We start from the raw sequence: 143,802 nt of genomic DNA, 5'->3' as shown, positions 1-143,802 counted from the left end.
ATCCCATAATGGTGTAACACAGAAGTACAAGAAAATTGGCATGTTTAGTGTCTGAGACAAATTCTGAGTAGTTGATTTCTTTGTTTTGGCTTAATTGCTGTGTATTAGGTGATCATATCCTTAGGAACAGAGCACAGATCATTTGGTTTGGGTGACCATAGTTAAGTTCCCAAAAATCAAGAGACTGAAACAAATATGGCCTCATCTTCAGAGCTCCTGTACATCCATAAATTCTCTAACCTTAGCTGCTGTGGAAGATAAATGACAATTTTATTTAGATGGTAGGATCCGAGAGATAAATTTTATTCACTCAGGTATAAGAATATAAGCCACTGTGCGTGCAAAGGTAATTATTAATGCCTGTGAGGATTCCTCTTGAAGTGACACCCATGGTGGGCCCTCATCGAACAGAGCTCACTCTTCTTGCTCCTTAGATTTTGGTTCTTTTCCCATTAGCTAAACTGGGAGAGGTACCAGATTTCTCTCACAAGAAAGTACTTCCCTACAGCCTGCCCTCATTTCCAAGAGTCCTATCAGCCAGCCTGTAAGCCATAAGGCTTCTCTTTACTTCTGTGGAGGTAATGTACCTTCCACTTTTTTTTTCCTTTTTTTTTATTTTCAGCCAAACTCAATGTTTTTCCATAACTCTGCCTCCTCAATTTGCATGTCATTTTCTGCCTGCACCCTTAGCCCAACTATCCCAAAAGACTGAGGCCCATTCCAGCCTCCTCTATGCCAAGAGCCACTCCTCCTCCAAATAACTTCTAAGAGCTTTTTTAAGTCTCATCTAACCAACAAGGCAATAAAAATATTATTACTTCATCCTCAGGCTCTCAGACTCAAAGGCATCAGCTCACTAAGCAGGACAAGGATAGATTCAATTTAAAGATCTCCAAAATGGCCTTTTTGCCTAGTGAACTAATCATAAATACCTGATTTACACAAAGACAAGAACAAATTACAAGGAGAAACTGAAGAACATAGAAATCACCCTAAATTTGGACAAGAGGGTTTTATTTTGAGCAAAGAGTATGCATGAGAAGAGTAGCTTGCTTGGCCAGGCAGCTACCAAGGGAGAGAGAGCACAGACTGCAATTATTCACAAAAGAAAGGAAAGTATTGTGGGATTGCAGTAAGGGGCAAAATCAGAAAGCATACACGACATAGCAGAAAGAAAATCTGATCTGGATCCTTAAAGATAGAGGTTGCCTATAAGCCTGTGGCCAGTCACACAGACCTGAATCACAGTGTGCGAAAGAGCAGTGAGCACAAACTGATGCCAGTGGGGGACACTGGTGGCCCACATACTGTGGTGGCACAGTGTTACTTATGAGAGGTGTAAGAATCCATTAGCTTCCTGGGAAAACCACTCCTGCTACTGCTCCCTGAAAGAAAATATTCACCTGAAGTGGAACAGAATGATAGTGAAATGCTTCTGAGTGTCTGAGTGATGCCATGGCCCTTTATCAGGTTGATGTAGCTCAAGTAGTGACAAATCAGACAGGCTTTTGAACGCGTATGTCCTCTGCAGGTCTGACACGGGGTGAGGCCCTGAAGGAGGTCCCATGAAGCACCTGCCTGCCATTCTTTTTGAGCATATGAGAGTCACTGGTAGTTGGAAAAGCCTCCCATGGGACATAGAAGTCCTGCTGGCTAGAGTATTTTAAACCAGGCAAAACACTAATATAAGCATTATTACTTTATAAGCGTAGGCCAGGAGAAAAAGGGAGCAGATGCGACCTCATAAAGATTTTCCATCTCTAGTTTTCATGTACCCCTTCTCTATTCTGTGTTACCCTATGCCTGCATGCCATATACATAAGGAACTCAGCAGAAGAATGACTCTACTACTATTTGTAAAATGTCACATACGCCTACGTCAGGTTAAAAAAACGATGACATCAGTAATAGTAATAGTGTGTACTGGGGGCTCTGAGAAGACCCAAGCTCTGGGCCAGAAGAAGCAGGACGTGGAAAATCCGTTATGAACAAGAGTCTTCAGCCCAGGCTGTCCTTCTGAAAGAAAGAGGACAACAAATGCTGGAGACTGAGTTTTGCTTCTGAGTCCAGGTGGGTTTGTGCCTTTGTTAATGAAGCTGTTTAGAGTTTTGTCAGGTCTCTGTACTTGCTCAGCCACCCTGTTTTTATGACAGAGGGCCTTAGGCTAAAGGGCACTTGCTCCCAGGTGCTCAGGATGAGCCAAATTCACTAATTTCAAGCCCTTCTAGATTTGTTTATCTATTGACTGGCCACAATCATTGAGACCAGCCATGAAACTTGTTTTTAGAACCTTGCTTTTCAATACCACAAGTCCCAAGTTTTGTTTTCATCTCACGTCAAAAATCATGCAGAATTCCTAAGTGTGAATAGTTTACATTAAGAGATGTGAGACAGCCATTTAGATTAACACAGTCAGATAAGTTCCCTGCCTTAAGGATGCTCGAAGCTCAACATGACCTGATCTTCCTGCTAGGATCTCTTTTTTAATTTTTCCTTTTTCCCCCTTTTTTTTTTTTTTTTTACCTTTCCCTTCCTCTTTTCCACTCCTTTCTTGTTTCCTTCCTTCTCCTACCTTTTCTTACCACTTACCACCTTTCCTCCTCGCAGTACACTGTATCTTCTCTTTAGTACAAAGCCCTGTATTATCTCAACAGAGCAGGATTCAGACAAGATGACCCAGAGTGGGCACTCACAGTTACCAGGACTATTTCAGACAGTGAACAACAACTCTCTTCCTCATGCAGCTTTTTGTCAAGGCTTGCTCTGGATTTGATTCCCTCCAGCCTGCAGGACTGCATCCTCTCTGATATAGTGCAATGCCAATTATTTCAGCTGTGACATGTGAGGATAAAGTTGTGGGGGAGGAGGCTGAATAAGTCCCTGAGAAATCACAGCAGCCAGATCTTCAGAAGCTCTGAAAAACTAATTCCCTTTAAAATCAATACTGCAATGCCACTGAGAAATCAAAGCAATATACTTGAGCAAGAGCAGAGCTGAATATACCCATGAACAAGTGTCCTGATCACACACACCACGGTCTCTGATCCCCTCTCCCTTGCAATATTGCAAGTCACGAAGAAATTAATTGCAGTCCACAGGGCAGTGCAATCATAAAGCATGAGTAAATGAGTGGAGACTCAGGGCTGATAAAAATACACTCACAGTGATCGAAACATTCTTTGCTAGCCCATTTTTTTCCTCTTCCATTTTTTGTCTTCTCCTCTTCATGCTTAACTTCACTTCTCAGGCTTCCTAGCACTGTGATTATTATTATCACAATTATTATTATCATTGTTGCTTTGTGGGCTGAGAGTTGCAGATCTCAAGAATAAAGCAGATGTCAGCAGCTCTGAAGGATCCTATTCTATTACACAGCAGAACAAATGAGTATGTCAAGGAAGAGCTTTCCAATCGAGCAAGAAAACCGCACAAACAGACACTAAATAAATAAATAAATAAACCCTGTGGGGACAGGCAGACTAGTTCTGATTAGATATTATGCTAACATGATGCCTACTTTCTAAGCTAACAGTGTTTTAATACATTTAAATGCTACTGGGGAAATAAGTCATGAAATAGGAGAAGAAGCCTTCATGTCAGAAACAATTAAGATTATCCAAGGAGGCCAGACTGCCTCTCTCATGGAAACGCAGCTCGTGGTGTGGGATTATGAATGTAGCCCAAACAGTATTTATATAGTGTGCCCGACTCCATCTCATTACCTTTGCCAATGATTGCTTTTCCTGGCTTCTGGAAGAGCAGTCCAACCAGTGAGGAGAAGCCCAGCACCAATGCCTGCATCATGGCAAAGTCTCAGCCTCTGCTGAGGCTCCAGGATGCTTCTGGGTTTTGGAGGGATATGCCATGGGGGAGATGCCCGAGCAGCCACAAGAGTGACTGAAGCCAGCTGCTACGTTGGTACCTGTGCTTGATGCTTGCAGAGGGTGCAATCCCGCCTCCTGTTTTCCTCCAGAGGGACAATGAGCCAGGCTGAGCTCTTTGGAAATGCATGTTTCCAGAGCCAGGCCACACTCCTCAGAGTATTCTCCCTGCAGACTTCCTGAGAAGGGACAAAACCAAGTCGTGCTTGACTCAACCTGTAACCTTTAGTCTTCCTCTTCTCCCCACCTACTTCCCCATTCTCCACCATTTCACAAACAGGAAGATCTCTTTTCTCTTGAGGGACTTGCATAAAAAGCCTGAATATACTTGTCAAGCTCCATGCAGCAAAGTTAATTCTGCCAGTGAAACTGCAGCCTTGGGAGACTCTCCGTCTCCTGAGTCTTTGCAGCCTTAGTAAATGGCCATTTATTAGACGCAGCCCACAATTTGCTTCCTCCTGTGACCCATCCTATAATTTTCCTTGAGATGGCAAGCTCTGAACAAAAAGCACAGTAATTTTCCAGCTATAGCATATAAAATATGGATATGGACATGAAATCTTGAATCCATCAAGAAAGCAGAGACTTTTCCTTTAAGGACCTAAGACTCTAAGGACCCAGGGCTGGGCTGGAGCCTCCATACCCTATGAGCTGGAGTCTGCTCAGGCACAGAACAATGATACTGATCCCAATTACCAGTAACTTGATTCACTCAAGTGCTCTGACAGATGAGCTTTGATGAGCCCCACAGCAGTAGTTTAAGAACTTACTGGTGACCCTCCTCCCACTACTCCCTTTGCAGAATCGGCAGATGGGAATGTGCATCCTCCCGTGGCTCTGTCATGGTGGAGTCTGGTGCATTAGCTTAAAAGCGCTGAGACACCAGATGATGAACTGGAGCTGCTGAGACTTTCTGTCACAGGGGCAATAACTTGTGGCTGATGGACGAGGCAGGCAGCTGGATATGAAAGTAGCCTAAACTGCCACGGAAAGACTTGCCAGCTCATCTGTCAACGCCAAGAGAGCAGTGAATCAAACTGCATTAGCTTTTTCTCAATGCTGCAGAGCAGCAATTGTCAGGAAGATCATACCCACTACGCACAGGGGGACAACTCACAACTCAGTCCTCATTCTAAGAGACTATGGAGAAAGTGAGCAGTGGAGAGACCTTACCTGAGAAAACCTGAAGAGGACTTCAAGACAGTGTAACAATCACCTTCTTTTCTTTAAACCTAGACCCTGAATACAAGCAAACTATGGTCAATAGCAAGCAAGAGTTCTTGCAGTCTAAAACCAGATCAGAGGTTTGATTTTTTTGTAGAGCCAAGGATTCAGAGATGCTATGCTTCATAAATGACCCCATGGAGGCTACAGCTACCACCAGTCTGTGAAATAATTCTGTTGAAAATGTTCTCCAAACACTGGGTCAGTGAATGTCAGCATCAGCGGACCTGGGAGTATGATTTTGTTTGGTTTAGCAGAGCATCATTAGTTACTGCTCTATCCTAAGCCACCTCATGGAGGTAGGCAGGGGATTGTTCTCCTGCATAAAAACTCCTGATATCTGAGTCTTGGTGGAGAAAGGATTGAATCAGCTCATGGAATCATAGAATCATAGAATGGTTTGGGTTGTAAGGGACCTGAAAGATCATGCAGTTCCAATGCCCCCACCATGGGCAGGGACATTTTCCACTAGACCCGGTTGCTCAAAGCCTCTTCCAACTTGCCCTTGAACTTTCAGGGATGGGGCATTCACAATTTCTCTGCAATCTGATTCAATGCCTCAGCACTCTCACAGTAAAGAATTTCTACCTAATATCTAATCTAAACATACCCTGTCAGTTTGAAGCCATTCCCCCTTTTCTTATCACTATGTCCCCTTGTATAAAGTGCCTCTCCAACTCTCTTGTAGGCCCCCTTTAGGTACTGGAAGGTGCTGTAACGTCACCCCAGAGCCTTCTCTTTTCCGGGTTGAACAAACCCCAATCATGTTCCCTCTTGATCATGATTCCATCTGTCCTCTACGAGATTTCTTCAGTGCTATAACTCACCCATATCCCATCTTCCCTGCCCATAAAGCAAGGCCACTGAAGCTACTCACCTTTTAGAAGCACTTTGAGAATGGTAGGAATCTTCCCTGTGAACCAGTGGTATTATACTGAAGTCGTTCAACAAGAGTTTCTTGGGGCAATGGGTGCAGCCTTGACAGGGATAAGAAAGGCTGATGAAGTGGAACTACACAGGGCTAAACATTTAACTACAACGTACAGAATTGGAAACATCTTCTCCCTCACAACCTTCGACATCAGACACTCTTCACCACCTGGAAACGCACACATTTGCTAAGTCATATGGACTTTTAACTGCTTTGCAGCATCCTACTACAACTCTAGTCTTCTTAAAAATCTTGTCAGTAACTGTGAACAATGAAATGATATCCCACCAAAATGATGCAAGATAGTTCATATCTTACAGAGTTTTGACCTCAGGACACCACATACACATTCATACTTCTCTGCATCTAACACTCTCCGAGGCATACTTTCAAATTCATCTGAACACCATGAGGGCTAGAAGCACTTTTTTAAGGGGATGCAGTTATTTTACATAATCATGACTCCAGAAGAGATCCAGACTCCCTAACCAGATATGAGTCTTACATTAACCCTGCAGAGATGAACACAGAGGCTACAGAAGAAGTAAATTAGAATGTGAATTATAACATGAAATTTCATAGACATGCAATTGCTTTACTTTTTTCTCCCCCATCTTCAATTGTAGCCCTAAAGTGGAGTTTTCTTGAGAAGGCAAGCAGAAAATCTGGAGCCTGAGAGGAATATAAAGAAGCTGCCTTACAAACATCCCTGTCTGAATACATATGTATACAAATATATAAGGAGTTACTGACCTAGGATGCTGCAGTAGAGTTCCTATAAGCATCAAACCTTGTCCTAGATACCAATAGAAATAGTCTGAATTCACGAGGAAATCCTGAAAAGATAACACAGGTTATTTTATCCTTCAGGGAGGCTATATTCTTGGCTTGGACTGAGTCCTGACCAGCCATTCCTGTTAAGACTTCTTCCCTTCAAATAAGGGACCACCCAGCTAGGCTATTTGAGAATAATTTGTGATGAACAGTAACAAAAAACAGCATGGGGAAACAAAAGGGAAAATAGGGGGTGCAGTCAGGAAAGATAACTGTAGGCAACAGATTTCATATTGAGAAACACATGAGGAAACGTGTTCAAGAGGATGGATACACCAAAAGTAGAGTTTAAAATTATGGGAACAAAAGGAGAGGAACATCCAACAGTTTGTGACCCAGCTGGTTTAAGTTCAAAGAGGATCTCAGAAGTCAGGAGAGCAGTGCTACATAGCCTCAGTGGAATAGAGAAGGGATCAGTGTAGATGACTGAAGATGCAGAAAACCCAACACTACCTTCCCCATGCTCAAGATCAGAGAACCAGAGGTCTGGAAGTTGAGGGAGAAGCAGATGCTGGAGGAGGTTAAAGCCTGCACAGGGATGCTGTAAGCCTCTGTGGAAAGGAATGCCTTTTCAGACACCTGCTTGTATTCCCTGGAAACATTTTGTTAGGAAAAACAATTTGTTAGGCCTGAGTGACTTCTTGGAATAAATCAATTTGCCTTCTTTGCCAAGAATGACCACACAACTCAGAGAAGCCAGTGTAAAGCCAGTTACAGCTGCCCTGAGCTATACAAGTGGAAATAAAATGGTCAGTCTTCAACACTCTGCACACTGGCAAAACCCTTGCTGCTCGTTCCAGGCACTAAATTTGTTTGAATTTACATTACACTTTTTCATTATTAATCTGTTAGTTTTAGTCCTTGTTTACAATGGAGTGAGAACATAGGGAGTGCAACAAGTCAGGAAGAGTGTTACAACTTTCATTGTGCAAACAGCATTAGTGCTAACCCTAATTAACATTGGCTTTCCCTTTCCTGCCAGCATTCATCCAGGGATCTCAGACATACTTACCTTGCTTCACACTGGTTTAGGAAACTCCTCCTTTGCTGGAGACAGAGCTGAGGAACGGAGAGGTGAACTTTTTTTTTGAGACCAGTTTCTGACCTGGTTGTGGATCTGGGCTTAGACCCAAGAAGTCCTGGCTTCCTCTTCATCCAGTATCACCCTTAGACACTTCTGGACATCCCATTCAGGCATAAAACTACTTGGAAGGAAGGATGAACAAGCAGCCACTTTGAGAGCTGATTGTGCCAAGCATGGAATAAAAAGGGGATACATGGCATAACCAAAATCACCCTTATGTCATTGTATGAATCTATGATGTGCCCGCATCTTGAAGAGCATATCCTGGTCCTATCCCCATGCCAAATGACACTGTTGCAGAAAAGGAAGTGCAACAAAATTGGACAAAGGCATGTAGCTGCTTGCATGCAATTTACTACAAGGACAAAGTATCAAGTAACTACACAGACTTGGAGATTTTGTGAGTGGAAAAGAGACTGTTGGGAAGAAAGCTATGATAGAGTGTATAAAAGCAGGAAGAGTGGAAAAGCTAATGCATGGAAAGAGAAGAGCAAGTAATGGTTGTTCATTGTTCCTAGAAATCAAGAAGTAGGAGGCAAATGAAATACAGTGTGTTCAGAACAAACAAAAGGAAGGGGGTGGATGTGATTTTAAAAAACTAAATAAATCAAACAAATTAATGGAAAGCAAATCCTTCAGGGATTGTTAACTTCCCCAAAACTCTTCTGACCCCAGGAAATAACCAAGTCACAGTTTCCTAGAAGACAGGAAATCAGGCCTGGTGATGTTAGTCACCTGGTTCTCACCCTCCTCCTCTAAGCCTCTGTTACAAACCAGTGTCAATATGCAGCGAGGCAGCTCTTTGACATGGCACCACAGAGCCAATCAGGTGTCTTTAGGCTAGTGAGTAGCTGCTCTTCCACCTGCCTGTCTGATTAAACTGCTCCTGAGAGCTCTTACCTCTGGTAACCTATGGCTGCCATAGGCCATTTGCAGTACGAAATAAACCTTAAAATGATATTTATGATAGCCTGGTTGCTAGGTGGCCATTGTGTCACTCCTACAGACGTGCTCTTAACCTTTGAACTCTGTTTCATATAGACATATCCTATTTTCACTCTGCGATACTAGATATTTGTATCAGCATCTTCCAGAGGGCTCGGTGCACTCACCTGTGAGATGCTGATACAAACCATGGCTAGGGAGAGGGCACCACACTGGGCAGAGCACCTGGATCCTCCACTGAGGCCATTCTTACACTGCATGTTTCACATCGCAAAGTTCTTCCTTACAAGTTCTACTTCCAAGTGAGGAAAGGAGACCTTGGGGCTGGGGTGCTTGGCGTCAATAGATGGAGAAATATCTGCTTTGAGAATGCAGGTGGCTTCAAAATCTTAATTCTTTCTTTTTTCTGTTTTTTCATTTTTCACCAGAAAGAGCATTCCCCATGGCTGCACACAGAGACATCCGATTTAAAAATAGCCAAGTTCCACCTCGACTGTGGGGGAGTGAAAGACAGAAGACAGATGCATTGGCTGCCAGCTAGGCTTGACATCCACTTTTTCTTTCCTCACCCTGGCAGCCAGCAGTTGCACACATGTGCACAGGTAAGGTCTTTGGTGGCAAAGCACACAGCGTCTGCCTCCCCCTCAATTCACTAAATGCTGCCTCCCAGCTGGGTATATTTGGGAGCTGCATAAGCCCACCCACCCCATTTAGTACATCAGGCATATATAAAAATCACCAAGTTCCTCCTGTTTGTCCTGCTTAATTCACAAACTACTCACTAGTCATTTATGTGGGGGGATTGTTTTCGAGTTCGTTGCAAAGGTTAACACATCTCTGTTTCTGGCTTGTATGGTTAACTCCTTTAGGGCCTGCTCCACATGGACACTGTCCACAGCTTCAACCTTTATAACAAATATGTGTGCTTGTGCATGACTACTGTTTTTTTTTCAGACCCTGGCCCAGGTCAATTTAAGGTGATTAGATGTTTTCAAGGAGCCAGCTCTTGGTCTTGCTTCCTTCCCCCTGCCCAGGCTGCTGGAGATTTCTCCTCTTTTCCTTAACTGGCTATAATCCACCCACTGTTTATGCTCTCAACCAAATGCATTCGTTCAAAACATATGGCACTACTGCCCACATACTCAACACTACTCTTCATGTGCTCATCAGCAGTAGAAGCCACAGTAATTCAGCAAACTTGGCTAATTTATTTGCAAACATGTTTACAAGTATCTCTTTATGCATTTACCTAAATTGCAGAGAAATCCTTTCTGTGAGAAATTATGGATGCTGAAAATTCACATTAATTCAAACAGCAACTTGACAAATTCAGAGAAGGAAAGTTCATCCAATGCACTAAACTTCAATTAACTGGATGTCAAAAGAATATTTGAGGGCAGTAACACTGTAGATTTATGTTATTCTCATAGGTTTCCCAGGCCCACTCTTTTGGTACTGCTGAAAAAAAGATACCTTTGGTCTAACCCACTGTGGCCATTCTTAGGTTCTTATATGTGTTTTCTGTAGTTTAAGTGTAATGTGATTTCTAATACACCTGTCCCAGGAGCATCCATGCTGCATTAGGATCTTACAGACAAACTATGAAACATGATATGTATTTCTTGTTCTATATTCAGGACTTAGCATGCTGAGCATCACATTTTTGGCCTAGAACTGTGAACAGGAAGAATGGGAAATATCCAAGATCAGAACCACCTTAAATGCAAAGCAGGCTTGGCTTCTTCTGCATAATGACAAGGCATTCAAACCTGTCCAGTTTAACAAAAAGAAGGCTGCAGAATTGATATGGCCACTACAAATGAATACTGACCTAGGACCAACAGACGTCTGGGTTTACTCAGGCATGTCTTCTCTTTCTGTCTGAGGTGTTTGCCCAGGTGAAATTTTCCCATTTGTCCAAAATTTCCAGACACCTGACCGGAGCAGCAGCAATAGCTACAGCTATGCTCTGCATGACCGGAAGGTCCAAGCTAATAACTGGTGCACACAGGCATATCAGCTGTACAACACACATGCATATACCTGTTCACAAAATCCCTACCTAAACTTGATAACATAATAATAGAGGACTCTTAATCCAGGGAGGCAAGATATAACAAAATCCCATGGCTGGATGCTGAAGATGTGCATGCTCATTTTTCCCATCAGTGTTTTCAACAGTGGGGAGAGACAGCTGGTGGAGTAACTTGCCAAGGATCATAGTGAATCCTCCACCACCATCAATGTTTAGACCAAGCACAGGTATTATTTCTGACAAATGCATGCTCATTCATACAGGAAGCGAATAGGGAAGTCTTGTGGCCTTCAACCTGCAGAGAGACGCTTACAGGGGTCCTTTCTGCCTTTAAAAACTCCTCATCATCTTCCATTTCTCGAGATACCCTACCCTCATGAGAGCTGTGAGTATTAACTGATGTTGCAAGGACCATCTTTGGAGATGTCAAGACAATATAACAGTGAAGGGTCAGGAATGCCTTCATGGTCATACCTGGCTCTTTACACTAGCAGCTGGAGCTTAATTTTGTCATGACTCCTCTAGTCCAACGAGCAAAGGTAAAGACTAGAACTGAAGCAGAGACCAAGGGACATGAACCAAAGGCTGCTAATAGACAAAAAAAATCAGGAATTTGTCCAAAAGCCATATATTTCAACTGGACACTACTGGTTTAAACATAGGATCTGGTCTCAGAGAAGTCACACTCATGTTTGCAAGAGAGCAGCTGAGGGGTCCTGCCTGTCCCATAAATGATCAACCAGCATGAACTTGCATCCAGACCTAGTGGCCCTGATATGTCTGTTCATGGTCCAGAAGGGAAACTATTTTTTCACCTTCCCCCATTGTAAGCTATTCCTGCCAGCAGCCTCAAAGCTCCTGACGTATTATTAAAACAGCCTCAGAGAAAGTAAATATGACCAGTGGAAAACAAAAAATATCACCCAAATGTCTAAGGAAACCATGAGCAGAGGCACTGAGCTGCATCCAGCACAGATTTTTCAAAAGGACAAGGATTTTCATGGCTCAGTGTTCTAATTTGTTTGACTGTTTATTTCCAAGGAACACATCCAAGAGTGACAAGCTCCATTTATTTCAATGGGCAGCATATGCCAGCAACGTGAATGGCGTACGCTATAAAGGAGAATGGATGTTCTCGAGCATCCTAGAAAGCTGTCCTTTCGACAGACAGAGGACGTGCAGGTAATGGAAGTGCAGCTCTGCTCTGACAAGCAACACCATAAAAGCAGCATTGTGGGTTCTCATGTTTGATGTCTCCCCATGGCAGCTCTGTGAGATTTACTCAGGCTACAAGTGAAAAATGACTTTCCTAATACCCGGGCCAGTGCTGGAGAAAGCAGCTGGATTCTTTCATTATTCTACTTTCCCAGGCCAGAAGGACATCTCCTTGGGGCAAATGGACACTTCAGGGTGTTAGTGCTACAACCTTTTAAACTTTTAGGGGGTACACACCAACCCAGACTATTCTCACAAATGACATCACCTTCAAATCATCATGTGACATGAGTATGAGATGCCCACACAAATAAGTACCTCCTCTCACATGGCAGTACTGTTCTCAGTCCTGTCTCTTCCTACTATACCCTGAAGATAATCCTTTTCTGAATCTTGCCTTTCCATAGTCCAATCCCACTGGCCTCTGAAAAACTCTGAGTTGTGAGGCTCTGTCACAAATTCAGCACCACTTATGATTTGATATTGTCTGGTGGCCTGTGATGCTTTGCTGTAAGTCTCATAGCAGTGGGCAACTTTTATTTGCTATCATTAATGAATTAACTAGTATTAGCTCTATGCTAGGTCTTCTCTAGTGAACAGTCTGGTTCATAAAGTTTTACTGGGTTGTCAGCAAGCCCTGAAAGTCAAACAGAGTGATTTTCTTCTTGCTTTTCAATAAGATGGTCCCTACAAAGGTGGGATATGTCTTTATTGATATTGAATCTTTCTCCTGACACCTTTCATTCTTGTTAGACTTAAGAAGTTGCTGGGAAGGAACAGGTGAGCTGCAATGCCATCCACAGGAAACCACTTCCACTTCTCCTATACCTCCAGCCTTGGGAGTATTGTCTCAAGCCAAGTAAAGAGAAAGAGATGCTCATGGCTCCCTTCACAGCCCTCCAGCGCAGCAAATTATAATCCCATCTTCTCCTCCATGAGATGGCTGTCCACCTGTGCTTCAAGGCTCATGGTCATGGATTTAGACTGCGGTAAGGCCGCAGCCATACAATATCCCTGGATGTCTGTACAAACTGGAGACCCCTGTTGGGCCTCTGTTTTTCTTATTCACTTTTTCTTCATTGCGTGCAGCTTGTAGGTTGCAGTTTGACCTTTTACAGAGAAGCCAAACCAATGCTACTCCTGCCATTGAGGTCATCTTTGATACAGTTTGGGAATCTCAGCTTGTCTTGATGCCAGTAAGGTACTTCCTTAGTGAAGACCATAGACTTGCACTGGCCATGCCTATATTGGGGGATGCAAATCATAAGGTGGCCTTTCATCTATGCAGCTTTCTTTGGGACCATACTGATTCCCAACATGCAGGTCTCCACTTGTTGCAAGCTATTTCCTAAGGAAAAGACACAAAAAGCTTGAGGAAGAGCTTTAGTCATCCCTCCTTTGTCAAAGTGGAACTTCTAGTTTCCATCAATTGCACTTTTAACCCTTAATATCTGATTGTTTCTGGTGACTTCCACACCTGGGCCAGTTGGCCCTGTGAATGTTAAGCTCTTGAAACCAGCTTCTTCCTCCAGCTTGAGTGACGAGAGGCAGGAAAGCTCTGCGCTGGGAGAATTTGGCTCTGCTTCTGGGCCTTGGGGTTTTGTATGCTCAGACAAGAGACAGGCTGTCAGCTCCAGCATTTCTGACTGGCTTTTTAAGGCTAAAGATACAGAGACCACCCTGAGTCTTGCAGCTGATGGGAGATTTGCAGTATCACAACAGGGAGGTTTGGGTAGACATCCCAGGTCAGGGGTAGACATGCCCAGGCCAAGGTGGGAGCCTCTAGATTTAACCCATCTGGGAGCAGAGCAGTGGTGGAATCACATCCCAGTGACAGTAACCGGTGCTTTATGAGGTGTCAGAAATGTGCATCATAGCTGAAGGGCATTGAAAAGCAACTCTTTGGTCTTTTCCTGGAAATTAAAAGTAAAAAGCAAGCCACATGATGAGAGCATCTGTAGCAGAGAGCAGGCTGGCTCACATGAATTAGCAGCTTCCTGGCTGTTACCTATAGCAGCCGTAGCCAGCTACTTATTCCATCACCTGCAGCTTCTGTGGGTCGAGACCTCAGACTTACACCTTGAGAAGTACTGGAAGTGCCCCCAGCACTGAGCTGTGGTCAAATAAGAGCTGAAGAAGGCCTCCTTCACAGTTTTCTCATTGAAGTGTGGGATGGTCATTTGATGGAATGCGACCTTGGGCCTTGCACTGTGGAGCACAATGACCTTGAACTGCTCAGATCCTGATCTCCAAAGAGCACCTGTGAAAGTTACCAGAAACCTGGGCTTAATGGAGATGTGTCCCAGCCTCAGTGATTTGCATCTGAATGTTCCTGGCAGTCCCATTGTGGCCAAGGATAATTTGGCCAAGCACTTACACAAGCAGTGGGATCATGCTGGATATCTATGAAACCAGTGCCAGTATGTGGGGTCAGAGCATGTACACAAGTGACAGCCTCCTGCTGCCTTGGAGACTTGTTATAGGAAGGGTAAGGGAGATAAATTGCTAAATTTCCCTCGGAGAAATGTTCACGAGGATCCCCTTTCAGTCATTTCTTTTCCTAGAGGGCCAGGTGACATGCAGGGAGATTGTATTCTTTGCTAGGGTATCTACCATTTTCAAAAAAATAGACAAACCCCCCAAATTATTCAGGCATGCTACTCATTCTCATTAAGGTCCTGTAAATCATAATAAGTGCAGAAGCTCTCCCCATTTGGAGATCTCCCAGCCTGTTGCATATGGGTGAACTGCAGGGATCCCTGCAAGTGTTTTCCTGCCGCCTCACCCCCACCCATCCTGCTGATGGGACCTGGAATGACCCATTGAGCTGCTGGTGAGCAGCAAGACCAGTTCTGCTCTGTCTCACTCACCCTCCTGCTGCCCCTTTATGCAGGCTCTGAAGGGTGCCTACCAACTCAAGCTCCTGTCACAGAAAAATCCCAACAGAAGACGACTATTACACCAAGAAAAGTGGCTACGGCCCCCATTTGAAGGGATCTGCAGAGAGGGTGATGAGGATCAGAGTGGAGAAGGTGTTGCCATCTGGGAGGGACTGGGGCAAGACGGTAGCAAGAGGAGTCACTTTGGTCACAGGCATCCCCTGGCTCTGGCGTGCAGGCCCTGGCTCCATCCAGCCTCTTGTGAGCAGAAAAGCCACAGACTCATGGCTGGCTCCCTCGCCTCATTGTCTGTGCACTGGAGCAGGGAGGGCAGAAGGCAAAGGGACCAGGGGGGCCTTTCTGCCCCCCCTGGCTCTGACAGGTCCATGACTGCCACAGATCGGGATTGGGGGTGGGTGGGAGACAGGACATGGGGACCACCAAAACAAATGAACTAAAAAAACAGTCTGATGATTCTCCACATGCTTGGTGTACATGATGCAAATTGATGTTTAAAGCTTATTTATTATCTTACATGCGAAATGCCAGCGGTGTTTTTCTAGATCAGTGGGTATCCGATATTTGGTCGGCGGGGAGACGACGGCAGTGGGAGCGAGCATGTCTAGAGACTGTATATCCAGAGGCTAGGGTTTATATCATGGGCTGCTCTCGACTGTTATAATTTGTGGCACAGATTCAGCGAGAATCTGATCTGCTGAAAATATTTGGGCTGTGAAAACTCCCACACTGTGACAGATGTCAAGTCCAATTAAGTGACTCGTGTCCAGGTTTCTGTCCAATAGGCTTTCCCATTAAATACCAATTTAAGAGGGAAAAAATGCCGCCCCCTTTTCTCCGAGCCTTTATCTCTTCCGACCATCTCTAGGCGAAACCTTTTGGTACAAGAAGGGGATCCACACTCATCTCCGCTCTATCTGTCTATCTGTCTCGCCGTTGCCACCTTCCGCACCCCTCCTTGGCTTCTTTGCCACTCCGGGAGGGGTGGGAGGAGGAACTGCACTTTCTTTTTGTGCTTGTGAGCGTACCTTTTCCTGCGCCGCCGTTATCTCTCGCAGCCGCTCCGAACCCGCGCCGAGATTTTCGTTTATTTTGTTTTGCTTTTCTTTTTCAGCGTTCGCATATTTTCCTTTATCCTTACTCGAAAGATGCAGGAGGAGTTAGGAAGCTCAGGGACGAATGGGGGTTTCGTTTATCCTTTTTTTTCCTCCCTTCGCCAGTTCTTGAAGGACTAGAAGAAAAACTAAACCAAACATTCATTTTCCGACGGCGTCTCTCCCCTCCTCCTGCCCCTCTCTGCCGGACCGGTGAATTAACAAAACCGCAGGTTAAAACCCCATCAAGAAAAAAAAAAAAAAAAAAAAAAAGATAATAGAGAAGAAAGGAGGGAGCGACGCATTGTTACCCCGACCCGCGGCGTGCCTGCGCGCCGGGCCGCGGCGGAACAAAGCGGCAGCGCCGCACCGGGCTCCGCGCCCCGGGCTCCGCGTCCGGCCCGGCCCGGCAGCGGCGCGGCCGCCGCTGGAAAAGAGAGGCCGAGGGGACGGGAGACAGGGAATAATCCCGAACGGTGCCGGTGCTGTCGCAGCATCCCTTTTGTTATTTATCGCGACCGGGGAAGAGGAGGAAGAAAAGCGGGGGAGACGGCACTTTTCCCCCTGTAAAACCGACTGGGCGCAGCCTCCGGGGCGCTTCATCCCGCTACCCCGAATAAACGGGCGGAGGAGGACTTTGATGGGGGAAACGCTTTTTCCTCCCCTGATGCATCGTAAGTAACTTAAGTTGTTATTCGTACTCCGCAAACAAACACGGTGATTACATCTCCTATCTCTGGAGCGCTGGAGGCCGCGGCAAGGGATGAGATCTGCCTTTACCCATCCGAGCAGGACACTTTTCCGCTCGTAATTAATTTGATTTGATTTTGATTTTTTAATTTTTCCATGCTCCGCTCCCGGAGGGTCATTTGAACTGTAAAGGAATCGCCGAGGGGGCGAGGGGACCTGGAGAGAGAGGCTGTCCAAACGACTCCACCGAGGTAAGCAGCCTTAATAATATCTCCCTTTTGCAGGTAGCACGGGGGATGGATTTACTGTAATAACAACAACAAAAAAAAATAGAGACGGGGACAAAAAGTCTCTTTCTGGATCAACTCTCTAAAACCCACCATACGGATAAAAACACAAACCAAAGAGAAAAAATCAACTCACACTGCAGAGAAACCTCTAAGCAACTTTCTTCAGGAAGCACCTCTTTAATTGCCCGTTTTCGTACAACCGCGCTGCAAATCCTCCCTCTCTAGTGTGCTTTCGCATGAGCCCCCTCGCTTGAATCCCAGCTGAAAGGTGATTTTAAACCTTTCTTATGCATCTTTTTGCCCCACGAGATCGCTGATACCTGACCTGCGCGCTAGCCGGGATTTTTCCCTGCCCCTGCCTTGTGGGCCTGATTAACGCTCCTTATTAAAAATCGAAGAGGAAGCGTTTCCGACGGCCCTGGCAAGAGGCGGCCCTTTCCCAGGGAAGGAAGCGCTCTCCTCTCGCCCTCCCCAGTCTTGGCCCCCTGCGCACCCCGGGGAGTGCCGAGCCCCGGCCCCCGTTGGAGCCCCGCTGGCCCGCCACGCGTGCCCCGCTTCTCGTCCCGTGGGGGGAGGCTTGGCTCTAGCCCTGCCTGGGAAGAATTCCTCCTGCCCGTATTATTATTATTATTATTATTATTATTATTATTATTATTATTATTATTATTATTATATTTTTCCCAACCGGGTCTGCTACCCGAGTGGGACTTTCCCTGGAAACTTTATGTGGAAATACTTGACAGTCTGAATTCGGGGGAAGGGAGGACGCGATGTTCCCTCCTCCCTCGGTCTCGCTCCCCACCTCACTCGACACCCCAGCCGTAAACACATATACACACATACACACGCACACACACATTTGTGTCCAAGGTTATTCACTAGTTGCCTGATGTATTGTTTTATTACATGCCGGCATGTCCACGGACGCACTCGGATTTGTATTGCTGTCTACATGACAGATGGTGCTCTGTGAGGCCGCAAGAAGATACGATTCAATTTTCTTTTGAAAGGCACGTTCGCGTTTATTTATTTATTTATTTAGCCTCCCCCCCTTTTCGCGCAGGGAGGGGAGAGGAGGGAAAATTTAAAAGGATGGAAAAGTTCTGCCGCAGCTTTGGGGTTTTGTTTCTTTTTGAATCCCACGCTTAGAAAACCGAGATTCTCCCAACATCCCCATTTGGTAACTGGCAAATCACTATATGCACAATGAGCAGCAGGAAAAGTAAAAAAAAAAAGAAAACAGGAGTCCAAAGAAAAGAGCGGAGGGGACAGCCCAGCAAATACATCAGATCCCGTAGGGACTGGGGAAATAAATCTCCCCACTGGCCTTGTTATGCATGAGGAACCTTGATCTGTGTATTTAAAAGCATCATGTCTGTAGCCTGGATCCCGTAGAGGGTTACCGAAAGAGAAGTGGTTAAGCAGAAATTGGTAGGCCAGAAAAGACTCTTAAAATTCGGGGTGGGGGACGGGAAATCGACATAATATTGAGCCACTGGATATTAGCTTGTTTGAAAAAAAAATATATTCCATTATTGCTCTCCGGGCCTGTTCCTACACCCAAGCAAGCGCCCGGAATAACGGCAGGGAGTATATTCCGCTGAAGCTGCCGTCAGACTCTAGAAAGGGAATGGTTAAATGAGGGAGCATCGTTTACCCCGATATTCCTCCCATTAGTACTCCTTGAAGGAGCCGCGACCCGCCCTCCCGCTGCCGGCCCGGCTCTCCCTAAGGCGGTACCGGCGCCGGGGGCAAGGCGCGGGGACCGGCAGGTCCCTTGTGTCCGTGTCCGTGTCCCTGCCCCGTGCCTTGCCCCTGTATCCCCGGTGTCCTGACCCGCTCTCTCCGCTTTCTCTGTCCCGGGAAGGCTCCTCCGCCCCCTCCAAGATGATGCTTAGCCCGGACCAAGCCGCCGACTCTGACCACCCCTCCTCGGCGCCCTCCGACCCGGAGTCCCTGGGCGGCGCGGACGCCCAGGCTCTCAGCTGCTGCGTGTCCGACCCGGAGCCCGCCGAGGGCGGCGGCGGCGGCGGCGAGGGCCGGGGCGGCGGCGGGGGTGTCGGCGGGGAGGGCCGTGGCGGGGGCCGGCCGGGCCTGCACCCGCCGCCGCTGAGCCGGGAGGAGAAGCGGCGGCGGCGCCGCGCCACGGCCAAGTACCGCTCGGCCCACGCCACGCGTGAGCGGATCCGCGTGGAGGCCTTCAACCTGGCCTTCGCCGAGCTGCGCAAGCTGCTGCCCACCCTGCCCCCCGACAAGAAGCTCTCCAAGATCGAGATCCTGCGCCTCGCCATCTGCTACATCTCCTATCTCAACCACGTGCTGGACGTGTAGCGCCCGGCGGGCGCCCGGAGCCCCGGGACACCCCCCGCCCGCCGCCCCGGCTCCGGCCGCGGCGGGCAGCGCCTTCCCCGGGGCGGGCGGCGGGGCGGGGGGGTCCCCACTGCCTGCCCTCCCTCCCCGGGGGTGCTCCCGCCCGGCCGAAAGCCCGCTTTTCGAAGAGAAGTGTAAAACCGGATTGTTTCTTCAGGCTGTCAAGTGCCCCTTTATATATATCCAAAAACATCTACTTGTGACCTTAAACGTGTGACCCATGGGTGCAGTTAAAAATAACTATTTTTTATTTATGGTAGAAGGAGTTGACAATTTATTTTTTTCAAGATTTATTTATTTTTCAGAGTGGTGGCAATTTTACTTTGGATACTTCGTGCCAATTGGTTTCTATAGTCGGGTGTTTACACTTTCTTCTGTGGAATATTATGTTTGACTTTATGAGTGTTTGTTGGGATCAATACAGTGGTCATTTTCTTTTCTTTTTAATTTATTTTTTTCCCTCCAATTATATTGCACTTGTGTACTACAAACCTCCCCTCCCCTCCTGTTTATAAGTATATTTTATATATATCAAGGCATTTGTTCTTGACCTTTTTTCTTTATTTTCTTGTGTGGGATTGACAACCACTAGCACTTAACTAGAAGAGTTTTTTTAAAAGATTTGTTGTTATTCTGATCTATAGTTCTGTCTGAAAAGTACTTTGCAAATCGCTTATAAGGGAAGTAGTTTCTTTGTGAGTGTATATGTGTGTGTGTGTATACATGCATGTGTGTGGGAGTGAGCGTGGGCGTGTATGTGTGTGGTATATTTTTAGGAAAGGACATTTTTTCCTAAAAAAAAAAGAAAAAAAAAAGAAAGAAAAGTAAATCCAGGACTGCTTTCCTTTGTGACAACCAAAAAAAAAAAATCTATAACCTGAAAATGTTTCATGTTCTTTGCTGTGAATCTCTTAAAACAAGAAGCGCATTCTAGGGACAAAAGAGAAAAAGAAAAAACACATCTGCTATCCAAAGATTTTAGTCTTTTTCAGGGTTTTTTTGTGTGTCTCTGTTGCTTTATATAATGCAATATTTTGTAGTGAAAATAGATAAATCTGGTTTCTATCTGATGCGTTTTTCATATCTCTCATGAATGGTGAGCTGTTTTGCATATAAATAAAAGTATCAAATAAAAGCTGTTTTTTCCTAATTATTTTTCCCGTTGGTCTTTCTGTAAGACAGAGATGTGGTGCCCTTATGAATAAGGATTGCACAGGCTTCTCAAGTCGTGAGTGAGAAAGCTTCAACAGGTTACCTGCCTCTTCCTAGGGAGACTGGACTGGAGTCCTTCCCCCACATCTCCCTTGCTCCAGCCACTCTCAGCTGCCTGCCCTGCCAGAAATGCAGAGGAGACACAGGACCCTCGCTGTCACTTTTTCCCAGTCACATCTTGACTGGCATCTGGTCATACATTTCAAAGTTCAGGCTGTACAATCCAATCTGATGCTTGCAAGCACCTGTTTTACCACCTTGCTCTTTGATATGTCTGACTTTGCCACCCAAATGTACATGTTTCATCCTGCCTGAATGCACTGGATTTTCTTGCTCTTGTTTAAATTCAGCTTTAATCCCTCTCTGGCCAGGTCTAATTCTACTGAAACCAAGGAAAAATCTTGAGCCCTTTCCCTACTTTAGAAAACCTCAACCATACCCTTTTATATAAGGCTTCAATGCCAAATCTTGTCATTTGAAACACAGAACAGATACAGACTCAGTGGCAGACAGGGTACTACCTGAGTAATGTGAGATCTGTATACCATCCCATTTATTAAATCCTTTTCTTGTTTTCCACGAGAGGTTAATTTTACCTATAATTTGAATATTGCCATTGACTCTGGAGGCTGCATCATCCATTGTTACTTGCTTTACCCTCCCCCCATCCTATTTTTATGGCTGACACTTTGCACAGCAGTTTAATTAAGTGTGGTCTTGACCAATTGAAAAGCTCCATGCAGAAAACCTGTCAGAGACGCTGCTAATTCCACTTTCTACCAAGTGGCATGCTTGCCACGTCCCAAAGGAGCACACATTGGTTTGGTAGTTCAATGCACAGTTTTCAAGTCCTGCATCTTTTGGGGCTGAAATAACTCCACCAACTTTGGAGCTGGTTTCCTTTGGGACAGGCTTGTTTCTTAGGTTCAATATCTGGCACTGTGTAGACTTTGATGGCAATTGCCTGAGCAATATTATAAATCTTGCTATCCAGCAAGCTTTCATGCTACCAGCATTTGTGAGGACCTAGTTAATAAAAAGATAACCATATTATTTCCTTCTTGACAGTGAGGAACGCATGTTTTAGGGAAGAGAGTGCTCTACAATACCTGACTGTGAAATATGGTGGCTGCAGTCACTGGCAGTTGATTCAAGCACACTGGTTGTGGGATAAGTAGGTGTCTGAACCCCACATTCCCCCTGGCCTCACTTCCCTCTCTGGGGGTCTTGCACATGTGTCAGGGCTGAGATAATGCTCAAGCAAGCTCCATGCAGTGAAGGTGTTGCGGATCAAGAAGCACTTACTAGCCCAGGGTCTCAAGATCCCAGCCATGGGATGCCCAAGTGAGAAACCAGTGAGGCCCCAGTGTTGCGAGCACAGAAGTGTGCAATGTGGAGATGTGTGGGAACAGCTCAGATTTGGAAGTAAGAAAATCTTGGGGGTTGTTACATTTCTACCACCCCCTGAAACAACAGAGAGCCCGCTTGCACTCAGAGAGAGGGCAGGAAGGGCTTTGCTTTTGGTGGTATCCACATGATCAAGGTTCAAGTTTAACCTGCAGAAGGGTCAGGGCACCTGACCTGAAGATATGTCCTTTTCTTCCTAAGGAAGACATGATGGAAGACATCCATGATGGATGTCTTCCTACGATGGAAGATATTGCTTCTCCCTACAAGTCCTGTTTCACTTTCATATGCCCACCACCTTGTTTATATCCTCTCACCACCATAACACCATCCCAACCACTTCTTTTTTTCCTGCTGGCACCAAGAAGGAAATTCTTTGTCATCTAGCAGTTGATAAGTGTTGAAAACAGAATGTGGGTTTTGCTTTGCCATTCCACCCCTTTTGTTTATTCTTGGGAAAGAGCTGAGCAGTATGTACATGATACAAGGCCAATATAATTCAAAAGCTGCATGGCTGTGTTCAAAAGTCTGGATTTATGAAGAATGGGTAAACAACTTTAACCCCACCTCACTGCAAGTCTGAGTTAGATGGCAATGAAGTCTAATTATACAATCAAAGTTACTTTGCCTATATCTATGGTTCCCTCATCAATAAAGGAATGAATAAACTTGAATGACAATAGGAGGAATGGGGTGGAACTGCTCAGTGGAAGTTTGTATCATGTGTGGCCAATCCAACAACTGGCAGGGAAGAGACACAGTTAATATTTCCTATTTTTTAAATTACATTCAGATACCTTTCTTTCACAACTAAGGAGGAGGTCATCCTACAAACCATGAAAGTGCACTCAAAGACAGAGAAGGCAGAGCACTACCTCTGGACCTTTAGCTACCTCTAACAGAGGTACCTCTAACAGAGGTACTTTAGGCCTGACTCAATCCAATACATAAAACATTGCATGGAAACCTCCAGCATTCACAGAGAACAAGTACTTCCAATAGACAGATCTAGAATATCCCAGTACAAGGGATATCCAGTGCACCCTTAACACTAGGTGATAACACCTATTAAAACACATTTTCAGACCTATATGGACTCACAGGGACATAGGGCAAAATACACATTCACATTGGTATGATTAGGGCATCTAATGCATTCATCTGAACCCTGGAAACAGATCCTGATCCTGATACAGCAAATGAGGACAGACAGTAAGCCAAAAATAACTCCTACAAATGAACATACTGATTTCCATAGGACTGTACAGCTAAGGGGGGACTGTATCTGAGTATCATACACTTTCCTAAGAGATTAAAACACCTAAAGCACAAAATATTCCAAAATATGGGCTTGCATTTATGCTGCTATTACATATGCACATATAAAAGGAAGACTTTCTAGCCATAGACAGTGACTCACCAGCAAAGTGTATGGTACCCTGTGCATTCAAGATCACACTACTCCCCAGTCACAGAGTAGTGTCTTATTGCTTGTGTTAAAAAGTGGGTGAGTGAGATAGGATATTACCACTGCCACAGCAGATAAGTTCTGAGGGTCTTGGATGTGATTTGATCTATTTGCTGTATTTCTAGCAAAGAGTATGTGAGTATGTATGAGAGAGAGGTGGGGGGGTAGGGAGCTGAAGAGGATGTGGTATATGAAACTCAACAAAGAAATGGACCTTTTCCATTATATAGCTGTGAAGAAATACCAGCAACATTTTATCTATCTATTCACATATCTATCCATCTAGCCATCCTGTAACCCAATTAACCCAGTTCTTTTAGGGTGAATAGATGTGTTCTGATATTAGCCATTATTTTTCAGTACTCTCAGTTTATTCTCCAGGGTGGGACAGATCAATAAGCGCAGTAGCAACCGACCCAAAAGGAAAAGGCAATCTCCCGGTGCTTCTTATTTATTTCTTCAGAGCCGATTTCGTTTTTCCTGCCTCTTCCCCTGGTGACGGATTTTGCCTTTCCTGCCCAGAATGGCCGTGTTGTTTTATCCTGGGCTCTATTTGCATGTGAGCTTCAGATTCATCTTTGGCTCCTTGCACGGTTTGGGATGAGACCCTCCTGTCCCCAGAGAGGGGGGCAGGTGTTGCTCCAGTCGAGCGAATGGAACCAAATTACAGGACCGTCTGTCGCCTCCTCTGGGAGCCGGCAGAGGGAGGGGAAGAAGGGGAGGGGAGCGGGTTGCAGTATGACAGAAAAGAAAAGCAGAACATCATACTGATGCCGATAAGAGCTTGAAAACACGAGTTACCCCAGCCCACAGCCCCACCCAAAACCAGGCAGCAGCCACCTGAAAGAGAAATATTAGGAGCAAAGACAGAAATAAATTGAGTCACTGGGCTGGAATAACTTGGGCTTAAAATGAAAGAGAGCTCAGACTCCGTCCCCTTTCAGACACACAAGCACAGTCACAAAGTTGGGCCAGCTAATGCAGCTTTTTTCTCAGCTCACTGCAGTGCTCTTTGATGCCACCTCCTCTGTCCCTTCAGAGCAGGCTTCTCTGCTCACCACTTCTCTCCACCAAGTCCACACGGCCCAGTTCTGTCAGCAGCTCCTGCTCCCCTCTCTCCAGCTACTCCTTCTGGCCTCCCCACAGCCAACCTGCCCTTCAAGGTCCCTGAGAGTGGGACGACTGCACAGAAGTCCTGCTCCTTTGCCACCACCAGCAGCCCATCCCCTGCAGTGCAGCCAGTTCTTGCTCCCACAGGGAGCTTCTTGGTGCTGCAGCTCAGGGGCATAGTGACAGGGATGGTGTCTTGCTTCTAATCTGTGCAGGCTTCTACCCAATTGACCTGAGAGAGCAGGTGATGTTACAGAAGTTACACCTCTCACCCATCCATTTGCTTAATGCATTCTTAGCAAATTAATACAGGATCCCCATCCACCACCCCCCCCCCCCCCCCCCCCCCCCCCCCCCCCCCCCCCCCCCCCCCCCCCCCCCCCCCCCCCCCCCCCGCTTGTTTTTGATGCTTTTTTTCTCCCAAACACACAAGCATGCACACACACATTGGGGTGTGAAATGATAGCTCTCAGACTGTTGGGGCACAGAGTCACTTGGAAAGCAACAGGTGACAGTTGTTCTGCTGTTCCTCACTGAAACATGAAGATGATCAGAGAAGAAAAAGCTTCTCTGCGGAGAATTCAGAGGAGATCTGGAAGAAGGGATGAAAAAAAGGTGTCATTAGACGTGCTTAAATCAAAGCAAAAGCAGTATGGAGTGAAAGAGAGAAAGGCAGAAGAAGCCGGGTCACATAGGTGGAGGGTCCACATCAGGCAGAGGCTGGGCACAGTATGAAGGATTTTGCATGAGGGTGGTGGGGTGTACATGTGAACCTGGGGAACACACAGAGGGAGCAATGAGGAAAGAAAAGCACCTGAGAAGACAGGCAGCAAACATGGGAAAAGATGGTAGCAGGAATTGTGAGGAAGGAGAAGGATATGAGTGGCTGGGTAGAGCTGCAGGTATGGGTGAATGGGGAGAATGTGCTCTGGCAAGTCAGAAGTAGCAGCTTGCTCAGGGGTTAGAAGCAAATTCAGCCCAGGAACAGACAGGCACCAGGCAGGAAGGGAACTGGAAGGAGTCGTTAACTAGACATTCAAAATTACTCAGGAGAGATCAGCACAACTTTAATCATGACCAGAGGGATGGACTAGCACAGTAACATTTTTTCAAGGACCAAAAGACAAGGGGTTTGTCATATAACATTTATCCTCCAGAGAAATCCTCTGTCTCCTTGCTCAAAACGATTCTGTGCATAGAAGTGGCAGAAAGATTTGCAAACCCCAGGGCTAGAGCTCAGCAAGGACTCACAGACAAGATAAACACAAAGAAAGAAAGAAAAGAAATGCAGAACAGAGCAGAGCAGGAGATAGCAGAATTCGCCTATGTGCAGTCACAGCATTCAAAGACAACTCTTTCCCACATCTCAGACTAAATATTCCCAACATCAAGGGTCTTCTGACCATTTAAGCAATTTCAATATTTAAGATAGGCTTCAAGACTGTCCCAGAAATTATTCCTATAGGTTAGAGCCACAAACCTGTATTGGACTTTTGTTATTTGAAATAATAAAGAAAAGGGCCAACCATGAAAAATTGCAGAAGGACTAGACGAGACTGATAAAATAGCACAAGAAATTCAATCTAAATAAAGTGATAAGGTGATGCACATGGGAGAACATTTCTAACTTCACATATAACTGACAGATCCTGAACCAAACATAAAAGCAAGATCTTGTAGTTATGATATATTGTTTCATGCTAACATCAGCTTCGTTCTTTGTGTCACCGAAAAAGAAAATGAAATACAAGGTATTATTATCATTGTTGAGAGAACAGAACAGGTAAAGAACAAGACAGAGAGCATCATTATGCCATTGCATAAAACCAAAGTAAGTCTGTATCCTGAATTCCGTGTGCAGCTCTGGTTCTCCAGTCTCAGTAAGAATATAGCAAAATTCCAAAAGCACTGAGAATGGGAGCAAGGGTAACCTAAAGCATGGATTAGCTTCCATACAGCAAATGACTAAGTGAAAAGGAATGAGCCAACAGTGATTTTACGGAAAGCCATCATATCCCAGTTAAAAAGGGGATGGTGGAAAGGGATCAGTTGTTCCCTGTCTCTTCCAATATAATGTGATACCAGGAGGCGTCAAATGAAACTGTTGGATGCCAGGTTCAAAACAAACAAAAGGAGGTGTCTCATCACACCATGTGCAGTAAAGCTCCTTCCTCAGGATGTTGTGAAAGCAAAAATGTTGTACGAGTTCAAGGACAGAAGCTCACAGAAGAGAAGTCTGCTGAGGATTTTTAAATGTGTGAAAGTTGCTTCCAACTCAGGCTCTCCTCAAGCCATAAATGGCTGAAGGGCAGCAGACTTCTAGCAGGAAGTGTCATATATACCTCTACTATTGTGATATTCCCCAGGCATCTGCTTTTGGCTCCCATTTGAACTGGGATGCTGGGATAGGTGAATGTTCAATCTGCCTCCGTGTGCATCTTCATGATCTGAAGGAAGTAGATATTTGACAGATGCCAACATCTTTCAAGCTTTGGTCTCTTCGAACCTGAACACAAAAGCTGACTGTATGGTGAGTCCTCAGTGGGCCAATGTGACAAGATAAATACCATCTTTTAGATAGGGAGGGAGGAGGACTTGTTCCCTGGGGCAATAAGCATAACAAATGTGGTTTTCTTGAAAGTCAAAGGGTTGGAGTTTGTTGTCAGACACATAAAGATAAACTAATGGCAGTTCCACTCATCTCAAAGGAGTTATTTATGATTGTCAGCAGAATAACAATCTGAAGGATCCTGAAGATAATCATGGTAGGATGGTCAAGTACAGTATGGGCTCCTGCCTTGAATTTGGTCCCAGTCTTCTTGTCCTGACATTTTTATTTTGACAGGACTGCCTTCTGAACAGGTAGGTCATATTAATCAGGGTCACAAGTTCTTACCTTTCTTGGATTGCCCCAAGAAAACATAAGCTCAGGAGACGTTAAAATAAAATGGATCTAGCAAGATGTTTAAAGGAAGAAAGGACAGCTGAGAGACTCAAGAGTTTAGATTCAGCCATTGTGGTTATCAAAACCTACCAGATTTTGACATACTTTAGATTCAAGCTTCAAAAAGGAGAAAGAAACATGGAAAAGGAAGGGGAAGTTAAATGGTAACACAGGAGGAGTGAGAGCAGTGGTGTACAGAACTATGAGGGGAATGGATGATCATCTTCTAAGCTCATCTGATTGGGGCTTTTCAGGTATTCGAAGACGTCTCAGACAAACAAGCAGTCTCAGACACCATATGTAGTTATTCAGACAATCCTAGCACAGAGCAGCCTAAATTTTGTGTCCAGAGGCCACCTTCTGTATGAGCCAGGTCTTGCTGATCAGCTAGGTGTAGAGTCTTCAAAAGTGATTTGGCAACACTCACTCCTGTTTCCTTGACAGGGATACAGAACACAAAAAGGATCCAGAGATTTAGAAATTACCTTTAAATACAAAAATCACTTTCCTGTACATAGTCATATGACAGTCTCAAAGGCTACAGTCTTTAGTTCAGACTCCACCAGAGAAAGCATTGCTTTCAAATTAAGTGTCTTTAAAAACTGCAGAGCAGCCCCCCTGTCTCTTGTAGTTAGGTTCTCCCTGCACTAGGCTCAGCAGTGCCAAAGGATTCTTTGAGAAGACCTCACAGATTTCTTGACCTGTGAAGTATCTTCAGACAATGTGCAAAGCAAATCAGTGCAAGACTTTCCTACTCCATTTGCCCTGTTACAGTATCCAAGATTTTAACCTTACTCTGTAAAGGTGAATTTACCTCACTTGACCTTTTCTTGAATCATTCTTAAAGCAGCTCTCAATGTTGTGTTCATATGCTTGACCTCCAGATGCTGACAATACCTCCTCTGTATCATTTTAAGACATCCAGGACTCTTGATACCACACAATTTGCTTCTCAGCAACATCCAAAAGATGAAAGTACTACATGAACGAGGATTCAGAGTACATATTTACAAGTTCCCAGAGTGCATAGTGTTATAAGGGGCCAAGGCTAGGGTCAAATTCTGTTAGTCTCACAGGGATTCTAGCACAACACTGCATTGTAACCAAAAAACCCCCTTGTATCATTTCTAAACATGCAGATGTTGTGAGTAGTCACTTAAATATTTTCACCAGAAATAGAGGTTCAGGTGAAGGCCAACACAATATGAACTACTGAGGCAGATTCTAGTGAGATGAATATTTTGAAATCTCAAAATCTGAAACCCAAGGAGCATTCATCACCAATTACATTAGATGAACCAAAGCCTAAATGCATGGTGAAGCTCGTGCATGGCCTAACACACAGCCTCTCTAGGGTAGGGTTAAGCCACACTGGCGGGATGGCACAGAGAAACTTGCGTTGCTTGCTAGCATAAACAAGCTGTAATAGCATTCATTGCCTTTCTACTCAGACAAACCGCATTTAATTACCATGTGTCCAAGTTACAGTAATCTGGATGCAGATAGATCTGGAGTAAATTGAAAGGAAATGGATTTTACGTTACAATGTAGAAAGGAAAAGCACATTAAGATAAAGATGATTAGGTGGATTGGAAGAACCTTGTAAAAGATAATTGCATTCAAAACAATAGCATCTTCAGCAGGGGAATTTTTGTCATGTGAAAGTTATAACACTGTCACACTCAGAGAAGTGTCCACACCAGATTGGCTCCTTCTTCCTTCTTAAGGTGGCTCCTTAAGTTTCTCTAAGAGTTGCAGCTTCTGGCTTGACTGACACCAGCAAAGCCATTTCTCTAAATCTCTGAATCTCACAGCCAGTCTGGTATTTCTCTATGTCTCACATCCTCCTGGGAGACAACATATGCTTCCCTTTTCCACCCGATACGTGTTTAGACTGCAAATGCTCTGTCAGCAGTATAAGGACCTGACCCACACAGAGAGAAAATTTGCAACCTGCCCAGTCCCACCCTGCCTGTGAAGCTGACCAGTCCCATCTAACTTCATCCCACCATGAGAAGGATAAAACCCCTTGGCTAACACAGGTGCTCGCTCAGTGCCAGGCAGTGACTGAGCCACTCTGGTACGTGCCTCTGGAGAAACAAGACCTGCTGTTACTGTTTGAGAGTAGTCACATGGGGATTTAATCACTCTTCCTAGCAGTGGCATCTGAAAAAGATGAAAAAGGGAGCTGAGCAGCCTGTGCATGCCCATCTGCAGTTAGCCAGTCTGTTAAGGCATTGTTAGATCCATCCACCAAACTAGGAACCAGCTTTCAGTCAGATCAGCATCCCGGGCTGTTTTGATCCAGAGCTGTGGGTTAGCCTTACCTTATTGCTGGCCACTGCATTATGAGAGCAGAAACTCTCTCTAATTATGGAGTGTGAGTAAAAGTTTGCACCCTTCAGCAAATACTCAGAAGCAAGTAGGTTACCATTCTTTTCTCCTACAGTGAGTACGACCTGAGTCTTTGTAGGCACTGCACCACAGCTGTTCTTGCCTGCTTGTCACAAAAGCCAGTTACTGATGTGCTTCACCATATAACGGGATCCCTGCTTGACATTCCTGCAGCACACAACTTTGAATAAATACCTACAAAAAGCAGAAATATCCACTGAGCATCTGGCTTAGGTGGTCCAACAATGCTGAGTCTATTGTGTCTTAATGTCTCCTTTGAGAGAGCAGCAGCATGGCCGGTAGGTAGCAGTAAGTCTGCTTGTTGCAGTCATGTTATGTCAACTGTCTTATCATGATACCGCTGTCTTTATTTGAGGCCCTTCCAAAACAGATAGCTTCCTCATTCCAGCTTCATTTTTACTCATATTGTGAGAAGGTGCTCATTTTTTCTTCACTGTATGTATCTACCTGGCAAGTCTTTTTGACAACAGTCTTCCATGGTGGTAGGGCTAATCTCATCATTTGCAACTTTACCTCCTACCATAAGGAAGCATAATAGCAACTCCTGGGTCCACAAATTAGATATGACTTGTTTCATCTTGGCTTTTCCTATGTTAGAGTCATCAGGGTCTCAGATTCCCAGTGGTTTTGTCAGGGTTTTTCTCATTCTTCAGTTTCCCATTGACCATGTGACTACCCACACTGATGTGGTACCACTCTGAACTGTAACAGTGCTAAGCATCTGATTGAGTCTAGGTCTGTGTCTTTCTGCAATACGTACTTCAGTAGTCAATCCAGTAGATTGTGCAGGACAGATATTTTGGTGTCAGGTATATTGTATCCAAGAAATTGCTGGAAGAATTGCTTCCATGCATATGGAATCCCCCTGGTTGCAGGTTTTGGAATGGGTCCTTTATACCTTTTCAGAGTCAGCAGTATCTACAGGAAGGATTTTTCTTCAGACTTTTTCACTTCAGTCTCCATAAACCCTAGGCACAGCTGGTGCACAACACCTCTGATTTCTCATGGTTATTTGCCTGCCTTTCCTTTGGGATAATAGGAAGATAATAGCACATTCAGTGTGCTGCAACCTTGCTGCCATCCTCCTGTTTATCAGAGTCCACATCTGCTGAGGAGCTGTCTGTGCTGGGGCCCTCTTGAAGTCCAGGCCTGACACAAACAGTGTCTTCCTCAATGTCTACAAGTTGGACTGCTGTAGTCATACCCTTGGTGTTCAATACAGACCAGCCTTTAAACACTTGCTCTATTTTTTTCTCCTGGTGATTTTGCACAGACCTCTATTTCCGTTTGTATTTCATTCACAGTAACCTTACTATTTCACTCATGGTAACCCTAGTATTTCTGCTACTTAGGTCTAGATATTTGACAAGCTTCATCAGCTTCCTTGATGCCAATGACCTTCTGATGCCAGCATGAAACTCCTTTGGGTCTTCTCTTTGATTTTCTCAGTTCCTGAATACCTTTGATGTAATCCTTTGAACATATTTTTCTTGCCTACCTGGCTATGTTAACTTCTCTTTCAGGCACATCATTTCCATCATAAGAAATAGATAGTTTTGCTTGTTCTTCTGGAAACTCCAGCTTTTTCCAAAGTTACTCCGAGCCATCAGTCATGTAATTCATCTGTTCTTTCCCATATCCAAATACCACCTCTGCAGACCTAAGTATCTTCATATCACCAACCTTGCTGTTATTTTCCTGGGAGGGTAAATACGAAACACAACCTGAATGACAGTCAAAGGAAGGGATGTTTCCTGGAAAGGGTGTTGAACACATACCAACAAACGTTCTGTTGTTCTAAACCCTTGTGCTGGAAGCCTGCTGATACATCATGTTCAGGTAATATATTTGAGGATAATAAAAAATGTCTCTGATGGCCTGGAGTGAAAAATATTCCCTATAGTTTATTTGTTTCACATCAGGAACTAAAGGAAGAATTTTATCTATTTCACCTATGACAGCAAATAGCTACTTAATTGACTCTTCTCCTTGCTCAGTGACTCCTGATGCTGTTAAGTCCATCTGGATACACTTCTGGCCACTGGCGAAATGCAAAATAAACTTTTCTGTGTGCGGCTCTCAGCTGTATTCCCACAATCTGCACTTGTGTTATTCAGCACCAAGGCAACCCCACATGGTTAAGTGCATTGCAAGGAAAACACAGCTCAGGGCTGCACACTCCTGGTCTCTGTAAGGATGGGTCAGGCACTGTGGTCATGAATGCCAAGGATGGACAGGCAGTTTGGCTGTTAAACTCTGACAAAATTCTACTGGGCAAGTGTCAGTGAGATTTACTCTGGTTTTCTCTGGAGACTCACAATCTGGCTAAACTGGGACAGTTTTTTGGGGTATGACAGAAGTTGTATTCACTGTAGTGGAGTTCCCTTCAAGCCAAATTTCTAATCTCTGCTCCACAGAAGCTTTAGATCTTCTCAAAGAAAGGCACCCCTAGTCAATTTTAAACTACAGATACATCTGTTTCTTTTCCTCTAACCTCCTTCTGAGAAACTGTTTTTGAAATGCTTTAGATTTAACTCAGCTCCCTCAACCCAAACCACCAGAGACATCCACCAGGGCGGATCTCAGTCTCAAGGGTTACATTTGCCTCAGTTGTAAGACACTGGGAACAGATCCCTATAATGCAACCAGCCTTGTAGAAAGCATTGTCAAAAACTACTTTTTCTTGTTTTCTACAAATAGCTGTAGCAGAAAGCAAATACAAGAGCTGAAAGCAGCGACCTTTCTATCTGTACCTATCTGCAATGCTAAGGACCCTCTTTCTGCCACATTTATTTTTCTGTCTTTTCACTAAGCCAGCTACTACCATGAACCTTTCTCCTTTCAACCTCTGCATGCACCCATCAGCGCATTAATCCGTAGAAATCACTTCTTGTGGTTGCTTGATGGATGAATTCAGCAGAGACATGTCCTGCTAATACATCAATGGTGCACAGTTAGGCCAGGCTCAAGGAGTCTGCTCTCTAATGATAGACAAGAGAGCAGCCACAGTGTGCACTCTGTGTGTGAGATGGATGCCTTGTGAGAAGAGGTGTAGAGAGGAGAGGGGATGTGCTGCTCATGCAAATTTTCTACATTAGATTAGCCAGCATCAAGGCACAGAAGCAGGTTGCTCCCAATTGCTAGGATTCAGAAGGAAAGGGACACAAAGGAGCAGTCCTAGATGGTTCTATGGTCCCTACACCTTGTTTAATCCCTCCCTAGGGAAGAATAACAGATGACCACTGAAACCAAACAGCTCCTGTCTGAAAGGAGCATGTACCTGCCTCACTTGGAGCGGGACATGTCAACCAAGGGAGAACTTCAGCCATAAGGAAACAACTCCACCTGTGAGATTTGAAATAAGACGTGAGACACTTGGAAGGATTTCTAAAGCTTGCATGAGCATAACCACTGCTTGTACTCACTGATTTTGCAATTTATTTATTGCATTTCTATAGGTGTGAACAGGTCAGATGCAGCTTGTTCACTGGTTTTGATATGTTTCTTTTTTTTTTGGGCTCCTTTTCTTCGAGACAGTGGAGTCATGTACTCTGGAATTAGGCACCCCATACACATCAATAAATTTGCTGGATGGGTAGGGGATGATGGACACATTCGGTGGGATCTGTTGTGCACCACTTCTGAAAATGAGACCAGGCCACTAACACAGCACTAGAAATCTCACTTGAAATGATTGTTTCTGAAAATCTTAGCAAGTATCAGATCTCATGTTTTGCAAAACTCTCCTCTGCCTCCAGACTGATTATATTACTTTGGTGTATTTATTACAACCTGGGTGCAATCAGTTTTCAGGATGAATACCCCCTTAAAAGTCCTACACCAATTACTCATGTGATACCTGCTCAATGGAAAGGGACCAGTGAATCTTATTTCTTCACTCAACAAAGATTCCCCTGCCTCCCTTTCTATCATTATATTTCTGGAAGCTCTTTTCCTCTTTTTTTATTTTAGTCCTGGGTGTCCCCTGAGCTCTGTGATTGCATTTAAAACAGACACAACGACATTATGAAGCATTAAACTAATGGCATTTGAGACCATTTTTCTCCCATAAACCATTATGATGTCCCTGGAATGTCTGGCAGAGGGCTGAGCACCAGCGCTGCCATCCAGGGCTGCATCCCTCTCTGCCACTCGGTACCCGCTTTGGGATTTGAGGTGCCATCTCTTGTGCTGCTCTCGCTGTAACAGTCCCCAAGAAAGCTGTTTTGATCTTCAGATGAGTTGTTTGGCACGACCATAATGACAAATACGTGAATGGGGGGTTAACCATGAATTGCAAAGTACCCATCAAATCCCCAAGGTGGAGAGGAATATATCTTCCTTCACACCCTTTTGATGTATAGTTAATTACACGAATCTGGAACTGTTACCATGTGCAAACACAGTGAAAATTGACTTTCTAAGCTATCCCTGGCCCCTCTGCATATGTCACTTGCTCTAGCCCAATATCATGCTCTGTCTGTACACACACAAATATATAATCAGTGCTGGCTTAGACTCTTTTTTTGATAATCCAGCACTATACGTTAGAGGGAAAGAACGGAATGTAGCATCCTTCAGGCCTGATGCAGCTTTTTTAAAAAGAAGAAAAAAAAAATCCTTATTTTATATTGGTTGTTCTTTCTCTTGCCTGAATAAAAGCTTTAGCACAGCTTGAAAGGGTTGCATGTGCTGAAATGTAGCCCAAGGATATGTGTTATTATCCATCCCCTCTTGACCAGCAGGGTCTCGGCTCTCTCTCCCTTTCAGCCTTTTGTTTGAACAGATGGGATTGGGGAACGAAGGGAAAGAAAGGCAGTCTGTTCTCATTAACGCTCCCAGTACACAAACACAAACCTGAGCACAGGGGACCTACAGAACAGGACTGCTTCCACTCCACACACATCCACTGAGACCATATGTACCCGCACACAAAGGCAGACAGAAGAACCACATCAAGCCAGCTACTAGGCATTTACCAAGGATGAGTCCTCAGCAACTATTTAAAAATAGGTTTTTTTCCTAAAACCGTCATAGGTCATTCCTTTTTATTCAGCTGCCCAATTTAAAAAATAACCTTCACTGATGTAATGTTGAAGCTGTTTTAAAGGAAAGATTGTCATCAAATTAGCCTAACACCTGAGCTGGAAGCATTTGGTTTGTCTTGGTTTGATGTGAGCTGTGTGAGGGGGTTTCAGGCTGAACCTGCCAGACCAGGGACGAGGTTCATCTAGCCCTGTCTCCTGCAAAGGTCCAAGGCTGCTTCTTTTGGGAAAGGTGCTCAAAAACCTGCTGTTGTCCATGATGTCCATTGAGAATATTTCGTGAACTTTGTGGCCAGGGTAACACTTCAAAGCTGAGTTCCTCAATTTCCGTTGTGGCTCTTGCATAGTTTTTCCTTATTTACTGATGGACCTCTTGGAAGGACCATTTAAACAAATATTTGATGCTTTTTTTGAAACAGGCATGGTCACTGGCCTCAGTGATCTCCTGTCACAGTGAATGCCTGCATGGGCAGGATGTAAGGAAACATCTCCTTCCAGCAAAGCTTGACTCCTCACTTTGGGAAAGGGCAAGCAGCTCCAAGCTCTGCAGCCTGGTGGCTCATCAGCCTACGGCAGCTGAGCAGAGGTCACTGCCCACAGACTCTGACAAACTCAAAGCCACTTGAAATAGTGAAGACGGGGAGGTGAGGCAACTTCCTCAGCACCCCCACCACATGCCACACATCCATCCTAGGTGTGAGGTGCACACAGATGGCTACCACGGTGTGACTGGCTTGTGGCAACTCATTAGGCTGCTGTACTGTAGCTGCACGCTGGGATCAAACCATGCTTGGAGCCACAGTAGAGTGGGTCTCTGTCTGAGCAGGCTCCTCCAGATAGTTTACCCCTCTCCTCTTCCTGGGTGGCGATCATCACTGCAGCGAGGAAAGGACTTCGGGGCAACTCAGGTCTCCCTGCCTCTACCTTCCTCTCCAGGCCAGCTCTGGCTCCGCTTGTGCTCACCTGCCCTCCTCAGCATAAATGGGTCAGGCCTGAAAGGAAAACGTGCCAGACATCTGCAGCTGCTTAAGAAGGACCCCCAGATCAGAGGCACGACAGACACCTGGGTGGCCCTGAAACAAGCGCTGGTGACACAAGTAGTCATGGTGACACAAGTAGTCATAAACCAATTCTCCATAGAGAGTCTTTGGTAAAAGCCCCTGACTGACCTTTGTAGATCATTTTTCCCCAGGAGCCTCACTATACCCTGACAAACATCGTATCTTTATTTAGCTGTCTGGTAATAAAGCGAGTGAAGCTCAAGAGTGGCTCTCCTCCAGCTGCACTAGGCTGCTGTGAGCTGGAGACATGGCAGGCTCTTTCCTCAAGTGTAGAAGGAAATACCCGTATATTATGTCCAGCATCGGATAGATCTATATTTCATTACAGCCCCGGGCATTTGACATGTATTCTCAAGAAAAGAGAGCTGTCATTTTTTCCCCAGGTATTGTGAGCGTAGGGAATGCAGACCAGAAAATGAAGTGGTTCTCCCCGCAGGGCTGTTTGCAGAAGATCACAGGGGAGCCAAGGCAGAGAAGCATTAGTACTCCTGCTCGCAGGCTCTCACATGCTCTCTGGGCATGCAGAGGCAGGTTTCCATAGCCGCACACCTCCTTCGAACGTGGTCGCCCCAACACGTGCTCTTTGGGTTATTGCCAGCAGACGAGCGGGTGGCAAGGCACCCTCTGCAGGCTTTTTTCCATGCACCAATTGCCCAGTTTCCACAAATAAGAGCAGTAGGGGCAGAGCCCAAATGCAGCACCCCTGCTACCTAACCATGGACTGTCACAGAGCAAGCTAAAGGCTTACAGGCGGCTCTGCAGCCGGTGGGCCCAGGTTGCACGTGAGCTAAACCATGAAGGTTTAGCCACCTCAGCCCAACTGCTCTTACTAGCTGAAGCCCAGCTTGTGTCCTGAAGCAGCACCACTTCAGCAGGGTGCAGAGCACAACTAACGAACCTCTGAGAGGCCCAAACCAGCAGCGAGCAGGTGCAGCACAGCCCTCCTTGGATCACTGTCAGTGATGGTAGCACAAGTAGCATGGGAAAAGGAGCCAAGGCCAGGACACATCACTTGGTACAAAGCGATATTCAGGAGACACCTCCCAGGTCTGCACACCTCCCAGTGCTCCCAGCCCAGGACTGGGGCTACAGCACACCAATACCTGCATCCCTTGCAGTTAGCAAGGAATGACAATGCTTTTAGCCAGACCATTACAACCTGTTTACAAGGGAAAACATAGAAAAAACAAACCAAAACGAAAACAAACCAAAAAAACAACCCCCCAAAAAACAAAACTTAAGGAGTAAGAAGGGTCAGCTGAAGTCTAGGAGTATCGAGGTTTCTATAATTTTCCTCTGTCTTTTTGGTAGAGGCAATTCTACAAATTCAACTCTTGTGTTCAATCCATACCAAAAAAGCAGCCTGGAATTTGAAGTTACACATCTAGCAAAAACTCTTTGCAAAGAAACAAGTTTCAGATCAATGACAATATTTTGCTTCACCTTAAAAATAAAGCCTAAGTGAAAAGCCGCTTGAAAATGAAAAATTAATACAGAGCATTTCAATAACTTGGAAATGTTCCACCTTTAAATCACCTATGAGGGCAAAAGTGCCTAGATAACAATGAAAAGGAGCTCACAGTACCACTGCAAAATCAGCAAATGGCTTGGACTGCAAGTCATCCTGCTTCAGTTAGGCTGTGTCATAGGAAGATTGATCAAACTCCTCTCTGTGGGTGTTTCCGAAACATCCCAAAGCTATACCTTTTCCCTACCCAGCTACTACTAGCCATGCTTGGAAACAGGATGCTGACAGACAGCTCTTTGGTCCAAAACAGTTGTCACAACATTGTGTATGATATTTTGCTCCATCAGGTACAAGAGAATCTCTTTCAGACCATCTGTGCCCCAGAGCTCAGGATAGCACTGTGCTACCTGAGCCTGCAGTGCCACAGGAGAGATCAGCCTGTGCCAGGTTGTGTACTGGTGCCACCAGACAAACCACTGCTCAAGCCCCACCCTCTGACACATCCACTGCCAGCAGCTGGATGCACAGTTCTGTGCCCCAGCTCTCACATCGTTTCAGACACCTGGAAGAGAGCACGGACAAATGCCCAAGGTGCCACCACTAATGAGGCTCTGGGAGTCAAATCCCAAATGCCAGCTAGAAGGTAGGAGGGACCACCAGTGCCACCAGGAGCATTGTTTTGGCCTTAATGGTCTGTCAGTGTAGATATACCTGTTTATACTCTGATGAAAAGGACCAAGGGATTACAAGAGGAGGCCAAACCAAGTGCTTTCATTGTGAATAATGAAATCCACATTCTGGACTACATTAGGAGAAAGGTGGCCAGCAGATTGAGAGAAGTTATTACCTCAATCTGCTCAGTCCTGGTGAGACTGTGCCTAGACACTTTGTCCTGTTTGAACCCCCCAAGTTCCAGAGGGATATTGAAAAATAAGGAAACATCGACATGGTGAGAAGTCTGAAACACATAAACTATAAGAAAGGGTTGTAGGAGCTGGGCTGGCACTCCGGTGAGGAGGGACTACTAGGCAATATAAGAGCAGCCTACACTTATTTCAAAGGGGGCTCCAAAGATCATGGAGTCAAACCCTCATACAGTCCTAGTCATGAACAGGCGCTAGAGACAATGTAGAGAGGATGAAGGGACAGTTCAGTGTGGCAGTTCCTAAAAACAGGAGGAGCTATTCAGGAGCCAGAGTTGCTGCAGGCAGAATGCAACTGCCCTCTCTCCTAAGTTTTCCTGGGATCAATAATCAGAGGTCTCAGTTCAAGTCAAGGGTCAAGTGTTTTCATTGAGCTTCAGAAGTTGGGATAACTCCTCTGTGAAACACAGTTGAGATAACTGCAGCTGTGCAAGGGTCTTTTTAAACTGGTCCTGGCTCTAGTTTTTCATTATGTCCCTCTGTCTCCCCACATAATTCCTGTCCAAATGATTGCAGGACCATGACCATCCTTATTCATCTAAAGTATTTAAAACTTGGATCACAGCTTATACAGAGGGGCTGAAGACAGCAAGTAAAACACCATATGTTCATTAGCTTTGAAAATTGCACAAGTCCAAAGCCAAAACTTCCCTTCCTCTGAACTCTGTAGAACTGTGGATATGGATGGAGATCTGAATCTTGTGTCTGGCTGATCCAAAGGCTCCTAAGTAGCAACTGATGGGAGAGGATGGGCTCGCTGCTGGACTGCAACTGCTAGCTGCTGCCAGTTCCCAGTACCTCAATGCTGCCCAGCCTGCCACTTGCTCTGTTCTCACTGAAAAAGCTGAAGCTGGGATGTTCAGCTTGAGCAGATCTTCAGCTTTGCTGCTTGGACCAGTTTCTACACGTTGACAGCTCACTCTTGCTCCCAGTTACACGTATACCCAACGTACCCACTACAGCTGTGTCACAGACTGGCACATACTGGGGCTTAAGAGGCAAATTGTGAAAGAAAAGGGAAACTGAAATGGGTAAAGAGGCCCACCTGAAGATGGGCTCCACTGTGTTTCTTGCTCCAGGACCCAGATCCATGTCACCAGTTGTCTCAAGAGCTCAGCTCCCCAGCAGCTGACTGTGTGTTTGTATTCAAGCCTTGCACGTGAATGTAATTTATGGTCCTCAAGAGAAACTAGGTCCTTTGGTTCGAGATGGTGGGTGCACAGAGAGGACAGCAGAGAGAACAAGCCACTCATCTTGCAATCCAAAATGAAATCAGCAGTGGCTGTACTGGCAGGAAGAGCCGTGGCCACTCCATGCTGTCTGGACTATTTCCCAGAAGGGACGGCAAGGCCTGTGTAATCAGGCTCAGCTGGTAATCAGGCAAAGTCCAAACTAGCATAAAGACTAAATTATCCCTTAGTCCTTCCAGCTCAGGGGAAAGGATATTGATAGGGGAGGCGAGGGTGGCTGCTGGACTGCAGCTGCCAGCACCAGCCCACGCAGACAGAGAAATATCTTTCCACCTAACCTGCCCCTCGCCCCATTGTCATTCAAATCGCCGGCGCCTGGCGTGCAAAGGGCACATGCAAATCCCAGCGCCCTGCTCAGCCGCACACCAGCATCGCTGCGGGCACCCCGCGGCCCTCGGGGGGAAATAACGCCATCTGTGCCCGCCAGCGCTGCCTGGAGACCCCGCCGCTTCTCGCTGCTGCCGTGCGCTCTGACCGTCTCCTCTCTCCGGTCTACAAAAAGGGGGAGTGATGCCAGGCTGTCTGAATTGGTGTGAAGCGTGGGCCCAACAGAATAGGCTAAACCCGAGTCCAACTGCCCATGTAATCTTGTTTCCATCAGTGCTGGAAGAGTGCACAACATCCCACCGTGCGAAAGGGGGGGGGTGTGCCTCGTTGCAGCATTCTACCTTGGGAGAAGGGTTTATCGCATCTTAAAAACACAGCAGACCCATCTCTACCTGTTCAAAAATCATAGCTGTCAAAGTTACATGACTATCTTTAAATCGCAAGATTTAATTTACATAAATAAGACTTTTATTTGATTGGGAGGGGGTGAGCTTTTTTACGTTTTGTTTTATGATCCTTTAAAATGCTGCCATGGATCATGGCTTCAAAAGCTGCCTTCTGCAACTGCTGGGGCCAGGGAGACCCTTAGGTTTTAAAAATGGAAAGCCAAGACCTGTATTTCACACTATCAGTTACTCCCAAGTCCTCTGATTCCCTGCCATTCCTTCTCATGTTTGTCATCTGTGCAAACACTGCCTGTGGGGACCACTTTGGAGCCCAGACCTGGTCCTGGTGAAAACAATAAATCGCAGAAGGGTAAGGCTGGAAGGGACCTGTTGAGATCATCTCATCCAACTTTCCTGCTCAACCAGGGTCATCCTTGAGCACATTGCACAGGATTGTGTCCAGACAGTTCTTGAATATCTCCATGGAAGGAGATATTGCCCACAGCCTCTCTGGGCAATTTGTACCACTGTTTGGACACCCACACAATAAAGAAGTTCTTCCTCATGTTCAGGTTTCTGCCTGTTTCCTCTTGTCCTGTTGCTGGGCACTACCGAGTTTGGCTCCATCCTCTTGACACCCTCCCTTCAGATATTCAAATACTTGGTAAGGTCCTTTCTCTGTCTTCTCTTCTCAAGACTGAACAGGCCCAACTTGCTCAGCCATTCCTCAGAAATGAGATGTTTCAGTCTCCTAATCATCTTTGTTGGCCCCTGCCAGACCTGCTCCATGAGCTCCATATCTCTCTTGTTCTGAGAAGTCCAGAACTAGACACAGCCCTCCAGATGCTGAGCAGAAGGGCAGGATCACTTCCCTCGAACTGCTGGCAATACTCCTCCTAATGCACCCCAGGATACCTCTGGCCCTCTTGGCCACAAGGGCACTGCTTGGCACCACCCAGCGAAACAAGGAGAAGGTCCTTCTGCAACCAGACCCGCGCTTTGAACGCGGCTGCGGTGTAGGGGTCAGGAGGCGCTGAGCGGGCGAGGCAGAGGCCACGGCATGGCAGATGCGGCATCAGGCGCGGGTTTCCCTGCTGGCCCTGCCCACGGCGGGCTGTCCCTGGTGACTGGGAGCAGGGCTGTCCCCGGACACCGGGAGCAGGGCTGTCCCCGGACACCGGGAGCAGGGCTGGCCCTGGACACCGGGAGCAGGGCTGTCCCTGGACACCGGGAGCAGGGCTGTCCCCATGTCCCCGCGGTCCCTCCCCGCGGTCCCTCACGGCCGCCACACGCGGGGCGGCGGCGCCACCTGGCGGCCAGCGGCGGTAGCGGCGGCGCTTCCCCGGTGGGCGGCGGCCGCGGGCTGGGGATGAACCGGGGGCACTGTGGCGGCGGGGCCGGGCCCTCAGGCGGCCCGAAAGGAGCGGGGGGAAAACCCGGCACTGGTTAGACAAGTATCTAAAGCTGAGGAAAAGCTGAGGGCCTCAAAAACACAACACTGGAACACGTTGCCCAGAGAAGCTGTGGATCTCCCATCCCTCCAGGTGTGCAACCCGATCAAGGGGAAGGCTTTCCCTGTGATGCTGGGAGGCTTGGAACTAGGTGATCTTTAAAGTCGCTTGCAACCCAAACTATTCTATGACTCTGCGGTACCACGATGCACTTCTTCCCACCATCAGCTTCAACCACACTTTTCAGCCACCCCTAAGGAGCAAGGCGAGGTCTTCACCTTTTTTGCAAACTTCCACCGTATTATTATATTGTCTGTGATTATTACCCGAACATTTCAGTTTCCATCTTCAGAGATGCTTTTAGTAGAGAAGCTTTTCTCCCTCTTGTGACTGAAGGTAAAAGCTTGAGCATAGGCACCCTGAAGCTGCCATGCCAGAGAAAGGTACCCCAAGTATGACAGTTCTCAGAACTCTAGAGCTAGATGATATTTAAAGTCCCTTCCAACCCAAAACATTCTGTGATTCTATGATACTGGGTCATGGTTACCCCCTTTGCCTGTGTGAGAGGGTTAGAGAGATCTGTCCCTGTTTCCTGCCATGATGAGCACACCACCATGTGACAGAGGGGACTATATTCCATCACCAAGGAGACTCAAGAGCCACCAGCTCGGTCTGATAACCTGGTCATCCTGCAACAGCTGTTCTCAGTCTTCTGACAACTCCCAGCTAAAGCAAAGTCATTTTTGGGCTTTGGAGTTCGGACCCTAATTTAGACCTCTACATGAGGGTACTGGATCTGCAAGGAGGGACAGTCTTGATCAGCTACAAAAAAGCATCCCAGAAAAGACTTCGTTAGTAATTTAGAAATTACTAACGTGTTTATAGTTGATAGTTTGTGAGAAACTGTTGATGGCTGGATGCATACTTCTGAACAGCCCAGCTCCTCATCACAAATCAGCCACTAACAGAAAAGAGAGCAGATCCAAACATATTAATTGCATAATTTTAGTTTAAGAAGCTCTATCTAGCTGAATCTTAACGGACCTTCAGGAGTTAGGCTCTGATCCAGGAAAACAGTGACCCACATACTTAACTTCTAGCACAAGGGCAGACCTACGGGGATGCAAAATTGAGCACAGGCCTAAGTGCTTTTCCTAGGTTCAGGTCTATTCAGACTAACACTTTAGAGAAGGTCAACATCTCACAGACTGTCAGTGTCAGTGGGGAGATGGATGGAGTGCTGCTTCCTGACTTTACTTATGCTAATAAATTTCCCACCTGTGTCCAGTAATTTACAGGCAAAAAAAGCCAAGCTACTGTCGCTGGGTAGCTTAAGACAGCAGCTGGTTGTAGTGTATGTTTCACTAAAGTTTAATAAGTGAAGTCTCTCAGGACTGGACAACTCTGGACAGATTTGGCTGCTCCTGCACCCTCTCCCTGAGTACCAAGCTCCCCAGGTTTCCTTCACAATGCTTCCAGTAAATATGTGTGTCTGTGCATGTGCATGTTAGGGCCTGATACTCAAGCAGTGGTCTCCAGGCTCTCATCTGAGAAGTGAGTTAGGTGCAGGAAGGGAATTTTGGATGAAAATAAAAATAGCACAATTAAAAAAGTCAAAAGAAATGTTTCACTTTTTTATCAAACCAGTTCTGTCAAATTAAAACACACTTTTAAAGTCCTTTATGTTGCAGGATCTGTGCTTTCTGCCACTGGAGAATTTTAGCTGGATATTTTTCAATTAGCACTTCAATTAATGTAATTGAAAGTCTGCCTGAGATGATTGTTGGGTTGTCCTCCCCTTTTTGGCAGGTGCTGTTATTTGCATTTATACTGTCAGGATAAATGATGCTGTTCAGCCACATAGTTCTGATCACAATACGTGGAAGTCAAAAGGGCTTACTTAAGTATTTGAGGTCTTCATCAGATTTGAAAAATATTGAATGCATCACTGAATCAGACCCTGTCCTGATTCATTTAGCTGCCTAAATATTTGCTCTATGGGTCTAATCTGGACAAACAGTAATCAGAACAAACTCTAAAAGCAGCAAAAAATATAAGTTTCACATCTTCACAAGACTAACCTTAAATATCTAATTGCCTGCTTAAACCCTGAAAATCTGCTACTTGCAAATGAAGTAATGATCCTGAAATGACTGTAGCCTGAAACTGGTCCTTTAAAAGGGCATTGTGTTCATAAATCTGCAGGCTTTAACTCAGACAAAACAGTAATATAAGTAGTGCAGAAAACACCACTTTATGGTAAGGCAGGCATTTGTGTCTTTGTCAAAGCATCCCAGATAGCATAATGAAAGCTCTGTAATCCTCCTGGGAATCTTTCCCTCTGTACAAGATTGAAATGGAAAGAAAGGAAAAAACCCTACATAGAAACACAAGAAGAAAAAAAAAAGACAAGAAAAATATATTGACCAAGGAAGAACAGGGATCAGTTATATTTACTAAAATAAAGCTACCTTAGTTTCCTGCTACTGGCCAGTAAGAACTGTGCACAAACTGCTGTGCTAGATCATTTTAGATCCTCTTTTTACATATGACATTTGCCTGATTGCCCTAACTACTCCAGCTCAAATTACTCCATTCCTGCCCTGTATATCCACACCTGCTAATCCAGGGAGCTTTGTAGGAGCTTAGTTGCAGCCATCAGCATGAGGGTGCTGCACACAGCTGTGACGTGCAGCTCCCGAGGCGGAAGAGCTGAGTTGGCAGCGCTGGTTCCTGACACCACCCACATGCTCTGAGACAGATGAGAATGAAGAACACCATCAACGTACAGCCTGACTTCTTACCTAAAACCTGTCACATCCTCCAAGGTGGCTTCTGTCTCCTACCCACCAAAATACCCCCATTTGGGGATCTTCAGCCTTCACTAGGACCACGGCGCTCAGTAAGGGACCTATCGAGAGCAAAACCATAATATGCTCTCGCTGCCAAGCCATGAGGAATATCTGAATGTTGGCCACAGGCTGGCATCTGGTGGTCTAATCTTCTCTTTTCTACAACTCCATTTGGAGTGTACCATGTTGTACAGCTGGCAGCTGTACAAGTCAGTCGAAAGTCATCTTTGATAAACTCAGAGGAGAAGGGTCGAAGCTGGAGTCAGGCCCTAGATTTTGAGATCCTCCTTACCCACAGTGCCAACTGAAATGCACCCGAAGAAGAAAACTCCTCACCTGCCTGCAGACAGCCTGTCTCTCAGAGGGATGTACTGGTTCCCACTTTCCCTGCATCACTAGATAAAGCCACACACCTACTTCGTACAGTTTACACTAGAAACCAGGTGTTGTATCTCCTGTGCACCCTATTTCCCTGTGTCCTTTACTCCTCGGACTGTTCTGCCATGCCCCTCACCCAGCCACCCCCAGGTCCCATCTGCCAGGGGGTGAGAAGCCCATTGGCAGGAGGAGATGGAAACAGGAGCAAACCCTGTGGAATGACTCCCTGCTCTGAGGTGAGAGCTGACCTCTGCAAACTGGCACACCACAGCAGGGGCAAGTGTTATAAATATGAGTAAGCCCAGCAGCCCTTTATGGAAGCCATGATCCAGGCTACAGCTCAGGGGTTCTGCCAGGTGGTGCTTAGCTAGAAACCTCAAGTTAGAAAGAAAAGCCGAGCCATGCTCTGGCACAACACACTGCTGGTCCCAGGCTTGAAGAGACACACCTACTGCTTTTTCCTTCGGGAAAGTATTGGCTGCACGTTTTTGGGTGTGTTGGGCTTTTTTTTTTTCTATCCCAGGACAAAGCTGGTGCAGGAGGCTGCTGCTGAAATATCTTCCTTTTAGCAGGGCTCCTCTGAGCATTCAGCCTATCCAGGTGCAGCCTCAGTCTCTACTTTCCAGCCTTCCACAGCAGAGATGGCCAATGGGCCAGTGCTCTGTCCCAGGATGAGGAGACTCTTCAACAAGCCAATGTTTCTTCAAGCATAAGTGGCCATTTCTAAGGAGAGGGGCAAAAAGACTCAAAAGGAGCTGCAAGATGTTTCCTCCAGCCAAAATCTACTAGTTGCATGAATTGTGGGTAGTGGCTCATTTTCAGTAAAAGCAGAGACAATTTTTCAGTAAGTCAGAGAATTTTTACAAGGACATGTAGTGATAGGACAAGGGATAATGGCTTTAAACTGAAAGAGTAGGTTTAGATTAGATATTAGAAAGAAATTATTTACTATTACGGTGTTGAGGCACAGAGCACAGGTTGCCCAGAGAAGTTGTGGATGCCCCATCCCTGGAATTGTTCAAGGCCAGCTTGGATGGAGCTCTGAGCAACGTGGTCTAGTGGAAGGTGTCCCTGCCCATGCTGGGAGGCTTGGAATTAGGTGATCTCTAAAGTCTCTTGCAACCCAAGCTGTTCTATGACTCTGTGATTCTATGACATGCTTCTTCCCATCATCAGCTTCAACAGCAATTTTCAGCCACCCCTAAGGAGTGAGGTGAGGTGAAGTCTCCACCTTTTTGCTAACTTCCACCATATCATCATATAGTTTGTGATTTTCAGATCCTTCTATGGCTCTTCATGGCAGGTTTCACATAGTTACTCAAACATTTCAGCTTCCATTTTCAAACAGAGGCATTTTAATAGAGGTGCTTTTTTCAATTTTCAGATAGAGGTGTGTTTCTGTCTTTTGTGATTGAAGGTGAAAGCTTGAACACAAGCACCCAGAAGCTGCCATGCCAGAGAAAGATATCACAAGCAAGACACTTCTCAGATCTTCAAGTTTCTAGGCCGACTAGATGATCCAAGGGAAGGGGATACCTGAGTCATTATTTCTGAATTCTTGGGAACACTGTGTAACTGTACCTCAGATACATACCAATATCCACAGTGGGTTTGTTGCCAGTAGGGCTTATTCACATAGAAGAATTTGAATTAAAAATTTACCTGGCATTAAAAATAAAAATAATAATTAAAAAAAAAAATAAAAAGAAGCATGCCCAGGGATTGCCTGTAAGACATCAGTACTGCCTGGAAAACCATTTGTCCCAGAAATGCAAGTTCCTAACAGGTACCAATGAACGTTTAGAGAGACTTTGGGCTATGCCAGACTGTACAAAACCCAGTTAGAGAAGAAGGAGGTAAAAATGGAGCAGAAATTCAAGAGCAGCAAATCCTCTCTGCCTCCTTTAATTAAGGAGCACACTAACTTGTCTGGCTCATCATCCAAAAGGAATGAGGCTCCTGGTGAGCTTACCCAAGTGGTTCCCAGCCTGCCGGCTGTGCTCCAACTGGTATCATGGTCCAGACAAGGGAGGGGGAAGGTTTTAAGGGGCCACACAGGATGCCGGGAGCAAAGGAGAGCTGAGCTGCCACTCTACTGCAACAGGTGTAAATCTGCTGGGAACAGCTCCGTCAGCAGCAGCAGACGCCACACCACTAAATTAAACACCCCTCCAATCATCAAGATGTCATTAAATACGCTGATGCTCTCATGGCTTGGAGAAACCCGAGGTGCAAGTGTCACCCCAGACCTGTCCACCACCCTGCCTGATGCAGGATCCTTTTAGACCCTGTCCCCGGAGGGGTGGGTGGAAGCAGCGCTGGTGGTTAGTGCGTGCAAGGGTGCGTGCAGGCAGAGACACAGACATGTGCTAGGACATACCAATCATGGCCAAAGCTAGGCAGGAGTCCAACGACCCCACCTCCTCCAAGAAAAACGGCAGGGGACTGATGGAAATGGCCAGACTGTATGTGCCCTAAGGTTTTCCAAAACGGAACATACTGTATGTATTTTATTTCTTCTACCTTGTTAGTAATAATTATATTATCATGATATTATTAGTAATTCCTGAGGTACCGGGCCAGAGCTCAGTCTCACCAATCACACCCCGGATCTTGGGGAACCATCTTTAGGCCACAATTTTGCACCAGCTAAGGGCTTGGCTGTGGATCACTGGGCTTTCACAGAGATCTCAGCATCTCTCACAGGAACATACCCAGCCTGGTCAGCCACAGTTGCATCCCCTTCTCCACCTCTCCAGCATCCCAAGAGCCCAGAGCTGGTCCAGGCTCCCTGCCTGCCTAAAGCATTAATCCCTATCAGTCTAGTGTCTAAGCACCTTGCAGCATCATATCATCCTGGACCGCACTGGCACAGTTCAGATGGAGTACTGAGACATGAAAAGATTTTTCCAAAACCCTTTGGGAAGCCTGTGACTGTGGAAAACCTGAACATCCATCTCCTACCCACAGCCACCTCCCTTCCCTCCTGAGGCACCTGTCCATACCTTTCCACCAGGCAGGAGATTATGCTTTTGCCTCAGGGGCAACTGATTCAACTCAGTTGTGACATCTCAGCAGAGGAAGGTGACATAAAACAGGGTGGGGTAGCAATGACATATTGTGGGTTTTTTTCTGGAGTTTTTCTAAAGTAGGGTGCATTAGAGTTATTGGAGGGGGATGGGGAACAAAAAAAACCCCAAAACCTCTCATCAGTCATCTTTAAATCTGCACTGACACCAGCATGATTTTAGGAGCTCATACGTCAAAAAAAAGGTTGAAGACCCCAGTACCAGATGCATATGTTAGACCCCTTCTTGCTCCCAGGTCCTGCAGAAGAGGTGAGCAGGAGCCCACTGCAGGCATGGTTGGGTCTCTGCGCGAGCTGCTTTATGCAGCATGATTGGAATAGTTCTGGATCACAGCTGGAGTATCCCAACTCATTGTTATTACCAGCAAAGCAAAGATGGCTGTCATATGCAGAAAATTCTATCCTACTGCTACCTGCAGGAAGCCCCCCAGGGAGTGCCTCCACCCTTTCCAGAGTGGGTTGCCTGTGGATAAGTAGTACCCTGCTCCCACAGGCTGGGAGAGGTAGGCAGGTCGCTGCCTCTGTGTCCTGCTGCAAACTACCTGCCACCTTTTCCAGTCCACCTGATGGGTCCCCCGAACCACCACAACAGGTTGCCCTCAGATGTCCCTTGTCAGAACTCTGCATGAAGCAGCAGCCTTGCCTCCTTCCAGAATTTCTCCTAATGCTTTTCATTTTCAATTTATTTCTTTCTTTCCCACCGATTTCCATACATGGGGATGGGCCCATTTCCATTTGGCCACAGTGATATCTTAGTTAAATCCTTTCTTGCTGTACAGAGATTATTAGCTCATTAGGAGGTAACTATCCAAATCCTTCTTGGACAGTCCTGGTTTTGACCTTCTAAAGAACTTTTTGACCTGTATAAGTAACAGGTGCCAGACCAGCTCCCAAAGACAGAGGTGCAATGATGCCCATGAGGTGGCACAGAGCAACTTTGCTCTGGGGGACATGATGTCTAAAAAAGACATATTTTTTTGAAATGTCTATGTGGCTGACAGTGAGTCAGGACTCCTGAGTAATCTCATTGGCCTTCCCTTTACAACTTTTATGTAATTTCTTATAAGTGCATTTGCCTGTGTTGTGTTTGATTTTCCTCATCACAATCAATGTCCATGTGTTGTAAAATAGAAAGGTTCATAGCATCCTCTTACCACACAGCAGGTCTCAGGACACCTCAGTCAAAATACACAAAGTGTTTTCAGGTCCTGAAAAGGTCTCTGGCAGTTTGCAACAGGAAAAAAGTGCAGGAACGCCAATGATACAGTTTCTCTGCCTTGTACTTGGCGTCACTGGCATGTCCGCGTTAGGGTACAGGCAATGTAAAGCACCGTGAAGGACTTGTCATCACCTTTCAGGGCTGAAGGGAATGGAAAAAGAACTGGGTTTTCTCGAACTGCAGAGCTTTTCTCAGGATGATAGTGATCCCCTTGGTCTCTTTAGAGGGGTTCAGTGTGTCTCTGAGGCTCCCATCCCCATGACAGCAGTACACTGCAAGTTACTACTAGCTGTGACCTTGCTTGGCTGGCTGGTGGAAAAAGGCATATTTTCTGAATACTCCTATCTTGCAAAACATACAAGGTCTTAGAAGCTTGAAAAGAGATTAGCTGAAGCAGAACCTTAAATCCTGAAGCCCTGGAAAAAAGGCTCACCGAAGCATTTGGATCAGTGGTGGCTGGGGACCTCTTTTACTGTTTGAGATAGAAAGGACAGTGAAGGTGAGAGTGCAACTGCAGCAGCCAGGAGGGAGAAGCAGAAGTGTATATCCTTAATGTATAATACAAGTCAGAAAAAAAAAAATCAACAAGAAGAAAATTTTTATTTATCCTACATCCCCACTCAGCATTTTTGGAAACCAAATTTGAAGGGCTGAGACTGTGCTGTTTTGAGCACTGTTGCTGGCTACCTATCCTCACAAAATTTGAAGAAACAAAGTAAAATCCTACTTCAGTGAATGTCAGGAGTGGTTTTGTGACCTAAATCCCCAGAGTCAGGATTTTGCTCAATGAATGAGCCCAAAGAGCCTAGAATAGTGGATAAACCAACAGCAAGCTTTTCCTCTTAATTATCTCTTTCTTTGCCTGAAGTTTTGGGGCCAATTCTGAAGGTTGCTTGAACAACATGGGCACCACCTCAGGTGAACAGACACTGAGCTGTACCAGTTCATTTCTCAGAAAGCTTTCAGGGATGGTTCGATGGGGAAAAGTATTATACTGGTTTATTGAGGCAGGACTAAGTGATGTGGTAACAGAATGAATGAAGGAGTAATTGGTTGAGTAGTCAGAGTTGGGAGGTTGAGCCTTGCAGTTAACTTATATCAGAGATTAACAGATGCCAGCTTTGCCAGGAAATGAGCTATCTGAGCTGAAAGACAAGTGTCCCAGGATACAGTGAGGACCTTATCATTCCTTGGATGACACTGCCCACAGAAACAGATGTGTCGCAATCACAGGCAGCTAAATGGGATCAGGAAGACACTGGAGTATGCAGAAAGATAGCACAATATTTGTAGTGAACTGCTGAGTGCAAAATCCAAGATTTCACAGAGAAATCTGTGGAATTTCTTTGTTCCCCTCATCCTTCCCTCCCATGGGGAACTGCTGTTGCTCCTATCCCATGGGAGAAGATCTGACACAAAGAGAAACCTTATGTCAGTGTCCTGTAGAAATGGGCCTTCAATAAAACTCATGTTCCCCAAACACATGAGGTCTGCACACTGAACTTTTCTTGACTGTGAGCCTGCCCAAAAATTCCAAATTTAAAACATTATCTGAGAGTGGATGGACAAGCTTTAAACTTCCAAGGAGATTTACTTCTGGTGCTAAGATGGGCACATTTCAGTGTGCTGCTATTGGCACCCAGAGAGATGATGAAGAGAAAGACACAATACTTATGGCCTTTGTCAGGTTGGGGGAGCATCTGCTTCAGTCCCAGCTCTATTACTCCCCAGGGAATAAAACAAAGTAATGCTCTTCAGATTCAAGTATTTAACTGCTGTTCCGAACATTCCAAAACACGTGAATCCAAGATTTCAGATCTGTATTGACAGGGCTGCAAGGAGAACATCTACTTTGGTTAAAGTTTATTGGAGTTAAGAATTTCAGGTGATTGAGGCAGTTGTTCAGATTTTGAGGAATTCATCCTTACTTCTGACGGTGAACTAGATGTCTTGAATTTCATATTAAATGCATCTAGAGCCAGAAGACCACAGAAAATGTCCACTAGATTTAGCCCTAGCAGTACCACCAAAGTCCTGAGCGGAGACAAAAAGAGATGGTGGTCATGACACCCAGTGTCAGTCTGCTGGAGGAATTCCCTTTGACACAGAGATGAAGCCTAGCAATCACAGATTTTGCTAGTCATGCCACAGGCAGATAAACTAGATGTATGTGGGGCTAATGAGGCAACAACTTCTGTGAATAGAAAGCATTTTTCTTCTCTAGAAAAAAAGAGAAAATGAAAATTGGATTGTATCTATTTTTAGGCAAATTAAAAGGTGCCTCAAAAATAGCTCGAGCAATATGAAAGTGGAGCAATTCCTCAAGTTCTCCAAGAATAAAGGAGGTCAGGAGACTCATAAGCCAATTTTTGAAGTAGCTGTGAATGTTTCATTTTTACAACCCTGTCTGATGTGTGCCTGCTTTAAAACATATTGTGATGACAGCAGAAGCCTGCTCCTGCACCCTGAATCCATGGGGTCCTTCAAAGGCAACCAACCAGCCTAATGTAAGCCTAGTCATCCCACAAATTCGGTTCCGTGTTTTACGTCCTAAACATTCACCATAAGCCTAGCCAGCCATTGCCACCCACTGTGACACAAGTCTTGTGTCTCCCACTAAAAGCAATGAGATTTATCAAGATTTGTCACATCTCCCTCTAAAAATGACTGTCCTGAAGGGTGCCTCTGTAGGAAGTGTACTTTGGAGGCTGTCTGCCTTTGGCTTTTACCCTGATTCCTCAGGTTTCGTCATTAGTAGTTTAAGTTGCCAGCAAACATTGAACGTCTGAAAAAGCATGAGCAGAAGTAAGAGAAGACTTTGGAAACAAGACAGATTTGAAAACTGTTGCCCACAGAGTTTCAGTTAGTATGTTGTGGGCTGTTCAGGTCGGAAGTGAAAGCTGAGGGGGATGTGTGCTCCTAAATTACCCAGGAGATAAGTATAATCTGCTCAGGGAAATGTTTTAGTCACCATCCCTGGAGGTATTTAAAAGATGTGTAGATGTGATGCTTAGGGACATGGATTAGTGGTGGACTTGGCAGTGTTAGGTTAATGGTTGGACTTATTGGTCTTTTACAGCCTAAATGATTCTTTGATTCTGTAATAGCTAAGTAATGCTCGCCTTTTGCCCCAAATATTGAAATAATCCCAGACGTACAATTAAATGGGAACAGCTGCACCAAGAAGAGATGTCATCCCTTTCCCGGTGTGGATAGAGCAAGGCTGTGATGGAGCAGCATGCAAGGAGGAGGCCTGATAAGGCCACTTGTCTGCACATCTCTTTGGCAGGGGGAGGGAGCCGTGCCCCCTGTCAAGCTCTTCTCTGCCAGCCCCTCAGCATGCCTTCTCCAGCGGATCCACACCAGCCCTGGTGCTGGCCTGTGGCCAGCTGGCCTGCCTCCACCTGCCTGTCGCTGCCAGTCATGGGGCAGAGGTGACACTCTGGTCAGAGGAGGGGAAGAGCTGAGACGCTGTGCCACAGAACCACTCTCCCCCGGCAGCGTTATGCAGGTGATACAGCAAAGCAGCAACTGGTGCCAAGCTCCTAGGGAAGGAGGAACTGATCATCATTCCCGGGACATGAAAAGGAAGGAATATGCAGAACAACTTGCAACAGAAATGCAACAGGTTTACATGAAAAACCCACCCTGGTCCAACAGAAAGGAAGGCTGGTGGTGATGGTGGCATCCGACTATCCTCTTGAGGAGAGCCCTGTCTCCTGCCCTGGATGCTGGCCTAGGCACGCGCTTCCCACCCTTCATCCCCCTTAGTACGATTAGGTTTTAACCACTTGCCAGCAATGTGTGGGACTTGGTGAGTGCTGTGGGCATGAGAGGTTGCAACACAAACTTCCCTCTGCTTTGAGATTACAGATCCAAGGGCGAGTAATTCTCCTGCTGCCCCGAAAGCAGAGAATGTGCTTCAGAAAACAGCTTGAATGTCAGCCAGCAGCTATGGGATGGTGCCCCAGGCAGGAGGAGGAGGGAGTCCCAGGAGTGCTCACCTCCTTTGCTGCTGAGGAAACAGGACTTTTCCTTTAGTGGTGCAGAGAAGGCTCTTCATGAAACTGTTTAACCCAAGATCTGTTATCAAAAGCCTAATCACTGTGATGCCCAAAGGGATGCAAAGAGAGATACCCTTATTATACATTGCAGTAAATACCTTCTATTTTTGTCAAGTCCTAATAGGACAGGTGTGCCTTGGTTCCCTGTATAAGTGAGGTCTGTCCCTTCACAAACCCTCCCTGCATATTCCCAGGACTGACATCTTCCACTCCCTCCCTCTTGCTCATTCCCTCTCTCTCAGATGATGCAGAGTGCCAGCAAGTCCCTCAATAGTGTCCTATCTGTCCTTTTTATTCATTGCAGGGTTTATTTTTAGCCTGAAACAACTGCTTCCTAAAAATGGAGTTCCTAATGACACGGGAGCTGGACACAGCTATGTAAGGTATCCAGGGCTTGGCCTCACAGCTTCTCCTGTCTGTCTCTCTCTTTGTTGTGAGTCCAGGACAGCAAAGTTTGCTGCTCCCCACCAGTCTTGCAGTGTTTGGGCTGATCACCAGGAAGGCAGCAGAAAGAGAAACTCAGTTCAAACTTCACCTGAAGCCTTGGTCTCCCCCTCTTCCCAAATCAAGAAAGAGAGGGACATTTACCCACCCTTTGCTGCACTCCAAGGGCACCCCTATGAAGGCAACTTGCTGGATCCTGGCAGGTTTTTACCTGCTTTTCTGCTGCAAGGCAGAAGAGGGACTGAACTTCCCCACTTACGATGGGAAAGACCGAGTGATCGACCTGAACGAGAAGAACTACAAGCAGGCTCTGAAGAAGTATGACATGCTCTGCCTGCTCTTCCATGAGCCTGTGAGTTCTGACAAGGTCTCCCAAAAGCAGTTCCAGATGACAGAGATGGTCCTGGAGGTAAGTGCTGCTGCATGTCCCAGTCGGGATCAGTATCACAGCTCTGGTCAGAACTGGGGAGAGGAGCCACAGGACAGGACAGTCAAACGGTCTCATGCAGGGGAGGCTGAGCACCCAAAAGTCTGTGTTTGTTTACTTGCATTTGAGTTAGCCACTGCCTGAATTCTACAAAGCCCAGAAAAAAAGCCTCTTTTGTGCTCTTCTCAGTTGTTTGTTGGGAAATAGTCTTTCTGGATTGTGTGTCAGAAACCCAGGCAATAGCGAGTAACCTTGCAAACCTCAGCAACATGAACTGAGCTCAGCTGAGCTTTCTCAAATCTCAGCACAAACCTGAGTACATAGCTTGAAATTTTTTGATCCTTCCTCATTCTGTGCAAACCAGTATCCCACTCTTATTCTGGATTCAGTCCTACTTTTTATCCTACTAGGAGAAATCTGCCAAGAAGCCTTATCAAGCCGTGCAGCACACGGGCGCCCTAGCTCCCATCTCAAAATCTCCCCATTGGTGCAGCATTAAATCCCTTTTTGTTTTTCTGACACTTAGTTGCCTGCTTGGAATCAGTCTATACCTGCTTGCTAATGCAACCATTCACTTCTGTGCTAGAAAAAGAGCGTTGTTAATTCTTTTGCGAACGAATCCTCAGTAAAATAAATCATGGTAAAAATTGCAGTGTAGATTAGTAGCATTTTTTCTTGTAGTGTAGCTGTAATCTAGGGAATCATACAGCTGCAAGCCTGGATTGTTAGGTGCCTGTTTCCTGCCACAGGCCTGCAAACAGTCCCTCTTAGCTAAAAGACACATTTGGAAAGAAAGTGCGAATTGCAGAAGAAACACTTAAACTTCATTTATCAGATCCAGAGAGAAAATGCATTGCATCCCTAGAAGTATAGCAAATGTGAATTAGAAAATATGCTTGCTGAGGACTCAGACCCAAAAAAGTCCACTGTCAAGTTCAAGGTCTGCCAACCTCCTCAGCAAGCCTCATGACTGCCTGAAAGAAAGATTTAAAAACTAACAAGATTTTAGTCACTTGTCAGGCAACAGGTACTTTCTGCAGGTGAGTGATCAAATAACATTTGGCAAAGAAAAGAAAAAAAATTATGCTGGAACTCCAGTCGAAATGAGTATTGTTGGTGGTATAATTCCATTGTTATTTAATAGGATAGCTATTTTGTGCTTGATAGGTGGCAAACTGTTACTAGGGACATATTTATAGAAACCTGACAGAAGCATGCCCCATCCCTGGAAGTATTCAAGGCCAGGTTGAATGGGGTGCTTGGAAACCTGGTCTAGTAGAATGTGTCCCTGTCCACAGCAGGGAGGTTGGAACTAGATTATCTGTAAGATACCTTCAAACCCAAGCCATTCTATGTTTCTATGATTCTGTGGTCTGTTGTGTACTGTCAGTTTGAGTCCCCATGACACCTAAACCGATGGTAGCAATCAGACCTATCAAGCGTGTGATGGATTCAATACAATCTGGCTTAAAACTTTTTTTTTTCAGGTTTGGATTCAGCAGTTGATAACATGAGTTTAGGACTCTCATGATTTATTTGGTTTCTGACTGCCTCTCTGCCATGGACTTCTTATGTGACCTTCGGCAAGAGACAGAGGTTTAGATCCACAGGAGACTTTACACAATTGCAGTGCTTCAGTCCCCTAGTGCTCATCTACCAGCTAACTGTGCCACACATCAGCTGGCACTTGTGGCTTTGACCTCAAAATTTCCCAAGCACTTGCAATGCTGATTCAGTGCATGTCTCACAGTTTCACAGTCCCTCCCCTGGACTGGGAACTGCCACAGCAGCAGTCTGACAGCCCAAGCACAGAACAATCTGCAGACTGAACATTTCTTTGCCTTTGTCAGTCAAGGGAATCAGATGGGGAGGGGGTCTCACAAGGCAACAGAGAAGATAGAATATGTCCTATCCTGCACAGGATACAGCCCAGTATGGTGTTAGTGCTCCCAGTTTCTGTACTAATTCAACCATGGGAGCACTCAGGAAAGGAGTAGGCAAGCCAGGTTGTAATCTGCTCTTTCGTGTGATATCATTCACCTCTCTCACCTCAAACCATAATGTGCCACGGGGGTAATTTTCAACTTTCTCTGCCAGAGTTCATCCAGCTGTTGGACTTCACTGCATGTTCACCAGCATAGGGAAAAGGAAAGAAATGGCTGCAGTGGCTCCTTGGCTATGTTCACCTGTGATATGAGCTGCCTGGGATCAGTATCCCTGGAAGCAGTCAGCAACTGAACCCAGCTCTCCTGTAATTTGAGCACATACTCAGAGTAGTGAGCTGCTCTGTGGGCACAGGAGCAGTGACAGGGCTCTCGTTGCAGCCAAACCTGGGGAAAGTTCACTCAGGAAGGCTTTACATATCTAATTTCAGTAGAGGGTTCATGGCTCTGAGTGCTGAAGGTCCTTCACGCCTAAAATGAAGTATCTAAGATGTAAATACTCCAGCCCTGACTATTCCCTGCCAGCTGGCTTGGAAGGCTCCCAGTGCAGGGTGCTGCCTATGGTAAGATGCTCCTTTCTGGGGCACCTTATGTTTTTCCACCTTACTGTACTGACAATTTTCCTGTTGTTTTACAATGAGACATGCTGCTTCCACAGCTTGGAAAACATCATGTCCTTAGCCCCGCTTTCATACAGTGGCACTGGTGTCCATCGTTAGGAGTAATTGGAAGCTTCCATCTGACACACAGGCAGGTGCGGAGCCAAGCAAAGGTCTGAGCTGGGTGGTTGAGTTTTTACATCATGTTGCCTGATGTACATGTGTGTGTGGGCACACAGGAGGAAATGGGCTTAATAAATGTTAAGTCCAGAAAACCCCCAAAAAGTCCACCCTTTCTGTTTCTCCCACCTGCACCTTATAAGAAATGAGTAATCCCAAAGAACAAAGAACTGAAGAATTATCTGAGACACCAAGAAAAGAGCAGGAGAGATCCAGCATGATTTCCTTGAAATATGTAGCTCATCAGTAATAAGATCTGACTGGGGCCTCTCCCAGGAGTGAGGAGCACATGAGGCTCTCTCTTAACTGAGTCCCTTGGTGTTCTACGAGGCTTGAGCTCTCATGGCAACATTTTCTTCTTTCAGGGCACTTCAGCCTCTTCCCTTCCATGTCCCTGCTCTTCACAAAACTTGCAATAGCTTTATTATGTATGACATCAGTGACTCTGGAAAATTTGGTTCAAAAGGGCCAATAGCCAATAAAGTTATTAGGGGAGGCAGCTGACAGACAGACCTGAGTGGAGAGAGGAAAGAATCACAAGGCTATCATATACTTAGGAAATAAAACTGAAAACCTGACAGCACGTACGTAAAGTTAAGCACTTATTTAAGGACTTCACCAAACTATAACTGTGAACAGCAGATTGAGAAGTGATATGATAGGAAACATTTCCTTCCCAAAACAAAAGACCAGCTTAGAGGACTGACTGACACTGTCCAAAGCTCAGGGTCCACACCCACTATCGCCAGAAAAGGGATGATGTCATCAGGCTGATATTACAGTTGGCACAGCACATGGGGGTTTTAGTTCCCTGCACCCAGGTGCACTGGGAACCATCACCAGATTCCCACGCAGCCCAGGGTCCCTTTCTAGACTAGAAACCACCATGAAGCAGTCCTGAGAGCTCTTGCCACCTACACTGCTGGGTGCCACCTGGTAAGGACAGGATCCAGGGACAACTGAGCCCTTCTGGGAGCAAAAGGAGCTCCTCTGTCATCCTTTGTGCATGACAACAGCTCCAGGGATAACAGTGACAGCCCCTCAGGTCCCAGTGGAAAAGCTAGGGGCTGTTGGATTAATCTGTCAGGATAATAGCCAAAGCAACGATTGGAGATGCCTACTGTTTTCTGCCTAGGCTGGAAAAGGGTTGGAGAAGGATTGGTCTAAGAGAACCCAGGGCAGAGATATCATGAGCACAGTCTGTTTCATAGCTCATGTTAAAGGACTCTTCTCCTTTGCTTGCCTTTCTCCTATGACTCCACTCTTCTCCACAGGCTACTGGAAAGCACCTACATCTTGAGCGGGGAAAATCCTTCATACAGGGCAGTGCAGAGGTTGAACCAGGCAGTCCCAGAGTGAACAGTAGCTATTTCTAGTCTGTGGTAGTGTTTACAAGAGCTCTACACACTTCATGAGGTGAGCACAGTGAAGAAGAAGGCAAAACAGCCAAGCAATCACAATAATTATTTAACAGGAAAGTAAGAGAAAAAGCTACTTGTCCTAAAGGGTCTCAGTTTTAATGAAGAAGGGTCAAGAGAGGAAAAGATCAAAGCAGTGAAGCTGAGAAATACCAGTTCTGCTTTTCTTCTGCTCTGTATCTCCCGTAACATACTTTACCCTGTCTCATACCACCACTTCTCAGACCTTCTCCCTTCTTCTCATCTCTGAATCTCCTAAATAGGGAGTTTTGCCTTCCAGTGGGCCAGCCTTTCTCTCTAGGGAATCATGTAGCAAGAATAACAAGCAGTGGGGTTAGGGGCTTTCCCTTTGCACTTGTGAAGCTCTTTCCTCTGCTGAAACTTGCTCAGTCTTGGCTCCCCTGTCATTCTTCCCTTGCCATCTGTGTGCATGTGTAATATCCTTAAAAAAGAGAGGCTCATCAAGTCCAGATATTTTAGTCTCTTCAGTGCAACAGTGACCCTGGACTGAAAGTTCATGGAGAACTGCCCTAGCAAAAACCAGTCTGATTAGCGGTAAGAGAAGGGGTATGTGGCTACTAAAGGTATGTGGCTTCCACTATAAGTAAGCTAATGCAAAAAATAAGGAAGGAAGGAAAAGGAAAAAATGTGCAACAATTACTTTGCCCTTTGAGGCCATGTAAGCAGGTCTCAACTCATCAACAGCCAGCACACCACCGATTTTTAGCAGCAGCACCCAGGAGGATTTCACTTACTGATATGCCAGTCACAAAAACAAGTTACAGAGAGCTCCCTGTTTCACAGATGGGCACATTGACATCCAGGGACAGCTATGTTACTTGATCTTTCTGTATAGTAGTGATAGAAATAATTTCCAAGGCTGCATTACCTATCATTGCCATGTTTCTTTCTTTGAAGTCCCTCTGTCAGTTCCCAGTAGTGAGTCTGAACTGGCTGCACGAGCAGCATTTAACATAAGAATCCTCTTTCAAAGCCATAACTGTGCTTTGAAAGGCACCTTTCTCATCTGCTAAATTATGATTGGAGAGAGGATTGTACTGACATCAGATCTTAGAGCAGAGACCAGCTGTAATCCCAGGATCTAAAGAATAGAAATGTCCCCTGGAGACATGGCAGACCCCTGCTAGCTTGGGTTAGCTTTGCTCACAGAGTGCAAGACCAAATCTGCTTAGTCTTTGCAGGCTTCCTTGGCCTTGAAGCAATGAGCTCTTTTCACTGTCCAGCTGTTGCAGACAACCTCTGTAGGTGCCATAGAGTCTAGAATCATTTAGACTGGAAAAGATCTCTAAGATCATCGAGTCCAACCATTAATCCAGCACTGCCAAGCCCATCACTAAACCATACCTCTGACGGCCACAACTACATGTCTTTTAAATACTTCCAGGGATGGCGACTCCACCATTTTCCAGAGCAAACTGTCCCAGGACTTGACCAGCCTTTCAGTGAAGAAATTTTTCCTAATATTATTGTTTTCCTAATATCCAATCTAAACTTCCCCTGGTGCAATTTGAGACCATTTCCATGCAAGACCTTGAGCTGCATGGAGACTCCTTCTGAGTCACTGCTCCCTTCAGAAATGCAGTTGAGGAAAATTGTTGAAAAGTCCATCCTCTTTGGTATTGGCCATCCTGACACGCTAGTCAGCTTCCCCAAACAGTGCCAGCAAGGTTTCCCAGTGCCTTCCTGCTGGGCTGGTTCCTGGGGGGCAGGACTCACAACGGCACTCTCACAACGGTGAATTTCTTCCTTTGCCTGTCCTGAGGGTTTGCTTGAGCTCATACTTGTCTACTCAGTGGACATTGTGGTGTTTGTAGTTATCATTTCATGTTCTCCACCCTGGACCTTGACATTTCTCAGGATCCTGACCGCAGGCTGGGGCAGCTGTTGCTCTGCGGGGCAGAGTGGGTATGGTTGGCCATGCCATGCTCGCCCACCCCGACCTTATTCCGGAACTTGGTCTGCCAGTGCTCTTCATCTAAAACTAAACTAATCAAAGCCTGTGACTGCCCTTCCTTCATGCCTGAATATCATTTGTAGGGAGAATGGAAAGGGGATATGATAATTCTCTTTAAACACCCGAGAGAGAGAAGAGCTATTTAAACTCAAAGCCTAAGGACAAATGGTCTATGAATAAAACAAGTCTGGAACTACAAAGTCCCTGATCACCAGAGAAGGAAGGCTCAAGGGGAGAACAGTCTAACCAGTTTTAAATGGACATTGACCGCTTTGTGACAGAGATTGAATGACATGATTATGGGTCTGACGACCAAAGATATCCTTTTGCAGCCTCTGTCTCTAAATAACAGGCACCCAGGCAAGAAATCCATGGCCTAGGAAAGGCCTAGCAAGGTCCAAATTATTTTCTTTTTTCTCCTTTGCACATTGGGATTTACCTACATACATGAAAAAAAACTTGCCCAAGGAAATAGAGCAAGCAGCAACAATGAAGGACTCAATTCCCAGGCAGTCACTCCTCCCCTCCCCAGTGCCCCCGGAGGGTCAGTGCTCCCTCTTGAGCAGTGCTGATGGTGCTCATTCCTGTGTGCTCTCTGACGCAGCTCCGGTGAAGGCCAGCTGCCATACATGATACGTCCTTTTTCTGGGAACCCTGTCCAGCCCTGGCAGGAGACAGACAGCCGTCAGCTAGCAGACCTCTGACACCTCGAACCCTGCGCAAAAAGGGCTGTGTATATTTAAAGCTTTCCTCAGTTCTTATTTCTCTCTGCTCACTCCTTGGGTAAAAGGTTTTCTTGTCTCAAGGACCCCTCTGTTCCCCCAGGGCCCTGCCTCCCTAATCCTTCCTGCAGATGCAGGACCAGAGCTCCCACCTCTTGCCTGCAGCATCCTGAACTCTCCGGGACTTCAGAGGTGCTGGTTTACACCCACTTGGTCAGAAAGTGGAGAAATCCAGCTTGTTCCTGGGAGCTGGAGGCGTACAAATGACATGGGCAGTGGTCTGCGTAGGTGAATGGGCTGAATACCAAGCATGCTTCCCTCCTCCAGCATCTAATGAAAGGAACCAGCTTGTGCCCTGCATGGGCTTCACAGCCACATCCAGTTGTCAGTTTCAATGCAATCTTTCTGAGGCCAGAAAGACAACAAGGCAGCAACGGCTTCGCTTTTCTCAGGGACAGCCCCCAAATTGCACCTTCAGTCTCCCTTTGGCCAAAGGGGAGGTTAGAGGGGTGTGCCTCCAGCCTAATCCCAAACCCCACAGCCTGGGGCAGCACATGTGTGCACACACGCACGTCCCCATCTGTCCTTGGCATACGAGCTGCACAGCTGAGTTGGCAAAACATCTGTGATGTAGTGCCAGTGAGGACTGGCTGGGAGCAGCAGCAGGTGGCCCCTGCACCCATGGGTGCTCAGTGGCACAGGCATCAGCCTCGGTTAGTTCACAGCTGAGGGGGCTGCGCTTTGGCTTACAGCTCGCTAAAATTAGGGATGCCAGGAGCAGATAAAAATACAGCCCTAACTATGTGAAACCTTTAGGGAGGCAGCCAAAGAGCACATCGTATGTCTAACTGTGCTGAGTGGCTGTGCAGCAACTAAAGCTCCAAGGCAGTGTTTTTGGAGCATTACCTGTGAAAGCCACCTCTGAGGGAGTAACCTTTGGGTGTCCCATATATGGGGACTTGCCTTTTAGTCCAAGGAGCAGTGATCCCTAGGAGGGGAGGTTCAACCTCTCCAGGCAGCTCAGGTGGTGGAAATGCGTTGGAAGGTGGGACACACAATTCTTCTTCAGTTCTCACTGCCAGCAGAGTGACTTCTCTGGTGGCAACTGCTCAGCAGGCTTCTGGCCCTGCTCTTTGATCATCATGATGCTTCAGGACTTCTAATTTACCAGCCTGAATTATGGAAGAACCTGAAACATTACTAGTGTGCTATGCAAGGGAATGCTAGAGGAGACAGCACAGCACTAGGAAGGAGAAATAACCCTCTCTGCTCTCCAAGAAACTGTCCACTGGCTTAAACAACAGAGAAGCCAACTATAGCATGAAGGCATGAGCCCTGCGTTAAGATTCAAAACTTCTGGGGAAATACCCTAGACACTTGCCATCTCCTCCTACTGATTCTGAAAATAAAAACCTAACATTTTTGAATATAAAATCATCATCATTTCATCAACCAGTTTCTGACCATCAACATCAACTGCAGCTTTAAAGAGAGTAGCAGAGAAGTGTAGATTGCTTGTGGAACATTTCCTCATCAGCCGCTGTTGCTCTTCTCCTTGCGTTGCTGGAGTTTTGTTCTTCCTCCACTGCTAGATAGGGAAACAGAAAGCTCCCCATGTGTAAGAGAATTTTACTTACAATGGCTTTCAGACACCCAAACACCCCAGACACCTGTCTCCCAGCCTGAGCAGCTAAGAAAGTTGAGCCTTACTGTCCGTGGGAGCTTAGTGCTAGAGAAGTGGGAAGAAAATCCAGGTCAGAATGCCATAATGTCACTTCACAAAGAAATCTGACCATGCTGAGACAGCCACCCCTCCCACCCCCATTTGTAACCCTCTCTGCTGGATTTTGTCTGCCATTTAGCAGCAAAACTGACACTAAATGCAAGGTTTGGCACAATCAGTGTTGTCTGCAGCTGGAATAGGAGCATGGTCAGGCAGACAGTGATATTTCTACTGCCGTATAACCTGGGATTTTAGAATGACCCCGTGCAACTTCTTAAATCTCAAAAGCTTCCCAGCATCACACCTAAGTTCAGATAGGTACAGTGGGTGTGAAGTTGAGATGTTCAGCAGGGAGCTGTGTCTTTCCACACCCATTATTCAGAGTGCCTGTTACTGCTGACACCATACAAGATGAGGTGGTTCTTGCTTACTCGGTGGTACTCAAGCTTCACTTTGGGCTGGCATGTCTCGCACATCCCAGAGGGTCATGCACTCCCTCATGTTTACCTAAATTCAAGTATGCCTATTACCTGAGCCATGCGGAAGAAAGGAGGAGTGCACCCAAACTCACACCTCCTTTTCCGAAGGCTGCACAGAACAGAGCTTGTGATCCTGTGGTTAGAAAGTATGCATTGCAAAGGCTTCATGCACATGAGAGGAAGGCTGGAAAATGTGCATGAGATGTGAGCTTACAAGATACTGGGCTCTTTGCTCATCCTCTCAGCCAACTCTGCTTGCCCAAATCTCTTGCTCTACCTCAGGGATTGCATGATCAGTAGGTCCAGTTCTTCCAGGGCAGTTTATACTCTCCATCTCCCTATGCAGCTGTTGAAGCTAAATTACTCACTATAGAGGCTGACACAAAGGCAAGGCCTCTGGCTGGCCAAGACTTCAAGCAATATGAATTTAAAAGCATGAGGAGGAGGAGTGGAAGGAGGAGGGGCTGTGTTCTTAGATTACAGTTGCCTCTGACCCAAGGTCCTGAGCCAAGAGGATTGTCAAGATTAGAAACATTATCTGCATTCAAATCCCACTAGCATTATGGAATCAGAAAATACTGTAAGGGGATATATAAATGCTTGATACTGTAATGAGTAGGGGGCAACTAGCCAAACTGCTGTGCCTCTGGCATACTCCATGTTTTGCTGCCATATGGGATTGAAGTATAGGTGTGGGAACATATCTTCACCTACGCACTGGTCAGACTCACCTGCTGCAGTGGAAAGCAGGGAAACCAAGGCCCTGCATAGCTGGCACTTTCAAAAGCCACCACATAGGTACTGACACCCTGCAAAGGTCTCCTGCCCCCAGGAACTGCCACAGTAGAAAGAGCTAAAGAGAGTCTCATGTTACACAAAGAGTTCCCTGTTGTGAGACACTGCTCTGAGGATGAGCACAGGCTGTACTGCTTTCCTCATTGTCTCATTAGCATGAAGGTCTCAGCAGACGAGCCAGGGTGCCTGCTTGGCTCCCAGCTCTGTCCCCTCATACAAACATAACCCACAGGCACACATACACCCTGTACACATGCATGCTCCTATATACACACACTGTTACACATCTCTCGGGATGAGCCTCTTCAGAGGGACATCTCTAAACATTCATATCCACAATACATACACCTCCAAGAGACAGTCTTGCTAGACACAGTCACACAAGCCCTGCCACACCAACGGGCACACCTCCAGCGTTACTGTGGCCATTTTTGACCACTGAGCACTCTCAGAGTCTCATACAAAGAGGCTTTCATCACATCACCCATGTTTTCTCGACACATTTACTCTTTCCCAGCAAGATCCCATGCTCACAGCTACGTGGCTACACCCACACCTCTCCAGACTTACCTCGTGTGAGCTGCATGCTGACATACATGACTCCTGATCAATGCCTCCTCTCTTGCAGTCAACCCAACCACTTGTTTGTAGCAGGTGTTGCAGCTTTTCTGCACATTTTTGACCTTCTTCAAACACCCACAAGAAACCTTAACCATCTTCTGTGTGCAGGGGTCAAGAACTATTGGGCTTAAACTGCCCTGACTTTGTCTGGCACATGGCTGACATAACTCTGAGTAGCTAGATAAGTATCAACTGGAGTGGACATGACTGAACAAGCCTTCTTCCCTTGGGCTTTCTGTGTTTTACCTCTGGTCACAGAGCAGCCAGAGCTTCAAGCATTGACTCTGAGGAACCTCTTGCCGGTGTGCACAACTGCCAACAAGCATGTTGACAATGTCCCAGAAAGCTGATGCTCCTACAGGCTCCATCCCCTTGTCCAGGAAAGACAGATACCCATTATGGGAGATCTTCTCTCACCATCTTGCTTGGAGATGTCTAGAGAGTTCACAAGAGGTGTCCATCTCTCACAGCAATGTTGGGTGCCAACTGCTCTCAGGTGGTCTGAGATGTACAGCCGTGGCCCGAGCCAGGAGATGGGATGCCAGACCAGTCAAACTAGTGCTCAGATGCCTCATCATTGGATATGCAAACATGAATCAGTGCTCTGCCCCATTCAGGCAGTGTCCATGGCACAGGCCCCGAACGTGCAGCCTTACCTTTGTTTTAAAGCACTGGCAAAGAGCAAGGAAAGAGCATTGAGATGCCTGTTTCCTGTGTAACAGAAGCACCCCTTTTACTTCACATGGTGTCCCCTTAAGGACAACAGGACAGATAGCCACAGGGGGTTCAAGGCTGCGGTGTTGCTGTGGGGGTTGGTGGAGACTATGTCCTCCTGGAGGGCTTTGGGTTTGGAACAGGCCTGGGGATGCATATTTGTTGGAAGGAAGGAAACAACCACATTCTTCATCACTCTCCTTTGCTCAAGCAAGGTCTTGAGACCTGATCATCTGGGTGTCTGTCACCATCCTCCAGAATTTTGGGGACAGGCTGGGTGCTGACAGCACAGGGAGCTGGCCGGCCCCATGACACCCCATCGCACAGGCAAGGTAGCTGCCCCACCACTTTTGCTCCCCAACACCTTTTATTGCTGCTCACTCTCACAGTGGCCGGGCACAGGCAGAAGCTATTTATAGCAGGGGAGCCACGGGGCCGCACGGCTGCAGTGGCAGCGCCGCTGGGCGACATTCAAACTGGCTTTGACTCTGGGGCAGGAACTAAAATGGGTCGGGCAGGGGGGGCTTCCTCATAAATCAGCCCTCTATATCTCTGGTCATGGCTTTTCATCTGCCCCTCTCCTACTGCCGAGCACTGGCAGCTGTGCCCTAATAGGGACATTCCTATCCCAGAGACCCCTGACCCCTCATCTCCATCACCCCCCACTCTCCGACGGGGTTGGGAGGAGGAATAGCAAGAAGACCAAGGCGTTCATGGATCAGGAAGGGAGAGGGAGCAGGAAGAGGCTCTTACAGCTGCTTGGTGGTCTCAGAGCATCATTATCACCTTGTATGGTCTGTAGCATGTTTGCAGTGGGGCTGTCAGTCACCTGCTTAAGTGGACCCATTTTCCAGGGTCACTGCATCTCTAGGAGTCTATCTGGAATTCACAGGGTCTCACCCGGGGCTGCTCCCACCATGGGGCCCTTGCAGAGCTTCTCTCCTTTCCTCACATATCTATTTTCACAAAACAGGCAGGAACTCGATATCTTCAAGAGGCCCCTTCGTCAAAAATGGTGGGAACAGGGGGCAGTGGTTTAGAGAAGCTGTGAGAGGTAAACACGAGCATGGATGGGATTAGATGCATTTCTTTAGCGAAAAGAGGGGACCAGGATCTGGGGGGCTACTGAAGCCTGGACAGGTGACATGACTTCAATTATTTCATAGACAGTGAGCCTATTTTGGCCACCCCATTGCATGCATGAAGGAAACATGATGCTGTAGTATCCTGCATCCCATCCAGTTTGCATCCACTGCTACCTGGCACCATGCAAGAGTTTAACAAAAGTTAAAATGTTGGTAGTGCCCCCACATTGCACTCCCCTGAAGGAGGCCAATAAGGCACCAAGGAGGAAACAGTTTTTGCTTTGTGTCAGTAGCACGGGTCTTTTTCTTCCAGCCATGCCCACTGCTTTAGCGTCTCTGATTCAGTCAGGAGCCCTCTCCCAGTGCCAGTCTCAAACAGCTGCAAACAGCATGTGGTAGTGCCAGCAAATCCCTGCTGCAACACAATGGGAAGAAACCCAACCCTTGTGACCTCTGGTTATCTCAGCAGAGAGGCAGCATGTGACACATCCCACTCACTGGTGCTGTTCAAAAGCAGAATATGGGTCATTTGTGTCTGTCATGCCATGCTAGTGGAGCGTGATGCCCTTTAGCTACCCTGTGGTGTCAACGCTGCTAATGTTGGGCTCTCTGATTCCTCCCACAGCTGGCAGCTCAGGTCCTGGAGCCCAGAAGCATTGGTTTTGGGATGGTGGACTCCAAGAAGGATGCCAAACTTGCCAAAAAATTAGGTGAGTCCCATGTCTGACATTTCTGGAATAGCTTGGAGAGGCTGTGGGAGTGATATCGAACAGCCAGCCCCATAGAGGGCAGCCAAATCCTTGTTACCAGGATAGGGAGGATGTTGGTAGCACTTGCACACTGACCACCTGCCCACCTCACCAAGGGCAGGATCAAGTAGAGGGGTAGGGGTGAGGATGAGAGGAATGAACCCAGAGAGACTCTTTCAGCAAAAACCTTGTTGTCTGAGAGTACCAAAACCAAACCGAATCAAGTGAAAAAGAAAGGCAATTCATGCTGTAATGATGACAAGGTGTAAGCTCACAGCTTGCTGTGCAGGAACAGTAAATAGATGCTATGGAGTAACTTCATGCTCTTCCTACATAGAGATATAACTGATACAGCGGGGCAGAATCAGAACATACAGGGAAATAACATAGGTCCCCAAATGTCACCAGCCCCACAGCAGGGTGACCTCTGTCAACAAAAGGGGGAGCCACAGCCTTGCAATGGTTTGGCAGCCAGGTGCCAAACTGTTCTGGTTTGCTCTCCAGAGCAAAAGGGGAAACTTGTTCTAAAGGTGGAAAGATGCTGCACTGCCCAAGCCTGGACACAGCTGCATTACAGGGACTGACAATCCTTTCATATTTTAGCCCACAAAACAATATGGAAATACTATGGCACATAAATAAAACAGCACACAAATATACCACTAGGCTTAATGTCAGAGACTGTTTAGACATACCAGAGTGTAATTTTCTTTCCTAAATTAGAGGCTGTGTGAGGTAGTGGGAGCTCAACTAAAGACAAGAGCTTCTGCTCCTCTGAGAAGAAACAAACTACCAACCACCTTGACCTGTGGTACTCTGCTGTCCTGCATTACAGGAGGCCAATGCTGCTGATTTTGGAGCCTCCAATGAAGTGCAGTGGCACTCAGTCCTCAGTGCAGTGATATTGCATTCACATCTGCCTCCTGCTGTCTGTGCCATCTCTCCCATGGGTTTCTAACCCTTTTGCCAAGGCCAGATAAGCCTCAGACAGTTTGAAGCTCACTTCTAGATCACTGTTGATGTTCATACAGTCCAGCCTTCTCCAGACAGTGAGCACAACCCTCAGGAAAATCCACTTTCCATAGTGACAGGTTGTTAAAGTCTGAGCTGCCAGTTAGAGCCCAGTATATACTGTGAGATAGATAGCCAAGATAAAACAAGTTCCTGGTACAGAATTTTTCCAGATGAGGCCAAACTGTGACCTGACTGAAAAGTTCAACATTTGGGAAGAAGTTAGCCCCAGTTCTGGCTGAGGTCTGTTGCTGTGCCATCAGTCAGGAGATTGCTCAGGTCGTTTCTAAGTAGACCAACCCAGTTAACTGGCAACTGCATTTTCCCAGACAGCATTGTTGGAATAACAAGCAAGATACTCTGCAGTAAAAATGCTTTTAGTGACACATTAGCCACGTTATGTTTCCTGTCTCCTTCTTTCAGGCTTGCTTGAAGAGGGAAGTCTCTATGTCTTTAAGGATGAGCGGTTGATTGAATTTGATGGGGAACTGGCCACAGATGTCTTGGTGGAATTCCTCTTGGATGTAAGTACAGATAAGCTCAGAGCTAGATAAAGCCTCTCAGAGAAGACCTTGCAAATACTGAGTTTGCTAAAAAACACAAGTGTATCTTTGTTTGAAATGCCATCTGTTTGCTACTCACTGGTAGAGATGGCATTTGCCATCTTCCCCAATACTTGTCTGGCCATGAGTTCACAGGGAAGCTGGTATCTTTATATGCTACCAACCTCTTTTGTCTTGGAGACATTATGCCCTCTTTCTTGTTTATGGAGTATTTGAATGGAAGTCAGCAACAATCCCACATAACTGACTGCTGATCACCCATCTCAGTTAGTAAGCTGGTGTGCAAACACTTTCCCAGTTGCAAAGTCTTCCACACTATTTTTTTTTAAAGAAAAGTTATTTTCAAAAAAAGAATATCCGAGAAGTAGGATTCTTATAGAGCAACTAAAAAGAGCTTGGTGCATTGAAAAGGCCTTATGCTGCAAACTATTTTCCCATTTCTAGACACATACAATGTAATATCTCTTCAGGCAACTTCCGAAATTGCACTGCCATGAGTGAGAGATGGTCAAGGCCCTAGGACTAAGTGCCCTTGGCTCATTTCGTGCATGGGCACAATGATGTACTCACCTTTGTGCCTAAATGAAAAAAAGATGCTGAATCCCCCACATATATGTTGCACTTCTCTTTTTTTACGTTTTATTCCTAGGAAAGGCAACAGCCCAAAACCATGGTCTTTGCTTTGTAATGAAAACATTTTGTGGTGGTTTGGCTTTCCTTTGAAATGAGACTCCTTTATAAGCAGCCATGCAGTAAAGCAGATAAGGGAGGTAAGGCGAGCAGTGGAGCTGGCAGTGTTTGTTTCCCAGGGTGGCAGGTTGCCTACATGGTCACCTGTGGTGCAGGACTGCCGATGAGAAGAAGCACAGCCAGGGAAGAGAAACGGATACCTAGAACCTCAGCTCTTCTGTGACAATGTCTGTGGCTGCATGCATCGGGTGTTATGGCCAAAACACATGCTAGTGGATTCAGGGACAGAAATGGGCATCTGCCCCACTCAGGAGGGCCACAGACAGGTCAGGGCTTTGCCAGCAGTGGAATCCCTGGTTCCCATGGCTCAGGCCACTGGCAGCAGGAAACTGCACATACTGTTGTGGGTACAGCAGAGGCACAGCCTCATGTCGGAGCATTGCTCACAAGGAGTGCAGTGTAAGGTGCTTGATGAGGTTTTTCTTGCTATGCCTTGTGGTGTGACACTGAAAAATCATGTTCTGTGAAAAAGAAAAGACCAAGGATTTCTATTTGGGCATTTTCCACTCTAGAGGAAAAGTACTTGGCAGGGTAACAGCAGGTAAAGCAGGGAAATAAAACCAAACATTTGTGATGCCTCAGCAGCCTGATCTGAAACCTGAGGTTCTCTCTGAACCAGAGGTTCTCTCCTCCTCTGTAGGCTGTACAGTGGCCTGCCTGTTTTTCTTTTCCTCTAGTGAAAACGCACCTGATTTATACCAGTATTATTGGGCAAAATAATCAGACTGAATCTTTTCACCGGCAGTGACTAGTTAAGAAAACAGAAACAAAGTCTGAATCAATGGCAGGCTAAAGTGCCAGATAGGTCTTCCAGATTCCTCATCAACACTGTGATGTGTGTGGGGCCAAAGCCTGGGTTTAAACCATTCTTCATAGGAGCATCAGCCAGGAAAATTCACATCCAGACTTTCCACTGCTCCAAACCTCTGTTTGGCCACCCTCTAGTGTGCTGGTTTTAATGCTTTTAAGAAGCAAGTTCTTTGCAATGAACTCTTCCACCAAATGACACTTGAAAACAGGTATATATAGATGTAGGTATATATGTATCACTTACAGAAGCTCACAGTGTTCATACCAACTCCTTTTGACTGCTCTTCCTTCTTCTCAACCTCCCTAAAGCCAGCTGCAATTGCTACCCCTCATCTCTCATCGCAGCAGGTCCCTCAGCATCTATCCAGGTTACCCTGTCCTCTATCAGCCTCCCTCTGGATGCTTTCACCTATGCAGGGAACCTACTAATGTCTCCCTTTGAAGGTGACCTGCATCTCTCGGTTCCTCACATTAAGGCAGAGAGCACTAATTAGGGTTTCCAACAGTGAAGAAATTGGGTGACCCCTTTCTCCTCACTTAGGCTGCTTGTGACCCACCCTGCCAGGCATAGGTTGGTGCTGCAAATCACTGTGCTATCACATGCATTTGTCATGGCAGTTGCTAGAAGACCCCGTGGAGGTCATAAACAGCAAGCTGGAGCTTCAGGCCTTTGACCAGATCGATGATGAAATCAAACTCATCGGCTACTTTAAAGGAGAAGACTCTGAACGTAAGAAGTTCCTGTGGGGCTTAGAGCCTGGCTGGGGGCTCAGGGGGCCGGGCGTTGGTTGTTCTGCATGAACATTAAGGGTGTTAGGGGTATATGGCAGGGTGCAACAATGTGAAAATTGATGGAAGATGAGGTGGGGTTGCAGACAAGTTTCTGCTGGTGTTATGCACGAGCCCATTCCTACACCAACAGCCGTGACCCTTCTACAAGGAGTCTGCTGGTAAGAGAAGAGGGCCATAATCCAGGGCTCCTAAAGTAAAGTAAGTTTACCTCACCCAAAATCAGTTGAGGTTACAGTTATACTGGGTAAGGAAATTCAGTAATAAGTACTTTGAAGAGAAGTGGGAAAAGCCTATTGTAAAGATCTCCTGCCAGGCTGGAACCCAGCACTGTGCTGTTAGGAGTAACAGTAAAAACATACCTTGTTTCTGTACCTTGTTTCCCCTCCTCCTGCAGCAGGACAAGCATGCCTAATAATGCTTGGTGACCGCTTAGGGAATGGTGGCAATCATTAATGCTGGAGCAATTGCATGTATTTCCCAGGCTGAACTACCTCTGGACCTGCTTGACGGTGCTGCTGATTTCAGCCACAAAGTCTGGCATGCTGGGATCTGTAGTTTTCCTGAGCACTGTGGAGCTGTGCAGCGTGTTGCTCCACTTGAAATGGTCCTTCTGTGTAAACCCTGAAAGGGTGGAAGAAACATAGGGCTGTCATCTGTTGGAGTTTGCAATAATTTATATTTGTTCTTCCCTGATGCCTTCCGTGCTGATCAAACTGTGGTCAGCTGTCTGTGAAATATCTTCTTCATTCCCCTTTTCTCTTTCCAGATTTCAAGGCATTTGAAGAAGCTGCTGAACAATTCCAGCCATACATCAAGTTCTTTGCTACTTTTGACAAAGGGGTAAGCACCCACAGACCTAAATGGGAGCTCGAAGATGCCACCACTTGTTTTCTGAGAGCTCAGGATGTTCCCAAATTTATTATCTGGTTCTAGCTTCTCATTTTCAGTGTTCCTGTATTTTGTGGTATTCGTGTCCACATTGGGATTTGGCTCTGTCACAAGATAAAAGGCCATTTCTGCAGCATGGAGGGAGGTCCTGATATGGGTTTGACCTACATCAGGTCTGCGGGACCTTGAGTCTGGCTTTGCTCTACTCCAGTGCTTGACACCAGTAGTGGAGAGAGCATCAGTGGGTTTTTAACCAAGGAAAGATCTGTTCTGTTTTGTGGGCTATCCCTAGGAGTGCACTCTGAGGTAGAACAAGCACCTTGATCTCAGCTCTGACACTCTTACACTCTGACACTCTGGGTAGGCAAAGAGGCACATCAGGCTCCCTCACCTCTGACTATCTGCACTGTAACAGGTTGCCAAGAAGCTAGGTCTGAAGATGAATGAGGTGGACTTCTATGAACCATTTATGGATGAGCCTGTTCACATCCCTGATAAGCCTTACACAGAAGAGGAGCTGGTTGAATTTGTGAGAGAGCACAGAAGGTAGGTAGTGTACAGGATGCTCCTGGAAAAGGAAGGTGAGTAAAGGTGTCTGTCATTGCAACCTTGCCTTTCTAGGGCAACCCTCTCAGAAAAAATCAGCATGACAACCACCTTTTCCATGATTTGCTGACCCAGGTTGGAGATTGTGGCTGGTTTTTCGCTAGTCACAGAGGTAAAAGTATCTGTGTAGCAATCAGAGCTCACTACAATGGAGCTGTGACAACACAGCCTCCTTTTCTTCCCTAGTTAGTCCTCCTTCAAAAAGCTGGGAGGCTTGAAAGCAGTGGAGAGTGGAAACCTTGGCCTACTTTCCATGCTTTTTGTTTAGGTCTGTAGAAGATAATCTTCTCCAAGGCCTCTCAAGTCAAATTCAAATCTGTCCAGTCCCATCCTTCCCCAAAACAGCTTCACTAATGGCTATATTCCTCTCCTAATGTCAGGTACATTTGGAGGCAGGCTCTGAGCTTAGACCGAGCTCGGAGGAACTGCGATGGACTAAGAGAGTCCTGCTGACAAAGGGCACAGAGAGGCAGCCACTGCTGTCATGGCTGTGTTGAGCCTCATGTGGCAATGGTCCTGAGCACCTACAGTGTTTGATCAACCCAGCAGGAGCTGTGAATGCTCCATGCTTTTTGCAATCAGATTTATTGCACAGTTGTTCAGGGACTCAGCTACCAATGTTTTGGAAGTCACCGGGGAGGCTGATCCTGTGTAAAAGGGTGAGGTTAAATATACAGGCACAGCTACTGATAAGGTGCTGTGTTTTTACACCCCTAAAAACACCATGCAGGATAATGGCACAGTTAACCTGCTGCTCCTGCAATAGCATTTCCCAGCAGACATTCAAGGGACCAGGCCAGAGTTTCAGGAAAGCAGGACCATTGATATAGAGGGGGATCTCAAACTGGGCTCGGCTGGAGGTTTGTGTTCAACCACAGAGGGTTTAGAGACAGAAGATCATCTCTGGAATCCACAACTCACCAGACTAGGAAACAGAGCTCTGCTTTTTCTGAAACATGAAAAGCTCCTCTATCTCCCATGTACTTGAAATTCACTTTGCTGACCTCCGAGACTTCTTGACCTCAGTCCTTCCCATCTTTTTTTTTCCAAGCTCTTTCTGTTGAGCAGTAGCATCAGGAGGCTGATTAAGCACAGTCAGCTAAATGCTAGCCTAATAAGGCAAGCTCTCCACCAGCACAAAATTGCAGCAAAATGCCCTAAGTCTTATATATTTCAAGATGCTATGTGGTCCTTGCTAGGATCAAGGCCATGCCTTTTGCAAGTGCCAAGGCTCGGAAGAGAATTAAAAGGAGTCTTGTAAAATCGGATGCCTGAAATCCCAAACCCACCAAGGTGCTGCTGTGGCAGGGGAGGACCCCTGGGGTGACAGTGATATGTTCCTAGCAGTTAATGCTGAGCATCTCAGAGCAGAAGTACTTCTTCCTACCTTGCCACCAGTAAAGGACCTAAAGCCACAGATGGGAATTAGTCAGACATGGAGATGATCAGACCTGTAGACTAAAATGAAGTAACCTCAGCAGCTGCCACATGCTGGTTCCCTGTAGGCAACTTGGCAGGGTATTCTCTGCAGGAAGGTATAGAGGATCATTGGCCTCCTCCCTCTCACACAACAGATTTTCTCACTTCATGGGCATGGATTAACCCTTCTGAGGTGCAACGCCCCTCTGCCACCTCTCCATCCCACTAAAGGAGCCATGTCACATCAATGGGGAAAGCTACTACTGGTCAGCAGCATCCAGGCTCTTTGTCATGCCTTAAAGAGCCCTTGCAAAAATGGTTCCCCTGTACTGTGCCCAAGCAGGCTTCACTACCACTTCCTCCAGAAACTGGGATTTGCTGCGCTTCCATCGCAGCCTCAAGACAGGATCTGAAGCAGGTGCCCAGGAGGAGCCCACACACAGCCTCCCAGCTGAGGCTTCTCCAGGCAGCTGCAGACTGTGGTGGGAAAGTTCATCCTCTCCTGAGCAGGTCAGGAAGTTGGTGTTCAGTGTGGTGGGGTGACTCGTCCAAGGCTGCACAGCAGATGGGTGTCCATCTGAGCGCAGAGACCAGGCGCTGGGACTCCGAGGTCTCAGCCCAGATTTTGCTCCCAGTTGCACGAAACCAAATTACATGGTAGCTCCTCTGTTTGCAGCAAGAGGCCTTTGGGTTTATGCCTGTTTCACATGCAAAATGCTGGGGTTGGACCCCCAGTTCTCTGCAATTGTGGTGTAGCAACCTGGGGGACTGAATTCTGCTCCCTCTTACTTAACAAACCCCCACTTACTTCACTCCCTCCAGCATAGGGAGGTACCCAGAGCAACAACACAGCAATCAGTTCCTGTGGGTGTGATCAAATCCTTCCCACTGAGTTTCCTTTCTCCGAGTGCTTGTCCCAGAGAACAGCTTAGGGAAAGTGTCTTGAAAGCAAGCTACAAATATGCCTAAATACGTAATATGCATTCACCTGATAAAACCTCTGGGTTTGGACTATTAACAATGAGAGGATTGCTAGGTCAAAAATTGTATATCTTATTGGCTATTTCTTCAATTTCTATAGTAGTTTCTACCTTATTTCTATTTTGATGCTAAAAATACCCTACTGTAATGAGTTCAGCAGCTGAATTATGCATTGCATCAAAAGACCATTCCTATTTGTTCAGTTTATACCTGCTACCTAATGATTTCTCTGGACACCTACTAACTCTTGTGTTAAGAGGAACAATGACTAACACTTTAGGTAATCTGTAGGGAGAGAATTGCAGAATATTCTGAGTTGAAAGGAACCCACAAGGATAAACAAGTCCAACTCTTAACTGAATGGCACATACGGGGATCAAACCCACGACCTTGGCATTATTAGTGCCATGCTCTAAGATATTCACTTTTTTTTACCATTCTTGATTTTTTAGACCCCCTGCCAAATACCTCTTCTGTCACCTTCTTTACAAGATAAAGAATTCTTATCTATTTAATCTTCACCAAATAGAGATCATTCCACACCTTCACTCATCACTGCCACGTTTCCATGTGCCTTTTTCAGTTGTTCATGTCATTTCTGTGATGGGATGACCAGAACTACACACACATTCACTGTGGAGGTGCACAGTGTAGCTCTCCATTGCCATGAGGGTATAATATGTCCTTCTCCTTAGTAATTTCCCAACTGTTTGTAACCTTCTTTTTGCCATTTTCCTTTGGAGTTGATGCTTTCTCAATTTGTTACAACTTGCCCCCTTTCCTGAGAGGCAATAATTAATTACAACTAATTTAGAACCCACTGTTGCACCTGTATAATCAGGGCTGGTTTTCTGCAAGTGTGTTACTTGCTATATGACTGTTTATCATGCAGACACTCAAGTTTCAAGAGATCTCTCTGTATCACCTCTGTTATCATCAAAGAACTGGATATGATAAGCAAATCTTCCTATTTCCCATATTTTTCAGACTATATGAGAATATGTTATGCATGTGATCATGCCAAAGAATATGCTATGAATTGGTTAATTTCCTCTGTCATGAAAACTGAACATTCATCTTCACTCTTCAACGGTATTAATCCACAGGAGGATCCTCTCCTCTGATCTAACTGCAGCTCAGTTTCCCTGAGAGTCTTTAATAAAGGATCTTGTCCAATGGTTCTCCAAAGGCCACTCACCACATTCACCAGCATACCTTCCCCCACTCGTTGACTTGCTCTGGGAACTCCATAGCCACAACTTTCCTCCTAAAGGCCATGCATCTCTTGTAAAATCACATTATGTTCCTTCAAAGGTCTCTTAGCTCTAACTTTGCTGGTAGCACTGTGCTCATAAGGAAGTCACCCTTCCAGATCTGTGGCTCCTCAGGTCCTTCAGGAAGCTCTATAAAATGCTCTTGTTGCCACTGCTCTGATAGCAGGGCAAACTGAAGTGAGAGGTTACAGTTACACATCTCACTTATGCCACCTGGTTCTGGCAACGCTCTTCTACTCCCTTTACCAATCTGTTCTAAAACCTCATAGACTGACACTTCTCTTTGCAACAGGTCCTGGGACAGGTCAGCCACAGAGACCGGCTCTTCTGGGGGATCCTTCATGAACACCTGATGTCATAGCAAGCAGAGGTGCAAAGGATGACTTGTGCTTGTCTGCTATGGCCTTGTGTTCCTTGGGTGCCCCTTTAACACCACAGTCAACTCGCAGCCTGCCAGGCTCTCTGACAAGCTTCCTGCTATGATTGTGTCTGAAAATATTTACTCTTAATTTTTTGGTCCTTTTTGAACTACTTCTCAAAAAAATTTGCTTTGACTAGTCTTAGGGTTTAAATTTTCTTCTCAGTGGTTATTAGATTATAAATCTTCTTCAGAGGTTATTCTGTCTTCTTTGTGTCAGCAGAGGTTGGAGGGATTTCTATGCTGAAATTATGCTGAGGTAAAACCAGGAGAAAAGCCCGTTAGGAATGTCCCAGAACAGAAAGACAAAAGTGAATGGGTCACCTCATGCTCTCAGCACAGACAGAACAATCTGCCACGTGTGAGACTAATTCACCAGCACATCCCAGCACAGAGAGGCATCTCATCTTCCCAAGCATGCGTAGTGGTTGTGATGACTCCAGTGGGGCCAGGGGCAGGATTTTATCACCATAAGTAAAAGCATAAGTTGACCTACAGTGCCCCCACGCTTGCATTCAAAATGTGGCTGATCCAGCCACAGTCAAATATGCCATTGTGACCATTTCTGTGTTTCTGGCAGCATCACATGTGACATGATATGTCCTCAAAGAGTATTTCTGTCTTCCTTTCAGAGCCACCTTGAGGAAGCTGCGCCCAGAGGACATGTTTGAGACGTGGGTAAGTACATGAGGGTGGGAAGCCTTGTGTCCCCTGCCAGCTTTCAACAAGGAACTGCTGCCCAACTCCAGTCTCTGGCTGGGCAAAACACTATCTTTCCTTCCTTGCAAAGCTACTTTCTCTCTTCTCCAAAGAAGGGAAGGCCTTGGCTGTGATGCCCAGTGCCCGAGTTCAAACAGTGTGCTCAAATGCTTTGCTCAACAGCAGTGCACAGCTGAACTGGGTCCCGTTTGCTCCACAGATGGAAGAGAGAAAGCCAAGCACTTTGCCAGGCAGGTGTTGGGCCTGTGTAGGGACCATGACAGAGCTGTGGAGGACATTCCGCTGCAGGATGCTCCATCTCAGCTAATGGATATCAGTGTTGGTAGTAGGAAGATTTCAGTGGCCTGCTTGCTGGGTGAGCTGCACAGATTGTACAGATGTCTCATGGAAATTCACAGAATCATAGATTGGTTTGGGTTGGAAGGGACCTTAAAGATCATCTAGTTCCAACCCCCCTGCCATGGCAGGTACGTCTTCCACCAGATTAGATTGCTCAAAGCCCCATCCAAGCTGGCCTTGAACACTTCCAGGGATGGGGCATCCACAAATTTTCTGGACAACCTGTTCCAGTGTCTCACAACCCTCACAGTAAAGAATTGCTTCCTAAGATTAAGTCCTAATTCCTAAATCTAAATCTACCCTTTCCCCCTCACCCTGTCACTACATGTCCTTGTAAAAGTAACAGAGTAGTTGTACAATTCAAAATGCAAGTGAGGGCAGGCAGTACAGTTAATTATATAGATTTCAAAGCAGATTATGCATTGATTGCACTTATTATGGTGTATGCAAGCTGCAAATCAGCAACTGTGAAGAAGTAACCAGCAGTTTAGCCCCTATCACACACTCTCCCTGGTCTGCAGGGTTGGGGAAGAGGGAAAGAGTGAAAATGAAAGAAAAATAGTGTATAACAAATTATCCCTTCACTGTGAATGAATACAATGTTAAAAGCTAGTCAGGGACCCTCAAGTCCCAGATGAATGCTGAAAAACAAAGCTGAACAGGTGCTTTACAGACACTAAGGAAGATGCAGTCATTCCTCCAGAAGGCTTGACATGTTTATAACAGCATATTCAGATGTCCCCTTGCTTGGCTGTGTAACATGAAATGCTGCGAGACTCTGAAGCGGCAAAAACCTTGGGAGTCTTTAATACAACTAGCAAGAGGTAATAAAATTGAACCAGGAGTTATGAGTCACTTAGGCATGATAGCTTTTCATTTTGTTTTGAAATACAGACTCTGTATAGAACATAGCTCCCAAGATCCATTGAAGCCCCTCCAAGGTTTTTAATGGAGCTTCAGTGAGACCCAAATTTCACTTTCAAACTGAACATATTCTAAATTAGCGTCAGGAAAAGTGTGAATTCACAGCGGTGGGACATTTCTTTACCAGCAGCCTGGGAATACAGAGCTTGCCTCTACTACAAGCAGGGGACTCATACCTACAGAAGAGAGAGGACTGGATTTTGATCTCACTGGAAGTTTACAACATGCTCAATGCTTTCACTGGAGTTAGTCCAGTTTCGTTTGCTGCCTTGGAGGTCAGAATAGAGCTATGTTATATAGCTATATACATATAAATATATATGGCATATATACATACATTTTATTTTACTGTCTGACAATGCTGCTGGCAAATATGAAGAAAAAGTAACAGTGCAGATTTTGCCAGCTGTAAGTGGTCTGAATTCCAAGTAAATCTGCCCAGAATGTCCCAGTGAAAACATATTCCCTGAAGACATCCACAAAGGCTTTGCATCCGCTATTGTTTTTAAAGATAATGTTTTCCACTTAATCTTTCAGGGGCTTTTTCCCTTTCAGTTTTTGATGGTGGCTTTGTCACCTCTGGGCTCAGAAGGGAAAAGAAATTAGCATTTAGATGGGAATTTTTTCTTGCATTAAAACCAATTGAAATGGAAACCAGGACCGACAGCGGGTGAGGAAGGCGAAACCGATCCACGGGATAATTCAGAGATGACATTCATAGCAGGCGGATGATGAACCGGCCAGCAGATCCATTGGCCTTTGCCGATATCATTACCCATTACTCATGTGTCTCATGGAGAAAAGCAGCCTAGCAGGCTGTCATTTCTGTCCTCCACTCATTGGAGCCGTGAAATGAGCCCCCCCTCAATTCTTCTCACCGCTCATAGAGAGCCTCACCTAAAGCAGAGACCCTTCACCTCCCAAAAGGGGTCCAAATGAGCCACCTTTCCTCTCATATTGTGAGAAAACCTCCTTTGCTGGTCCCCGAGGAGCATGTTCTGTGACTAACCATGGTGGCAGATACTTGTCTCCCTGTAAACTATCCCCTGGGATCTGCAAATTGAGGAGGGTAGGTGGCCTCAGGCATGAATGGGAAGCCTATATTCCCATGCTAGAGAGCCCTCGACCTTCTCTGCAGACAAACTTTTGCCCCACACCATCAGAAGCTCCCTCACCTTTGCCATCATGGTGCACACACATCATTTTTAACTGAAGACTTTCAGCAACACTACCCAAACTACCCACTTCAGCACCGAATACCTTCATGACTCGGCCTCACCTCAGCTTCCATTTCTGGCTTCTCAGTGGGGCTCCAGTCAAGCTTCCATTTGCAATTTTCTTGTTTGTTTGAAGGCATCCCACTGCTCTCAATCTCCAGCAACTGCCCGGAATCTGCCCTCCCTCCCTGGCCCATCAGTAATGGTTTTGTTGTTTCCAGGAGGATGACATGGAGGGCATCCACATCGTAGCCTTCGCTGAAGAAGACGACCCAGGTAAAAGGCTATTTTCTTCCTTGTGTGACTCTCCATCCCTCAAGGAAGTGTGTTTTCTTGTGCTTTGTTTGCATAGTGGAGCCTAGCACCCTGGCTGGGATGGGGAGCCCCAGCATGATGGGATGGGGAGCCAGGATGCTTCTGGGTGTTTATGCTAGCAGGCGTGCTAGCTGGGATTCAAATTTTGGATATAAATGGATGACTACCTGGGAAAAAAAAGTCATCCCCTCCACCCAGCACCAGAATTTTCTCCCTAACTCTGCATCCATCTTGCTGTGTGAATCTGGGAAAGTGCTTAAGTCTGGGTGTGTGATAGGCATGTGGGAAACCAGAGGCCACAAACTCCTGAAAAGCCGTGGCATCAATGCGTCTCAGAGCCATCAGAATGTCGAAATGTTTTGGCCTCTTGGGGGCTCAGTTCCTCCCTCATCACAAGAAAATAGTGACATTGTTCCACTCCATGGAAGGATTATGAGACTTAATTCATGTGTAACTAATTTCAATACCCGGGGAGGATGCCTGAAATTAAAAGCTTTATTATCGAAATAAAGCGCTGGGAGACAGCATTTTAATGAGAACTATAAACAACTCCTGTGTGCATAGGGGAGCCAGGGAAGCTGGAAACCCCACAAGCAAAAAGTGCCAGTGTGTTTGTAGGAGAGAGTTACAGTGGTTCATGTGTCATTTCAGATGGTTTTGAGTTCCTGGAAGTTCTGAAGCAGGTTGCCAGGGACAACACCGATAATCCTGACCTGAGCATTGTCTGGATTGACCCTGATGACTTTCCTCTGGTGAGTGGCAGAGGCTCCTTGCCTTTCTTGGTTTAATTCGTGGATGGGGTGGGTGTGGGGGTGTGTGTGCATGTGCACACACAAGTGCAGGAATTGCCCAGGGAATCCGGGAGAGGGAAGGATGGGAAACTGGACCACAGGCAATCCCCTTGAGAGTTTGTTGTTTGGGTCTTTTGGGTCTGCCTCCCATGAAGGTGTTACCTTGGGAACGTTCCCAGAGTTGGCATTTTCCTTTGCCAGGTGTGGCAACCCAAGCTTATGTTCAGGCCTCTCTTCTCTCCCATGTACTTGTCAATGCACATCCCTCACACCACAGCCCAATTGACTAAACTAGTGCAAGGGGGCATTACAAACATCTTTTCCTGAGCTTTTTGTTTCTCACTCCTGCAGCTGATCACTTACTGGGAGAAGACCTTCAAGATCGACTTGTTCAGACCACAGATCGGGGTGGTGAATGTCACAGACGTGAGTAGTGTGTGCCCAGAAAATCCAGGGACCCCAAGATTAGGGTGCTAGAAAGGATGGGACTTGAGGTCCACTGGAATCAGTGGGATTTCTGCTCTTAAGTACACGTAGACCAGGCTTTTGCCCTGGGAAAAAGTGTGAAGACCTCACCATTCCCACAAGCAGTGGAGTTCTTAATAGCTCCAATGTCCAGCTTCAGGGCTTTGGTCTGAGTGTGTTTCTGCTGCTGAGTCACACACAAACTACATCTACTGAAGACAGGACCAGCCCCTGTGGCCTAAGATTCAGGGCTTTGCCCAGTTAGGTTTCAAGGTCTCACATTTCCACCCCAAATCACAGCATGAACCTTTATCCCTTCCCTGCTGTGACAGCCTGTGTGGGATTGTGGAGGAAAACTGTGTGTAGGGAGAAAAGAAAGCCATGTTTAGGGAAGAGAAGAGGAGAAAAAGGAGGTTGTTTTTGCAGCAGAAGCAGAATGGCACAGCTTGAGCGTAGGAGGGAAAAATGGTCTCCAACAGATGACAGGGAGAAACTGTACAGCTTGAAAAAAACTAAATAAATACACAGTTTTAATAAAAGTACAGCATAAACCAGTAATCGAGGGATCCTCCTGTGGTAAAGAGGGTGTGCTGAGATTCATCCAGGCCCTCCTCCTTCTCAGCCACTGCCATGCAGGTAGTGCTGGGGGGATTTGGGTGGGAAGAGGAGACCCACCCGAGCCATACCTGGTGGTAGTGAAGGGTTTCCACACCGTCCCACAGCCAGCAGCACTGCAGAGGGAGAGCTGGAGAGGCAGATGCTGCTTTGGCACAGCTGCAGTAGTGGTGGTACCCACAGCACCCACAGCACTCACAGCTGTGCAACTGAGCCAACTTTCTAGCAGCTACTGTTTTAACTATGGTTGCCTTCAAGCCAGCAAGCCACGGGACTGACATCAGGTTACCCACACACTGTGAGTTTTTAAGGCAGGTGGGAGAGGGACCCATTTGACCCTCACCAGCAGAGATCTCAGGAGAGTTGCTAAGTGCAGTGTAACATGCTTCACAGCCCTAACATGACTACAGAGAGAAACTGTTTTCTCCTCAGTCTGACCATAGCAGTCCAGATGATCAGAGAGCACATTAAGCAGCATGCTGCAGCCTGGCTCACTTATTACCTGAGTTTATTTTTGGTGGTTAAGTGCCAGGTGTTTTAACCTCTTAAAAATGAACCTGTGTGGGTATGTAAGAGTCTCTGGAAACAGAAATCTCTCCACTGCAGAAGTAAATTGGTACTTGACTTTGTGTTTGCAATTTCAGTGTATGTGAACTTGATGTTTCATTAGAAGAGAGCAGAGAGGGATTTAAGAGTTGGGACAAATGTCTGGGGCTGGGTGCTGGTTCTGGCACCACCACTGACCTTGCTTCCAGCCTTCACATCCTCTCTCTTGTATCGCCCCAGAAAAAGAGGGACAGCAAGTGTGTACTGGACGGTTGTGCCTATGGTTAAAGCAGATGCATAAGGCATAAGATGGGAGATGGGATGGTGAAGGCAAAGTGATGGTGTCATGAAGAAGGCAGAGCCCCTGGATATTGCCCATCCTGTTGATGGGGATGAGAGGCTGACTTGGGAGTCACTGAGTGGTTGCAGCGCTGGCTGGATGTGAGCTCTTTACCTGTAATAGAGCAGTAATCCTCCAGATCATGAAGACCCAGTGATTTAAGCCTTGTTAGCAGAATTGTTAAGGGAGAGACAAAGGGAAGGGGACCAAGATAGCACTTGTCACTTCAGATCATAAGAGGAATGAACAGATAAGCCAAAAATAGAGCCCAAGTCTTCCAGTCTTTTGACCTTCTCACTAGTCTGCAGTACCTTCCTTCATTATATTTACTGTGACTGGTCATGTTTAAGTCACGTCAAAGCTACATTAAACAGAAATCAATGGAAATTCATGGAAGTGGGATTGTCAGAGGCATGAGAATCATATAGAAAGCAGTATTAAGTAAGAACATATGCCTTATTATTCAGCAGTCACTCAGAGACCTGTAAAAACTCATGCATTATCTGGCTTTGATATAGTAAATGTTTCAGGTTGTTGATTATAGTATTTGCAGTTTTTATTTCATTCCTCTTAAGTCCATTTTTTATTTCTCGAGAGAGATTTAAGAAAGTTCTAGGTTGGTGGGTGATAACTAAAACAAACATTGAGCTCATTTCATTATTTCAGTGTTACATCACAACATTCAGCCAAGTTACACAGGTACAAAGTGGGGCTTACACAACAGAGTGAAAATAAACACTGCTGTTGGCTTCTGTGGACATAACCCCTGTGACCCCACATCTTCTCTAAAAACCTGCCAAAACAAACACTGGAGCTCCCAGCTGCCCCAACTGGCTCATCACATTGTGGTGGCTCAGGACTTAGGGCCATGATGCTCTGCTCTGCAAAATATTGCTGCTTTATTTGCACAGCATCTTCTCTAGGTAAAATGGGGCCACTCCTGTTCCCATTATTTAAATGTGTCACTTTTTTCCACACAAATATTCCTGAGGTTAAGGACAAGATCATTTGTGTGAAGCAAGAGCTGCATGCCTCTCCATTGCTATTTTTTATTTCAGTTTTGGTAGTTTAGAAGGAAAATACTGTATGGGAGAAATAGCTTTCCTTGAGCAGAAATTGGTCTAGAGTTTTAGCAAGCCATAAACCAAAGAGAATTAGATAGCACAGACAGGGAAAGAAGTTGGATGCATTTTCAAAAGCTGGTAGTTTTCTTCTGAGATATGAAGATCACTGGCTTCTACAACATCAAACACTGAATGAGATAACCTCACAGCACCTCTGCAAAATAGGATGCTGATCCTGTTTTATGGAAGGGATGCAGTGAAGGGAAAGGGGCTGACCCAGGTATTTACCCAAGGAACCTACAGCAAAGCAGAGAGGAAAATCTTGATTTCCAGGCCTCAGAGACCATTCAAGCTATGCTTGCTGTCCCTGGGTAACAGTTATAATTTAGTCATCATCTTCTTACTGAATTCCCCCATCTGCTCTGGTTTGTGGAGGTAATGCAGACAGCTGGAGGGAAAGAGCAGGGGCACCAGGGCATTGGTGGTTTTCACCATTTTTCAACTGTAGCATGGCTGAGATGATCTGAGGAAAGGGTCTTCCAGGAGGAGGAACCACTATCACAAGTGGAGAGTCCAGAAAACAATCCTGAAGCAAAGGTGATGGTAGAAGTTTGGGGAGAAGGAGTGATGACAGAGGGGTATAAAAGCTCAAAGGAAGAGGTCCCAAAAGGGCTCAGGATGGAAGGAGGGAAATGCTGTGATGTCCTATGAACTGGGGCAATGCAGGGGGAACTGGCACAGTTGGTCTCTTTGAGATCTCTTTATGTAGACTTGGAGTCTACAGAACTCCCCAGACAGAGTGAGAACAATGCATTGGGTAGGCAGTGCTCTTGCTCACAGGCGTAGGCAGTGCAGGAGAGGAACAGGCAGCAGTCACACATCTCACCCAGGGCACACAATACCACTCACCCATGTAAACCCATTGACCAGTCCCACTGCCCCTGGCCAGATACAACAACACTACAGAGAGAAGCGGTAATCCCAGTGCATGGGCCGAGAGATGCCTTGCTTGAGTCTGCCCACAAGCTGTGGCAAAGAGGGAGCTAATGCTGCCACCAACCCTGTATCCCACCCATGGTCCAATCCTTACTCCTACAATAGTAGAGAACCCCATCTCTTGCCTGTGTCTCTGAGTGCAGCTAATCCCATCACCTGTCCCTGCAGGCTGACAGCATCTGGATGGACATCAGAGATGATGATGATCTGCCCACAGCTGAGGAGCTGGAAGACTGGATAGAAGATGTGCTTTCTGGGAAGATAAATACTGAAGATGATGATGATGACGACGATGACGACGATGATGATGACGATGACGACGACGATGACGATGATGAAGACGATGATGATGACGACGACGATGATGACGATGACTAACTGTGACTCTGTGCAGTTTGACTTGTGGGGCCCGAGAGCCCTCCCCCTGCGGCAGGTCCTTCCATTGGAAGGCCTGTGTTTGAGCAAGCACTGCTGCTCCTATTTGCCCCCTGCCCTGCTCCCCCTGCCCCTGCCCTTGCCGGGACCCCCTGGCCTGATTCTCAGTGGTGCTGAGCCACCGGGACTGCCCCTGCGGTGGGCAGTGCCTGCAGGCACCCAGCACCGCTGCAAATCATGCCTCCTTAGTAAGGACAATAGGAATCTGCAGGGAATCTGCCCCGAGTGTCCCAGGGCAGGAGAAAAGTGCCTGCCTGCTTGCTGCCAGAGGGACGCAGGGAGCCAGTTTGTGTTTTCCATGTTCATCAGCCCAGCACTTAACATCCAAAGACCAAATCTCCCTTCAAGACATTGAGAAGGCCACTGTAAAGTTTAGTCCTTTTATTAAACACAATGCCCTTTGCAGATACTCTGCCAAGACCACTCAATCCTGCAAGTCCTGCTGCGGGAGTCCCTAGCTAATGCTAGGAGCAGCAAAATGCTTTGGGAGGGGAGGAAGGTTTTAGGGATGCTATTAAAGTTTTCAGTGATTCCACATAACAACAGGATATTCTTGTCTGGCAGTGTGATGCAAAATCAGTCACCATGCCCTCTGTCTGAACCTCTTTTCTTGAAAGCTCGGGTCATGGCCGGGGAAGTGCAGATGGTCTGATAGGAGGCATAAAAGCTTGCAAGTTCCTGAACTGCTGGAAAGGCTGATCCAGGTCTGAGTCCAAACTCTTGAGTTTGAAGACCATGGCACTGAGTCAAGCCAATGGAAACATCCATAGGGGCCCACCCTGAAGCTCTCCTATTCCCCATGACCTTCTGGCTTTAGCTGACTCTTCACTCAAAGCCCACGTAGCATCTATTCCCATGACCAAGATGTTGGGAGGGAACACACCCATCCAACTACATTTGATATTGGATGAGGTACGTCGGGCAATGAGCGGCGAATGGATTCAAGTTGTTTGGCTTTAAGTATTTAGTTGCACAGTTACTCCCTGCTTAGAGACTTGGATGTCCCATAGTAGCCTGCGAGAAACATCTTTTGACTGCAGGAGCTCAGGGTGCCAGTTTGCAGTCAAGGGGGTCGCTCACAAAGCAAAGGGTCTGCAACACAGTCCTGGTGAGTGCAGCACCATCCACATGCAGGTCACTGTGGCAGCATTAAATCTCCCTGCTTTCCCATGCCAGCAGATTTCAATTGTCTTAGCTTATTAGGTTTGACAATAGTACAATGAACAGAGAGTTCGGAGATAGTTTTATCTCTATATACACATTTATAAGGATGTTCTCTAGTTGTTCAGGCTTGTTAGCATAGGTAGGGTGTGCATCTCCTTTTTTGCTACAGATGGAAAACATTGTCCTGACTGTTCTTTTACTGGCTTACGTCAGAGGTAAGTGATATTAGAGGAAATAACAGTGTGAGGGACAGGAGAATCAGAGCTCATTACACAAGTGTGAATCAGCCTGATGAGAAACAAGGTTCACACAGTATATATTTCCTTTATCAGACGAACCACAAAGCAAGATTTTATAGATTTTTTTTTTGCTGCCTGTTGATCAGTCTCTTTGACTCTCCTCTACATTAGCTGAAACAGAAATTTGAAACTACGGGTATCAAAAAGCCAAAGTATTGATATATTCCTATGTATGCCATATCCCTTGGTAGAAAATGCAGTATGAACAACACATGGCTGGATATCTATATATCTCTATGCATATGAATGAATACTGTGCTAATATGGCATATGACTGTAGGCCAAGTTAGCTCCTCATTGAATATAAAACATTCAACATGTGCTTTTAAGACACAGCTATTAGAAGAATAGACAAGGCAGCAAAGCCCCCCGGCCAACTTTTCATGCTTTCTTGCTTCCTTATGATACATAAGCACTGCCTGGAAGACAAACCAACTTTTGGGGGGAAACCATTCACCTGGTTGCTCTGGGGTGACGAACAACTTTCAAAAGCCTTGAAATGCAGAGTGCTCTCAGCATGGAGGTCCCCTTCTCCTCTCACATTTGCCTCTCTCCTGGCCACCAGGGTGCCCAGCACTCTCCTTCTACTCTTTCCTTTGAGCTCTTTCCTCAAGAGGTTTGCTGGAAGACCCTGGCTCAGAGAGAGAGGGAGCAGGCAGGACTCAAGGTCTCATTCATGCACACTGGTAAAGAGCAAGAAGAGGTAAAACTGGCCATCTAGTGGTCTCCCAGTCTGCAATTAAGGGACAACTACTTACCTGAGAAAAATACATGCTTATTTTTACCTTGGGGCTATTCCTAGGAGTTAAACATGCCCAGTTTCACCCTTCATAAGGCAACAGCCTGCACAGGCCCTGCAGCTCCATATCAGTTACTCTAAACACGAAGAATAAATGAAGAGCTGCTCTACTGCCTTTCCTAACTAGCACAGTCTCCGGACATCTCATCTACCTGGATACTTTCCATGTAGCTCCCCTCCTGCTGTGGATGCCTGTCTATTCTAATGTGCCCTTCTCCAGACGCACTGAGAGGCACAACTTACCCAGGCAGACCCTGCAAATAATGCTACGGACACGTTCAAGTGCACAGGTGTTTCATATATTTCAAAGCAACAGAGCTCTGGGGGGAAAATAGAATAAATAATGTAGAAGTGTAGAGGTTGAGCTCATATGGGGGCTGGTGGACTGGTACCAGTGTTTTATGGACAGTTTTCCTTGAGTTTTGAAAGGGCCAATGCTACAGCTGCCACTCCTTCGTGGTGCCAGTGAAGTCCTTGATGGGGCTGCCCTTTCTTTCTTGCCTAATCCCCCCAGTACAATTTTCATCATTCTCTTTGCCCACAAACAGGAACTGTTTATTATCAGCTTTTAGGACAAACACATGAAAAGTTAAGAAATGTTGCAGCAGAGGAAGGATTCCAGCAATGAGGATGGGTGGGCAGCAAACCCATTTACCTGTAACACTCCATCTGCCCCAAGATCCTAGTGACCAAACTGCTGAATGAGGCAATACCTCTTGTGAAGGAGATGGCAGCTTAAACTTGAGTGACTTCCTTGCAAGGATCAGTAAAACAGTGGTATGGGGAGGACACACAGGACTCCAGGCACAGGTATTCCTGGGCTCCTCTGTCAGAACTAGGTACAACTGGCATTTGAAAGGCAGTGGTGGCCCAGAGGAACTAAGTCAGCCTAACTCCCCCCACTACACACTGACAAGCAAAAGGTTGATTTGGGTGAGGAACCTGCAAAAAACCCTTAATTAAAAAAAAAAAAAAAAAAAAAAATTGTGTACATGAGCAGCACTGAGTGTTTCTGCAAGCACATCTGTTAAGACTGTCCCTCTCTTCAAGAATAGTTCTTTTTCTCCAGCATGTTAATTAGACATATTAAATGAGTCTTAACACACATAAGGACAAGTAATTGGATTTTTCCCTCATCCAACTGTGAGTACTTCAAGCTGATCAGTTACTTCATAGAATCATTCAATCATTTTTGTTGGAAAAGACCCCTAAGATCATTGAGTCCAACCATTAATCCACCACTGCCAAGTAAGTACCCAAAATAACCCAAAAGATAGTCTTACCAGCCCCCAATGACAGTAAGGACCCCACCCCCCACAAGTGATACATGGCAAGAACACCAAGTCATACACCACCACCTCCTCCCAGTCACCAGACACAGGGCCAGAGGCCACAGCCAAGGGATTTGTTTGGTGTGCTGTACCACAGGCCACCCCGTGCTGCTCATGGGCAACAACCAAGGCAGATGGAAAGCCACCAGGAGCCACATCCTGCAGCTATCATACTGCAGCATGGAGGAGAAAGTTTCCGCAGTGGGCCCAAGGTCACTGATGTAGAGGCTCTGTGAACCCAAAACTGCTCTGAGCTTATGTCAACCATTTGGGAAACAGCTCCAGAAGGAGGGGACAACAGAGGAACTTTGGAAACAGCAGATTACTCCACGGTTTCAGGGTCAGCGGTTTCTGTGATGTTTCTGAGGAGTTTTGAGGTTCCTGTGTCTCCCCTGGGAGAGGAATGGACCCGTAGTGAAACCAGAGATCTTGGCTGCTTCCCATCCCAAAACAAAGCTGCTCAGCCAGACACCAACATGAACGTGGAGCTGAGGACACCAGCTGCTTCTTCATGTCTGTCTGCACATCATACCTAAAGAAATGATTGATTCATGACAGAAACCAAACAAAAAACATCGTCTTTTATTCCCAGGAAAATAATTAATTAGACAGGAGCATATCACTTCCCAGCTGCCACTGACTTGCAGTCCTGTGAAAAGAGGCCAAGATTGCATCTGGTTTCATCTCCACTGCAGCAAAGCTTTGAGCTTTGGCTTTGAGGAAGTCTCACACAGAGCCAGTTGCACACCAACACCTGGACCTGGGGGTCTGAAAAGGAGGAGCAGGTAAACAGGCAACAAAAACCAAGGCCCTCCGAGACAAAGCACCCTGCCTTGTGGCTGCTTTTACACCCCAGGTATGTCTATGCCATGCAGTGCAAGACCATCTGCTAGAAACTGGTAGCAGCAGAGAGCAGCAGGCAGGATAACTGGCCTCAGTAACGAGGCTGCACCAGCAGGACTGTGTCCTACCTGAGACCCAAGACCGTGTGTGTCAACCCCCTGCACTGCAGCATCCCCTGCTCCCTTTTTGCCACTCCCTTGTACCACTGGCATCTAGCAAAGCAGCGCTTCGATGGTCAGTACCCCTGGGGGACAGCCACGGGATGGCTCTCATACCTGTTTGGCAGAAGATGATGTCTAATGATGACACAGGTCATGAGTGCAGAGCCAGCCCTCTCGGCCTTGCTCCCTGAACACTCTCTGCCAGGTTTAAAAGGTGCTAAACTATTTAAAGGGAAAAAAAAAAGCTACAGAACTTTCTTGCAGCTTGAAGATCCATTTCTGGAATCAGATTACAAACAGAGATGGAAGTAAAGATCCTTCCGGTGCCTCACTCCCCCCTCATGCTTTCTCTTGCCAAGCCCCTGTCAAAGGGCATTGTCCCTAATGCTATGGAAAATAAGAAGAAAACAAGCCTTTTCACCTTCTTTTCATCCCTCTTGAATTTCTACTCTTCTGATCCTCCCTGGCTCCCCTACTTAATTTTCTCTCTCCATTTCTATTTAACCTGTTTTCCTCTTTTTCTTAACCCACCCCCACAGCATATGGTACTGAGGGTCACTTAAGGACACAGCCCTTCCCTGCCCCTACTGCTTGGGCTCATCCCAGCCCAAGGAGACAGCAGCCTCCCCCACACCACTGCCAGGAACTGGCACGGACAACAACTGGGATGGACAACATTTCCTTTCTGAGGGGAAAGACAGTCGAACAAGGCTGTCACTGCCTTTCATTTTGAGGGGGACAGGTGGGACATGCTCAAGGAGAAGCCATTTCACCAGCCTGGGCACTGAGGAAAAACCAGAATTTTTTTTTGGTGGGCATCTTTTCCCATTGTCCCAAAATCCAGATGAGGAACCATCAGCCTGCAATCAAGCCCTAACTGTTGCCACCGTGGAAAGAGACCAGTAACCCCCAGTGACACCAGCGATCACACCGCTTCTGCTCACCATCTGAGCAGAAGACAAGTGCCATGGCTTCACATACAAGAAATAAGCCTCCAGGGCTAAATGAGCTGAGTTTGCTGGAGGGGGTATCCCATACTTTAACAGCAGCCAGAAAGCCAATTCCCTGCCGGAGACACAACCAGTGGTTGTCCTGACCGAGTTCTCCTTCAGTCATGGGTGGTAAATGACTTAAATAGCCATGGGCAACCTCATCTTCTGCTTTTGGATTTGGAGGAAGCCCAGCTTGAATCAGGTCCTTCCCTCAGTAACACAGGTAAAAATAAAGTCATGTTTGACCAGAGAGCAGCCCTGAATTTTGCCTGGTGTTAGATTTTTGCTTTAAAATTCAGTCCAACACGTCCAAGCCCTGCTCCTGCTAGTGACAAAGAGAGAGGTTATTGAACAACAAAAGTAACTAAATGTTTGAGGAACATTTCAGTCCCCACAAAATGAAACTGCTGAAAGAATTTGCACAGCTTCCCACAGTCTAGTTACTGAATTACTAAACCAGTTTCTCACAACCACTTACAAAGCAAAATTATAATTAACTGTAGGATCTGGTATTATGAGTACTCAAGAATGAGCTTTTACAAAATAGAAGCTAAAAGGTTTGCAGATCTGTTTCACATCTGTGGCCCAGATATAATCAGCTCCTTCTTGTTCTCTCTTTTAAAGCATGCCCACAACATCTGACTTGCTGAAGAGAGGTCCAAAGAGTTATAATGTTCTGAATGTCTCTTAAAACTTTCAAAGAGGCTGAATCAAATGTGTTTTGTCAAGAACTCGCTCCTTGCCATGCATTCACTTTTCATGTGTACTACCTTTTCAAATAAGTAAGCAAACAAAAGAGAAAAAGAAAGACAAGCAAGACTGTAGATGTTTAACCATTTGGAATCTTGACTTTTGCCTTTGGAAGAGACTTAAAATATTTCAATTTACAGAGTAGTTTCATGCCTAGAGTAATTTGTGGTGTCTTCATTTTTCTAAATCTCTGTACCTTCATGTTTCTAAGGATGCTGGAGGGAAAAACCACACCCTAATCTCCAAGGTCTCTTCCACTGACTTCACATTGCCTCTTCTTTGTCTTACTCTCTCTCTTGAGGTTTTGCTGTTTGCTCCATATTTTGATACATAAGCAAGGTGGATGCACTGAGCTGTCCCAAATGCACATCCAAACAAGGTAAAAGCTATCTTCCTTCATCCTCTTCTAAATTGTACTTAGTGCTGCCCACACGGAGCCCAAAGACTGATTGTTCCCTTTGTCTTGGCTGTGGTCCCTCCAGCAAACAATGGTTCTCATGCTCCTGTGGGCAGGACTCATGGGCTTCGGGAGGCCAAAAACCAGCAGTACGGCTGCTTGTGGACTCTTGTGTCCCCAGGTTATTTGCACTAACTTAGCTGGAACCACAGCGAGCCCCAGGTCCTGGACAGAAGTCTTCACTCCACTCAGGTCCCCAGATTTTGGAGGAAGGGAAGACTAGCTCAGGACTTTGGAATAGGCTGGCAGTTTTGCAGTGGGCCCCAACCTGAACACAGACTACTACGTATTTCCCATTTTATTAGCAACACATCGACATAAACTAGCACACATGCTCACAGCAGGGCTGTAAAACTTATTACAGCATTTCAAAGCAACTCGGGTAACCTTGTTCATAGACAGTGATTTATGCATATGCAATCACCCCACTATGCCGCCCCTGCTCACTTCTGCAGACATGCACTCAGTGCTCTCTTCTCTCTCAGCACCTCCTGACCTAGCGGTGCATGGATGCACACGTGAAAAGGGAACGGTTACCCTTGCCCCAGGGGATTATCTGTCAATACCGGAAAGGACTGTAACCTAAACCCATCACCTTCCCACTCCAACATAAACTTAGGAATGGTGTTGAAAGACAAATCAAAGCACTCTGCTTGGCCAGCTCCCAAAACACCTTCCCTTCCTGCATGCTGTTGTGAGACACCATGTCCTGCTAAGAGATCCCCTTCCCCTCGTACCCACCCCACTTGCCCTGAGCTCCAGGGCCCCTTGGAAGCCCTCAAGGTCGATTCCAACTGTACTTCCTAGGAGTCCAGACCTGAGGCTGAGACAGTAGAACCAGTTCATTGCACAGGAAGAAGCTGTTTTGGGGTTTGAAGCCCTGCTGACCTCCTCAGCCAGATGTCTCATTGAACTATTAATTTAGCTAACAGAGTTGTACGGTGAGGTGTTGCTAGTGCTTCAAGCAAGGCTGTGGAGTCAGTTGCTGAAGGTGACAAATCCCTTTCTTAACCTGTTTGTTATACCCTGACTGCATGTGGTCCCTTTGCCCCATAGATCCCCACTTCATTCCCCAAAGCTGATGTTTTCTGATCATCCATAGCTGTGAGGCCTGGTTCCATCACCTATGGGGGTCAATTGATCTTACGAATTAAGCCACAGTTCAGCCACCAAATACCCTACACCACTAGTTGTTGCTGTGCTGTCTCAGGGCAGTCAGTGTTTCATTCCCATACAGTCAGGAAAGGCACTGTAGGAAAGGCAACTCTTCCTCAAGTCCAGTATGCCCCTCAGGAGAAGGTCCTTACCTCTGGTTCAGGATGCCAGGTCCCTCCAAGTGGTGGTGTTTTTCCAGTAAAAGCCTCCCTCCCCTTTCTGTCAGAGGTTTGTATCTGTAATACTTAACCCAATTTTGCACCTCAGGCTCCATCACATCTCAAAGGCCCTTGCAACTTCAGCGAAAGACTTAGCCAAACCAGATCAGCTCCTTCAGCTTTAATTTCTGCTGAGCTACATACCACAGCCCCTTATGATTCAGATAGCTGAGCTCTGGGCGAAGGCCAAGGGAACTAGTGCCTCTAGCAAAGCCTGTTCCTTCCACCAGCTTTCACAACCCACAGCAGGGGAGAAAGTGCCATGAACGGCAGCAGTCATGTGTTGATTCAGTATTAGCACTAACCCACAAATGAAACAGAGCACACTGAACTCACATGTAAAGACACAACTAAGAGCCTTGGATGAGGCTGACAAGTGCAGTATCTTGTTTATGCCAAATTCCTGCTGCTTTCACCTTCCCATGACACACCCGTGGCCGACTCCCACAGAGGCTTTACCTACAGAGCTCCAGTCCAGCAAGTCAGGTCTTCCTGTGGGGGGCAGGTGGGGACAAGAAATGGTTGCACCCCCACTGTAGGCTCTGCAGGGCAGCAGCAATGCCATTTCCTTTCCCTGCCCATCTCCGGGAGCTGCCCTCCAAACAATCCAGGGCTGGGCACTGCCAAAGCATCAGCAGGATGAGTGGGACAGATCAAAAGCGGAGATCAAGGGAGGACAGGAGGTAGAACAGAACACAGCCCCATCCCACCCTTCCTGCTTCCTCCCAGGCCTCAGTTCAGCTCTCTGTAGCCCAAATATATTCTACTCCCCCCAGGCAGAGAATGTGGCTGTTTCTCTCCACAAGTGTGTTTGTGAGTGCTGCTTATTTCCACAACTGCTGCACTCTTTTTCACTGCACAGCAGCATCCTGTGGATTTTTCCAGTAGCTGAAGACACCAAGATCTGCTGGGCAGGGCACAGCTGTGAGGCAAGGTACTCTGCCTTAAAGGGGGCTTGCTCGAAGAGTGGGTACCAAAGGATGTCTAGGCAAGAAAGCTGCTCCTACATTTCCTCGGGCACAGTTGCTTGGTCTTTCCCAGCTCTTGGCATGAAGCGTATTGAAACTGATGGTGGGGAAAGCCGCACCCAGAGATGCTATTGAGGCGAGATCCCTACACCTTTTTTTAGAAGAGCACAGTCTTGCATCCACACCAACAAGGAGCACTGGCTTTTCTACCTCTTGCCACTCCTTCTTCTCACCAAAGCCAAATAAGGAACTCGGCAATGAATCCTGCACTTCATAATTTGTGTGCAAACTATGAGAACACAGGAGGCAGAAAAACCTGTTCCCACTCTAATCATGCCCCCCTCCCCAGCTGCATTTGCTCCCCATCATTTGAGATTTCAGGTGTTCAAAGCAGTCACCTACCAGTCTTCCTTCAGGAGTGATAAATGAGTTTGCATTTTACTGTGGCGCGGCAGATCAGAAAGGCCTAGGACGAGGGTGACAAAAAGACAGCCTCAAAAAGGCTAAACCACATGTTTGCAGGGCCCCTCCTAGCCACAGCTAAGGAATGCTTGAAGACCAGAAGAGCTTTTCGTCTGAAAGGATAAGAGAAAGGAGTAGGACAATCAAATCTGGTTTCAGTTTATTTCCAGAATTTTACTGTACAAAATATGCAAAGTGTAAAACGGTTTTATGTTTCAGTTTAAAAAACAACAAAACCCCATCCAGCTATAACTTAAGAGAACCCAGCTTGGAACAGAACAATTTACAAGGCTAGACCCACAGTGCATTAATGTCACAGACACCAGGAATTTGCTTATTGAAGTCCACAATTAGAAAAGAACAGAAAGACCATGTACCATTGCAGTTAAAGTTACATGTGCAAAGAAGAGGAAAAAAAGAAAGAAATGCTGGTTAGTGTCTATTAATTAGAAAACCTTGGCAAAACCCTTCTTACTATACAGTGTGTGTAGAAAAAGTATTACACAGTGATAAAGGAGGGTGAGGGAAGGGCATTCACCCCCACCCCCTTCCCCAAGACACAATAATGCTGAATCAAAGAAACAGGCACAGAAGAGTGTAAGATTCCTTCACAGTCATGCCTGTGCAGGTAGCGAGCCACAGCATCTCCCCACTGCGCACACAGGAGATGGCCCCAAGCATCCTTAGGTGCTGGTGAGAGGTGCCCAGGAAGCAGCCAGAGGGAAGGAGGGATTCCCTCTCTGGGCAGAGCACACCCAGGGCTGGCTGCCTGCTGCCTGCAGGGCTTCTGTGTGCTATAGGGATAAAAAAATGCAGTCTCTCGGAGGGACGCAGATGGGTGGATAACACCAGCTGTACCGCTGGGGCGGCGAGGACCTGGCTCCGGAGCACCCCGAAGCGATCCACACCGGTCACAGTTGTCAGAAACGGCAACTTTTGGTCATCCTCTATTGGAGGCAGCAGCCTGAGCACAGGAGGACGCACACTCCTGTAGGAGACGTCATGGCCCAAAGCCATCTCTTTTAGAAGAGAAATTTGGGGGGTTACCTTTTTTGTTTGTTTGTTTGTTTTATAAAATCAGCTCAATTCCAAGAGCACTTCCTTCTTAACACAGTTTAAACACTAAACCACTAAGCCTGGCCTGAGGCTTGAGACATGTATAATGCACATATCTAGAAGGGAAAAAGCACATAAGACACACACACAAGCTGAATGAGAAAACAGACACCTGCACACACGTCTTGTGAACAGCTCTCATACGGCTGGGCAGAACTGAGCACAACTGAGGACCCAGTCTGGGACCAGACTACAGCAATTTTGCAAAAGACTGCAAGACTTTTGGCCTACCTTTGAAAAAGGGCAGATTTACACATTTTGGTAAGCAAGATGAAATTGGTTTCAAAAGGTTTCCATGTTTAGCAAGTTATGGATCTTTCCAGTTTCTTCAGCAGCAAGTGCTGGAAGTGAGCACATCTCAAACAAGACTTTTCAAAGCTAATTATGTGGGGCAGAGTCAGCTCCAGAAACTCCTTCCCTTCACCTTTTGACATACAGCAGATTTCCAAGGTTTTGCACAGATATCTCCATTCCAAAGGAAAAGGTTAGGAGGTTCTATGAGGGACAGTATTTGTTCAGATCTCCCCAAACTTGAGCCTTACTGTGAGCAGCCCCCAAGCTCTAAACTGCAGCCTCAGCACCTCCCTTCCCAGCAGATACTTGTTGTGCCTCACTAGGGAACTTTGGGGGGAAAAAATGCACAGAAGTGAGGATGGAAGCTGGAGAGACACGCTTTGCTGGTAGAAAAAAATTTTAGAGGCAGAAGTCAGAGAAATAGCTGGTAGAGGCTGAAATCAGATCTGCCTTTCTCTCCAGTGCCCTCCTTTGGGGGGACATTGCTCTTGAAGGCAGCAGGGCAACCCCTGAAGCAGGAGGTGACTTTGCTCTGTGATCAAGCTGCATCACACAGCTTTTCATGCCCAGTGCATCTCTCCTCAGCTACCCTGCTGCCTACAGGGGGGCATGGATGGCAACGTCTCCCCTCTGCAGGGTGAAAACTGGTAACAGCAAACCTCCCTAAGCTGATTACAAGAGTTTGGTCAAGGGTTGGTACACTATGGAGTGGAGTCCTACAATGCTTATACTTCCAAGAGTGCTGTCTGCTTGTCTCCCAGGAGTGGGAAAGGAGTCTGAGAACTGGGGCAGCCCCACAGAGCCTACACATGGATGGTTGAAGCCACATGGCAATGAGAGGCCAATAGATGTGCTAAAACCTTTGCCCATGCCTATTTACAAGACTGGCAAAGTAGTAGGGGTCTAATATCTGCCCCTACGGTCTGATTAGCTGCAAGAAATCCAAATCTTTCACTTTTTAGCCATGAAAGAGAAAGCCAGCCTTTGTGGAAACCCACAGCCATTTCCATCTGCTCTGGAACACTTGAAAGTCTGAGCTGCATCTGGTTTTGCAAGATCTCAGCATGGCCTTGGATTTAGGCTGTAACAAATCTGAGAGCTAAAAACCAAAGCCTTAAAAGTATTCAAGCAGCATACTTGAGAATCACAGGAACCATGCCAACGTGGAAGGGAGGAGTGGGGCACCACCACCCCTGGTTAGACAACACAGCACCCTATTGAATGGTTCAGCTTCCAGGGAAGGATGTCCAGTGCAAGGATCTCCTCTGAGGGGGACACTGTCCACTTTGTCACAAATAGGGTTGTCTTAAAAAAACACTTGAATTCTAAAAAATTCCCCCACAATTCCCAGCCAGGTAAAAATATCCAGACTGGGAGAGAGGAGGGAAAATATGTGCAAGGAGACAGTACAGGATAGGAGAGGCATTCGGAGAAACAGCCTCCACTTGGCTGACAAACCCTACAAGTTGTATTTATGCTCAGCTCTTGGCAAGCTCGGCAGAAGCAAAGGCTGCAGGAATTGGACCAGAGCTTCATTCCCTATGACTCGACTCTTACTCATTAGCTGGCTATAAACACAGTTAAACAAACCAGTCTGCTCTCACCGCTCAGTATTTTTTTAAAGAACTTGAATTCCTATAGATGCCACAGATTCATCTGTGGATCTCAAAGCACTTGACAGCAAGTTGAGTTTAGCCTCACAACACCCCAGTGAGGTAGATATGACAGTGGTCCCCTGATTTTGCATGGAGAGGGGAACAAGAGAGACCCTAAAAAATCTCATTAAAAATACCAGAACAGGGAATATTCAGGAGTCATGATTCCCCTTTTAGTCTGTCCTCACCTCTAAGCAGGTTGCATCTCTAAAGAGACTGTTTGAGAGGCCAAGTCCTTTCCTTCAGATTTCATCCGGCAAAACATTCAGGCTGCTGACATAGGGAAGAACATTTAATGTAGGAGTTGGCCTCCATTGACAGTGTCCTTTTTGGCAGCAGGCAGAAAAGGCAGCATGGAACTACAGCACGAAGATGAGGAAGCAGACCCAGAGTGAGCACAAACCGCTTCTGTCTGGTTCTCCATGTGTTAAAGGATTTAACAAAATTAAGACATGAGTTTCCTGAGCAGATAGTGTCAGATACCGCCCCCCCCCCCCTTCCCGTGGGGCAGGGAAAAGGGGAAGGAAATCCTGGGAAAGTAAGAAAGTTTTGCAGATGTGCCTGTGACAAGGTGCTCTCACATACACGGCACACCCAAGCCCCTGGCAAGGTGGTTCTTGTTCTGGCTTCACAGAAATGAGCCAATTCAGCCACAGGCAGTAGCCTCCACACAGGCATTAAGTGCTCCACAGTCTCCCAAGTTACTCCCAGTCTCTCCCACCCTACTGGTTATGCACATCATAAAAGCCAGGTGCAGGTATCTTTAGGAGAGCCAAGTGTAAGATACTTTATGCTCTCATTTTTTTTTTTAAAGGAATAAACCCACCTATTTTTTCAAAGTAAAATGCTGCAAAGGCCACAGGCAATAAAGGAGTCCCCATACAGACTACCAGAAAGCTTGATCTACAAAGAAACCCAAACACCGGGTTTAGAGAAGAGAAAAGTCTACCTACTTCCCACCCTTTAAGGGCAAAGGGCCTAATCCCATCATGTATCATGCCATCTAGTTTCTTCATAACCACATCTGGCACATGACAGGGAGAAAAAAGGATCCAGGAGACTACCACACACTTGTAAGAAAGGTGAAGGAAACTGCAGGGGTCACTTGGATAGGGAATCATCACTTTGGACCCTTGCTCCCCAGGGTGCTCCCTTGATCCCAAGAGGACTATCCACAGGTGCTGTTGGACATGCATCTCCATTGCTGCTGAAGAGGATGGACCCTCCTGCCCTGTCCCCAGCGTCTCTGCTTAAGGTGACGGCTCCCTCCCACCAGCTCGTGGTGGGCACCAGTCAGCCCACACCTGCTGGGCCACGAGCTCTACTCTTTGCTTGGCCACCTCACCCTGGTGGGAGCATGGAGGCAGCCCCAGGAGCTCCTGGAGGAGCCCAGGAAAGGCCTGGGAAAGGCAAGGGGACAGGTGGGGCTGTTACAGCCTTCCTCAGAAGACTCTGCAGTCTGGCAATGAAAGGCACTGGCTAACATAAGGAAGAAGGCCCTGGTTCCAGAGGGCAGGCCAGATCCTGCCCGATAAGAGATATTTGCATGGCAAAAGGCTGAGCAGAATGAACATTTACATTCACATGGATCTCAGGGGTACCTGACTGAAGGCAGGTCACTGCCAGCCTAGCAGCTCTGTTACCTGAACACTGATGCGATGCCCCCATGCTGGCAATCAGACTTCAGACACCGATTTAGGTCACTGTTAAAAACAAACTTTCTAGAACCCCATAAAACTCAGGTGACACTGAATTCACACATGAAAGCTGCACTGGTGGCCAAAGGCAGCCTTCCAAACAAAACTCTCTCAGGAGCAGATCCTAGCACTGAGCAGAAACTCCTACAGCACAGCAAGGCCAAGAAAGGCAGGCAGATTTTCAACATTCAGAACATTGTTTGGTATTTCTTAGCTACAGTTGAAGGTGTAAGGTGGGGAAGGGCTCACTGCAGTGTTTCCAGAGCACAACAATTTTCCAAAGCAAGTGAACGTGGCAGGGGTCAGCCCATCCCTGGCTCCTCTCCTTAAGGAGGGAAGTGCTTTTGCTGGTCTTTTCTCCAGACACACTTGAAACTGGCTCGAGAGGGAAGGGCACATTCCTGCCTGCACCCCCTTCCCCTCAAAGAGGCTGTCAGATATAGGGAGGGTCTGTGATTTATCTGAGGAGGAGCCAGCTATTCACTGACCCCTGCCCCAGTGCAAATATGCCCTTGCAGGTGCAAAAGGAAGTGGCAGTGCCTGGGGAAACACATTCAGAAAGCCAGACAGAAGGGGATAGAAACAGGGAGCCTTGGGAGTGCCCGACAAAGATGTGTACAAGCAAAAGAGAGGGAAGCAGGTGAGAGAAAACAGGGAGCCGTGCCACAGAAAACAATTTCACTAACAAGCACTGATAAAAAAAAGTAATAAAAATTCAAAAAGCTGAAAGATGGGCTGATCCAGTTCAAGACAAGAAACTTCACAGGGAGTGAAACCACCCCACTATGTTCACACAGGTCTGGCACTGACAGAAGAGGCACATGGAGAAGAGAAAAAGAATAAAAGAGAATAGAAGTACTCTCACACACCCGCCCTTTGATATTGCCTCCTCCCCAAGTGAACAGGGGCTGCTGCACCCCCGTGTCAGCAGGTTTCTATAACGGAGAGGTGAGCAACACCCTCTCAGGAACAGCCACAGGTAGCAAAAGAAGAGACACAACAGAGCAGGCGTGCACATGGCGTAAGGCAGCACTCCAACAAAAATACTGACGTTGCAGTTGTGCAGAAAAAGAGAGAGCGTGAGATTTACAGTATGCCTGGAAAGAGGGGGGAAAAGAAAAAAATCTGTTCTGTCTCCAAGGCTGAGCTAACTGAGCCAAGTCACCCTGTTGCCTCTTAAGATACTTCTTTCTAGATAAGATATCCCAACTCCCCCCTCCCCTTTCCAAATAAAGTGCAGATGGTCAAATATTACTGGTCCATCATCTGCCAGTTTCAGTCAGCATTGGGGAAATTAAACCCAAAAGCACAATATTGAAAAAAAAAAAAAAAAATCTCCAAACAACCCACCCTCCAAATCCCTTAGACTGAAGTCTCAGACTGTAAGCGGAGGACAAATTTATGAGATTTAGGGTCTATGAACTCTTCTGAGAGTTTGATGAAGGGGATTTTTTTCACATTAACAACAAGGCTGAAGTCCAAGCACTTGAGGACAAACACGATGCCGTCTTGTAACCCGCTTGTGACCGCTTCCTCGCTGACGAGCGTCCACTGCTTGGAGAACCAGCGATCCCTGTCATACTGGAGGGTTGGGCCCGGGTTGAGGTAACGCTCCAGGAATGCCTGCCAAGAGTGGGACACACGTTAGCACCGGCCCCACAACTTGCTCTGCTCTCTTCCCATCCCCAAGTATGGCTCCACGAGCACAGGCTTGCCATGTTGAAAATTGTTCCAGTTTTCACACTTCAGAAGACATCGCCCCAGTCCCTCCCAGATTTTCAGACCCCGGCAGTAGACAAAAACATCAGGAGATCCTCTTTCAGTGCATCCCAGCAAGCTTGCAAAGTTATAGTCCTGATTTCTGCCATCAGCACAGCCATCTGGCAGCAGTTAGTAGAGCAGAGGTCATTTCTCCCCTACCAGCCCCATAACCCATCCCAAAACTGCAGTCCCAGACAGTGAGATAGGATAGCTGGCTCTCTCCTTCAAGCCAAGCTAAGGTGGAAAGCAGAGGTTCCCATGTTTCCAGCCTGAGCCTGCAAAACCAGAAGCAGAACGTGAAACACTGTTTGACGCTGCTTGTGTTTTAAAGTCTTCTTTGCAATCTTCGTGGCAGCAGAACCTTCTCTTGCATACCTGGGCAAGGTCCCAGGTGGCTCCCAGAGAGAAGATGATAAGGCCCATCTCTTGACAGCATTTCCGCTCTTAGTATAGTAAGACCTGGGTGAACACCCAGGAGTAATCCTTCCCTAGGACTGTGGGTTGTGGAGAGTGGGATCGTGTGACCCATTTCCCTTATCATTCAATCCCTTCCTGTGTTTGCAAGTCAACAGTCACAATCTGGGCCTGAAGCAGCAAACTGACATTTGACCAAGCAGCCCATGAATTAGAAACACTGTCAGAGAGACAGAGATTTAGGCAGTAATTAGAAGAAGTCCAAAATACAGCAGGGGACAGAAAAACAAACAAAAAATCCTTTTCAGGTTGCCACCTGCATCATGCTGCTACCGTGAGTCTGCTGGGAGAACTTCCCATGACTCAAAGCCACCATCTCAAACACTTCTTCAGTACTCCCTTTGCTGAACTGGATACGAGAACAATTATGTCACAGGTATTTTCAGATAAAGAGAGAGAGAAGATGCTGCAGAGGAAATATTACTTCCCTTTAAGATCTGATGCAACCTACAATGCACTGATCGTATCACAGGTAACAACTATGAAAACATCCAGTCACCTCCCTTGACAACTTTCTGTTCTGTGTGAACACACAGATGTGCCACCCCCTTCTCCCTCCTACCTGCACCAGTGCTAGAGAAAGCATTACCTTTGGTGTCATGTTGTTGGTGATGCAGAAGGACAAGTGTTGTAAGATGCTCTCCATGCTGTGGTACTGTTGCTGGCGGGTGGTGCGAAGGTACTTCTGCAGAGCCCTTGCCATGGACGGGAAGATTGCCTGGGCTGCTTCTCGGGGGTCCATCATTTCTCCTGGAGCTTTCTGCTGTTCCTCTGCCTGGAGGCGTTTGATGTGAGTGAAAGCCTCCTCTACTGCAACCACAAGCCTGCAGAAGGAAAGTCGGCATGGTAAGAGTCATAATGAGAGGTAGGATGGGTCTGTGGATAAGGCAGAGCCTGGGAGTCAGGATTTACAAGCTCCTATTCCCATCTGCCATCGAGTCACTGCCTGCTATCAATTTACATAAAATCTTCTCTACTGACAGTCTGAGGGGTAGACAACAGTTTTTCTTTCCTTGCCTAAGCCATCCAGCAACTGAGGGTCATAAACCAGGATTAAGATTTTAAAAGCCTGAGCATTGCACTTGGTTCTGCCAACACAGCATAAACATCAGCTGCATGACTCAAACAAGACACAGCTGCCTTTGTGTTTAATGTATGTCTTAATACAACAGTTCCAGCACACAGAACTGCAGCACAAAGCTTAGGGAGTCAGGAGGAGACTGGCTATAAACTAGCATGACCCAGGCCACAGACCACTCTGAGACACTGTGCTCACAAGCTGCAGTCTGCTCTTACACCAACCGGGTACAGAACTTGTGCTGCCGAATGACTGCCCTGCACCCTCTACTGAACAGCAAGGGTGAGAACATCCCTCCATCTTCACTTGTAACACTGCAGCTAGAGACATCCCCTACAAACCATTCCTGTGTTGGCACAGGTGAGTAAACACCAAGACCGCACCATAAAAAGGGAACAGATGCCTTACAACACTCGTTACTTCATCCTGGGCTAACTTACAAATGAGGGGCTATGTTGCAGTTAGTGAGGAAAAAATGATAATGGAGGAGTCACCCAATAAAACTCTCTTGCCCCTCCAAAGAGGACTTCTTTCACACTCAGTTTCCACTCGAGTCACCAACGACTGTCCACATTGCTCTCAATATCCAAAGTATCTTAAAGCCAGGGGCAGTTGCCTCACCACGAGCAGAGGTGTAGCATACTGCACTCAGACTATATCTGAGGAACAGCATGAGAAGCCCTGACCCTTGTCCGTTCTTTTTAACTTGACTTAAGGGAGGTGGGGGATGGAAATCACTTTCTAATCTCCTGGCCTGAAACATCTGGTCTGATCTTCTAGTGACTGATGGTTTTCCTCTGACTAAGCAGCTGTTCTAACCAAAGTCGGAAGCAAAGGAGATGTGCCCAAGTTAGGATGCTACACTCCACAGAAAGGAAAGTTTAAGTTCCTTTGGCTCTGAGGCTGGAAGAGAGCCTAAAAGACAGCAGCTATAGAACACAGGTCAGACTGAAGCAGTCAAGGGGGCACATTGTGCCAGCACTTTCCCAATGAAATATAAATTGCCAAAAGAAAACACAAAACAAGCCAGCTCCTTCCAGTTATGACACATTCCTTCCAAACATAGCTCAGTTAAGGGATGCCTGCCTGTAAGCAACTTGCCTCAAACTGTTAGGTATGCTAACTACAGACTGCAATTAGGCTCCAGAGCAAATAGAGACACTGTCTTGGATCACCTCAACAAAGCATCAACTCTGTAGCCTAAGCGTGACTAGCAGAAAATATAACTACATTCCAAAATAAAATGTAACCGCTTCTGGGTCAAGTCTTTCCTCCTGAATTCATTGAAAAGTGCAGTCCAACTGCCTCTTTTATTAGTCTGCAAAGACAAATATTCTCCTCACCCATGAATGGGTGACACCAAGTGCTCCACTGATCCTGTCCCTGGATTACTTGAGCTGACAAGCCTCGGCATGAGCAAAAATAATGGGATTTCCTGCAGCAAGTAACAACAGACTTGTTGAGCACCGGACTGTTCCTTAATCCATGACGTTGCATTAGCTTATCTGCCTTATATACATGAGCTCAGCTTTATGCACGTTCTTCAGATAATTCCAGCTGCAAGCTGTCACCATCCCTTATGCATGTGGGTTTCATAAGCTTCTTCACTGTGACAGACTTAAAGCCCTTAATCACGGGTCAGGGACACCCCGTCAAGCTGGGCAAGCCCCACACGACTAAGTTTTGCAGCACCAAGGGAAGGGCTTTACCTGGCACGGCGCTTCTTCACTCTGCGCTCGTGGTCGGCCTCCTCGTAGTAGAGCTCGTTGTGACTGGAGTCCCTGCGACGGGCCGCGGCTGCGATCATGGCACGGGACTGCCCCGACGCGTTGTTACCTGGGCCTTTGGGGGGCAAGGACGGGCAAAAAGGAGACAGAAAGGCGGTGTTACTGCCACAGGACTGAGGCTGGGACAGACCAGCACCCCACGGCATCTCTCGCAAGTGCTCTGTGGCTCCAGCCTTCCCAGCCAAAATTACGAACCCTTCCCCGGTCCTCAGCAGCTCTGGTAGAAACCCTGCTAGGCAGCACAGGTTTAGAGAGGGGCTCTGGCACGTGGACAAGGGAAGTTAGTTGGGATGAAGGATCTCACGGCACATACACAAAGGCAGAGCAAGGTGAACATGCCGAGGATGCAACTTACCCCCCATTATATACGCTTTCAGTTTGAAGGCAAGGCCAGCTGGAACATACCACATTTCAGCATCAAGACAGTGTGAGAGCACAAAAAGTGAGAAGTTGGAAAAAGGAGAAAGACAAACACAAGAACATAATGAGACATGGAGATGAATAAATTAAAGCCAAATGGCAGACAATTACTCGCAGGGAGGAAGAAAAGGATGCAGGGGAAGTAGAGTCACCTTTAGACAAAGCATAGGGTTTTCCAGAAGGACAGAAGCTGTCAGAGCAGCAATCCTGCATGAGGGTAGGTTGGGGTCTATAAGTGTAGTAGCTTCTCATGGCACTTTGAGCAGCATCTGTCAATGGATCTTCTGCTGCTGTTAGCAGATCCTACGCAACTACAGGAACAGGGAAAACTGCAATCTGCTCTGTAATACCCAGTCAAGTGACAGAGCTGTCTACTATAAGACCTTAACTACGACCCTAAAATACAGTAGTTGGTTCTGCAACTCGCACATGAAGCCCACAGCTTTGGCTGTTTGGGCAGGGAGTGGGAAAAATGTTGCCCCAGAAGAGTTTACAAACCTTTCTATACAGACAGAGGATAGAGTTTGGTCTGCCCAGAGAGAAGCAGTAGTCTAGGACTGCCTCCAAACCACTAAGAGTTGCTTTTATGGCTAACTGCTCTGAAAGCCCACACTCTCAACTGGCAGTGGTTAAGGTCAATCAATTGCACAGACACGTACAAAACTGTTCTGCTCATACAAGGGTAACTCTTAATTTTTTTTCCTAAAAAGCACAAACCAGATTCTAAGACAGAAGCCTGAAGTTCAGCAGTGGGAAAGACAAGCACTCAAACACAAAGCTTCTTAAGAGTCTAAACACTTCAGATGTTGCTTGACAGCCCTGAAATGGAGGATATGACTCAAGGGAGACACTAGCTCCCAAATGTGGGTTAGATCTGTAATTTGCCTCATTGACTATGCCTGACAATGAAAATCCTGGTTTTGAAGGTGTAAGAGAGATTACAGCAAGATGTTTTTCTTTCCTGGTTGCTGCAGTATCAAATACAAAAGCTGTCAACAAATTAGTAATGCTATTAAGGTAGCCTGTCTTTTTTCACAAAGGGTGTAAGAGACTGTCAGGCTGCCAAGGTAAGCTGCAGCCAGAATTACACTGCTTCGCAAAATGGACAGGAATCTTTCTAAGGACATGCCTCTGAGCCTGAGATTGCCATGTGCACAAAGGCAGTGACACTGCACAAGGAACAGCCCAGGCAACCGGCAGTGTCCCACAAGGGAAGGTATGAGTTTCCAGGCCCTGGTAGGCTCACAAGCTTGACACATGGAAAGGCCTGCCAGCCACATCTGCAGCTGGTTTCTGGTTCCTTTTCTTCTAATAAAGTCTCGTGAGCCAGCAGCTCCTAAGGTGCTATCACACTGTCAGACTGGCTAATTTTCCTCTGAGCTTGGGAGCCCCAATGTCCCAGCAGATGCTGCAGGAAAACAGACCCTGCCACCTCCCAGAGAGATACCTCGGTGCAGGAGAAGACGAGCCAGTTAGTTATCAGAGTGGCACATCCCACAGCCAGCCTCACAGGCTCTGGGGTTTGAACGGTGTGCAGACAGCTGTGGGACTGGGAAGCCCTCACCTTCCATACACCAGGCCTCACTGAGAATGAGCAGCTGGAATGAATGATTTCACCTCTGTAGAAATGCAGAGCGAGTCTGTTTACTTCCCCTCTCCAATTCAACTGAATCAAGAACTTCAGGCAGCAAGGGACACATGATGGGCAAGCCTGTCCCTCTCCTTCCCTTGCTTCCCTATTCCTCTGTCAGGATGGGAATATCTCACTTGTAAGGATCTAAACCTTCAATTAATTTTATGGGCTCAGGGGTGCTGCATCAGGTTTGGGGAAGCATTTAGGATGTCTTTGAAACTCACCAAAACCGAAAAAACCCCCAATCAGTCAACCAACCAACCAACCAAAAACAAACCAGAAAAAGAAAAGAGGAAAACCAAAACTAAACACCCCACAGCCATAAGGCACTGAAACGTTGTTGAAAGCAAAACGATCATGTCTCATGTTTTTCCATGTGACAGATATTCTTTGTATTTCAGTCCCCACACCATGCATGCAGAGCCACCTTGCCCAACTAAATCCCTTTAGTTCTTTCTTTCCAGCTCTCAAAGCCTTTCAGTGCTAATGAAATCATGGGCAGTATGTGCCTTACCACATTTTGTCACAGGATTTCAGCCATTCTTCACCATAAAAGCTTCTCTACATAACTTCAGCTCTTCCCAAGGAATGTCACTTTCATAAAGGTTGCTGGGGACACCCTGCTTATCAAGCCTGGTTTTCACTGATAGGGTTTGAGAGTGTCAAATGATTAAGTCCAGTTTTCACTGCTTTGAGCATCCAGATATCCATCCATCCTCCAATAGGCTTCTTTAAAGCCCTGAAGTTTGAAAACGGTTTGTAGAATTGCAAAGCTCAACGGGGATAGTTATCTGTCTCTGAATTTCCATGAACTGCTTAGCATCATGATGATTTGGGAGCATGGCCACGTGTAAGCCAGGTATAGCTAATTTAGTGCTAAGCCTGCAGGCTGACAAGCACTGAGAGCATTGCTTTCATCAGCAGCTGATGCTTAGACCGTTTCCTCTTCCCACATTGGTATCGACTGCCTTCACTTTCCTGAAGGCTTCATGGGGAAACGGAATAATAAGTGACTGGGGAACTCATTTAGGTTAAAAGTTGTGTTTATTGTACTATCACAACTAAGGAGATGACCCAAGGGTGACAAAAAACAGAGGCTGCCTAAGACAAACAGTGAAAAGTGCTTATCAAGCCACATGATAATTAAGCCGGACATAAAATTTGGCCATTTCACCTGGCAAAGACAAAAGCCTTATTGTGGGCTAAACACATCTGTAAAGTCGTCTGGAACTGGCAAACTCAGGACTGTTAGGAAGATTTCCAGCAAGAGACAAGACTTTGGCAAAGCAAAAAGGTGAGAATGTGTGCATAACAAAGCATAAAGCCAACCCAGCCCCTCCCCATCCCACCCATTCTCAGAGACTACATTGCACCTCACCTACCATCAACATTGTAGACTTTCAGGCCAGCCATGTGCTTGGCTGCTCGCGATTTGGAGGCTGTTAACAAGGCTGGGTTGTAGACTGTGAAATCTCTGTAGTAATTTTCCAGAACCACCAGCGCAGCTCGTTGGATGCTAGGGAAAGAACAAAAAACAAAGCAAGACAAAGTACCTCAGATTAAAACAAGCTCTTTTGCTTCCGTAGAATGCTCAAAAAAAGAAAAGAAAGAAGAAATAGTCACATGAGTTGGAACAGGGTTGTCACACCTACAGAACTGTGCAATACACAGAATATTAATTACTCTCTCTAGGACCTGAATTTCATTTGAGATGCAAGATAAATGCCTCTGCCCTCACATTAATAGGCGAATGACAGGAAATTCCTTAAACAAGGGCAGCACATGAAGTGAAGCACTAGGCTGACTGCAGTATGGTAAATTACAGAACTAGAGCTCAGCCCGCCTCGGCAGTACAATCACTGCGCTGCAGAGACCTTGCTCAGAGGCTGAAGATCAGAACACCACAAGGGTTTTGGTGTAGCCGGCCAGCCGAGATGGAGAGACCAGCTCAGGATGGATGCTTTTCCCTTTGAGTCATTTCCAGCCGCACCTCACAGCTCCTCAGATCTCCTCCATCCACTGACTAGAGTGCGATCTCTTCAGCTTTCACAGCAAGATAAGATCGCTGCCTGAGGAGTATGACTGCCAGAGACAGATTACCTCAGTATTGCTCGTTAAATCCCAGGCTAGGGACAAAATAAGGAGCAGTGACACTCCCTCCATCCCTTTGAAGGGATGCCTCCACATAAAACGATGACACATGGAAGCAAAACAAGCACACGCGCCAGCAGCAGGAAAGACTCAACCCAGAGGTATCTTCCTTTGCAATCATTTTGACAACAGAGAGAGAAATGTCTGTAGGCACTGTTACCAACAAATAGGACAGTACTTCAAAACAAGCCAGAGCTATGATGTTTAACACTGCCAATGCACACGTGGGATCCAGGACACAGCTCTCTCCCCGTTGCTCTGGCTCCCTGCCTCAGCGTGGCAACCGACTGGCAGCAGTACTCTCAGCAAATCACCAAGATCACCGATTCAGCCAACTGGAGTTTGCCAAGGACCCACACTTAATATAATTTTTGTGGGTTCAAAATGAAAAGGGAACTGCCAACACATTTGTTGCCAATTAATTTGCTGCCACTTCCCAACAAAGCTTCTCCTAAGGAAAGCAACCGAGTATTCTCACATGTTACAACATAAGAAGAAAACATTACAAGGATGGTAACGTGGGAAAATAAGACACCAACAAATTAAGACCAAAATTCAGTTCTCAGCACTACCACGGTGTGCTCCCAGAGGAGCAATTTAAGTTTTCCTGTTCCTTGTGCTAATATTAAACTTCTGCATCACACCCCAGTAATTTAAACAACCCCCCCCACCATCCTCAATTCTCTGACTGTCCCCTCCCACTGATCAGTGAATTAAGCACTCATGCCAGTCCATTCAAGAGATTCTGAGAAAGAAGAACAAACCCAGACTTGTTCACTGTGTAGCTTCATCAGTCAGTATTATGGTACATGACCACACATTTGATTAGCTCTGTACCTATAAGATGATGAATTTAGTTTTTGAAGCAAATTCCATCTTTAGGACTCTTTGGTAGGGTCTTTTGCATCCAGCTAGGGCATCTTAAAGAAGCTTTACCTTTCAGGTGCCACTCCTTCATATTTCCTCATCTTAGGTTTGGTAGAAGCAACTCCACTTAAGCACTCAGCTGCTGATATGAGATAAAAAGCCACTTAACCAAGGAAACAATTTTCCTTTAATGAAGTAGTAGAAACTGACCCAGTGCCACACACAGAGACGCTAACACAGAACAAAAGGGAAGCTGTTTTATTTCTCCTGGCCATACTTCTGATTTCTACTGTGAATTTGCTGCAGCTTATAAACAAAATTTCATAAAAGAAGTCACGTGGCAGCAGCACACATTCCCCCTTCTGACTGCATTTAAACATGATCAAGTTTTTCCACGTCCGTTTCCCAGGAAGATAAAACTCCATAGACTTTCATCTCAAAACACGATGTTTGAAAAACTGAAAACAAGAAGATAAAACCGAACAGTTATACTCTGCTAATACACTGCACTCATTACAACCAGGATTGGAAGTTCCATCCCAGAAGTAGGAAATATTTGGGAGGTGCTCCACTGACCAGCTAGCTTTATTAGGACAAAACACAATGCATCACAGGAGACAATAATTCATTTTTATACATACACATTTTTCCTGGACCCCACAGACAGTATTATCATCAGGATGCCAGCCTTCCCCACCTAGTATCCCTTCCATCCCCTCATTAAATAACCTACCCCACCAATTCATTGGCACATAAAACAACATCCAAACACAATAACGTTTTATGTTGCAGCAAGCAACCATCATTGCCCAGAAAATTAAAGCCCAGGTACTTGTTGCTGATGTAAATCCAGTATAGGTTCAGTCCCACAGATGAGAAACCCCAATCACACAGAAGCTGTGCTCTCTGGGAAGAGAACTGTAATTAAACATCAGTTTCCAGAATTTCTACCAGCCCATTTCTGTCTCCCATGTAGTCCACCCTAAGTGTGCAGGTTAGAAAGACAGCTATACTGTGACTCTTCAAATCCTGTTACAGAAAAAAAAATTAAAGAGAAGAAACTGCAGACAAGAAAATTAGAAGCATTGCAGTAAGTCACAGTGAGGAGAAGGCTGAATCAGAGCGTTCTGGGCTGTGTTGCTCAATCTCTTCACCCACATCAAGGGGAAGCCTCACCCTGCACAGTGCAGGACAGCCAGCCCTGCCCCACGCAGGCGCTGCAAAGCAACAAGAAGCCCCCGCCCCAAACAGCCACAGCACCCCAAACACGGCAGGAGGGCTCCCCAATGCTCTTGTGCAACACAACACATAAGAAGGAGGGTAACCACGGGCATATAGGCATGCAGAGCAGCCCGGAGGGAGCAAAGTAAAACACTAAGGAAGTCTGCTGTCTCCCAACACAAACTCAGGGCTTTTGGACTTTCCACTGCAGGGCAGATCCACTGCTGCCTTGTGAGCAAAGTGGAGTGGCTGTAGGAAGGCTCCTCTCCATCCACACTCCACCTCTGATGGGAATGGAAACTGGCAGCCTTCCCGAGGCCCACGGAAGCTGTTTCCTTGCAGCACTGTCTCGGGAAGAGTTCAGCACTGTGTCGGTCACTGCATTCATTCACACCGCGCTTCAGCAAACAGGCTTTCCTTGCACTCACATCTTCGAAAGAATGGGGAGGGGCAGGAAGAAAATAAACAGAAAGTTTCGATACTTAATCACTTCCATGGAAAAGGTCAGAGTAAGGATCCTTCTCAGGTCCCGTCAAGAGGACCTGGAAGCCCAATAAATTTCAGGCACTGTAACAAGCTAACAGAACACGGGAAAACCATATCATAGAAATCATCATAGAAAGTCTTGGGTTGGAATGGACCTTAAAGATCATCTAGTTCCAACCCCACCCCACCATGGGCAGAGCACAAAAATCAGGACATAAAAAGCATTTTCATGCAACAGTTCAAATTCAAAGTTTATGACATGAGAAAAAAAATCTCTTGCACAGGTCTACTGGGAACACAGTTTTCCTTGTAGGCAGTATCAGTAAGGCTCTACACACTTTGTTGCTTTGCTTTTTGTGTAGTTGGAGGGTGGGGCTTTTTTATTTATTATTTTTACTCCCTTGAAAAAAGCCATGCCACAGCATGCTGCCAAAAGGGAAAGCAAACAAACAGACCCCACAGAAGCACGGGGTGCCTCAGTGGCATCTGGCAGCGGAGAAATGCAGAGTCCTTCACAAACAGTAATGAATTAACTTTTACAGGGCATCCAAGGAAGCGGAGAAGGGTACTATGTGACACAAAGGCAGCAACTATTTTTTTTTCTCTCGAAAAGCTAAGTCAGGAGGAGTTTTGTGTGAGTACTTGCTACTACAAGAGACTTGAATATTTGAGGTCTTGCCATACGCTGCAACTCAGAGGCCATTTTGACTTTTTATGTGCCTTCTGTGACACAACTACACCAATACTGGAATTGGCTTTTTTTAGAGGATTTACGGGAAAACGAACAAGTGTTATACTGAAGCAAAGCACAAGGGAAGAAGCCTGTTTTAATCAAAATACTAGCTTTGGACACTGCTGGTTTCTAGAAAAAGGGGTTTGAGTTTCCTGAAGTGGTGGGACAGAGTTAGTACAAAACCAAAAAAATCAGGAGAAGAAAAAAAAGATTAAAAATTGAAGCCACACCCCTATGCCCAAAATTGCCACAGGACACACTGAGGTGAAGCCCAGAAGGCTGCAGCACCTGTCACTGACATGGTTTTACCAGCTTTGTACTTTCCTGCTAAGCTAGAAATGTGGCCTGTCATGGTACTATACCAACCATCAGCTAGACATTGCTAATCTTCTAAGGAAGAGGAGTGCCCCATGCTTTTGCAACAGATATATACACACATCCAGAAAGAGCTGAGCTGTTTGCTACCAGAGTATCCTTGCCATGGATGCAAATCTTGCAGCATCAGGGTTTAGAGTGAGCCACACACCTAAAACACACAGGGATAGTCAGAGAGGCTTGATGACTGCTGTGCTAATTGAGGGCTGGGGAAGCCTGGGGTTATTTAATCAAGTGGTTCCCAACACAGACTCCTCTCCTCCAAACAACATATTTTTAACGTTCTTCAAAACAGACACAGCATCAAAACAAGCCAAGGTCTCTGGGCACATAAAATCTATGCCACAGCCAGCTGGGAAGTTTGGCACCTCAAAGAAGAGCCAAGAAAGGATTGCACAAAGCAGCCTTCCACACAGAGCTGGCTTTGCCTTACGAGCTGTCTCCAGTCCAGTCTACAACTGCATCAAGCTTATCTAGTGCAAGAGATGCTGAGCTCTCCTGGAGTGCTGAGCTGCTCATCCACAACACCTCTTACTCCCTAGCAGTGCTGTCAGCTCACACCCAACAGACTTCTGTGCCTTCTCCTACCTTACAATCACATCTCCCTCCTAGAAAATCCCCTTTCCTTCTCATACTCTTTTGCTAGAGCACTGACGCAGAGCTGGGGCTCCAGTGTCTGGACTTTCATGTTTTATTGTTTTTCCAGAGCAAAGTTGCTAGGATTGAAGCCTTAGAAATAAAACTGGAAATAGACAATCGAAGGTCAAAATGCTTCCCACGCCAACATCCCTACTGAGAAGGTATTTCCACCATCCTCTACATAGACTTGCTTCCCTGCTCTGCCTACCATAGTATGGGCAAGGTCAGCACAGGCTGCCCAGACAGATGCCCCCTGGGCAGCACTCCCACACCAGGGGCCCTGAGCTGGTAGAATGAATGGGATTTGGTACTCGCTGTGCTTCCCAAGCAACACCTTGGAGTGAGGCTCCTGAGAGGACCAAGGTCATGCAGAAGCACTATGCAGTGCTGACAGTAGCACCAATGCCTTAGCTACAGTTTTGTCCTCTCTAGTAAACAGAGCCACAGTCAGATCTCAGCAGAGATGCCAAGACAAGGAATTTCTTCGGCAGCTGCGGCCAAACAAGTAGAGCAGAAAAATGCCTTTTGATCGTTGTAACTACAACAGCATTTCAGTTTGGTACACTCAAGAGAACAGGACCGCAGCCCTTAGGAACAGGAAAACCACATTTTCTTGTCAGACAACCACAACTGAAGTCTCCACTTGGCTAAGACAGGCAAGCACAATCCTCACCCTCTCTGGAACAGGCATCAGGACACAGCAAGTTTGTTTTAGATACTTCTGGCATTTGGTGAGGCAGGGAGAAGAATTCACAAGGTCAAGCCTTTATGAGGGAAGGGAAGGAAACCTTGGCATAGTAACAGGTTGTCACTGTGATGGAAGCACATCTGCTGCCCCCAAGGAAGTGAACATCCATCCAGTAATGGCACAGTTTCTATAGAACCAAAACACACACCAGGTTTGTCCCACAGCTTTGCGATGACCAGTCTCCATCTGTTCTCTCTCCTTTTGGCCTTTTTCAAAAACATGAAAATAAAAGAACAGGAATTTAAAGTGCGTCCTCATCTGTCTCCAAGAGTGGACATCTGAACAACTGTCACAAGAATGCTGGAAATTTAAAGAGAGCACCAGCCCAGGTTCTAGCTGTAGATCTCCCCTTTTCTGCCCTGTGCTGTCCAAGACACAGTGCTCTTCAACAGATACCCCATGACAAGTCTCATGTTCTGCAAGACAAAACCCAGAACCAACACACCAGCTGAGTGATACAATAGCTCACTGCTGATGTAGAAGGGATTTCAACATACAAATTTTCTGAATGAGAGGAGGAGAGCAGGATTCATTTTCAGGTTGGGTTTTTTTTGTCTGTTTTCCTCAAAAGCAGCCTAGCCAAAACCCTACAATATGGGGAAAAAGAAAGACTCCAAGTCTACTACTCACATAGTTTTTACATTTGAATCTTTTAATTTGGATGAGAAGATGTATTTTTTTAAAAAAAGAGGATTTTATAGGAGGGTATGACCAAAATTGGGGTTTGGGGGGAAATCAACTCCTTTACATCATACAACCCAAACAAGCTACTTATTTAAGCCTTCCTGAAGAACCCTATAAAAGTATTCCCTGGCCAGTACTAAGATGATGCTGCTACAGAAGTACAGAGCACTAAGTTTTAGCAAGCAGCTATAAAACCCCAGTAAACCCACAGGCACGCTCCCACTGCAATTCTCCTTCGGAGAAACTTCCAAGCCTGATACTTCAGGAAGTTAACTGGTCTTTAGGGTACCAGTACACAGGCTGAATGTTTTCCTGAGTCACCTTTATTGGTATGACTTCAAATTCTGATGAATGCTTTCCCAACAGCCACACTTGCCCTTGCTTCCACTTCCAACAGCTGAAAGTGATAGCTAGTATAACTGACTAGCAAAAAAACCCCAAGACACCACTGGTAACATAAAGGGAGGAGGAAAAGGAGGAGAGCACAATCCTCACTTGAAGAGTGGTCCAAAAGGTCCAATCATATGACTTATCAGGAAAGGGCAGTCGCCGTGTTGAGATCAGATGCTGTGACAGCACCACACTTCTCTTCCTCAGTAAGAGAGTGAACATTTCATTTCACAGTATACAGTACTGAGGGAAGCAAAGATCACAAGGACACTTATTACCTCCAACATCATATTCAACAGATAGAAAATGGAATAAGCTGCAATAGTCTAAGATGAGTTTTAGAAACAATGGAGGTTCTGGAGCACCAGAAGAGTTTCCTATGGAAGGCAAGGGACTCTCTTCTCAAGAAAAGAAAGATTAAAGCCCTTGCTGAGCCTAAGCTTCTTTCCAGGATCGCTGCATACAATTCTAGGATGCCTTATTGCAATGGGTCAGCCTAGGTAACCAGCCTTCCAGCCCCTCATGGAATAGCAAAGGGGAGTTTGTTAACTTGTGGTAGAGGTCCGTTGCACCAGTTGCCTCAGCCCACCCGCTGGGATGGGTATGTGAATCTACAACAAAAGCAGCTTCAGGAGCTGCATCTGAAAGAGCAGCTTGTGAAAGCCTAAACACACGGTGCAACAAACTTCTCCCCCAGAAGGCTGAGGAAGCTGCTGCCAGGAGAACAGGCTCCAAAGCAAACCACCCGCATCCTCTTACACCAAGACCACCTCCCCAGGGGGAACTGTGTGTGTGGGGAGGTATTGCCAAGTACTTACCCACCACACAGATACCTTGCAGAACCACTAAATCCAAATGGTACAGCTCATGTATTAGCCAGTGCACAACAGCAGCTTTCAGGCACTCACAACTTGAGCTGGATTTTAATCAGTTCCTCAGACACCAATAACCACATGCAGATGCCTCAACAGCTCTCAAACTAGAGACACCCACTGCCCTTTGAACACATACAACACATTCAAACAGGCTACCTTCTCATCACACAGAAAGTGAGCACTTGCTACCAGCATCTCATTGCCCCAGGGTCTGCTGTAACACAGACAAGAAAGATGAGAGCAAAGGAGCTGCCTGTGCCTGGCCATGTACCTGCCATGTCCCAGACACTGAACCAAAACAACACCTGGCCAGACATCCACACCTCAAGCCCAACCCACCACCCTCAGGAGCCACTAGTATGTTCAGTCAGACCTGGAGAGCAGCAGCTATTGGATCCACGAGCTAGAACTCAGAAAGGGGCTTTCCAAGTGCACTGCTAGCACAGCAAGCATTTGCCTCCATGACTTGGTTTTGCAAAGTGTCAGGGTACCCTCAAGGGAGCTAGTGAGAATACTAACTTGCTTATTTATAAGAAGAAAGAAAAAAACCAAACAACCAAAATAAAACCACCAACTACTGTCTGCTTACACTAAAGTGAAACCAAAGCTGTGAAAGGTTTCCTTCATCTATTGAGCAAACTGGCAGTTTGGGAACCGGAGCAGTGAGAGCACAAAGTGGACAACTTAAGTGAAAAGATGAGAAGAAGCTGCTGCTGAGCTGTCCCCACAAACCTGCACAGCGTGGGGGACACATGCACACCAGAAAGACACGGGTGTCAGAGCACAGACAAGTTGCTTCCCCAGGAACCTGCGGGTGTTGCATCCAGCTGCCAGCAGTCCAAGAGGATCCACTTGTCTGCTCCCAACTCAATGCAGACCCGTAACCAAACTGAAGGAGTCAGGGACACTTCTGAAGTCAATCTTACGTTTAACATTGCCACAGCTGAGCAGACTATTGAGGCCAAGGAGCCTTGTGGAACAAGATCTGCATGGCTCAAGACAATAATTTAGAGAATCCAGTCTCACAGCTGGAGATAGGACTCTACACCAAGCCCACAGCAATAAGCTGCCATCCATTTGGTACACGTTGTCCAGCTCTGAATCTTCAGAGACATGTCCTGGGGTGCCCAAGACCTATCCTTCATGCTTCAGCCACGGCTGGTCCCTTGTAGATCAGCTGGATAGGGGAGGAGAAGCAAGGACTGGAGGCTCTCCTTTCCCCAAGCTCAGCAGAGGAGCACACTTTTGAAGACAGAGCTCTGCACCACAAAGGAGTGCTCCTGCAGGCTGCTGCAACTCATGGGCACTGCTGCCTTCATGCAGGCAGCAGTATGACTGCTTTCTGTGAAACAGAATCACAGAATCGTTTAGGTTGGAAAAGCCCTCTGATATCACTGAGTCCAACATTTTCACTACCGTGTCAACTAAACCACGGCACTAAATGCCATATCCAGTCGTTTCTTGAACACCTCCAGGGATGGTGACTCCACCACCTTCCTGGGCAGTCCATTCCAATGATTGACAACCCTTTCCACGAAGAAATTCTTCCTGATGTCCAACCTGAATCTTCCCTGACACAGCCTGAAGTTATGTCCCCTCATCCTGTCCCTAGTTGCCTGGGAGAAGAGGCTGACTCCCACCCTTGCTACAACCTCCTTTCAAGTAGTTGTAAAGAAGCAGTTGTAGAAAAACCATCTCTGCCATGAGAGGGTTCCCTCACCCCCATAACACCTCTCCTCTGTCACCACAGACCTTCGTAACTCTTAAGCACCAGAAGGACAGTTAGAAAGACTGCAGAAATTAAGCTGGGCAACATAACCCAGGGAGAAAAATACACACACAAAACTATAAAGCTACATAGATAACAGAGATATAAATTACGAGTTCCATCATTCAGATCCCTATGCAACTAGACAAGATTTCTTTGGGAGGGGTGAGGAAGGATCAGGTTGTTGACAGGATTTTTTTTTTTTTTTGCAGCAGCAGCATTAGTTTAAGAAGTGATGTGGAACTATGATCAAACACTTATGTAATTGAGGGGTATACCGACTATTTCTGAGGGAGGTGCAACCTCTTTCAAAAGTTTCTAGGCATATGAGGTTATACTTAGGATTTAAGGAGTTTCAAACCAGCTGGGGGGACAGGGTGACAACGAGGTGTGCTTTACCCTCTGAACACAGGAGTTAGGAGCAAGACCAAGAGTTTACCCTGCATGCAAGAGTGAGACGGGCACTCGGTGCAGACACAAGGGATGAAATACCAGACACTCTCCAAGCCCTGAGCTGTAGGGAACCCATCAGCTTCCAGTTTGAGCTTGTGCCCTGCTCAAGCACCTAGGAACTCTGCAGAAGTTGGCAATATATGATACCCTGGATTACCATCTCCAGGCTCTGGGAGCAGCATAATCCATGACAGGGTTGCATTTCCTCTTCCCAACATACATGCATGCTATGACTCTGATTAGTCTGAGCCTCAAATAGGAAAAAAAAATATGCAGGAACTGGCAGGTATGGCAAGTTCATAAGAGTCTGCATTTTCAAAAGATAATTTAAAGCCTGTTCATGCATCAAATAAGGCCAGTGTTTAGCCAAAGCATTCTTTAAGCTACATTAATAGTTATGAAGTAACTAAGGGTGGGGCTTTTTCTTACTAGGGTTTTTTTGAGAGGGGGAGAAGGGGTTGGTTGATGGTTTGGGGGTTTTTTAGGTGAAAGCTAAGAAATACAACTTTAATTCCAAGGAAACAAGAGAAAGAAAGTGTTCAAAGCTTCTACAGGCAGCAAAACTTCAGTGCTGTAACAGGACTTTATATCTGGATGCTGCTGCCACAAAACATCAGTATTCAGCCCTTGTTCCCACAGCAGCCTGGTAGGGTGCTCTCTCAGGAAAGAGGACCACCTCTTACTTGACCCCCAGCAGGGGATGGGATTAACTTTGAATGAGGTTGTCATTTGAGTCAATAGAGCAGCTTTAACTTGTTCTAGGATTTCTCTCGAAACACCTCGGAATGTTATTCTCTTGCAAGCCTATGCAGACAGGCCTCAAGAGGCAGCATCAATGTTAGCCACTAACAGTCCTTTGCACATAAAGGAACATCAGCTCCCAAAATACAGCTCAGTTCCCCCTGCACAGATCCCCCAAACCACAGGGCATGCCCCAAAAAGCTCCACCCCAGCAAGCTTTGCACAAGCAAGAGCCACCTCATTTTACAACCAGCACTCAGTAACCCCACAAACAGCACTGAGGCCACAGGGACATGATCTGCTACTCCAATCTGAGATCCAAAACCCAGCCCCAACATGGATGCAGATGAACCTCTACCAGGGCCTCGGGAGCACAAGCCAGAGCCAGCAGCCTGCAGCCCCCAAACCACAGCCAAGGTCCTTAGTGCTGTGCCAGGGGTCTGTTCTGCTGTCAACCAAGGAATAGCTCTGTAGGCTGATGTCCCCACTTGACCTAAACTGTGCAAAGGAAATTTAAGCACAGAAGTTCATTTAACAGAACCATGTGCTGGAGGGGGAATCCAGATATTAGTGAAAATATTGCCTTCAGTTTTGTAGCCATAAATAAACAAACGATAAAAAAATACTTTTTTACTACCACATTGATCCCTGTTAACTCCTCCTTATTCCTTCAGGGTAGGGTCAAGTATTAGCTTCCAGTTTTCTTGGATATTACTTGGTTGTGCTTAGATGAGAACTGTAAATTCACAAGTCCTAGCCCTTTTAACAAAAAGTGAGCCTACTCCTTTCCCCCAAAGGGCACACAGCTCACTTCTTTGCAGAATATTTCATCATTCACCACAAGAAACAGATGTCAAAGGTTGAGGGGGTGGATTTTTTTTTTTTTTTTTTCTTTTTTAGCATTTGAAGATAAAAGTACCTTCATGGCCACAAAATTTGTTCAGCAGCTTAGGGAGACCATCTGTCTCTGTGGGTGGTACACACAGGCACTTTGGAGGGCATGGACAGCAGGGGAACAGAAATTCCATGACAAACCCTTAAAGTGCAGGGTAGGCTGGAGTTCTTGTAGTTCTGGGCAGTGTTGATTTTGAAAGACAAACCAACAAGAAAGGAAATCTCTGCAGATGAACCCAATGGCATTTCCCCTGCACCATCTCTTTCAGAAGGATGAAGCCTAGCAGCTCCTTTCTGGGGAGCAATTAATATCGAACTAGCCAGGTGGATTAATAATTGACAGTGGGTACTTCACTTACAAGTAGGCTTGTAAACTTTTAAAGTATTAAGTATTCCAAAAATGTGAGACCGCTCCAGGGTATAACGATCAGCCTGCACCACTTGCCCTTGCTGCCTGATGCATCTGCAGGAGCACAGATACAACTGGTACCTGGGCTGTGGTCTAGTATACTCAACTCAATGCTCCTCCTCATGAAAAGGAGAGGAGAGGTGCTATGTGCACAAGGGGTGCAGGGGGTGATCAAAGACCAAGATCAAGGAAGGTAGGAGAGAAGGGTAGAAAGATGACAGTGGGCACTTCATTTCTCTGAGCTCTCTCGCCTTTATCAACACGAGGAGCAGCTCCATGTGTAAAGCCATATGTAAAATCTTCTGAAAAGTGCATGCTAAAAGGTAAGAGGCTAGAAAAACATGCTCCTTTCAGAAAAGCAGAGTCCTCCCAGGCTTTGGAGACAGACTTTACCACATCAGAAACTCCCAGACGAGTTGTGCATGTGGTCAGATACATGCACATCCTAGACTTTCCCCTCACCTCTAATGAGGAGTACCTGGCATTCCTGGAGCTTGCTGTTCACTTCTGTCACAAACAAGCACCCTCTTAATGAGGTGTTACTCTGACCCAAGCAATAAGTCTTAGCTGAATTTTGCTGGCAACACACCCCATACACCACCAAACAGACCCTTGTAAAACAGAACAAGGCACCATTGCCATAACTCATCTGGAACATCAAAGGAGACTGCTCCCTACTCAGCAAGGAACAGCACACATTTTTTTCAGAGGCTACTGGAAAATCCCTTCTGCAATTCCAGGTACCCTCATGGCTAGAGCAATCAGATGACCTGCTCTCTGCAGCACTATCCTCCGGAGGCGAGGCAGCAGACACAGGCAGGGAGGAAAGGTATGGCCTGTGACTAAAAATGGTTAAGAATGTGGTTGGAAGTCTCTTCCCATTAAGTCATTACTAGTTCATCTGCAAGTCAGACCTTCCTTCCCTACTCCATGGCTACAGCAAAGGGTGTTTTCAAAGGCGCTAATGCCTCAACTGCCAATGCCACACAACTGTGAACAGAGTTCTGCAAGATCAGGAATGGGAGCACGGAGAAGCAGCCCAGATGCAGAGGTGATGAGCTGCAAAAATGTGGTTGTAAACACCCAATTATGTGAAGTGCTGCTGAGAAGACACTGGCTTGGGGGGACACCAGTCTGACACCTCTCAGTGGTAAAGAAGCTGCTCTGGAGGAGACCCCTCATCACTTCAGGAACTTCACACCTGCAGAAGCAATTAACACCCATTTAGCTGGCTGTCCCAGAACTTCTTGGGACGGGAGACTAATCAATGCTGGTGCTCATCACATTTGGTGATGGGCGAGGACACACAAATTTGCATCAGGACGCCTTGAACTGATTTCAGAACAGAAAAAATGTATTTGGGAACAAGTCTAATTTCACACGGGCTGAACGCTCCGGTGACAGAGCTGCTCTGCAAAGGCAGTGGAACACGCTGTTGTAGCAAGCTCCTGTAATCAAGGCAGCAGGGCAGGTAATAAGATGTTTTGCTACAGAACGACATAAAAACTCATCAGCTCAATCTCTTTCATCAGTGTGTATCACTATGAAGGATGATGAGGGTTGAAGAAACCCCAAAGAGAAAGGTGAGTCAGTGTAATTCCTCCGGTCCTTGGGAACACAGACCAACCAAACAGCACACAGGGTAGAAGGATGAGCCCTGAGTGCCTCCAGCAGGATTTAGCTGGGCAGGTACAGCACTGCACTAGTGTGCTTCTTCTGCAATCCCACTTCTGACTGCCCTACTGGAAACAGTGTATGTAGGGGATCAGTCACACTATGAATGACAATGCAATTAGACACACATTATGAACTTCCTTCAGCAGGAAACAGCAAGATTTCAGCAGCTCTTGCCTCAGGGAAGAGATCCAGCGGCCTAAACCCACGGGTAGGCTGATATATTTCCACACTAGAAGCAGAAACAAAGGTGTCTATATTCCATGGAAGCTTTCCTTTTGAGCAATAGGAAGATTTTAGGACAGCATGAGTGTTGACACAACTCCAGGCAAGAGCACTCTGTGAAGTTCAAATGTTGACCCTGTGCTCTTCATTTAGAAAAAATTCACTCTAGATATGTGGGGGCATATTTGAGCAACAAGATCAGAGGCTTACAAATGCAGGCTGGAGTATGGAGAAGCTTATTGCTACTCCTTAGCCCTCCACACACTCCCTCACTAGTGAACCCAGTCCCAGTGGCACCAAAGGACACTGACAAGAGAGCACTCATCAGATTAAATCAGTAAATACTGACAGGCTAGAGATCATAGTTTTCTAAGCAACGAGTTCACAGATAAAACCCAAAGGAGCTGAGTCGAAAGTGGCGTCACCTTCCACCATGCAATTCTGTTTCAGCTCTGGTTTGTATTAAGGATAAGGGCTCATGCACCATCTAAGAAACAGCTACGCTGCTGCCTGCAGTTCAGCCGGGAGACAGGCTGAATGCGTTCCCCTTCCACAGAACATGCCTGCATCTACTTCCTTTTGTGAGTGTGTGCAAGCCACTAGGTTTCTCAATAAGGTATTGATAGTTCCTGCAGGGAAGTACAGGCTTTTCAGACAGGTACATGATTTGAGGAAGCAGCTGCTCCTTTCCTGGATTTTTAAATCACAGTTCAGCAAACATCCACACAAATGGAGATGGGTAACAGGGGTACAAGGAATTCTCAAGAATACTTTTACCATACAGAACTGCTATTTATGAGTACTAAGTTTCTCTCGATTAGATTGACAGAGCATCAACCAGCTCACAGACATCTGCAAAAGCTATACTCTGATTCCAAAGGCATAGAGAGGCTTCCCCATCAGCTGGTTCATAAAAGGCAAGCCCATGCCAGAAAGGAGGACAGTGTCCTGGTTTTCTCTGGGATTGAGTTAATTTTCCTCCTAGTACCACTGATGTTTTGGTTTTTGCTAAGTAGTGCTTACTTTAAGTCAAGGACTTTTCATTTTCCCATGCTCTGCCAGTCAGTGAGGAGTTGCAAAAGAAACTGGGAGTGAGCATGGCCAGGACAGCTGAGCCAAACCGGCCAAAGGGATATTTCATACCATAAAACATCATATCAACTGGGGGGAACTGGCCAGGAGCCACAGACTGCTGCTCAGGAATAGGTTGGGCAGCAGTCAGTGGGTAGAGAGCAATTGTATTGTACATCACTTACCTTTCTTGGGTTTTATTTCTGTCTCCCCCCTCTTCATTACAACTGTTTTATTTTTTCATAATATAATTAGTATTATATTTTACATTACTTAAGTTATTAAACTGTTCTTATCTCAACCCACAGGTTTTACATTCTTTTCTGATTCTTGTCCCCATTGTACAGTGGGGGGGGGGGGGGTGACTGAGCAGCTGAGTGGTGCTTATTTGCCAGCTGGGTTTAAACCACGACAGCAAAGCAGACCGAACAAAGCTCTCAGTACTTTATGCAGCCCCAGACAAGATGAACTCTCACGGCCCTGTTTCTCATATCCCTGCTGCAAGGATGAACAAAAGGGAGAAGGACCCACTCTCAGACATCTCTAACTTCAGAAAATCAAGACTGTACTGTAGCCCAACTTTCAGAAACGTGTAATATCAGTAATTACCACGTGTTACAAGCCATTCATTTTCTTGAGCTGTCTAGACTAGCAAAGCTCAAGGGTGGGGAAAGAGTTTTCACTGGAGAGGAAAGGAATACGTTTAGCACCCTAACTAGAAAAAGGAGGGTTTTCTCCGGCAAAATCCTTCCTACATAGTTTCTGAGCCATACAGACAAGTACTGAACTGTGGATGACAGGCATCATCAGAGTCCCTATCTGTAGGGACAAACTGAAGCCTCAGCTGCAAATCCAGGCCTCAGCCTGCAAAACTATCAGCCTTTCAACTGAAAAGTTATCTGCTGTTGTGCTCCCCCACCTTTGTTTCCCTTTGTTTCCCTTTGTTGTTGCTTTCAAAAGTCTCGAGACAGCATTCTCACCCAACTTCTGGCATTTTCCCAGGCTTGACCTTTCTTGAATATATACTGCTCCCTGCTCTTTATCCATACATACTACCATAAAGCATTTGCCCTACATGACAACCCTTCCTACCAGGAGCAGCAAAGCAGTCAGTGAGCTGAGACTTGGCACCACACTCATTGGGACTCCTATTTAATTTTTAACTCCCCCTCCAAGCTCCTGAATCGATGCCAAAGGGAACGATCATTTTGGCACTCAAGTCTCCCAGAAGAAAAGTTACAGCCAAAGTGCTGGGGGTGGGACCAAGCCAGCCTATTAATAGGTTGATTATAATATGAATTTGGGGAACTACTCCCAAACATGCTTACCCTCCAGGACCCAGGGCCCTCGGGGGTGGAGTGGAATACCTAACTCAGCACTTTCAAGTTTTTTTACTTCATTTGGAGCCAGGAAGGGTGGAAAATCCTGTCTGTACCCTGCCTCACAAAAACACAGTTTGCCAGAAGGGCGGCTGAGCTATTGTTTTCTTTCCTTCTCCCCCAGAAAGCATGCTCTCCTCATACTTCCACAGCAGCTCCCTCTGCCTCATCAGAAAAGATCTAGAATTGGAAAGCTTCCATCTTGGATTAAAAAGGTTGATATCAACAATTTTCCTGTCCAAAAAAAAAAAAAAAAAACACCAAACCAACAAAACAGAGCTACTCCAAGAAGCAACACCGAACAAGATAAGATATCTCAAGACTCTTCTTACCACCAGCTTCTTCGGAGCATGCTGGATGCTGAGGAAGGCAAACTCCATGGATTGTCACTGAACAAAACTTCTAAGATATTTGAGAGCATGAAGAGACAAACGGTTTTGATTTCAGGACACAGTCAGACTGCGGTACCTGTTAAAGCATGCTTCTTCCTTCCATGTGGCAGCTCAGGACCTCTCCAAGACCCCTTTAAAAATGCTGGAATGAGGCGAGCATGCATGGTAGCTTAGAGAGCCCAAAGGCAGCAACAAGTGGTATATGCCTATTCCTAACTAATGACAGTTCGAACCACCTCTCCATCACGGCCACAAAGCTGCTTCTCCAGTCTTCCTGAAGTCCAAACTGTTCTTGTGTGTTTCCACACTTTCCACACCATTTCAGCCCCACGCCTCACCCAGAGACTCAAACAGAGGCACAAGGTAGCCCCTTGTGACCTTGACTGACGTTTCAACAAGCACGTCAAGACTTTCACAGAAACTCTGCAATATGCTGCAAAGATGTTCAAAAGTTCACATATTTTTCATGTTACATATAAACATCTCACAATCCTAAGACTTTAGAAGCTGAAGGAGATACCAGTTACATTCAATTCTTACAGAGTTTGTCACATCCAAGCCACACTCTGTACCAAGATCAGAAGCTCTTACCATTTACACACAAGTTAACACGCTTGTAGTGGGAGTAGGAGAGAGAACGAACTCTCCCTAAGCTGGGAGACCCTTGGCCACTGATCATACCTCCAGTTTTACCTTTGCATCAGTAGAAATGGAAAGACACGCAGGCTTCAAAACACATGTCAATACACATTATACTGATTTGTCAGAAACTAAGGGAAAAGCAACACTAGTTTACCATTATCAGACACGCTTGACGAGACTCTTCCATAACACAAGACACTGAAGCATCTCTGTGCTGCATGGCTTGGATTCAATATACCAAACACAACTGAAATCAGCTGGCCAACAAATGAGAAGTTACCAGTTTTCATACATCTCAGATTTCACCCTAGGTTTTACATCTCTTTGCTGCCCTAGCATCACCCAAAACATTTCAAAAGCCTTGCTGCAAAGAGAAAATTGGACAGAATATTGTTTCTAACACACATGCTATTAAATATTTAGGCCTTGACTCTCAAGCAAATTCTTTGCCTCCACGATGGCAAGCTAGACATGCAGACTTTGGTAGGCATTGGATCTCAATTCCTCTAGCACAAACCCACAATTTACCACCAAGCAACCAGCGAAGTCTCTCAAACCAAACCTGCACACTGTGCGTGTGTATATAGGTATATACATACACATACTGAGCTTTCTCTGCAGAGTTCACTTGTGAGACAACTGCCTCATCACACCTCAAGGCACAAAGCTGTGGCACAGAGGAACTCTTTGATAGTCATCTCTCCATCTTCCTGGTCTTAAAAGCTATGCTGGATCACTTACCACAGAGGAATTAAATTAAAAAGAAATAAATGATTTCACAAGAAAATCAAATATTAGTTTCTTTTTTTGAAATCCTGAAAGCGACCTTTTATTAAATCAATGGGAGCACTTCCATTACAGAAGAGGAGCACTCCTTCACATTTTACAGAGAAGGAAAATACAGGAGAGTCCAGACCTAGTTCATCCAAAAGGCCTCGAGTTCTTCCATTAAGCTAGAAACAATATCCAGGAGTCAGCTCCCAGACTTGAGCTTCAACCACTAAATCTGCTTCAAAGCAATTCCATTGCTAAGCTAATGGCTGCAGGAGACTACTCCTACATCCACTTAAACCAGCAGATGCTAATCTCTTCATCTGCCACAGAAACGCATGCCATAGGGGTCTGGACAGGATAAGCAGAACAGATGTTGAAGTGTACATACAGTCTGGGGAATCATCTTCAGAGCTCAGCTTCAGAGGACACAGGAACTAAGAGATTTCTGGAGCGCTTCAGAGGACACGGGAACTAAGAAGATTGAGACACTGTCCTTTCTTGCACCATTGCTGAGGGAAGAATTAGAACCAGCAAGAAGGTGGAAGCAGGCATGCATATTTTGTACCTACAGATATTGCACAGCTCCCAGACAGTCCCAGATACATCTGACCCAGCAAACTGATCCATACCTAACGACAAAAAGAGCATCATGCTACAAAACCAAGCCAGGAGCAGCACAGTACTGCCAAAAAAAGCATCCGCATGTGTCCCAGTACTCATAAAAAATATTACTGCTAAATGCCTGAACTGCTGGGAGACTTTGGCTGCATCAAAGCAACTGCTTTAACAGAACTAAACACTGTTTACCTCAGCCAACACAAAACTGCAAAACACTGCCAGTCTTAAAAGCAGGGAAAGAGCCCCCAGTCACCGGAAGCAGCCTTCAGATCCCATGGGGTAGCTACCTGGAAAAGCCCTTCACGGTAGTCGCAGCCTGTCACAGTAACAGGCTTCAAAGCACAAACACCTGAACACAAGTGTTTCAACTGGCCACAAAAGGCACACACGTGATCCAAACAACCACATTTGACCTGACCCAAGGGACCTTTACATAGATTCCTTGCAAGGGTCTTGCCTGCAAGGGCAATGAGGGAAAATGGGTATTTCCAACAGCACGTTGGATTGCTGAATGCTTTCTCACACAGGAGCACTTACTTCTTCCTTCAGCCCCTGCCACATGGACTGGCCTGCTGTCAGGGGGCTCTGAATTATGGTCTGCACAGTCTGAAGGGCTGCTCTCAAAGCAGAGCCTGGCCCATGCAACCAAAAAGCACAAGCCAGACTCACAGCTCTCCACTTCCCTCCAATAAGGAGACAGGGTAAGAAGCCCAGAGAAGGATTTTGAAGATCTCATCAGGTGTAGCCCAATGACCATCCTAAGGTCGTGACATCAACTCTTTTCACTTACAGAAACGCACAGGACTCCTCTGAAGTGAGGACCACCTCTCCCACACTCAAAGAGGGGAAGAGAAGTTCAGTTTGGTAACTTCGGAGGGACTCTAGGATTCTTCTAGGGGAAGATTCAGAAACCAGCGATACCACATACTCAGAAGCAGTTGCTGCTTTGCGCTACAGCACAGTCACACTTATCTACGACGCTGGACCTCAAGGGTTTGTACCTACCTCAGGTGTCCCAGGCTGTAGTATCGCGACTCTCCGTCCGTTGACCGAACCACCTTGACAGTGAACATGGGCTGCAGCTGCCGCAGCTCCAGCAGCACAATGGCCAGGTAGTGAATGAAGAGCAGAGCGTCCACCAAAGACACCGCGTACTGCACGATTCCTTGGTAGTTGGTGTCCTTCGAGTCCAAGATGCGAACGCCGTAAAAGAGCCAGTAGGAAAACACCAAGAGGAATATGAGGACCAGCAGAAGGGCCCGAAACACGAACACCCTTGGTAGATCTGCCTTGGGTTGGCGAAAAAAAAGAGCCCAGGTCCCAATCAGAAGAATGAGGAGTTTAAATGCCACAGAGATGAACAGTCCCTCACAGACAGTACCACATGGCTCCAGATCATCTCGCCACAGGATCTGGGGTAACAGAATGAAGGCAATGGGGGTAAAGAAGACTAGGAGTCCGAGAACAGCTGCCACTGTTAAGCCCAGGTAACGTTTGCAGTCCAACCCAACGCTGTCTTCCAGATCCTTACTGATCCGGGCAATGTCCTCCTGGGAAATACTGTGCTCAGAGGTGCCTGTGATTGCTGTCGTGGTCTCACCCCAGTTGTCATCCTGAGGGAGGAAGAGATAAATAAAAATAACATTGAAACAATCAGGCTACTCTTTCCAGGTGTGTTCCATTTTTCTTGCCTGGAATGATTGCTATGACAGCCTTAAGTCCCAGAAAAAATATATAGCAAAATCAACACCTTCAATATATTGAATAATCAACTCTGACAATTAGCAAAGGTTTGGAAACAACAGCATCCTGCCCAAACCAGTGACTATAAACATTAGGTGTTAAAAACCCCTAACTGTAGAGCAGGTAGCTCAGCTTCCTGTGCCACTCACTGTACCCCAGAGGTTCCTCTTCCAGCATGCTTAACAAGTAACATGATATAAATCTTGGAAACTGTAGTAATCATCAGTTCCCATGTCCAGGGCAAGGACTAGCATTCTTCTAGCCCACAAATTCTGCAGTGCAAGTGCACCACAAAAGCACCTGGAAGGGAAATTTTCATTTCAGTGTTTCAAGCCAGTTGTTGTTGTTACACAATCAAAAACATGTTCACACATTATTTTTCCATCCGTAACAGAAGCAACCACACCTCCAGCAAGTTCCTCCACTTCACTGTCTTTTATTCTCCTCTACAGTAGTACTGCCCTCAATAGCTGACAATGTAATAAAAGTTTAGTTAAACCAACAAATTACAGAGGATACTTTCAGGTACAGGGCTTTTAAGTTTAGAGGATCCTAGACTGCCAAGTAGCTCTGGTATTACAATCCAGGACATTGTCAGACGCCACTTATCCACAAAGAAGCTTACCTGAAACACAGTCACCACATAGGCAAGTTTCAGATTACATTATGTTTTCTGAAAGTCTCATTTCTTCCCTAGCTAGCATTAGAGAACTTCTGCAAGTTGGTTCTCCCATCCCACGATGCCTCCAATTACTCGTTCCTGCTGCTGGCAGAGCCAAAGAGTTAGACTGGCATGTATGGATTTGACTCACAGCTGCTGCTGGAGTGACTCATGCACATGAAGACTCCTGATGCTTCCCACAAATGCAAGAGTGGCAAGGCATGTGCTTTGTTGCTTGGCACCTGACACCTTTGTAGTTGCAACGCTCATTCAGAACCAAAGGTTTTTTCTTTTCCTCCTACCCTCCTCAGTGTATCTTCTGTAGCCTGTGTCATTAATAGGATTTACACCTTCTCCCAGACTTCTGCAACTACACATCAAACAATCTGTTTTAAAGACACAGGCATCATTTTAAACCTTTACTCACTTCTTTAAGAGCCAGAGGAAACAGTCTTCAGGAGTCTTTGGGAAAGGAATAGACTGACGCAGCACATCTACTTTGAACAACTCTAGGGATTTAACTTCTAATGCACTCCAAGACATGAATACCTCCCATGCCTAGAGCAGTAGGGTTTTGAGGCAGACCAACCACAAATAGTCAGCATCTTGAATTAATATGAGAGGCTTTTTGAGTTACTTCTCACCAAAGCAGAGGCTCCACAACAGATATCTGCATTGTAGTATGTCCCAAAAAGCGGCATATTCGTACCACATTTCCCTCTTTACCAGCATCGCCAGTAAAGCAATTTAAGCATGTCAACTATTTTATGTTTATGCATTAAATAGTTTTGCATAGTTTCATCCATTTGATGAGCTGCCAAATTGCACAGAAAAGAGAAGGGACAGAAACCAGAGCAGCTTGAGGCTACAGCCCAGAAGACAACAGGCAACAGTCACAGTGTACCGCTTATAACTCTTCCCACTATAAGTGGCACAAGCAAAATTGTGCAATTATATGGAAACCATAGACTCATAGAATGCTTTGGGTTGGAAGGGACCTTTAAGATCATCTAGCTCCAACCCAGCCCCCCCCACCATAATTAGGGCCACCTTCCACTAGACCAGATTACTCAAAGCCCCATCCAGCCTGGCCTTAAACACTTCCAGGGATGGGGCATCCACAACCTCTCTGAGCAACCTGTTCCAGTGCCTCACCATCCTCACAGTAAATAACTTCTTCCTAATATCCAATCTACACCTTTCCTCTTTCAGTTTAAAGCCATTCCCCCTTGTCCTATCACTACATGTTCTTGTAAAAAGTCCCTCTCTGGCTCTCTGGTATGCTCCCTTCAGGTACTGGAAAGCCACAATAAGGTCACACCAGAGCCTTCTCTTCTCCAGGCTGAGCAACCCCACCTCTCTCAGCCTTTCCTCATAGGAGAGGAAATATGAGTTTAAACTTCCATTGGTACATGGTTGTTGGACCTAACTCAGTGCCCTCTGCTCCCTAAGAGAAAAGTCTGGTTCATGCATCAATTATTTTGCTTTGGCTTTAATTGAGGAGTTCTGTGAGAAAACAAGGGCTTAAAAATTCACCAGTGCCTTTAGAACTATTCGAAATAATAGCTGGGACTCGTGAAAACAAGCATCTGATTACAAAATACCAGTATATGAAGTGAGCACACCAGTAGCTACATGAATACTGCTAAAGTACCACCATACACACTTTGAGTGGAAACTGCACAACAGTATTTTTTTTCTAAAGGCAGAGGTGGAACCCCACAACCAAGATTTAACACACCTCAAATCCAGCTAGGAGATACTGAAACTTCTTGCATTTTACGTCTTCCAGCATCAGCCATTCTTTGAAAATGAACATGCACCTTCACATCAACTAGTAGAGCAGAGAGAGCACTGGATCCATCCTAGGTACAATCTAAATGCAGCCCTATTCTAGTCTTTATTTAACCCCATGTTCCAAATTCACCCTCCTTCACAGCTATTTCACACTAGTTTTACAATTCCTGACTCCTTTCCATATTGGAATTCTGATTCTAACGTACTTTACATAAATACTTAGAGCAAATCCTGCTTAAGAACTAAAACATACATACAGGTGGAAAGGGTTGACCTGAATAATGCACAGTGAGATGACAGAAACAGATGTTTCTATAGAGCTTGGCAGATGACACTCTGGAGACAGAGGCAAATTAGTGCCCAAGGAGTCATCACATCAGCACTGGTGCAGTCAAAAATAACGCTCTCAGAAAAAGACAAAACTACTTGCGACCTTGGCTTTATTCATGAATAAATGGTACCCATTAAACAGCACACAAGCAATGCTTTTTTCCTGCTCATGAGCCAATAAGCCACGTGTTCTGCTCCACAAAACACACTCCATGTTTTCTTTCACAAGCTCCTTACCTGGCCCTCCTCTGCCCGAGAGGCATCATTCCCAAGGAGCGGCTCTGCAGGAGGTGTCTGGATAGTGACGGACTTCTCAGATCGACTGCCATCTTTGCTTCGTGGCGATTTGTGTCTGTCCCGACTCCTATTTTCAAAGAGTGGAAGAGGAGAACAACATTACCAGTTACTGAAATGTGCTACAACTCTACCTGCAACAGGTGCCCTAAGCATTAGGTCACAGTCAAGCTTGCCCATCTCTTGATCAAATTTTACTCACTCTATGACAAAACACGCTTTAGAAGAGGTAGAGAGGGACCTTGCCCTGAGAGAAGCCTACAGCCTGGAGGCTGGGACAGACTAGCCTCTCAGTGATAGGAGAGGGAAGGACAGGGGTACATGCCCACCACCTCATGTTCTCTTAAAACAGCATTGCATTCTCCAAGCAACTGGGAACTCCATTTGGGATCTACTGGTTTACACAGTTCTCCACCTACAATAAACTGTCTTACAGGGACATGCACAGCTAATACAAGGAACTAATCAATACAGCTTTAGTTCCTTCAGTGTAGAGTCTTGTCATCTATGACCCGAACACTGTAGGACAATTGGTGAAGTTTATTTCCAGTGCTTAATAACCCCAAGCTGACCTCTTACAAAGAAAGCAAGACCATCAAGGGTACCGGGCCAGTGTTTACTTTCAGAGTACCCTCACAGCTTCTCATCTGAGAATGTCTCAGGATGAATTAAGCCCTACTAATCTGCTCACCAATATTTTCCTCCCCCTTCCCACATGGACAGCAAAGCAGACTTTGCACCAGAGACCCTCACTGTGCTTAGGGACTGGCTTAATCCTCAAGAGCATCCCAGCTCTGCTCTCTCCACTGCCTCTCTCTTGGAATAACCAAAGCCCAAAAGTATCATGGGATGAGACTTTTTCCAGTATACAGTAAGAGGCTGTAGGATTTTTATGTTGTTTTTGGAACTCTGAAGGCATCTTTCCACATTCTAAGTTTAAAAGGGCAATCTGTATTGGGGGGAGGTGCTAAAGAAGGGAAAAAAGGCAAACAAGAGATGTTTTACTCAATAACTGGACTGTGAGCAAAGAGACTTCATTTCATGGAAGAATTCTTTTTCCAACCACACAGGGTAATTGCTTCCGAAATGCAAAATTGTTTTGGACCAGCTCAGTAACAAGTTGAAAAGACTGTAAGTGGCACACATTTTGCATGTAAAACTAATGATGATGCAGAAAAGAAAAAAAAGTTTCTATATAATCAGAAGTTTCAGAGCAGATGGGTTTTGAGGCTGTTGAACTACCACAACAGAAGAGGACTTGCTATTCAAGTTCAGAAAAATCTGACTTCTATTCCAATCAAGGCTGATAAAGGAACTTGTTGCCGACTCAAGTGCCACTCAAATTCTATTTAAAAAAAACCCACAACAGAGTAGCCAGGAGGAAGGTGGGGAGAAGCAGGAAACCTTATTATTACACAATAAAGAAATGGCACCAGAAGAGAAAACAACCAGCAATTATCAGTTTTGGAAGTCTAACATATCTTCTCCCCAGAGACTGTACTCATCCCTTGTACTTTAGGAGCATAGTTAAGTGATATTTTCATTCTGTTGGCACTATGCCAATCTTTCTAGCCACATATAACCCCAGCATACATCCAACAGGTTGAATTAGCAGCTGCCAGTCTCCTCACTGTGTTCCCTATGAGGACTTTCCACCTGTATCTCCTCCAGAGCTGTGGCCCCACTGATTTCATCCTGGCTTACAATTTTTTTCCCACTGGACATGTCCTAGCTTACAGCCGTAAGTAATTAAAAATAAACATTTCCTTACCCTTGTCTGTGAGCTTTTTTGGAGTGACCTGAGTAGTGGGAGTATCCCGAATATGTTGATTCTGTATCCATTGCAGCAGACATTGGGTCTGCACAGAAGGGGCACAGATTTTATTTAGAAAGTCAGTTCCTGGTGCTCCTGAGGTGGAGTCCGTGGTAAAAGTGCTTTCCTGGGTACTCTTTGCTTCGCAGTCATCAGTGAGATCTGGTCCTCAGAGACTGAGCAAGCTTCACTTTAAAAGGAATCCGATCAGAGGGGAGAGGAGGAAGGGTGCTTGGCTTCTTACAATTGACCTAAGAAAAGAGAAACAGGCATGGAAGTGCACTCGAAGAAAAGCAAGACATCATTCCTACTGCAGCAATTCCCTCACTCTGGCCACATGTCACCGCTTATCACACTGTGTCCGATTCGCAGACTTGTCCTGGTTGATACCTCTCTTTCTAATCTAGTGAAATGTATGCATTTGTAGAGCTTTAAATAAACTCAATGGATCTCTGTTTTGCAGAGTCTAGACCACTCCTCTAGGTCACCTCTAGGACAGTGACTTGGAGAAGGCTCAGCAGCCTGGATACCAAAATTCACCCACAGAAAAAGGACCAGGCTTGGCTTTCACACCCCATCTCTTCACCTCTGTAACATACAGCCCAAATAACCCCAGACTCAGAATGGGAGCATTATAGCCTATATATAGGGGAGAGGGTGGGGGGAGGGCACTTTCCTAGAAGAAATGCAGGGGAGGATCAGACCACCATGTCTGAACCTGCTTTGTTTTCATAACTGCAAGGTGTGCCCATTATACAAGCATTAGTTACTATACAATCAGTGGCACTGTGAACACTTCTCTCTCTTTGTAACCTTTGCCTCCAGAAGCTAATTTGGGCCTCAAAGAATTCAATTTTATTAAAAATCATCTCTATATATACACATACTAATAACACTGGGGAGAGTTGATTAGAGATCACATCTAGCTTATATGGGCCAACACTTCTTACACTGTACTTTCATCTGGAACAGTAGCTCAAGTCACATCTGTAAAGGGCAGAAGAGGGTTATGATTTTTAGAACAGGAGCAGAACAACATCAGAACAATTCCCAACCGTAACATGTTAAAAACCCTGAACCCTGTGGGGAAGAAAGGTAGACAACAGCCCACTTTCCAAACCCACCATCCTGCATTAGGCAAGAAGAGAAATGGAAGGGAGGGGAGTTATGGAGTTAGTCAGCGGTTTGGCAAAATGTGTGTAAATGGTGAAAAGGGAAGAGCTGCAGCAATGGACAGAGGTACCGTGGTGCAGCCCACCACTCCTCTGGCACACAGAAGCATTCTCACATGCCTTCTGCCCAGACAACTGCTGCCTCCAGTCAACACAGGACTACAACCGTACTTTCAGAGTGGGCAAAAGACCACTTTAACATTAAATTAGATCTCTGTTATTTTCTGCTCACAGCACTTTTCAAAGCTGTGAGCAATAAAACAGGCACTGCTTTCAGCCCTCTCCCTCCCAAAAGACAGAGGGACAAAAACAGAAATCGTGCTTTGGCCAACTACTCTTGCCAGCCGTAAGACTCCTCCGCTAACACCTCCAGAAAAGCTTGTAACAGAGCAGAGAGCTCTACCACCACAAGCTGGGCCAAAGAACAAAGCCTCTTCCCCATAAGGTTCCTTGGCTGGTGGTGCAATCTGCAGTGAACTAAAGAAGCATTCCCCCTGCATCTGGAGCTGCAGGTATTTGCACAGCACTTGGGCTTGCCAGGGCTCTTGGAAAGGAGAAGGCCGTGGGGATCTTTTGTGTACCGGAATTCTCAAGCTCTAAGGGCATAGCGTGCCTTCAGAAAACTTAAAGGCAGCAGAGAATATAGAAAGGACAAATACGGATGGGAACCTAAGGCCTGGTTTTGGGAGGAAAGGAATGAGGATGGATTTAAACATAGTGAAACATAAAGCCAAGGCACAGCACAGTTTGGAAAATGGCATCATTACTGTAACAAGAATAAAATCTCCCAGCCTAGGACGTGATGTTAACACTTGTTAACTCCCTAGGCTTGCACACAGCCTGTAGCTTATGGCTCCAGCAATAGGCTGGGACTCATTAAAGCTGATTTTTACCTCTACTGTCTTGCTAGGCAACCAGAGAAAAATCTTTCCTCTTTGTTTATCTTTCTCTGATAAATGAGGGTGAGGCCACCACCCCCTACTTCAAAAAGCACTATGATACCAACAGAGGAGATGGCTACACAGGATTTTGCAGTCATTAGGCATTACAAAACAGAAACACCCTCAGCTGAACAGGTGACAAGTATTATAGTCTTAAACCACAGTTTGTGATGTTACAGGGGTACCTTTGAGAACAACCACTAGCTTCACAGATATACACCACTGCATTATATGAATAGGAAAAGCAAGGAATGCTGCTGGCATACATGAGTAAGGGCTAGGTATTTTTCATAGGCCTCTAGGAAAGTATAAATTCCCAGCCTTTTCCTCTAACCACACAAAAGAATTTTCCCCCAAAATCCCAGATAAAAGAACCAGAGCTGAGACAGGGACTGGGAACAGAACTCCTCTTCTGACCCCTCTCGCCCAATCAGCACAGGATCACACTTCTCTGGAGGCATCAGAGAACATTTCAGCAGGTAGAGGCTGCTGTGGAAATGCACGGGCTGCCTACACAGGAACCATGAACAAGCAGTGCCCATCTGACCATACAGGAAGCAAGGCAGTGCTGGGCATCAGGCATGGGAAGACCAACACAGGAACGCCAGGGCAGGCTGGATCACGCAAACTTTCATTTTCTGTATAAACAAGAGCAACGGTTTTGACACAGCTCTGTGAAAAGTCAACAAGGCGGCCCCCAAAAAACATTAAGTATCTTGGATCACTGTCAAAAGCAGTAATCTTAGAGGTATTTTCCAACCTCAGTGATTCTATGATGAACTCAGGGACTCCGCACCTCCTCCTTGCCCTGACCACAGGACACACCAGTGGCTAAATAGATATTCCTGCCAAGGCACTTACACAGGGCTGCCAGGAACAAAGTAAGTCTGCCCAATCTCAGCTGGAAAAAGCAGGAGACCACTGTCTAGTGCCCAACCAAGGCTTCCTAGATTTGCTCAACAAAGAATAGTCTGGACTGCTAGCTAGACACTCCAAGCAGGATGAAAGGAAGAAACCAAAGAGGGAGGAGTGCAGTCCAAACACACCCTCCTCATAGCCTAGCCAAGCAGGTTACCCACCTCCTGCTGTATTTTACAGCAGGAAGGGGGAGCACCCTTACCCCAGAAAAGCTTTTGAAACTACTGTGGAAGAGGTAAAGAAGGAATCAAAAGTAAACTAACATGCTAAACTATGTCTCCGGGTTGAAGCTCTTTCAATGACATAAACAGAAGTCAATCCTGGATTAGCCACCACCCCAATAGCTTGAGCTCCAGTGACAAGCTGTACATGTATCCTTCATAACACAACCACATCCACACTAAGCTCAGTCTTTAAACTAGTAAGTCACTTAATGATTCTTACCCTGCCCCTCTGGGCCAGGACAACTGCGCAGCAACCCCATCATTTGGGGCCTCATCTCTTCACAAACAAGCGTGAATTGAGAGTCCTATTTAGCCAATTGAAACGGCTTCACAAAAGATCATTACATCTCACAGGACTCCACTGAAGGCATGGCCTGTTTGCAGAGCTTCTGGCCCTGAGTGAAACAAAGCTCTTTTGGCCTGAGGGTACAGTTGCACTGTATTTCAGCGTTTACAAGAAAGCTGGTGTAAGTAGCTTCCACCTCCGCACCACGGTTCACCACTCTCGGTTGTGTCAACACAATTCTCAGCAAGCAAACAGCACTGCTGGAAAACAAAACAAAAAATCCCTTTTCTCCCCCCTGCCACGCTTTTGTCTTGGATCCTTTCCGTGACCTAGTTCACAGCACAGCCCAAAACATCAAAACCAACACCATGGTGAATAGCAGCACAAGCGAACAGCTAGAGGGGAGATGGGAACGCCTCCTCCGTTCCAGTCACGACAATTGTATAACCGCACACCCAGCACTTTGCTCCCAGTGGGGCCAGCACTCTCACTTTGCCTTTCCCTTACTCACTGATAACAGAAGGAGGCCAAGTACTAGATGGAAAACAATGGTAAGGACTCTCCAAAGGAAATTTTGTGACCCTGTCCTAGCAAGGACTGCTGCATCCTGCACAACAGTGAAGAAATGCAGTTACCCCTGAATACTGCAGAGATCACTGTAATTACAGTTTCTAACAGCTACAGAGCTCATTGTAACTCCCTCTTTTCATATACTCATAAATCTCAAGAAGAGTTCTTTTGAATCGCTATTTTCCATGCTGGAAGCCCAACCCCATTTCCAACGAAGTCTGCTTTGTGATCGTCTTCAAGGGAGCACAGTTTGGCTCTCAGCCCAAGAGAAATTTAAAAGAGCAAGTTACATCTTTAAATCAAAGAGAGCAAACATGAACAAGAACACTCTTTTACATCCCATGCTTTCCCAATGGATTTTCCCCTGTGAAGTTGAGGCAAATAACTCCAAACCAGCTCATCTTTGAAATCCTTGTCTGCACAGTTTCAATCTTACTCCATTTAAAACTTGCAATCAATTAGAGTTGATTTACCAGCCCGGTTCATGAAGTTACATGTATTTGGAAGTGCCATCTGGAGCACAAGCAGCCACAAGTGTCTGTGAGGATGTGCGCACACTCGGCTCCAAGCGCTGTCAGCCTCGCTTGTTAAACAGCACCAGCTGTCTGTAGGGTAATGGATGCCCACGAGCTATCGCGCCGAGAAATCTCTTTTCTTCGTTTAGTGGAATGAAGAGCTTTGCAAATTAAACACACAGAACCCCAAGCGCTGAGCTATGGGACAGCGTTAGGATTCAAGACTAAAAACAATTAAAAGACAGCTAAGCAGTGGGGAAGCCTTCCAACTCTGGCACTAGCTTGGCTGCACGGTACTGCTGCAGCGTATTCCTATTATTCACTTCAGGAAAACGAGAAGTTGCGTAACTTGCTATGTTCAACTGCATATATAGTAAGACCTATGAGCAATGCCACAGGAACCTCTTGCTTTTGAACTTCCTGAGCAGGCCCCAATCCAGCAACTTGATCTGTAAGCACAGAAGTTCTACTTGCAGAGCCAAGAGATTCAGTTTTAACGGCCAACGAGCTTTGGGAAACAAGGTTCTTACAAAAGTTTCCTATTTATGTTTGCATGTCATTAAATAAGGTTAATTTTGGCCTTTTACTCTGCGGTGATGGCTCTTGATTTGCAAGCCCCTTATCCTAAAAACAAAAAATAAAATGTTCAGTAGTCAGCAAATCCAAGCCCTCTAGCAATAGGTTCTCTTTTCTTTTGCTCCTCAGAGACTCCTTAGAAAGACTTGATAGACCCCTTGGAATTTCCAGCCCCTAGGTTGACAATCATTAGCCCATGACGTGGATATTTCAAAAAGAAAAGTCACCTCATTTATTTATCCACCTGCATGTTTAATCAGAACGTGCAACAACACAGGTCTGAAAACACAGCAAAGCTGTTTCAATTGACAAGAGAAATACCCAGGCAAAACCACCACCCAAGAGAGCGGTGTTTTCAGGCACTCAGCCCCAGCCTCTTGCCCCCCTATTACACACTGGAAGTTGGGAAGCTCTCTACGTGTGATCCATCAGTGCAGCACTTCCTGGGAGGATGTCCTTTGCCCACTCCAAGAGCCACATCTGTGCTGTCCAAGTTTCTGAAGCACAGTGAGCATTCAAGTCTATCATGCAAATTATTCCTCGTGTGCCATCGTGTCAGACTGGTGAAAGCTTGCACTTCCTTGCCCCTACGTCTCTCCTGTGTTGCTAGATTTTCAAGTGCACCTCTTAATCCCAGAGCCATGCAACACGACAGAAGGTATTGTGGCCTCTCCCTCATACTAGAGCAGCACCTGGGACTATGCACAGGAATAGCTTTCCACATTGACATTTAAAGCCCTACAGCCTTACTGAAACAAACAAAGAAAAGAGTCTCGCAAGACACTTCAGACAGGCAGCACCTGTACCTCATTTTCAAAGCTTACTTTTAGCCACAGCACGAAGATACTGAGATAGCATTAGAACTATAAACTGCAGAAGGTTTCTCTACTGAAGGAGCACCCCCTCCCCTTTAGGATACTGCATATCTGCCTGAATTTTCTATTTGAATTTAGAATGAAAAAGGAGTCTACAGACCCTAATCAAATCCCCAGTACACAGCACAGTGGGACTCCACAGTATAGAGTCTCTTTCTCTCTCTCCCTCTTTCTGCTCAAACCTGTACAAAGCCAATGCCATACTGTCCTTGCAAGGAGAAAAGGAAAAGGTGTTGACCCCTGAGGAAATAACTGCTGTTTTTTAATTTGACCCAAATCAGAAAATTCTGAAGTACAGGCTAATGAGAAATTAAAAGAAGTTCTAAGATAGTTTCCACATGGGTTCATTTTCTTCTTCCCAGTGACCATACCAGACACAGAGAAGCATGACACTGTTCCCTACCAGCAGAACTGAACGTCACAGTTCTCCACTCAGGTCTGCCTCTCAGGTCCCCACACAGCACAACAAGCCCTATAGCAGCAAAGCCATGATTCCATTCTTTGCTACAGTTTTCAGAGGTGGGGGAATGAGGAAGGCAGGCTACAACAACAACGTGACATGCAGTTTTGCTAGGTCTTGGTAGCATTTTCCTAGTACCGTATCCCAGTCTCCCAGTAACAGTAAGCCCTCTCCAGGTGGACATGTCCATAAGATACGAGCCACCAGGTACACTGTCACTACTAATCAAAATGAAAAGGTCAGCAGCAACCACCGAGAGCTGCTGGTCAGGGACTGTGGGCAGTTAGACACTTGCCTGGGTGGTTTCAGTATAGTCTGGGATTGTTCCAAAATTCCAGCTCAAAGGGAACATTTTTAAGGGAGGCTTTCTGTAAGACTCTATTCACATTTATTTTTCAAAATTAACAACTGAAGCGATCACCGAGCCAACGCTGGTCTCGCAGTTGCGGCCAGTTAAACGGCCAAATCCCAACGGAGGAAGAGAGCCAAGCATGGTCAAAACGACGCTCTTCAAAGGCAGAAAAGCACCGCTGAAGCTCTCTTCTCCACAACTCTCCTCTCAAAGTCAGGATGAGCTCACAGACAATGATATCACAGAATACACTCCATAACATCCTAATTTGCACTTCCAGCCAGTATGACTCGATTTCTTAACTCTTCATAGCTGCACAGATCTTGTGGGCAATTCATTACTGACAAACTCAGGGCCAAAAAATCCCCACTGCTTCAAACAGTAGTAGAATCGCTAAGCCTGTCTCCCCAGATCGAAAACCCTGCCATCAAGTCACTTATGCTTTCGCAGGCTCTGAAAGAGAGAACTCGGCCCTTGGCATAAGGGAGTTAATTTAGCATCCTGACAGTGTTCTGAGCAAGAAAAACGCCAACCTTATGTTATTTCACAGCAGCTCTCCAAAGCACGCCTGCCTTCCCGCTGGTCACTTCTGTACCCCCTCCCGTGCTGTCCAGCGGGATGAGCCCAGACAGGGAGCAGTTTGTTTTACACGGCGTGGGCAGGCAAGGCACCCCTCAGCAGAGCCTTCACCCCAGCGTGGATCGACTCGTCCCGGCGCATTCACAGCGCACGGGCTCCTTCCCAGGCGAGGCTTGGCAGCGAGAGCGCTGCCCGCCGTGCGGGGCTAAGCCCACCGCCCTCGCCGGCACCGAAGGGCTTATTCCGGGATGCCGGGATCTCTCCCACCCGCGGTATCAGGGCCAGGACCCGACGCCCCAGCAGCCCCGCGGCGGGCAGGGGCACAGCCCCGGCCGGCGGGAGGGAGGTTCGGCGGCCACCCCCGCCCGCCTTCCACCTCCGGGCAGGGGGAGCGGGGACGCGGCGGGCTCCCCCCGCTGCTGGCATCCCCGGAGCCTACCTGGGCTCTCAGCCCCCGCCGCCCGCCCGGGGACGGAGTCCTGCCGCCAGGAGCGGGAGCAGCGCGGCTGCCCCGGCGCTGCCCCCGCCGCCCCGGGCACCCCGGAGCAGGGCGGCGGCGGGGTCCCGCCGGCGGGAGGGCGTGGTGGGGGGCAGCAGCGGCGCCCCCCCGCGCTGCACCCCGCACGGACGCACGGACGGACGGACGGACGAATGGACGGGCAGATGGACGGACTCACCTCCCTCCCGCGGCCGCCCCATGCCGCTCCCGGCACCGACCCGCCGCGCCGCTCCCCGCCACCTTCCCCGGCGGCGGCCGCCGTCGCTGCTGCCGCCGCCGCTGCTGCTTTCCGCTTCCTGTGCCCAGCACCGCCCCGCACCCCCGGCCCTCCCCCGCCGGAGCCACCGCCCTCCGGGCGAGGCTTCCCTCCGCGGGAAGCGCCCATCGTCGCTTCCACCGGGATCCAAGCTCGGTACTACCCAGACTGGCGCTCATCACACCCGGGCTGCGGCGTTCCCCAGCCGGCCCCTGCTTCAGCCGTCCCTGGGAGGGACCTGCGGCACGACCCGCTACTCACTCCCCGAGGCCTTACTTGACCCTTGAACCTCTCGCTCTAGTTCAGCCTCCTCTGCATCTCGGGTTATACGCACCTTCCGTCGCATCTGCCGCTGCCCCTCTTCCCCATCGCCCCTCTTCCTGCTCCAGGTGCCCGCTTCCAGAGCCCCCCCAGTCCCCCCGAGGCTCTACAGCTCTCCTGCACCCAGCCTTGCCCCTCTTCTGTCCTTAGGCTATCACCCTGTCCTCCAGCAAAGAGACCAGTCCCTTCGAGCTCTCCCACCCAGGACAACTGTGTTCTTGGGTTTCCTCCAAGGCTGAGTGTATTGCTAGGCACTGTAATGCCTAGCCTTCGGGACGGTTTGGTCTCTTCCTCCACCCATAACCTGCAGCTGCAGTGTGCTTTGCCCCTGGTCACAAGAGGTCTGCAATGAGGAAGGACCTCCTGCCCTTCCCAGGGAGAAGGGCCTGGTTTGCTTGAAGCCTGCCCTGGGCACCAAATTCCTTACACACTTGCTCTGGGCAGGTGGGAAGGAAACAGGAGGGTTGTATGTCAGTGCAAGTATGTAAATGTTGCTCCTTTTTCATTTCACCTTTGGGTTGCCTTACCCTTTAAAAATATTTAAGTTTTTGGGCTGTACAATGAACCAGCAGGTGGGAATGTATGAAAAAAATCTAGACCTCCTAGATTCCAGTCCAACACTTTGAACTACCAGGCCATAAATGGAACAAATGCAGAAGAAACTGAAGTTATTCCTAACAGATAGTTTCTGTGTTGCATTATTGTGGCTTCTGTAGATGGCATCTTTTACTTTTCCTCTTCACTTTGCCCTCATCCCATTTTTCCAAAACAATGTCATGGTTTTATTTGTGGTGCTTGTCCCTTATTCAACATGCATGCCCCATAGAATGACTTTACAATGGAACAGTCAACCAGGAATTAAAAAAACCTTTCCATATCACTCTGATTTGGTAGTTACATTACCTCCTATTTTGCATGGCATACATGTTTACCCAACCTGGTGACTGACTGGAAGAGTCTGATATCAAGTGATAGGCCCCATCTTGTATTATGCATCAACATGTGTCTAAACTTGCCCAAGGCCTGAGTACTCTGCTGCATTCCAGGCACTGGCTCTGCCCTGGGAAGTGTCTGATACCCTGTTGAAAGCTGCCTCTCAGCCTCACTGCCTGCTAATGGCTCCCCACCTCCACTGTCACAATGGCCTTGCTTATTCCCTGCCCAGAGGTGGGGGAATGTGACAAAA

The 143,802-nt window shown here is 46.4% G+C and overlaps 3 protein-coding genes across 7 annotated transcripts; 2 read left to right on the top strand and 1 right to left on the bottom strand.

Annotated features, from left to right (window-relative positions):
* Positions 1-15,893: 15,893 nt before the first annotated feature.
* NHLH2 (nescient helix-loop-helix 2) lies at positions 15,894-20,640 on the top strand. Of its 3 annotated transcripts, XM_039388918.1 has the most exons (3): positions 15,900-16,814; positions 17,004-17,081; positions 18,988-20,640. In XM_039388918.1, exon 3 carries the CDS (start codon positions 19,008-19,010, stop codon positions 19,449-19,451), a length of 444 nt encoding a protein of 147 aa, XP_039244852.1. In that variant the 5' UTR covers positions 15,900-16,814; positions 17,004-17,081; positions 18,988-19,007; the 3' UTR covers positions 19,452-20,640. The 3 variants fall into 3 exon arrangements, with proteins under 3 accessions (XP_039244851.1, XP_039244852.1, XP_027586039.1); XM_039388917.1 differs by having other exon boundaries at positions 15,894-17,081; positions 18,080-20,640; XM_027730238.2 differs by having other exon boundaries at positions 15,903-17,081.
* Positions 20,641-54,041: 33,401 nt separating this feature from the next.
* On the top strand, positions 54,042-86,326 carry CASQ2 (calsequestrin 2). Its single transcript, XM_027730437.2, has 11 exons — positions 54,042-54,411; positions 67,309-67,393; positions 68,867-68,967; positions 71,185-71,296; positions 72,125-72,198; positions 72,662-72,792; positions 77,577-77,622; positions 80,366-80,420; positions 81,111-81,211; positions 81,602-81,676; positions 85,445-86,326. The coding sequence occupies exons 1-11, from the start codon at positions 54,178-54,180 to the stop codon at positions 85,652-85,654; spliced, it is 1,224 nt and encodes a 407-aa protein (XP_027586238.1). The 5' UTR covers positions 54,042-54,177; the 3' UTR covers positions 85,655-86,326.
* A 9,127-nt stretch (positions 86,327-95,453) lies between these two features.
* Positions 95,454-142,277, bottom strand: VANGL1 (VANGL planar cell polarity protein 1). 3 transcript variants are annotated; one of them, XM_027730430.2, is made up of 8 exons: positions 142,218-142,277; positions 134,031-134,323; positions 132,203-132,329; positions 128,440-129,047; positions 108,608-108,741; positions 105,095-105,227; positions 102,897-103,131; positions 95,454-101,695 (listed from the first exon to the last, which is right to left on the bottom strand). In XM_027730430.2, the coding sequence occupies exons 2-8, from the start codon at positions 134,111-134,113 to the stop codon at positions 101,435-101,437; spliced, it is 1,581 nt and encodes a 526-aa protein (XP_027586231.1). In that variant the 5' UTR covers positions 134,114-134,323; positions 142,218-142,277; the 3' UTR covers positions 95,454-101,434. The 3 variants fall into 3 exon arrangements, with proteins under 3 accessions (XP_027586231.1, XP_027586235.1, XP_027586232.1); XM_027730434.2 differs by lacking the exon at positions 142,218-142,277 and adding an exon at positions 141,980-142,063; XM_027730431.2 differs by lacking the exon at positions 142,218-142,277 and adding an exon at positions 141,495-141,600.
* Positions 142,278-143,802: the final 1,525 nt, after the last annotated feature.

The sequence above is a fragment of the Pipra filicauda genome, unplaced genomic scaffold (genome assembly GCF_003945595.2).
Source record: "Pipra filicauda isolate LSUMZ 115617 unplaced genomic scaffold, ASM394559v2 scaffold69_size3009148_pilon, whole genome shotgun sequence".
Classification (NCBI taxonomy): Eukaryota; Metazoa; Chordata; class Aves; order Passeriformes; family Pipridae; genus Pipra; species Pipra filicauda.
Note: the sequence above shows the minus strand (reverse complement) of the source record. Positions and strands in the feature narration are given on the sequence as shown.

Coding starts and splice junctions, on each gene's coding strand:
- CASQ2 (XM_027730437.2), top strand. CDS start 54,178: ATGAAGGCAACTTGCTGGATCCTGGCAGGTTTTTACCTGCTTTTCTGC. Junction 54,412..67,308: donor TGACAGAGATGGTCCTGGAG/GTAAGTGCTGCT, acceptor TTCCTCCCACAG/CTGGCAGCTCAGGTCCTGGA. Junction 81,677..85,444: donor GGGTGGTGAATGTCACAGAC/GTGAGTAGTGTG, acceptor CTGTCCCTGCAG/GCTGACAGCATCTGGATGGA.
- NHLH2 (XM_039388917.1), top strand. CDS start 19,008: ATGATGCTTAGCCCGGACCAAGCCGCCGACTCTGACCACCCCTCCTCG.
- VANGL1 (XM_027730430.2), bottom strand. CDS start 134,113: ATGTCTGCTGCAATGGATACAGAATCAACATATTCGGGATACTCCCAC. Junction 129,048..132,202: donor CTCGGGCAGAGGAGGGCCAG/GTAAGGAGCTTG, acceptor TTCCTCCCTCAG/GATGACAACTGGGGTGAGAC. Junction 108,742..128,439: donor TACAGCCTGGGACACCTGAG/GTAGGTACAAAC, acceptor TTCTTTCCCTAG/CATCCAACGAGCTGCGCTGG.